We start from the raw sequence: 144,179 nt of genomic DNA, 5'->3' as shown, positions 1-144,179 counted from the left end.
GCAATTCTCAAACACACTGAACTAACTGGTTTAAATCGGTATAAATGGGAATCTCTAAGCTCACATGCCGAATTGTGGTGTAGCCGCGTGCAAGAACTTCAGCATGGCTAGGTTCCGCTGGATCACCCTTGAAAAGACGCTCCCATGCGTTTTTTTTTCGCCGACGCACGGAGCGGCTACAGCGGTGGGGTTCGCCACTCTAGCGCAGTCGTGGCTAAAGCTACTGCTCTCGGAACGCCACCCCTTGGAATCCCCAATAAGGGCTGGCAGAATTTCAGGTTTAACTCTTTCTTGAGCCACGTGTGTTAATTCAAGATACGTCGCAAGGTAATTGTTGTGAGTGTCGTTTACAGCTTTGCTTTCGAACTACCTTCACAATGAAGGCTGTAGCCATTTTTTGTGCCACTCGAGTTCAGAAGCCAATCACGCGTTATCTTGTACTATATGCACGACTTAGCTGGTAACGCCTCAGTGGAATTAACTGGCGTTGGCGTTTCCTCTGTGTTCACTGACTCATTAACCCATGCGTAGGGGGGAGGGTGCCTAGGTGGTCTCAGTCTTGGTTCTGAAGTCTAAGTTCCAGGAAACCCGAGTATCTCTGTCTTAAGTGCTGTAGGTGGGTTTTGCGGTTGTGCATGTTGTCAATGTACTAATGTGGACTAGTTGGTTCGAACAGTTATAGTTAAGTAGCGCGGTGCACGAAGGACCTGAGCTAGTCTTGTGTGGTCTCATCATTTTTCTCTCGTATATGCTGCACTAATTAACCTTGTTTGACTGTTTGTTGGTTGGTTGAAATTACGGGAATTCGCTTCGCGATATTTTTTGAATTTTCTAAAAGACTGGTTCTGTTTTTCGCCACTTCCCTTTCCCTACATCAAAAATACCAACCGTGTGGATTGTCCTCCACTGTGTAAATTTCTGGGTCGGCCTCCTCCCCGTGCAGTGATGGATAAAATACAAAAAAGCTTACTAAATCCTGGTACTATTATTTGTTCTACAGATCGAGACCACCGGCTCGCGCTTAATCGCCACGGAAGAGAAACTACCAACCATGTGTAAGTTATTTACTTTACAGTAACATTTACTTCTTTTTAACATAGAGTTTTTACATAGATGGAGCAGCGGCAATAATATGCGCTAAGATAAGGTGGCAGAACCTGCTTTCTATGAGGTCACATAATATGATGGCGAGAAAGAAGAGACCAAGGCAACGCTCTCTTGCAACAAAATCCCAGAAGCCAAGAATATGGCAGAATCCAGACAAAAATCACTTTTTTCATTTCGTTTCATTTGTTATCATACCCGCAAGGTCGAGGGAATTACAAAGGGAGGTAGGGTAAAAAAAGGAACAATGCAGCAAACAATTAAGAATTGAAGTAAAGCAGATTCTTCAGTGCCTACTTATGTCCTTGCATGAAAAGATAATGACAGGTGGTCATTTCGGGAAACCTGAAACTCGTGCGAAATGTTTTGATATTTTAATTGTAGAGTTTTTGCTAAGCGCTTTTAATTATCTGGTATGCGTTGAAAAAGGCTGCGGAAACGCGTGAATGGAAATTGAATCTGATAAGTAATGTTAGTTTGTTTTCAAAACTTAATGAGTATCGGAATGTGTGACAAACATACTTTTCACAAAAGAGGCTTTCTCGGGAAGAATTATCTTTGGCGTGTTTTGAAGAAGGATGTGGAAACTCGTGGATGGAGTCGACATCTTATAGATAACCATTAGTTTGTTTTCAATCTTAAATGAGTGACGGTGTGTTTGACAAACCCAATTTTCACTAGAGACTTTCGCCGGCAGACATGCCGTTCGTAAAGTTTTCTTGTGACGTAGACGTGTTCTTGCACAGGGGTCGCGTTAACATCGCACTTCCAAAGAAACCAGATGTCTTAATATATAAGGTGTTAGTTAAAAATAATACCCACCTCAACCCGCTCTCATTAGGTTATTTATATTGCGCATGAGCGCTTAACTTTAATAAGAGGGGCGGACTAATATCAACGGGTGACCAGCGTCACTGAATGTACGCAAAACTCCTACAATTACTACGGGGAGTCATTATAGTTAATTTATCGGTTGCTTTTAGCCACTCCTGCAACTGCCAGGATGAAAAATTACCCTAATGTTGTTTCCTCAATGTATACTGCTTGAACAACACTGTTCACGCTTGAAAGCGAACTTCAGGCTCTATGGCAGAACTAACCCATCTTGCCGCACCAAGTCTGAAAAGTTGGTATTCCAGAAAAGAACGTTGCGACGTTTCATCGCAAGAGACCTTAATTTTTTCAAAATTTATTCCCATCCTTAAAATAGGGCTAGTGGGTTTGCATGGCAGAACTCCATATGCGTTCAGCCGTTTATTCTTTAGGCTTTCAATGCCTAATGCTTTCTATTAAAGTTTTGCTGGTTGCTCGCATAGGGAGAACTGCTACAAGTGCCGACGAAATGCACTACTAAGCTACGGTACCATCATACGGCCCTCCGCAAGGGGAAGGCCCACGCATATGCCAAGCGGCCTTCCGAAAGGCCGCGGATTGAACCGACAGAGAGCGAAAGTGGCATGAAAAGCTCCTCTGGCACGGGAAGCACGAGGAAGCGCGCCGGCCGAAACGTTGCACACAGCTTCAGCAGCGAATCCTTTCAACTCTCTGAGATCTGCAGGCGCGCCTAGTCCAGCCCATCCGACTAACCTCGGCTGGTGGAGCGAGATGTAGCGGCTGGCATGGCCTATACGGTTTGGGACTGAAGAGTAATTTTGCCGACTCAAATTATGTCGTTTTACAGTTCGACGGAATGCCTGGAAGTAATGGTGTGCAGCGCTACCACAAGATTCACCTGCCTGGAGGATAGCAAATCAGACGCGCCATTCAGTGGCTCTGTTCTTTGTAATCAACCGCCCCCGCGGGAGGATGTTGATTCGCGATCGCGGAAAAGGGCGCGTACATGGGCACTTGGGAGACGATGAGAAAGAAAGCGCGTTGTTGGGCGCGCGCTCGTGAGTGATCGTCAGAAGAAATAAAAGTTAAAAGTGTTGCGAACGGTAGAGCGGCGTATGGTCTTCTCGAGTTAATATTTCTGATCACCATCTCCATCACGGCCAGCAGCAGTCTGGCAGCTGGTCCGCAATCACTCCTGAACGTCGCAAAGAACGGTTACGTGCCGTCTCGAACAAGTCTCACTCTTGAGTTTCGCGCTAGTGCGGCAGTTGCACGCCAGGTGCCCTCTCCTACCGCATCTAAAACAGCAGCGGTTTCTTGAAAGGCGCCGTCGTTGTTCCGCCACTGATAAGACGGCCCTGCGGTCCATTGCTTTGTTGCCCTGACCACCGCACAGGTAGCACGTCAGTTTTCCTCCCGGCGACCGATTTGTTGAACCCGATGCAGAGCCTGCTGACAAGGCAAGGTGGACATGAAGTCAGGAGAGGAGGTTCTCGGCTGCTGTAGGATTGAAGACATCTTCGAGTCAGAGTTAGATCGAAGAGCTCTACTTTCCTCTCTCCTCTCCCCCTGAACCTTCAAAAACGCTATGATGGCATTGACTTGCTCTTCTCGAAACGTTGGCTCAACATTGCCGTTGGTGGTCTTCTTTCGCTGACGGTAGAGATTTGCGAGTTCTTCAGGTAACGAGCGCATTAGTACGTGGTGCAGAATCACAGCGTATTTGGACGCTGGAACACGTTGGCTCTGGAGGCAGCCAGCTTTAAATTAAACCTGCTTGTACAAATCTTGGAGGCGCGACACTTGCGACGACAACGCAACCTGAACGATTACGAGCAGACTATCCACGTGGTCGTCCACGAGAAGTTCCGTGCGTCCAAACCGCTCGGTCTTTACAGCCTGGCGGAAATTCACGTCGTTTAGGCGAATTCATTAAACGGTGCCTTTTGCGTCCCAGGTAAGATAAGACCTGAAATACTTAAAATTTCTCTATGTCGGGTAGGTCCTGGTGGTTATAAATGGTCGCATCAAGATGGTCCCAAAAGCCCTGCCATTCGGGTGGCTCCCCAGAAAAGTGGGGTACTTGCATCGTCGGCAGGACAATATCTCAATGGAAGAGAGCCGACGTGAGACGGCGGGTTCGGATGGTCTGCAGGTCGAACACCTTCGAGGACCCTGCTCTGTGGTTGAACGAATTGTGCTTCCCCTGGAGCTCCTCCGGCGGAAGCTCTGATGCCGGGCGCCCGCACCCCATTCAAGGCCGAGCGCAGTCGACTAAGCGCACGGCATGTTTCTTGGCATGCTATCGAGTCGGCGAAATCCTGGTCGGGCTCATCGCCTTCGAGTGTTTCCATGGCCTTGTCATTAAGTTGTTTTAGTTAGCTTTCTTTACTTGCCAACTGTTCTATGGCCTCTTGTAGTCATGCAGAGACGGAGAGGGGCATCAATATTGCTCGACGGCTGCCTTTATCAGCCTCAGGACGGCTCCACGGAGAGCGCCTCGCTCACGGCGGAAGTTGTCCATCGGTCAGGACACGCTGCCGGTCTTCTCCCGTGTTTAGGCACCAGAAATATTGTGACGTGGCAATGAAAGCACTGCTCGTAATAAAATGTGTTGACAGGCAAATACGAGCTGATAGCTAAAGCAGCAACATTGTTCCAGGTACAGCGCGCACGTCCGCAAGACTCTCAGCGTCGTCGTCGTCTCTCTCTCAAGGCTGTGTACCACTTGGCAGGGGCTCATATCCCTGGAGGCGAGGTTGGCCATAACTCAACACCTGGATTGCCCATGTGCAAGAGCCCGTGACATAACCCCCGGTGGCGAGAGCACCAACCCGGTGCAAACGACGAAACAAGGTTAGAGGCAGCTTGGATCGCGGGAATGGTACAGCTTCAGTCGGGAGACGTGCACAAGTTGCGACGTTGAATGGGATGACGACGAAGGCGTGAGGGGTCCAATTTCGTAGGTCACGGGAGTTACCATACATAGGATGCGGTAAGGGCCCGTGAAACAACAGATCAGTTTTTCAGAGAGGCCGACGTGGCGCGATGGGGTCCACAGGAGGACTAAAGTGCCAGGGGCGAAGTACACATCGCGATGGTGCTGGTCATAGCGCCCTTTCTGGGCTGCTTGTGCTGTCGATATCCTGGCGCGGGCAACCTGTCGGGCCAAGTCAGCGTGCGCTATCGCGTCTCGTGCATATTCGCTTCTCATCGACTCCGAGTTAGGCAATACGGTGTCCAATGGCAAGGCAGGGTCGCGCCCAAAAAGAAAAAAGAAAGGAGAGTAGCCAGCAGTGTCGAGGCGAGAAGAATTGTAAGCAAAAGTGACGTATGGTTGTGGTACGTCCCAGTCACGGTGGTCGGCGGACACGTACATGGCCAGCATATCCGTGAGCGTCTTGTTGAAGCGTTCAGTAAGTCCGTTTGTTGGGGGGTGATAGGCGGTGGTAAGGTTGTGCTTGGTACGGTAGGAACGAAGGAGGTCATCAATAACTTGAGACAAGAAGTAGCGCCCGCGGTCCGTAAGCAGTGGACGAGGAGCGCCGTGGTGCAAGATTACATCATGCAGGAGGAAGTCGGCTACGTCTGTGGCACAGCTGGTAGGGAGGGCACGTGTGATAGCGTAACGCGTTGCATAATTGGTGGCGACAGCAATCCACTTGTTTCCCGACCGGGACAAGGGGAAAAGCCAAGCAGGTCTAATCCTACACGAAAGAATGGTTCTGCGGGGACAGAGATTGGTTGAAGGGTGCTCGCTGGAAGCAAACGAGGCGGTTTTCGGCATTGGCAGAGGTCACAAGCCGTAACGTATCGTCTCATGGACCGGTGAAGGCCCGGCCAGTAAAAGCGCCGACGCACGCGGTCGGAAGTCCGAGCCACGCCAAGGTGACCAGCTGTAGGCGCGTCGTGAAGCTTGCGGAGGACGTCAGAGCGGAGATGCTGAGGCCGAGCATGTAGCTCGTCAAGCCCGTCCTCGCGAAAGTTTCGGCGGAACAAGACGTCATCACGAAGCATAAATGCACGCGTAGAAGGGTCGGCCGGCTCGGAGCTGAGACGTTCGATGATATTGCTAAGAGTCGGATCATGGCGTTGATGGTCAGCAATGTTGAGCAAGTCCGACAGAGCGAATACGCCGGGGTCGTCGTCATTGTCTCGAGGGTGAGGGGGGTCAACGGGGTGACGAGACAGGCAGTCCGCGTCCCTGTGCATGCGACCAGACTTGTAGACGACCGAGTAGTCGTATTCCTGTAGCCGTAATGCCCAACGACCAAGTCGTCCGGTGGGGTCCTTTAGAGTGGGAAGCCAGCATAACGCATGGTGATCCGTAACTACGGCGAATGATTTACCGTACAAGTACGGACGGAACTTGCTTACAACCCATTCAAGTGCGAGGCATTCACGCTCAGTGATAGAATAGTTGCGTTCGGCCGAGCTCAAAAGACGACTGGCATACGCTATCACTCAGGTGCGACCAGCCTGTTGCTGGACCAACACAGCTCCGATGCCATGCCCACTCGCATCAGTACGAACTTCTGTCGGAGCCGTAGCATCGAAATGGGCCAAAATCGGACAACGGGTCAGACGATCAATGAGAGTGGAAAAAGCCGTGGCTTGCGCGGAGCCCCACGAGAACGAAGTATCGGTCTTTGGAAGATCCGTGAGCGGGCGGGCTATGTCAGCGAAGTGCTCGATGAAGCGGCGGAAGTAAAAACATAGGCCAACAAAGCTGCGAACGTCCTTCGCAGATCGAGGGACAGGAAACTCTTTGACGGCGCGCACCTTGTCAGGCTCAGGTCGCACACCATCAGCGTCTACTACATGTCCCAGGATCTTAAGTTGTTGGCCGCCGAAATGGCATTTGGACGCGTTGAGCTGGAGGCCGGCTCGGCGTAAGACCGCAAGGATGTCCGAAAGACGTTGGAGGTGTGTCTCGAATGTTGGGGCAAACACGATGACGTCATCCAAGTAGCAGATGCACGTCGACAACTTGAAACCACGCAACAGCGAGTCGATCATCCTTTCGAATGTCGCAGGCACATTACAAAGCCCGAACGGCATGACCTTAAATTGGTACAAGCCGTCCGGCCTCACGAAAGCGGTCTTTTCGCGGTCCAGGGCGTCAACAGCAATCTGCCAATACCCAGATCGTAGGTCGATAGACGAGAAATATGACGCACCGTGAAGGCAATCGAGGGCATCATCTATACAAGGGAGCGGGTAAACGTCCTTCTTAGTGATTTTATTCAAATGCCGGTAGTCAACGCAGAAGCGCCACGAACCATCTTTCTTTTGCACCAAGACGACTGGTGATGCCCACGGACTCGAAGGTTCAATGACGTCCTTGTTCAGCATTTTCTCTACCTCGTTTTGGATGATTGCTCGTTCCGTGTGAGACACCCGATGTGGTTGCCGGTGTATAGGGCCCGCATCGCCGGTGTTGATGCGATGCGTTACCTCCGAAGTCTGGCCTAACGGGCGGTCGTTCAAGTCAAAGATGTCCTGGTAGGATCCCAGTAGCTCGTGCAGTTGGCGAGATTGTGAGGCGGAAAGGTCTGACGACATCATCTTCGTTAAGTCATCGGAGGTCGGCGGATGACCTTTCGGACCGTCGGGCGCACTTGATGAGACATCAGTGGACACAGAAGAGAGCTGGCATTCATCGAGGGGACAAACAGTGGGCAGTGACATTCCCTGTGGAAGCACTTTGCAGGAAGGACCTATATTTAAGAACGGCAAGCTTATTTGATTTTGTGTGCCCGTGACGACTGTATGAGGAAGCGCCATGTCGTGTCGTAGGAGAACATCAGTCAGAGGGGAAACAATGTACTCGCCGTCCGGGACCGGTGGGCACGGGGACAAAGGGACGTACGTTACGGCTTTTGGAGCTAATCGGAGGTGTTCGGCAGAGCATAGACGGTGATGAGGTTCAGTGTCGGTAACAGGACCGATCGGCAGATCCAGACGAAGGATACCGGAAGCGCAGTCTATAAGGGCGGCGTGGTCAGTAAGAAAGTCAAGACCAAGAATAATGTCATGTGGGCATGCGTCCAGGACGGTGAATAGGACGGGAATTTTGTGTCCTGCGATGCCAACTCTAGCTGTGCAGAGACCTGCTACGGTGGGCGTCCGATCGTCGGCGACTCGTACAACGTTGGAAGGAGCAGGCGTCATAACTTTGTGCAGGCGGCGGCGAAGGTGCGAGCTCATGACCGAAATGTTTGCACCTGTGTCGATTAGGGCGTCCGCACGAATACCTTCAATATCAATTTCCAAAAGACTGTGTTTCGTCGTATTAGTGAAGAGAGGATTTTCGGGCCAGGTCGGAAATGCAGCATCACCTCCGGGAGCTGCATGAGCTATTTTCCCGGAGAGGTAGCGGCGTAACCAGGCATGAATGGTAACCAGGCTGCTGGTAACCAGGCATGAATTGGTGGGTCCTGTCGCTGGAGTAGCTTGTACCAGGAAACCTTGGCGGTGGCGGTGACGACCAGCGGTAACGGCAGTAGCGAGACACGTGCCCGATGCGAGAACAAGTAAAGCCGATTGGCCGGTTGTCAGCGGTGCGCCATTCTGTAGGGCTGCGGCGGCGGTAACGGGGTGGGGCGTCGTAGCGGCTGGGCATTCCGCTCCGTGAAAAGGGAGTGGAGGAGCTAGCGGGTGTGTGCGAGCACGTCAGAGCACACACAGGATGAATGCCGAGGTTGGCAACTTCTTGACGCACGACTGCCTGAATGAGTGCTACAGTCGGGGCATTTCGGGCATGGTCGTATTGAGGCGCGATAGCCGGAGCCATGGCCTCTATTTTGCGGCGCACTATCGTCGTCAGAGGGTCGGTATGAGTAGCCAGGTGATCGGTCGGCGGTTGGCGGGGTGGCGTTGCCGCATCCGCACACGACGATGTTGCCGCGGTGTGACGGAGGCGGTTGAACGATTGCGCTACGCGACGACACTTTGCTTCTTCAAACCGGCGGCATTCCTTCACGACGCACTCAACGGTGGTGCAGTCTTTGCAAATCAGCGAATTAAAAGCATCGTCCGCAATGCCCTTAAGGATGTGCCCAACCTTGTCGGATTCAGACATGCTGGGGTCTACTTTTGAGCAGAGCGCCAAAACGTCCAGAATATAAGCCACGTACGACTCGGTAGATGACTGGACGCGAGAAGAGAGGTCTTTCTTTGCGGCAAGCTGGCGCTCCATGGAGTTACCGATCAAATGGCGCAGGTCCTGCTTGCATTGATCCCAACTGGTCAGCCTGGCTTCGTTGGTTTGGAACCACACCAGAGCGGGTTTTTTCAGATTTAAGGGTAGATTGGTCAACATGAAAGTGTCATCCCACCGGTTGTGGGTGCTGACGCGCTCGTACATGCTAAGCCTCATCAATGTCCTCATTGTAAGCGCCAGAGAAAAAGCCGGGGTCGCGAGGTGGGGAGACAATGACTATCGGGTTGGTGGTTGCCGGCTCATGGGTTGGTGGCATCGTCCCGCGATGGATGATACGTCCTCGCTGAAGCTCCGTGTTGTGCCAAGAATGGCCGGACAGAGGTAGGGAACTTGGACCTCCACCACAAGATGTGACGTGGCAATGACGGCACTGCTCGTAATAAAATGTGTTGAAAGGCAAATACGAGCTGGTAGCTAAAGCAGCAACAGTGTTCCAGGTACAGCGCGCACGTCCGCAAGACTCTCAGGCTGTGTACCAGCTTGGCTCTCGTCTCTCTCTCAAGGCTGTGTCGTCTCTCTCTCAAGGCTGTGTACCAGCTTGGCAGTGGCGCATAACCCTGGAGGAGAGGTTGGCCATAACTCAACACCTGGATTGCCAATGTGCAAGAGCCCGTGACAATATTAACTCGAGGAGGCCTGACGCCGCCTACACTTCAGAACACGTTCAACTTTTTTTTCTTCTGATGATCAATCCCGAGCGCGCGCCCAACACCGAACACTTCTTTCTCATCTCCTCCGAAGTGCCCGCGCACGCGCCCTTTCCCGCGATCATCATCAATCTGTACACCCTTCGCACACGCTCTGTTTTGTGATATCCGAAAAAAATGTTGTACACCATTGAAGTGTTTTTAAAAATCCGCTTGAAATGTGTTAAGAAATATTACCGTACATCTGATGCTCAGTAATATTGTAAAGTTTACGTAGTGACACAACGGTCTTCGAGAAGCGGCTTGCCGGAAGCTGAAAAATTTAGCATGTAGCAGATAACAAGGCGGTATTTATAGAAAGGGCAGTGAAGAAAAAAAGAAAGCCCTCGTTTTCAGCTTTAACCAGGTTTTACAACAATGCATCAGTTATGACTCAACACCATAGTCACCGAGTTGAATGCATTTGCTTTTCAGACACGCCTAGACAATCGGAGCTGTCCCGTGAGTATGCGTAAAAAATTGTTCGTCCAAAATGTCTGTTCTGCATTTTTAGTCCCTCGAATATGCCTGTAAGAATGTCCCAGAATTCAGCCTCGCTCAAAATGTACCTATGTAACAACACATAGCCAAATCAGCGCAAGCTTGAAATACTTCACCCTAATTTTATTAGTGGGGAACACTCAAAGCGCGTGTTTGCTTGGAGGAACTTAGTTTTCGGTTGAACTGTCACGTTTTAATCAACTTGAAATTAACTGTTGCATGGACGATATGGCTCAAACGAGATTTATGTGGCTGAATGCATATATTCTAGTTTGGGAGATAATGTGTAGCTGGTTTTTAATTTCATCTTATGAGTCTAAGAAATAAAAGGAATTGCTGGCACATTTTCTCTTTCTGAGTAAACTTCGCGGTACTTGTCCCACACTCCCCCCAAAACAAGAAGCGCTGCTAATACTTCTTTCCATTTCAATCGAGGCGAAACGATTACCACGGCACATCAACGTTGGATCGATTGTGGATAGTAAGAGGCATGTAAAGAGCTGCGAGGTGTGACATCGAGAAAAAATCGGCAGGAGACCGTAAGGAAAGGTCATCTAGAGCTTACTGCAAGAAACCTGTTAGCCTAGCGAGTTGTGTAGGTTATGGTATTATCGTACAGCTACAAATAGGAGGGACAATAATTTATGCATAAAAAATACTTCCGAAAACGCTATTCTGCCAGTCATTGTTTTCGACTGTTTTGTGACTAACTTATGATGCAGGTGTAGCGCGGCCAATGGTGTGCCTGCCACAATAGCGGGCGGTCGTGTAGTAGTTCTTGTTTCAAACGATTGCCCGGGACTGAAATACAGACGCGTCATCCATAAATTCTGGTCACGAGCCCTGTTGTGTACAATTACACAGGTTCGGTTTAGTTGATGTCATGAAAAACTGTACTTGGTAGATACGTGTTTGTTTAGGAAAATAATGCATCAGTCGAAAAAATATGGTGTACAGTACACAAGCCAATTTATTTGAATACTGTAGGTTCGTCCCTAGTTTTAAGTGTGCAACGCGTATCAGCATGGTGATCATAGGGACCGGCCAGTTACTGCAATGCCAGATCGAGCGCAATATCTATTTAGTTGTTCATAGAAGTTGGAAAAATTAACAAAATGTATTCTGAAGTAGAGTTCACACAGCGTATACGTATGACGTAGGCACATCTCCGATAGAACCGCGTAATCTACTTTGTTCGACTTTAATCTCACCGGACTGTGAGGTGGGAAACGTATTTGCAGAAAAGTACGATGGTAGGGCTTGTCGTGTAGAGTGACCCAATTCCATTTCACATTCATTGCAACCTGTACCGCTGGACTTGCCACTTATTCCCTCAAGGTGACGAAAAGTGACGTTCCGCAAACATGTGTTAGCAAAGAATTTGTGATACTTCATTTTTTTCCCGTTTCCACCTTTAGCCGAATCCTTGAACAAAAGTGGACGTAAGTAAAAACCAATGCTGTTTAATTATCCGGGTTAGAATTCCACTTTTGGAAAATATCTCTGAACGCTTTATCGATCAGCGATTTGCGTTAATGTTAAAGCGATAGCTCTACTACGCTGCATGTTTCAAGGTCAATCATCGCGTCGCAGTGACATTCAGGAGCCAGCGCGCAACCTGCGCCTTTCATATCGCTTCGCTATGTGTGAGCAACGCCGCCTGTATAAACATTGCCTAACGCGTGAGCGAAAAATGGCCAAACAGCCACTCTCCTGTTGCTCTCTCCTACCCTTCCCCGCTCCGTAGCCTTCCAGCGTGCTTTCGTGTCCGCCAGCCAGCGCCGCTTCTCGGAAACTATGCAAAATAGTGGAAAGTTTGTTTAGCGTTCCCGAGGCGGCGCTCCTACGCCTTCTTGTTTTTCACCATGCCTGTCTGTCTTGGTCTGTCACTGATAAAACTTCCTTTGTCACGAAGCAAAATCCCTTGCGCTGCCGCAGGCTGATGCCGGCTTTGCGCGCTTATCTACTGCGATCACAGGCCCTGAAATTTTCTGAGTGGGGCATCCCACCTCTATCCTCTCCGCATTTATGTATTGTTTTGACCCCGCTGTTCGCACTCCGCATCGGTACGCACTTCTAAAATTGAGGACTGTACTGTAGAAGCGCCCGGACAGCGTGGCGCGATCCCAGCGGCTTATCCTTTAGTTTCCTATAATTTTCTGAAGTTTACAAGCACGTGATATTATTGCAAAGTAATCGTAGAAGTGAGCGCATGAACAAAAAACGTGCACGCAAGTTATTCTTCTCTAAATACTCCAGAAAGAAAAATATCAGTAAAATAATGGCTGCCCCAGCAGAAAATAACGTTTTTCTATTAGCTATATGTCTACCCGACAATCAGTATGTTCTTACACTATTTCAGTCCGCCTCCGTCTTTATCTTTGGAAAAATGCAGCAAGTATGAAGCAAGCGACACGTTGAACGAGATCCCCATTGCGCCACAGAACTAGCGCCCCGTCTCGGCTAAGATGTAAGCAAAACGGCCCTTGAAGCCCAACAGGCAAGCTGACAGACACTCGTCGTAGAAGTGGGTGCAGCGTTCGCGACTCGCGAGCAGTGACGTAAGGCGAGATGTCCGCCGGCACGCGCCACATAGCGGATCAGTGCCTGAACTAAGCGTCCTTACCCTTCCGATTGAAAAGCGCGCGACGCGTCAGGCAATGTTAATACAGGCGGCGTTGGTGTGAGCTTCGCCGCTGTGATACCACGTGACTAAACAAGGGGAAACGGCTGCTTCGCCGGTTTCTTATCACCCAGCGGCAGCTTGGCCATCGTTGCGTGCGCTTCAGCACAACCAAACCACGTGATTAGGTGTGAGAGGCCTTTGCCCTGCAGTGGGCGTAGTTGGGCTGGTGGTGATGATGATGATCTGAAAACACTACGCTGAGCTTACAGGAATAAAGGCCATAGAAACTTTTGATGCGCGCACACGGAAGCGCTCCTTTCCCAGTAGCCTTGCGTCACTTGGCTCCTCAGTCCTGGCATCGCAGGCACACCAACTGGGCTTTCTGCGCATGCCATTGAGGCGCCCTATTCTCGATTTCATAAATCCACGGTGAATTCGTTTTTTGCGTAACAAACATAAGTAATCAGTGACGTATGCACACATAGCTATGACGACATGCAGTGTAACTTGCCGCTTAGTTTATTAAGATCTTAACCAAGCTTTAAAATATTGCGCATACGAGATGTAAAAACTCTTTCCATATCTCTAAAAATTGCTGATCCCAGCAAGGGGAACACATTTTTAATGTAAAAATTGGAGCTAAGACCACAAAGCGATCAAGGAGCATTGACTCTAATCAATAATAATAATAATACTATGAATAATAATAATAATAATAATATAATAATAATAATATTAATATTACAATGTTTGATTGTTAGGTACAAATAACGCAAAATATCCAGCTCGCTTAAGCCCACAGGCTTGTGTGCGTAGCTAGGCAGCCTCAGCACTGGACACAGGCGAAACAGATGCCCTAGCACCGTTAAAGAAAAAGAAAAAAAAAAACGAAATCAAGCCAACAAGCAAGCAACGACTTGTACGTTGAAAATATCAATGTGCGGAAATACAAGGTTAACAGAAACAGGGTCAATTGAATCTTCTTGACAGATAGCATCATATATACACTAGGAAACAATAAAAAAATCTGATCACAGAACAGTGAGAGTTTCCTGGCAAATACAAATTGTAATTAAATTGACATAATGAATGACTCTTCATTGTTAGTAGTAATTTGACCATCAAGTAAGGCATCAATGTCTCACATGAAGCAGATATTCAACATAATTCAAATGGCATAAAGCAATGTACAGAGAATTGCGCAAAATTTCTTAATCTACATTTTTTACCCATGAACGAATAAATTCTGAAGCCTGTTCGTAGGACGTGATAGAGGGATTGAGCGGAAGCTTATTAAAATAAAACGGGACATAAAAATTTCTTGCCTTTTTGCCGTAATTTGTGTACACCCTCGGCCCAATAAATTTTTCTATATAACGGAGAGGCCGCGGATTCTTGTTGATAGGTTTGAATTCAGAGGAAAAGTAATTATTGCGGAGAATTTCAAAAATGAACTGCTTTTGCACTGGTAGCATATCTACCAATTCCATGCTAACCGAGGGGTCTTCGCTATGAAAATAAGTGGCATAAAGCATACTATGGGCAATCATTTTGAATATGCTATTTAGGACGTTAAGTGTGTAAAGCAAGGCAAGACCGTACATTGTAAGCCCATACCTCAAAATTGATTCGCCGAGGTTCTGAAACACCATTTTTTTTCGCTCGGATGTCGCAGACAAATCTCATGTTGTATATATAAGCACAGACAAGTCTCAAACGTTTAGCAACTTGCTATATGTGTACGCTCCAGGATAAAGTGTCGTCCAAACGCATCCCTAGGTATTTAACATTGCTCTGTAGGTTAACAGGTGAGCAGGAACAGTTGCTGCAAGTATTTGAGTGTAAATAAACGGGCTTGGTGGAAGTTATACTTTTGTAAGGCCTGTAGAAACATAATAAAGTGGTTTTATTCTTACTTATAAAAATACGATTTTGACTTAACCAACCCAGCAAAGAGCACACATCATTCTGCAGATAAATGGCAGGTTATGGTGGCAGCATATAAATGGCAGCTTCTGCATATAAATGGCATCTTGCAAAAGGGAGAGCTAGGGCGGTGTCATCCGCGTATAACTAAATCTGGGAACAGAGAGGCAGATTAGCTAGATCATTTATGTAGATATTAAATAAAAGTGGTCCCAAGACAGAACCTTCGGGTACTTCAGAGTAATTATATAACACTTCGCTTAAATAATCCTCAACCGGTACGCAATGTGCCCAACTAGTAAAATAATGCTGCAAATATATTTTATACGGACCACTAAAACCAAATCTATAAAGTTTATATATTAACACTTGATGATCAATTGTACCAAAAGCCTTTGTAAATCGATGGAGAGGGTAAGTACTATATTGTGTTGGTCAATCTGTTTACAAAGCAAATCATTAAAATTTTCAAGCAAACTGCTAGTACTTAGACGGCTCCGGAAACCGAACTGGGCTCTGTTTAACAAGTCATATTTTTCACAACAGGAGGTCATACTTTCATTATGAATTTTTCAATGATGCAAGCTATAGACGAAAGAACTGCGATTGGCCTGTAATTATTGTAATCGTTATTAGACTTCTGTTTGTGGAGTGCTCTGACAATACTAATCTTCATGTGCTTATGAATTAGGCCAATCTGGAGCGTTTGATTTATGATGTGCAGGAGGACTACTTTTAGTTTATTGAAGTTATGCAAAAGGTCCCTCATCCGAACGCTAACATGACCAGCCGATTTGGTTATCAAAAACGTCCTCAATATTTGGCATAACTCTTCCTCTGTGACTGTGGGCATGCGAGCAGAATGATCGTAATACGTGTAACACTGGAATATAAGTGTTTTAGTTTGTTTGTGTAAATTTGAGATTGACTTTATAAAATGCTCATTAAACCCGTTCGCTGATACGGTCGGAGACACATCTGGGAATGCCATTTTCAGGATTTTGTCGACGTTCGATTTGACAGGTCTGCCTGTAACTGCATTAGCAAGGTTCCATGTTTTCCGTGCGTTATGGTGACACGATGCAAATTATTTATGGTGTAGCGATTCTTAGCTAACCTTATTTTTGCTGTTATTTTATTTTGTAGTTGCCTAAACTCCTCTTTCAACAGCATGTCACTCGGATTATCCCCAAATTTGTTAAAAAGCTTAGTTTTTACGTAACAACGCTCCATGATTTCATTGTCAATACATGTATATATAACATTTCTACGTTTAATAATTCCTTCCTTTTTGACTTGCTGTATGTATCCTTAAACTTCTGTACAACTAGTTGGTACGTTTTGAGATGGTCAACATGAATTAAAGAATCCCACTACAAACTCTGTATTTGCTTATCTATTGCATAGTTATTAAGGAGTAGTCTTGGCTCGTGTCTACCTTCTTCTGAAGACTGACTTTTTTTGGAAACTAATAAACCGACAAAACAATGATCGGCAAATTTTTACTTTTTGACACAGACCAAAGACTCGCGTTTAAATAACCTTGAGATGATATGGTCTATACAGGATTAGGTTAATTTGTTTTCAAGTATTTCTTCCCGTGTGTAATCACGAATATGGTTTTCAAGACCGAAGCTTGCTATTAAAGTTAGGTACCCGTAACCAACGTATTCTGTAAGCTACAACATCAAGCGAAAGGAGTCGGTTAAGCTAGATAACATCACAGAATCCTTTTGGCCGCACTTATTTCTTTCTATAAATTGCTGATGGGCACATAGTTGAGCTCTTTACTTCAATGCAAGTTTTGTAGTACTATAGAGTTCCGGCCGTCACCGGTGCCACTTTATCCTCGGCCTGTGGTAGAAACGTGACCACACAAAAAAAAGACGGTCGTGACCATCGGTTGCTTCACTCGTTAATCACAGAGAAACGCTAACCCTGATGACGGCAGAGCGAACTGATACCGCTAATTTCTTTACCGGTGAAGCTGAAACTCAGTCAACGCAGTAATAACTAAAGGCCAGTTTTCTTTGGTGTTTTCCTCATAAATTCGATCATGTGGCCCACCAGCTAACTATGAGATGTGTGGACCAATGCCTTGCGTAGGGGTCTTTGTAATGGCGAGGCTTTTACTGCCCTCTTATGTTGCTGGTATGCAAAACAAATGTATTTGCTATTTTATTGACGCAGAGAAAAACAAAATAGAAGGCGTTAATTTTGTGCTCCTTTATGAGTGACTGGGAAGCAATCAGAATAATTATTTCTTTCACTAGAAAATAGTTGAAACCGCGTGTCGTGTGAAACTGTGGCTTCTGCGTATTCACGGGGATTCGGTGGCGCCGAAGGTCAGTGAAAGGTTTACTATGAACCTTAGAAATATTTCTAGAAACCACAGTTTTGCCCTATTAAAGGGTGACGGCGACCTCCATTTGCAAGCTGTTACGTAACATCACGTCACTATACGCAGGCTCAAGTTGCCAATTTGTCACGTAAGCGTTCTCCTCAGCTGTTTATATTACAGCCCGTGGCCTCAGCCATTGACAGAGATGATATGGCTTGGAAGCCATATTGTTGTTGAAGAGCAAAGACAGACCTACCTTGTCATGCATGCTGCATTTAGTCTAGTTTTTCATTCCTGGCCAAGAATTGCGCGCTTTCAGTGCAGAGAAAAGTGGGCAATCCTTAAAGTTGGATCTAGTAAATGTCAAGGAAGGCAAAAATGACGAAAACACAGAGCCCCATTTTCATTTGAAAGCATGAGACCGAATTTGAAGCCGATCAGCAGGGAATTTATGAAGTCCAGAATGATGCCCCAGCGCAAGCAAAAATATGCATACAATCATGTAGTAAAGGTAGCCGACAGGCAGGCTCTGAAATCTGAAGAAAAAGCAAACTTTCATGAATCACTGTTGGCATATTTTTTGCTTTCCGTTGTGATAACTGAAGTTTAGAAATAGTAAACCTCAGTAATTTTATATTATATTGTCGCCTTCAAGCCGGAAAGTTGAACAGTTGCTTAAAATATTATAGAGTTGGAAACTTTGCAAGAGATTAGTTTTCCTGCCTTGTTACCTCTAAGTCAAAATTGCTTGCTGCAGCATTTTTTAGACGTTACATAGACTGGCGAGAGTTAAATGTCGCCTGTTGCTGGTTTCTATTATGCGTATCTTAAGAAAGTTTGTGCATTGTTAAATGATTAAGAGCTAAGAATAAAAAATCAAACAGAAGCCCTGCGTTTGTGTTGTCTATACTGTTTTGGACGTCGCACTGCTTTCGGTTTAAGGGCTTCAAATCGGGATTGGTGAGAATAACAATGTTGGTCATGCATCTGCGTGATTCGACGTAGTGACGTCATAACTTTTTCCTCGCTCTGGCGTCAAAGGACGATTTGCTACTGCCAACTCTGCCACGCAACTACCTCTTTTCTCTACCCAAACAACCCAGCGCACCCCTCTCCTGGTTATTACGATGGGGCCATTTTCATTAGGCTTTAATTTTGCCAAGCGGAGTTAGCTCCGCGAGGAGACCGTGTTTTTACTTGACAGTGACATTCCATTTTTGCGAGAGAAAGACGTGTTCTGACGGTGAGGTTAATGTGGTAAGGTGTGCGTGGTTGTGAGAACTACAAGGGTGGTAGTTAAGTTGATCAGTTCGATAGTTTGCTTACCTGATACCGGCTTGAGGAGTGTTTTCGGCCTAGATTAAGGGGGAGGATGTTAGTTTTGAAAAAGTGAAAATTTTAGAGATTTTTTACGTGCCGACATCGATTAAAAAGGCATCTTGGTGATTAAAATAACATTGCGCTTAGCCCACCACCCCTAATAAATATCGGCAGAAAAATAGAGGGCGCGATTATAATGCTAGATTGGGGGGTTTTGTAAGATGATATTTGGGAAGAAAAGTAGGACTCTGATTAAAGTAAAGGGGCCGTAAGTATCTTCGTGGGGCCGAAGGGGTGAGATTGGTGTGTAAGAAAGATGGGACAATGTTGGACATTGATTTAGCGAAAGAGGAGGTGAGAGCACAGTGCGCCCTTCCTCCGCTGCGGTAAGGCGACATGTGGTTGATTCAAGTGAAGGCAGATGGAAGGACGGACGGACGCATGGACAGACCGTCTCGCCCAGTGCTCTTCCTGGTGCTTCTTTCTTCGTCCCTTGTCTGTAAGCGCTGTACGTGGTCACGAATACAGACAGACAGATGCACACACACACAAACACACACAAAACCAGACAGACAGACACACAGACACACACACAGGCAGACAGACAGACAGACAGACAGACAGACAGACAGACAGACAGACAGACAGACAGACCAGTTAAACTATTAGCATTTCAATTGCCCAGACGACAAACGTCCTTTATATAGGCTTCTCGGGTGCCGTTTGCAATGCCGCCTTCATCCGCGAGCAATGAATGTGGACAGCGCTGTTAAACAAGAGGGCGCGAAGGGGGAGGGATAGAAATAAAAGTGCGGGTTGGTGGCCACCATGCCTGAGGCACCATCGAGGATACTTGGCATTATCCAAGTCGTTGGACCACGTCTGCATTCCTGGAAATCTTATGTTGTTCCAAAGGATAATGAATAACCTCTCCTAAAGACCCAGCTTCTCGAGAACACGGGGAACTGCAGGGAAGGTGATCGCATCTGGTGAAAACGAAGGGCCTGAGTGCAATATGTTCACTCACAGAATTTTTGGGAACGCGAGGAACTTGTGCAAGGCAGGACAAGGACGTGAACAGTACGTCAATCGCTTCAATAGCGCGCAAAGAGTCTAAAGCAAACAACGTACACGTTGTCCTTTAGTTGACCTTGAAATTCGGTGCGGTACATCCGTTTGTCACACCCCTTTAACTGGACGTCTCCAGCGCTCAATTAAAGGCAACTGCAGCGGACAAAACCATGACTGAGCTTGAGTAGTTGGCAAAGCGACCTAAAAATGAAAGCATAGCGAAATAGGGTAATAAAAGGTAAATAACTGGACCCAATGTGACTTACGATGAAACTATTTAGCTAGAACAAAAGTAAGTTGAGGAGGATGAAAGTGAACTACGAAGACAAAGAGAAATCATTATAACTGGAAATGAATTACGAGGAATCAAAGTAAAATAAAGAGGGCGACAACTACGAGAAAGAAATCCTTCGCAGAATAGGAATGGCTTGGGGTGCACTCGGCACGCACTCTCAACTAATAAAAAGCAAGCTACCCGTATGCCATAAAGGAAGCTATGGGATGAATGCATCCTGTCGGTGATGACACTTGGAGTGGAACCTCGGCGATTTACTAAACAACTAGAAAGCAAACTTCCATCCGTTATCATGCTATTGGGCGAATTTTGGTAGGAGTAATGATTAAGGACACGACACCCGCAACCTGAATAAGGGAGGATACTCGAGCGGAAAATATATCGCAAATTAGGAAAAAGAAATACTTGGGTTGGCTATGTAGCACTACGAAATGACAACACGAGGACCACGATGGCAACAGAATGGACTCTGAGAGACGGAAGTAGAAGCAGGAGAAGGCCATTCAGTCGAGGGAGAGAGGAAATAAGAAAATTTGGAGGCAAACAATGGTCTCAGCAAGCACAGGACGCAAGCGGGTGCAGGTCGTCCTGCAGTGGACCTGAGGGGAGTGCGGGTCCTGCATATGATCAAAGTAAATTCCCCCAGTGCTTATGCAGTAGCAAATAACGCCGTATTCAACGAGAAATTAATCATTAATTTTTGGTTACATTTTGATTCTCCCGCGAAATTGTGTGTTTACGGCGTCTGCCAAAAGAGTGGCGGGTATTGAAAGAAACTTCCAGTGTGTCCTTTAACTCAACAAAATGGCAAGTTGGGGGAGTTAGTGTTGACTCATCTCAACAACAGGCACGGAAAGACGTTGACTAAGAAGAGAAATACACAGAACGACGCGCTGTGTAGTCCTGGGTATTTCTCTGCTTAGTGAACGTCTTTCCGCGCTTGTTTTCAAGATGATCCTTAGGCTCTTCAGCCTTGCTTACCATAAGTCCTTCCAGATGGAGCTGTTATACAGAGCCCAGGACCGTTGTCCAGCTTTGCTTTGTTTTTGACCGTATTTGCACCCCGCTCGTTTCATTGCGGTAGAAAGCAATCGTTTCGTGAAACACGTAGTATTCTCGACAGACAGGATCACATAAGATAACGTCGCTTACGTCAATCGGCTAGTGTCGTGTAAAACAACTCCAAAGCGACGTACTGCTGTGCAGCTAAAACAAGCATACTGCGCTCAGCACCAACAGCAGTGCGTATCGGTGCTTCTTTGTTTACGTGCATATACATAAATTTTATTGTTTGCCCCACCATTATTACAGCTGTAACATGAATATGCATGTTATTTAAGCGGACATAGCCCGTTCGGCAAGCTAGCCCTGCCTAAATTGCGTTTGCGTTTGGCGGCGTTAGCCGATCGCACACCTGGGCATAGGAAAACGCAGGTTCTGGTGCGGAAAATAAGCTATTGGGTCGCATGGCCATTCCCCTTTTTTGTCATTATATAGCTTAATTTAGCGAAGTGGGCATTAAAAGTGGTGGTAGTGTGGTACTAACGAGGCAATCTTTCGAATGAACCAAACTTGTGTATTTTCTGCATGGTTTTTTTGATGTCTCTAAGCGGATACGTTAACTCAGCAAATTAACGTTTATCTATAGAAGAGTGGAGTGAAGGACTCCGCAAATAAGGATCGATAACAAAGCTATTCAAGGCGGATGGTGAGCGAAACAGACGGATGACTTTGGTAATTAAGCCATTCAATTAGGGTGACCACTTGGCTAGGTAATTAACCTAGTTAATGATGATGACCTTTTAAGTTGGAAAATCTGGGTCACAAGGCGAATTTGTGAGATGTCATATAAGGGCTGCCAGTACAGTAGTCACGCCAAGAGACGAAATTGCCTATCTTGGTGATGGACATGCGAAGAGTGCCGAAAAAGACAGCAGAAGTGTACAAATCACCAACCTGTTCGTTTTTTTTGTTTGATGATATAGTGACAAATAAATAGATCCGTATGCTTGTCCTACCGATGATCGCTATTTAGAAAGGGATATATAAAAATGAAGAATAGCAAAGTGAGGACTTCAAAAAAGAGAGCGTGGAAAAATTAAAGCATTTCCACTGAACGTAAAAGCTGTCCGAATTGCGAAGCCATGGTGGGAAGGGGTGGCCGTTTGGGGGTTGCATTTGTAGTCCAATCCTACCAAAGCCGCCTGTGCAACACTGCCTGATACAGGCGTCGTTGCTCCTCACCTCTCCAGGCAAGAGCGGCTGTGACGTCCTCTCTTGGCTAGTTCCAATATAAGCCGGGCCCTCACACATAAAGTAGACAAGAGACGGCGCCGCAGCCCCTGTAAAGGCCTATAAAAAGACATTCGATAAAGTTTTCAGCAATTTTGTTTATTAATAAATTCATTCAGGCTGTTTTCCTCATATTTATTATTGTTTTTAATTTCGGCCTAGCAAATTAACGACATCTTTCGTAGCAACGACGCAGCGCAAAGCTCACCCACAGCACTTTGTATGTCTGTAACGTCTAGGATTGTGGCGCTATGGTCAGATGTTGATGCAAGGCGTGCAGGCCAGTATTTTTGCGAAATTATTCGCGGCATTGTGGAGATGGGGAAATGTCGACCACATAATACCGAGTTGCTGCCTGAAGTTGAGAAAGTGTTGTGTATGCCCCGTTTTTAGGTTTGCTACGTTTGGTTAGATAAAGCCAGCGTTTTTATTCTATGCTGCACAGATTGAAGTGATGTTTGAAAGCGGCCATAAATAAATAACGAAGCCTCATTGGCGCATTGTGATAGACCTTAGCCTCTCAACGGGTGGGACCGCCGGCGTTTGATCACGACCAAGAGAAGCAGTTTTCTTTTTGAATTCTCTGTCTGTGTGCGTCACGCCGTGAGCCCGGACGAGCCACGACAACAAGACGGGCCCCCCAAGTGTCCCACACCTAAAAGGAAAATGTGACGCGTGTAAACCCTCGTAGGTCTCTAATGCACCGCCGCTGAAGCTGCGTCTTGAAGGAGTCTTAGTAATAACCTAAGAGGACCTGGGAATTCACATTTTGTGTATTTTCTTGTGTGTAGCTTAGTTCCTTGAAGCTCTGCAACGTTCCTCAACATCAGAAGAGGAAGAAAAAGACGCAGAGAGCTAACACCATTTGCATGGGATCTGCATATTTTCACCTTGCTCTGCTGAAATTCAACTCGGGGACTGATTTGAACACCAGGACCTGTTGAAACTCATCATCGTACACCGGAGGACAGCATTTTTGCTTCTGTGAGTGCTTTTTTTTCGTCGAATGTCAGACTCGTTCCGCTACTAGGTGTGCTAAGCCTACTTCGAGCGCTGTATGAGCAGCTTGAGCGCGCCCAATCTCGGACTCGACCGTCGCTGCTGGGGACCGCTCTGCGGACTCAGCGAGCCTGAACGCAAGTGAACCTGAAGATATGATGGCCGAAGAATCAAGTCAGAGAGATCATGAGGAGCTCACATCGGACTGCATCACGGATTCAACGTGGATCGACGTCGTCAACAGGGCCCAGCGACAACGCCAGCGGAAAGCAGCGAACGAGGTAGCCGTAACGACCTCCACTGCAACGCCATCGAACCAGCCTCTACGCAGATCCGCACCCAAGCTAAGTCCGTTTCCCAGGGACGATTATAAGCTAGTTTTACGTCCCCAGGGTGGCCTGAAAATTGCAAATGTAGACTAGGCTGAAACTTCTCTCGCCTTGCTCAACTCCGTCAATTTCACTTGGTGGCAGGCCAAACTAAAAGTTCGTTTTGACGCCAAATAGATCACTGCAACAATTAGCACTCCGTTCGAGAACGCAGCGAAGGCTTTGAACCAAGTGAAGCAAATAAGTTGGGCAACATAAGCCACCCTGTACAAGTCTATGGCCGCGCTCCTGACGACTCCGTCAAAGGGCTCATCCGAGGAGTGCCGCTACGTTTCTCAGAGGCGGAACTCTTGCAAAATATAGATCAATCCAAGCATGAAATCTACTACATGCAGACGATTGGGTGAATCCATGATCGTCATCACATTCGCTGGCGGCAAAGTCCGGTATTAAATAACCCTTTTCGGAGCCGAATACCCATGCTCGCTGTACAAAAAGACGGTTCCGGGCTGCGACGTCTGCCATGAAGTCGGACATAGGGCAACGGCATGTCCCCAGCCAAATGTGAATGGGTGCATGGGTGCGGCTTACGGGATCCCCTGGCTGGCCATGCCTGTCAACCCCACTGCATCCTCTGTGAAGGCTCCCACCTTTAAGCTGCCAAGGGCTGCCCGAAACGCTTCAGGGTACCGTTCGTGCTGAAGCAACGGTAGCCTCCGAAGCGCCATTTGGAAGAGCGGACAACGAGGGCCGACCTGGATCCACTGCACGAAAGACGAGACCGCTTCAGTACCCCCTTCCAGAGAAGGGAAAGCCGTTCGGGTTCCACGTCCACTTCCATGAACAGGAGATCCATACCAGGCACGTGCGATAGGCAGACCTTCCAACATGCACGGGGCCGCAGCAGGTCTACAACTCCGCAGCGAAGGCCGTCTCGGGCCGGTCACCGGCGGGCACGGATTCCATAGCTTCGGGCAGCAGCCGCAGCACCCGGCGGGTGTCGAGGTCGACATCCAAGTCCCGGAACCTTACGCCAGCGAGGAGCAACCCCAAACAGGTGGGTTGGGTAGATCGATCTCCAATCGCATACCAGAGCGCGTTTCTCCCGTTAGGGCAGGAAATTAAACAACGCTGTCAAGAATGCGTGCAACTTAAGTTTCTGATAGCGAAACAGACGGAGCAAATAGAGAAACAAAACCAATTGATCAGTTCTCTGTTAGCCAGGGTGGAGGCTGTAGAGCATTGACGCCAAGATTAAAACGACATGAGCCGCAAGGTGGCCAAAAGGGACATCCTGCCCGAATCGCCAAAGCAAGACGATGAGACTACAACTACGTCTACAGAGGAAGAACTCACGTCGGCGAGGCCTATGCAGGAAATCAAAGATATAGTTTCGCAGCTCGCAAGGCAGGTGTCGCAGCTGATGGCGCAAATGGCGCAATTGAGCTCGCGGGTAGCCAAGATGGACACGTTGGAGGCGAACGTGAATCAACTTTTACTGGCTCACAAAACCAAGAAAGGGGTGCCTTATGTGAAGACAAGTGCGGAAGGGAACCTCACTGCGATGAATCACAGTCTGAGCCAAGATGGAGCGCAGAACTAAGAAAAAAGCGGACGTCACGGTAGTTCTTCAGTGGAACTGCCGTGGCATCAGAGGAAAGTTGGGGGAGTTGCAGCAGTACCTCGAATCTCTCGAGTACAAGCCAGATTTAATAGCTCTGCAAGAGACAAATAAAAGACCCAGACTCCTGGGATTTGTAACGTATAGAGATCCTACGGAGGGAAGCACGCCCGTCCTAGTGCGTAACACCATCGAAGCTACCCAGCACTTGACTCACCAGAAGGGCTGTGAGCACACCCTGATTGAGCTAAATACCAGAAGTATCGGAAGCACAGACAATGTGTTTGTGCTCAATGCGCATTGCCGACCAACCAAGAAAGGTCTAGATATCGCCGGTACAATTCAAGACGCCGCGACAAAGGCAGTATCTCGACCATTGCTTATCCTGGTGGACTTTAACGCTCCCCACACGACGTGGGGATACAAGTTTTGTTCTAAGAGGGGAAGAACATTGGCGAACCTGATTGACCACTTTGACCTCGCCCTCCTCAACGAACCATTCACTACTACCCGTACAGGCACAAGCACCTCAATGGACACCACACCAAATTTATCATTCCTAGCTGGGACCCTCGATGCTACATGGCACAATTCGGGAGTGAACCTGGGCTCGGACCACGACGTAATACATATCACCATAAAAGGACCGGCGTTTAAGGCGAGGATTGGGACAGCACCGATCACGAACTGGGACAAGCTAAGAAAAGAGCAGGAAGACCGTTCAGAGGAAGAGGTGGAGGACCGGGCGTACGAGAACTGGGAAAAGGAGCAGCTGGCGCTGGTGGGCAAGCACACGCAGAAGATTGCCACGACGCACCAGACTCCATGCATCGACGCACGACTGGACCACCTGTGGGAAGCCAGACGCAGCCTCAGCAAGCGCTGGAAGCGGCAGCGACATAATAGGAAATTGCAGAAGAAGAATATTGAAATTAGCAGGAAAGCAGCTGAGTATGCCGCTGAGCTTTGTAAAGAGAGTTGGCTCAGCCTCTGTGACGATCTGTGCCGGACACTCTCTACCCGTAAGACTTGGCAATTGCTCCGCCATCTTATAGACCCACTGGCCAGCAAAAGCGCTACCAACCGAAGCAAGGCGCGCACATTAAGCAACTACGCAGGAGATGCGAAGAAACTAATGGAAGACCTCAAAGACAGGTACCTGAATACGGAGAAGTGTGTGGAGCACCTGGGCCGTACAGAGGCCCTTCTAATGAGATCTTGGACAGGCCTTTCATCGACTCTGAAATACGAACGGCCATTTCTGAAAGTAATATCCAGACAAGAGCTCCTTGGACACAAACAGTGCCTGGGAAAGCGCCGTGTTGCCAGGCAGCTGGAATGAGGCGGAAGTCCAGTTCACCCTCAAGGCTGGGAAGTCACCACACATAGATAACTTACGGCCGATCTCCGTCACGTCCTGCGTGGGAAAGGTTATTGAAAGAATGGTGTTGAATAGGCAGCAAAAACATCTGGACAGTACTGATCAGATGCCGGACTCTATGTTCGGATTTCAGAGGCACTTAAGCACGCAGGACGTACTGCTGCAACTGAAGGAAGAGGTCATGAAACAAGCCACCAAGCAATCGCCTAGAGCAATCTTGGCGTTGGACCTCAAAGGAGCGTTTCAGAACGTCTCCCACGCTAGCATCCTAGCCAACCTTCAGGACAGAGGCTGCGGAGAGCGGGCATACAATTACGTGCGGGATTTCCTGACAGGCCGCAGCGCTCGAATCAAGGTGGGGGAAGAGGTGTCTGCACCCATAGTGTTGGGAAGTAAGGGGACCCCACAGGGACCCGTCCTGTCGCTTCTTCTCTTTTATATGGCACTATTAGGCCTGCCCAAGGAGCTCGGAGTAGTCAATGGTTTGGGGCACGCGCTCTACGCCGACGACATTTCGCTCTGGGCGATGAAGGCGGGCTCCTTAGGGTGGATTCAAGATACGTTGCAAGCAGGCGCAGATGTGGTTAGTAAATACGCGAAGGAGTGTGCACTGCGATGTTCTCCAAAAAATCTGAACTGGTGGTTGTCCGCCCTCGGGCGCCCAAGACACAGAAGGAAGACGTGAAAGTAGTCCTAGAGGGCGAAGACATCGTTCCAGGGCCCATTGTTAAGATTCTGGGGCTCACCATCCAGGCAGACAACAAGGCCACTACGTCTGTGCGCAAGCTTATGCACTCCTCAGGACAGATCCTGCACATGCTTCGGCGGGTGGCAACAAGGTGGAGAGGACTGAAGGAGAACGACACCCTGAGGCTCGTAAAAGCCTTTGTGGTGTGAAGAATAACGTACGCCACACCTTACCTCCTGACAAACAAGGGAGAAAAGAGCCAGGTGAACACAGTAATACGCAAGGCAGTGAAACAAGCCACCGGAGTTCCCATGAGTGCGTCGACGGACAAGCTCCTCCAGGTGGCTCTACACATTACAGTGGACGAGCTGGTTGAGGGCCACATATCCAGCCAGAAACAGAGGCTGAGTCACACTAAGGTGGGAAGCCGTATCCTGGATAGAATCGGCTGGAGCATGGCAGAGCTGACCTATCGAGAACAGCTTGCGGACGAATGGCTAGACGCAATGAAGACCAAGCATCTCCCAAAGAACATGAATCCGGCTCACCATGGCGGCAGGCGTGAGGCTAGGGCTCGTGCCCTCAACATGCTACTGGAGAGCGAAGACGGTGTCGTCTTCACGGACGCCTCCAAAAACAAGGGGACGACCAGAGCAGTGGCGGTGGTGACAACTAGGGGAGAGCTGCTGACAAGAGCATCGTTCCAAATCAGAGATGTGGAAGAAACGGAACAATTGGCAATTGCCCTAGCCCTGACCCTTCCGGGAATTTTCAAGGTTGTCACCGACTAACAGCAGGCGTACAGGAACTTCCAGTCAGGCTGGGTGTCCCGGCGGGGACTTCGCATCCTGACAGACAAAACGCCTCCGGAGAGCCAAGTTGAATTAGTATGGGTTCCAGCCCACTCCTTGGTGGAAGGCAATGAGTTTTCCCATTGGCAGGCCCGCACTGTAACGTACCGGGCAACGGCTGAGGAGGAGGCCAGAGGTGAACCTATGATGACCTACAGAGAGATAGTGCGGCACTATCGAGAGGATAGGCAGAAACTTCCTGCCCCGCACCCAGAACTCACGCGGGAGCAGCAAGTACTGTATCGACAGATTCAGTCAGGATCTTTCCCTCATCCTGGCTTACTGAATAAAATGTTCCCAAATCAGTACGACAAGAACTGCCCGTTATGCAAGCAGCTCCGTACTCTTAGCCACATGATAGGAGAGTGTGACGTCAGCCCAAAACACCCACCCCTCATCAGCAACTCCTCCACTAAGAACCCCACCCTTACTCCTAGTGAGCGATGGGAGATCTTGCTGTCCAGCCCCGCCTTGAAGGATCAGCTACGGCTGGTTACCAGGGGCCAGGTGGCGAAGGCAGCATATGGAATCCTGTGAAGAGGGATTGAAGAGAAGCGGGGAAAGCACCGCCCCCTGCGGAGTGCCCTTGCATCCAATCGTGGTGAGTTGAGAGCTCATGTCCCCAACTTTGATGACAGCTACACGACCCGTTAGGAAATTTCGAATGTATGCGTACATTCGTTCCCCGAAGCCGAGGTTCTTAAGTTTTTGGAGGAAGACTTCGTGATTGACGCTATCGAACGCCCCCTTTAGGTCGAGGGCCAAACTAGCCTTCGGTGTGAGCTGGTTGGCTTTTCTCAGAACATCTTTAATTTGCAGGAGAATGTCTTAAGTTGAATGATGTGGCCAGAAACCAAACATTGTGTGTCGCATGCGTTGGGATTCTTCAAGGTGGCCCTGAAGTCTGTTAAGAGCAACATGCTCCATGAGCTTTCGAATTTATGAAATAAGAGAAATCGGTGTCAGCTTCTCTATGCTTGCGTCTTTGCCCGGCTTTGGGATAAGGCTGACCTCGGCTTCTTTCCATGTTGAGGGTATGGCGCCTTTCTCCCAAAAATCGTTCATGTATGCCGTGAGTGCATAGATTGAGTTTTCATGAAGATTTGACAGGGCTCTATTGGTGATTAGGTTTATTTCTGGTGATATGTTCTTCCGGAATTTTGCAAGGGCTGCCCTGATTCGGCGGTCGAGGTGAGCGTTTGGGGAGCCATTGTACAGAGGTGGGTAGAAAGAGGGTGAACTGGGTAAGTAGCGCCATTGGAGAGCACGAAACAAATCGTCTGTGGTTCCCGGAAATTGATGAATGATGGTCTGCATGCTTGTACTAGTTTCTCCTTTGCTTTTTGTCGGGTCAATGAGGCATCGGAGGAGACTCCAGGTTTTGGATGTGCTTAGACTGCCTCGGAGCTCATAACATTTTCCAAGCCAGTTCTTCTGGCAGAGCGTCGTTGCGTGGTCCCCTGCCTCCTTCGTCAGTTTTGCAGTGCGGAGCTTAAGCTTCCGGTTGTGTTTTTGTCTCCTCCATCGCCTAGTGAGGCTGTGCCGAGCTTCCAACAAATGAAAGAGATAGCTGTCTATAGCTGGGGTCTGGGTAGTGGTTTGGAGGACTCTGGTGTGGTTCTTAATGTCTTATCGCAGTTTCTGTGCCCAATTTTTGATGTCTATGATGGGGTCCTTCGGAGTTTGTTGCCGGCTTTCCCTTAAACTATGCCAAATTGTGATTCGAGCTTTCTAGATGCCTTCGGTAGAGGGATCCCTGAAGCTCAGTCTCGATTATCATGTGGTCACTCCCAAGGTTTTCCTCCAGATTGTGAAAGGAGTTGTGGGGGCGTTTTTAGCGAGAGTGATGTCGGGGCAAGTATCCCGCGAGACGCTTTTCCCCACTCTTGTTGGTTCGGCGGGATTAGTGAGTAGCGTCAAGCTCTCTTCATCCATACAGTCTGCGACTTCTTTTCCTCGCTTGTTAAAGTACGAGTACCCCCAGACAGGATGAGCTGCAGTGAGGTCTCTTATTATAAGGAGGGGGCTTGTGCCCGCTTTCAGAATCACCTGGTGGAAGAGAGAACCCAGACCGTCTCTTTTATTGTTTGGGTGACCGTAAACATTGAGAATGAAAGTATTGCGTTCTTTGCTGGGTTTCTGGGTGATTAGTTCCGTAAAGGTGTGATCGTGCTCGCTTGCAGTGAGGATATGTTTGACGGCAATATTTTCCTTTATGACGAGGGTGCAGACATCTCGACCTTCTTTCGTGGTGTGCGTAATGTAGCCAGGAAGCTTGACAGTGGCGTAAGTTTCTTGTAGGGCAATAACATCTGGGGGCTGATCAACGGAGCCAATGTATTGATGCCGAAGTCCTTGCTTTCTCTTGTATCCTCTACAATTCCACTGCCAGATGCGGAGGGTGTGAGGGTTGCGTGTCCTGGTGCTAGCCAATGTTGATGATGGACAGTTCTATCTTGGTTGCATCGGTGGATCTTGGGCGTTGATACGGTTTTTCTTTTCTGTCCAGACGAACAAGGATTGATAGCTGTTAGGCTTAGAGCTTATCTAAACGAGCGTTTATCTGCTTAACGGTTTGTTGATGCTGAGTAGATAGCTCACTTATTTGTGCCGACAGGCTGTGATATTTTTCCCTCATACGATTGGCAACTTGGTCGAATGCTTGTAGCAGCTCAGCTATGGTCCCGGATTGTGCCATGTCTGGTGCACTTGAAGTGTTGGAGGAAGGGTCTGATTTCGGGGCAGATTCTATCTTGCGTTTTTTGTCGCTGAGCGGAGTGTTTAGTTTAGCCGTGGAGAGAGGTTGTTCCTGTGGTATTAAACATTTAAGAGTGTGTAGCTCAGCGCGTAATGCTTTAATTTCCTGTTGTAGTTTTGCACAATCAGTACAGGGTGTTTCAGGGGGGCGAGCAGTGGGAGTGAGAAGATTGGCCCAGCTCACCTGATTGATCTTGCTTCCCTCGTTGTTGGCCCGATCAACAGGTGCTTTGGATTTCGAACGGCTCCAATTATTGCCGCTGCGGAGTCCCGGAAATGACTGGGACCTGGACGCGGCCTGGTAGCCTGCTTCCTTGCCCCTGGTCTTGCTTCTGGATCTTCGGGTGATGTCTTCCTGTCGTGGGTTGTGTTCGCTCTCCCATGTCTTGTTCCTGAGTTTATAGGGCTCCTTGAATCGTTGTTTGCACTCCTTGTCAGCCGTTAGGTGACTGCCTTGGCAGAGAGCACAGGTGGGGTTGGACAGGTGTCCTTGCTCAGAATTGTGCACTCCACATTTGCAGCTGGCCACAACAGTAGGGGTGGGCACACGTCCGCGCGGTGTTCGAGTTTGTGGCACGTGAAGTAGTATGGGACCGCCTTCGTGTAGATGTAGCAGCGGGTTTCTGCCCCCTTGTAGTAAACATAGAATGTCACTTTGGAGCCCAGTATTGTAACGACGACGGAGTTGGGCTTTCCGAGTCTTCTGCACGCCATGAATTCATTTACTGGTAGCAAAAGGTCTCCTAGGATGTCTTCCGGGGTGTAGTGATCGGGTACGTCGTGTATGACCCCATTGAAGCAGTCATGCGGTTAGAGTCCGTAGAGGCTTACGCCTTATGTTTTGTCTTGAATTTTGAGCTGAATAACTGTACTGAGTACCCTTGCTGCTTGCCCGTGCGGTCTGCTGACGATCATGATGTCCTGATAGTGATCAATAAAAACACGCAGGTGGGCCTGCTTCCACGTGAGTCTTGCTGCGGAGAGAAGGCTGTTGGAGAGCGTAGCTGCGTGTTGATTTCTGAAGTCAAGGCCGTCTTTGGGGCAGATGACCATCTCTAAGTCGTTCTTGGGGAATGGCGGTGGTTTTGGGGGCGTGATTTGTTTGGTACTCTGGATTTTTTCTATCTCGGGAACGAGGCTGTCTGCTACTCCATCTCCGGTCAGTTTCTGGGCCTTCTTCTTCGTGTATTTACTGACGACGTGGATACAATCTTCTGGGGTGTCCGCTGCGCTTGAGTTTTCTGCCTCATCTTCGATATCCATGCCGTTTTCTCGCGTCAGGGGTGCCGCGTTATCGTTTGAATGTGTCTCCTCTATGACCGCTGGCGACGGCATCGCGGAACCGCGCCAGTCTCAATCTTGCTTCAAGTAGGCTTAGCGTGCGACCGCCGCATCCGAACTTCGAATGGCGATAAAATCCTAAAATATTGACTCAAGGTGGCAAATCTGGTATCTCCGTGATCTTTGTGAGTTCCGCGATCCGGTACTGAGCTTCGTTTGTCGAACAAAGGGTTATTTTCTTTTCGTTGGAACGAAACCTCCGGAGCCCATGCTGAGATTGACTGCTTGCATTGGCCCCCTGGTGGCCAGTTGGCAGAAGATGATGCAGCACTCAAATCAGGAACGGCACTTGCGCACAGCGGGGATCCTATCAAGCTGACAAGTCTCTGCGTCAAAAAACAGATCGTTTTAGCATAGTGTCGTCGTTGCTGCCACTATGTTAAGCAACTGTTCTGGGGTGAGCATCTATTACATTAACCACGGTTGTGAAAAAGCAAATGTCGAGCTGTGCTTTGTAACTCCTGAAAAAGTGGTGTCAAAATTATTAGCTTCTGGGAATGCTTTTTGGTTGGACAGAGTTACTCAGTGGGTAGGTGCCGTGCGTGACATTGACTGTTCTGGATGGCAATGGGCCCGTAAGCGCAGCTGTATTGCTTTCGTTGCTGATTTGCGTCGACCTGTACTTGTCACGTCGACAGCTTCTCATCAATGTTGGGAACTAGCCATCCCGACGATGTCCCCAGTGTTACGACTGGTCATCCAAGCTCAGTCACCGGTGTAGCGGCGTTGCCTTGCTCCGTCCGCTATCGACGTGGCACAGAGCAGAGCGATGAAGTTGTTGAGGTGACGAAAAGTTGAAGCAACATTTATATACAGTACATACAAAGGTAAACAAACGTTACATTGCTCGCACCTAGGCGACAGCAGGTCTCCACTCGGTCCCTCCGAAAAGTGCAGCCGAAGACTTTTGCCGGAAATTGTCGCTGGAGAATGCCACCGAAGAATGCCTCCGGGCGGGTTTTATACCCTATAGGTCTGTTGGATCCCCGAGAAAATTGAATCGCTCCAATCAGGACTCTCGCTGGGGGAAGTTTCAAATCCGATGAATGGAAGCGAAGCGGTTGCGTGAGCCCAGCCGCCATGATGGGCAAATGGAGGGCGACGCCCACGTCGTCTCCTCGAACCTTCCTCCAGGCGTGTGTGCATGTAGGTTGCCAGTCCTTCACCCGATGCATGATTCGGCCGAGCCGCCACGATGCAAAAGGGAAGGCGACTTTGCGGCGCTCGAGTCTTGGCCCGTCGGCCGCGAGCGGTTTGGTCCGGTTTGGGCGAGGCGTGATTCGGCGCCTCTGTTGGCGCGTTGCCTCGTGCAACGAATTTTGGACCGGGCGATCTGGTACAACAGCCTCGCCGCCACGCAATGCGGCCGGAAAAATAGCTGCCTCTACGTGGCTCGTATGCCGGGCGTGCTCGTTCGCCAGGATCATCCAGGTTCTCCTCCAGTGCTACAGGAAAAGGGCGGCTTCACCACTCCCATTTCCATGACTAGGTACCACCTGCCCAGTCCGGATCACAGGTACAGGGTCGTGCTGCCCAGTTGTCTCGGCAAGCTTCGCTCGGCTCTTCCGGTCTCGTTTCTCAGCACGGGTTTCCCATCATTCTGCAGCTTGCAGAGAACCGGCCGACAACAGGCAACACCAAGCTCAAGCAAGCACGCTCTGTCCTGCGTCAGAACACCAGACTCAAAAAACGTCATAAACTCTCTTAGCTATGTGTCTATCCAAACTTTTGGACCCTCTACCCCAATAGTACCATTGCGGGACGCGCTATCCTTAAAATAAGAACTCACACCATGTGTCAAACGTAACACACGACATGAAATGACAACAAAGACTGATTAGTTGAAATCACGCGGGGAGGAAATAATCGACTACGAGAGCAAATCAGGGCTGTACCTGTTATCCAGACCGGGCAGGGGGTCGTTCCCGGCCGTTCGCATCCTGTTGGCATAGTAGAGCTCCCATGCCACGATCGCTCGCATCGCAATGAATCACTGAACCCTTTCAAATGGAGGAGGGGGTGGGGGGGCATTATAACTGGCTGCACGCTCAGGGTTCGTTTCAGCGTTTGAAACGCGTCCTCATTCCCTGAATCCAATTCTACCTTAACTGGCTCCGTCCTTCTAAGAGGACAAGTTAAAGGACACGCCAGTGTGGAGTAATCTCTCCCAGGAGACTGATAATATCCCGTCAAACCCAAGAAAGCCCTTATCTCGCACTTAGTCGTTGGTAGACGATCGTTTACAACTGCAACTACTTTGATTACTGACCAGCTTCGTCGGCCGCGCTACCACGTCACTTCGGCGCAACCTATGTTAAACTCGATTGCTTGACTGATAGGACTGCTCCTTTGAGCCAGCTCAGCACGACTCTAAGTGCTCTCGTGCTCCTCGCGTGTGCTAGAAAAGCTTGCGGCATCGTCCAGGTAAAGGAGCGCGTACTCAGACAGGCCACGAAACACCCGATCCTTTAGTTTCGAGAGACCATAAGGCATGCTTTTGATACACAAGCTCAACATCAGGGGACGGAATGTTCCGAACGGGAAACGAACGCTGCGTTACAACTAGCCCTTCCCCAATGGCTTGTTTTCTCATTAGAACGCTTTCTCTTTCCCCGGTCATATACAAGCCTCGCAAAGCTGACGGCCGTAATCGTGTGCGGAGCTGACTTCAAAGCCAACATAGCGGCCGGCACGCATGCCTCCCAATCGCGCTTTCGCTTAAAGCTGAGAGTTCTTAACTTCCGCTTTCGCACTGAGTGCCTCCGCTCACTGGCTAGGAATGTGGGAAAAATGACCCAATTTCATTTCAAGCAAGTCGTCGAGAACTGGAGACATGGAGTTCAGCTCGCAAAGAGCGAGCTGCTGATTTTCCCCGCCAATGGGGATGACGCAACCCGCTTCGGCAGTCGGCGGCTCCACTAAGCTTCTTCCAGAGCTTTTTGTACGTTCACTCCTCAGGCCTCGTTTATCGCGCGTATTTCGTGTTCTCCTGCTCGCAGGCTTTGCCACAACATCGCCGGAGTTTGAGCTCGCACCCGAAGGAACACCTGTTTCCGGGGGCTCGTGCGCTTTGTCTGGCGAGCCTCTCAGTTTAAACTATTTCGCCAAACCTCGCTATTGCGAGCACTGTGCGCGCTACGGTTGGAAGCCGTCTCCAAGGCCTCCCCTATTCTCAGCATTCTGCCGTTATCGTTGAACCCGAGACCGAAACATGAACGCGATCAGCGCTACCTACGGCCCACTAACGGACGTCTCAGCAAGTCCGTTATCTCGCCTAAGTACCCCTTTGCTCTCCGAGACGGCGGTACTCCCTCTGTTAGAGTCGTTTGCTACAGCTCACTGGATTTCTTTCTCGGCAGCGCTTCGACCTTGAACTCGTTTTCAGGCAACAGCTGATCAGAAACCGGTGACAACGTACTGTTCGTCTCGCCCGCTGCGTTTCTCTACGGAAGCATTTCACGCAACCCAGTTCTGCTGCTGGTGGTTCCACTAACCTACCGCGAGAGTCTTCGGTCGGCTCGTAGTTCGGCCTGCGCTTCTCAGCTTCCTTTCGCGTCTCGCTCGACGGGAAAGAGTCAAGTTTCTGCGACAGCTTCCCCGCATGCGAACTCGCGAGTGTCATGCACTGGCCGCTACTCGCGGACTGTGCGCGCGTTACGAAATCCTAATTTCGAAGCGGCTCTTCTGCCTCTGCGCCCTTCTCGTTTTCCTAGGTCGCTTCTCTGTCCGAGAATACGAGTGCGGTCGCTTCGCGTTTGCCCTCGAATGCTCCGTCTTATGGCCCCGACCTCTCCACAATGAACGGCAGCCTTTGGTCACGACTTCTAGGACCACTGACCTGAACTGCTGGCGAAGTCACGCTAGGGGCTGGCGAGCGCTCCCGAAGCTCCATCTCACACTTCATGAACTCCAGTTCCATTTCGGATAGCTGCTTCCGTACCAACCCTTCGGCTTCCTCCCTCAGCTTCTGCCTTTCGGCTTGCTGTCTCGGTTCCCGCCTTTCGGTTTTCTGCATCCGCTTGTACCGTTCCGTCTCTTCGCGGTCACGGGGCTCTTTTTCTTCGGCCGCCTCTTCGACTTCCTCAGCCGTCACGTTCTCCTTCCAATTGATCTCAAAGATCGCATGCTTCCGTTTCGTAGGGCCTAAGTCGAGGCCTAGTTCCTACACTTTAAGAGCCTCCATCGTTTGAACTAGCCTCTTGCTGCTTGCCCGAGTTGGAATTTTCTTGCCGTCTGGATACTATTGAGCTACTAATAAGGCACGCGCTAGTAATTCTCTACGCTCCTTTGTTTACACCCTCGGCAGTAGCTCTGATTTAAACACACATTCTCTAGGCTTGAAACAGTCAAAGCACTTTAAGTGCTTCACAAAGCCCTTCACTAAACTACCATGACATGTGCTAGAGAAGTCTGGTGAACTGAGAAAAAATATTCAGCGCTTACCACACTAGGCAGTAGCGTTGCTGGTCGATCCCGCAGCTGCCATCCAATGTTGCACCTTGGCATCCCACCGCAGTCACCAAGGTTGTGACTCGCCTCCAGGTTGTAACCAATGTTATGAACCAGCCATCCCGACGCTGTCACCACTGTTGCGACTGGCAATCCGTGTGCAGTCACCGGTGTAGCGGCGTTACCTTGCTCCGTCCGCTATCGACGCGGCGCAGAGCACAGCGATGAATTTCTCGAGCCGACGAAAAGTTGAAGCAACATTTATATACAGTACGTACTACGGTAAGCAAAGGTTACATGGCTCGCACCAAGGCAACAGCACCTTTCCACTTCGTGCCTCGGGAGCATGCCGCTGGAGAATGTCGCTGGTGAATGTCGCCGGAGAATGCCGCCGAAGAATGTCGCTGGAGAATTCCGCCGAGAAATTCCCCGGGCGGGTTTTATACCCCCAGAAGTCCGTTGGAGCCCCGAGAAGTTTGAATCGCTGCAATCAGGACACTTGCTGGCTTGAAGTTTGAAATACGCTGGCTTGAAGTTTGAAATCCGACGAATGGAAGCGAAGCGGTTGCGTCAGCCGAGCCGCCAGGATGGGGAAAGGGAGGCCGATGGCCGTGCCATCTCCTTGAAACCGCCTCTAGGCGTGCGGCTGCATGTCGGTCGCCGGTAGTTCACCGATGCACGATTTGGCCTAGCCGCCGCGACGCAAAAGTAGAAGCTACTTTGCGGCGTTTCTCGTCTTCGCCAGCCGGCCGCGGGCGGTTTGGTCCGGTTTAGACGATGCGTGAATCGGCCCTGCTGTTGGTGCGTTGCCCAGTGCAACGAAATTGGTTCCGGGAGCTCTTGCACAGCAGTGGCCAAAAGGAGGACATGTCTACAGTGGACATGCATTGACTATAATACTAGTTGGGGCTTCCTGTATCTAGGCTAACCCACTAAGTTTCTCTGTATTTGGTTTATAGGTTACAGAACACATCCCAGTGGAGGGATTTAAATCCAGCCCTGTAAAGCCACCTTCACTAACCCGGAAGGCTTTGCTAGAAAGACATCTAAATAGGGATAATATAAGCAATGTGACAGCAAAATGCAGAGTTCCAGGGCCTTTTCTAAATGCCCAAATAGTACATTACGTCACGTTTTTCTTATCGAGTCTGAAGATACGGGTATAATAAAGACGCATGTTAATTTGTCTAAATATGTGTTTATTTAGCATGTATTAGGTATTGCATTTTTTTTATGGCCAGATTTGCGGCTGTACTTGCCAAAGAATGCTGGCCCAAGCTGAAAATAAAGAGGAGAGCTCGTTGGCAGCAAAATACAAGGCTTATAAATGAAGCGAAGGCGGCGTTGAATGCTTCTGATGTGGAAACCTCAGGCTCACTCATGAAGCGGCTGTATTCAAACAACGATGAGTTGAGCAACCTGAATGCAGAAGTAGAAAATGTTTACCTGAGGTCGAGTTCGGGGCGGAGTTCGACGCAATTATGAGGTATGATGACGCCGCCAAAGACATCGTGGGCCAGCTAAAGGCTAAGAAGAGATCGCTACGGAAGGGTCAGCCCCTGCCGGGATCGACAGCTTAAGCACCTTCTGTGGTGGATTCTCAGAGTGGTGACCGTCATCTCCACGAAAGCTCCATGAAGTTTCCAACGCTGCAGCTCCAAACATTAAATGGCGAGTTCTGCCAATGGCTCAGCTTTTGGACGCAGTTTAAGGTAGCCATCCACGAAAATCCCAGCCTGAAGAATGGAAAGTAGTTTTATTACCTTTGGTCGCTGCTGGATGGATCAGCTGCTGCATCCATTGCCAGTCTGCAACCGATGTTATCCAGACGCCGTGGATATTCTTGTTTCAGTGAGATGCTTTGGCAGACGTTTTGGTGTCACACTGGATTGTACAGGAATATCTGCTGCAGCTTCGATCGCTCCCTTCAGTGGTGTAATCGAATGATGTTGGCGGGCTTCAGCGACTGCTGGACCACATGCAGTGTCCCATGCGTGGACTGGCAGCACTGAAGGTTTCTTCCCACACGTGCTTCTGAGAGAATCGCCATCAGACATCGTATTTGGTTACCACCGACAGACACCACTGAGTTTGCACAGGTCAGACCTTTCAGGCGGTGGGTCTTTGGTCGCCGGAACTGCTGTGACCCTTGAATCCCTGCATGGTGAGCTTGAAGCGCTTTTTTTCCACCTTATGATTGAAGTAGAGCACAGAGAACGGAGTGGGATGGACCGCAGAAGGGACCAAGGTCACCCAAAGTCCAAAGATGGCAGGAAAGGCTTCCGCATGCCTCCAACTGCAGCAGTGCTTAGTTCTAGCGCCTCGGGAGAATGCAAGTGTCCATTCGTCGAGTCAGGCCAGCACTCTGTGCAGCTATGAAATGGAAATATAGTCATAAGAATAGAATAAATAAGTTGGCAGCTGAAAGACGATGCTTTCGTTGTACAATAAGTATGTTTAAGAGTGCCGCTGCAATGTCAAGTGTGAAAACTGCAGCGAGTAAAATGTAACATCGTTTTGCGATCCTACCTAGCAGGACAGAGGAACTGGTAGAACAGATAACGTAAACAAGGTGGATTCCAGGAGCCTGCGCTTTAGCAATAGGCCTATTCTGGACCCACAAATACTGCAACAAACTTGTAAGTTCTGGATTCAAGGAATTCATCGGTGTCATACGTCCGTGGCATCATGCATAGGTAGAGTCGGCGCTCTTTCATCCGCGAAGATGTCTCTCGTACCCTTTGACTGCGGGAGATTGGGATGACGAAATTTCATCTTGACCCATTCGGGCAGGATAACTCATCAAAAAGAGAATGCCGCCTTGTGCAAGTGTTTGTACGTAGTTAGTAAAGTGAGGCATTTCTTGTAAGTTCCTTTCATTTGCAAGAAAATCGTGCAAGTACCCATCGAGAGGGACTTTGTCTCATCTATCGAAGACAGCCGTCAGGTCATTGCGGACAAGCTTTTTCAGCCAGGCATGGCTGCTGTACCAGGGATTAGCCTGCTCATAGGAGTTGACCCCCTCTGGAAGGTCATGACAGGAGAGTTCCGCCATCACCCTGAAAACAACAGCATGGTCACTCTCAACTCTATTTTTGTTTGGAGTTTTCAGGGCCATGAATCGTACTAAGCTTATCGGAGATCGATTTGAATGTCGCGCTGAGGGTGAGCCCATAATAAAGCCGTGAACCATCTCCGCAAATAAATGTCCAGTCTGCTGCGAGAAATGACATGAAACGACCGCTGAAATATTGCCATTTGATTTCTATACGATATAGGTCAGATGCAGACGTCCCTGCCTCACACAAGCACATGAAAGGCCAGATAAATATTAATCGCGTTTGGTCGCCAGAACGATTTTATTCTGACACTAATGAAGGCAAAGTTAATGTGGAACCAACTGATGCATCTTACGGGAGGAGAAAAAGCAACCAGAAGAGCTGGAAACGGCCGACATAACGAAGTGAGTCAGAATACCCGCTTCGGAGAGCAAGATGCCATGGCAGTGAGACTGATTGCTGTTCAAGCAAGGACAAGCGACCAAAAGATGAAGTGAGGCGCATTTGCTTTTCTCTGCGTAAAGTGGCAGTCGCGAAGACAACCATTTTTTCCACCACATGAAACAGATAGGCAGAGTATTCACAGTGAACCAGGGCCAAGATATTGGGTTTGGAGCATGTAGGTTGAATTGTCTCATGTGTAGACGCTCATATGACCTGGAGGTTGAGGTGCAAGGGTGACTAGCCAACTTCATTTACGTGTGGGGCGTGGAGGATGTTGCATTTTAAGTGTTCGGAAACACATAAATGGCACAGATGACGAGGATGACAAGGGGCAGCCAAAGTCATGTGAAGGAAGAAGACAGGGAAGACAAGGTTTATCAGAAGACAAGCACATTCGTGTCTATGCAATGTAAATACAAATATTTTTATTGTGGACTTAGATATTTTTTCATCACTGGTACATCCATTCTGCTGGCTTAGCCGAGGGGTATGTTTGGAGGATCCTGGCACCTTTTCTGCCTTACACTAATTATTTTAGTATAACCATGTTCACATTTTAAATAAAGCGAGGATGAAGACAACATACAACTTCCCGCTTCTCGAAGAATAAGTCATGCCACTTTTAGCGCAAAATGTGATCACAGAAGCAAACGAAAATAGTGTGGTGACTAGACAGCTGTCCGGACGTTTACTGACGCTGTTATAAAACCGAAATGAATTGAAGGCAAATGCCATCAACGACTTTACGAGCTGTGATAAATGCTGTGCCGTGTTTCTAGTGGCTATCGCACAGGTGCGGTGGCTCCTAAAGTTAAAAAAATGGCACAAACTTTTTTGTCACTGTTTTATCACCAGCAAGTGAAAATTCATGTGAGCTAAAGTCTTACTTTCATCACGAAAAGCAAGAACGACTGGGAAATAGTTGAAATAAAAATACGCAAACAAGAACAAAGGATGTCACACACGGAACCTTCCTGCAAAATTTGTTCACTACGCCAGACTTTCAGAGTGTTCACGACGCCATTTAGGCGTACTGACTGCTATCTATTGGCTGCTCCACCAAGTGCGCCGCAAGTTCGATACCAAGTCATATATCGCAAATTAAGCAGGTAACTTTGCAGCCACAGTACAAAGGTTTTGTGTTTAACAATTTTTTTTTTAAATCAAGAGTGTGAAGGACGCTTGTCTTGTCGGGATGCATGCTAAAAAATAAAAGGCAATGGCGCCGACCACGAAGTTAGTAGATTTAAAAGATTAACATTTTGGCTCCCACGCGGTATCCTTGCGGCGACAGACATCAGGAGGAAGTACTCTGCTTATGCCTAAGCGCGGCAATGAACTGGTAACAAACTTAAAAAAAGGACTTCCAATGCATACTTCATAAAAATGTATGCTGACGTACTGTCAATACCGAAAACCACCAATAAAATTTTCAAAACTTCAAAATTTTGCATTACATGATGTCAGCATTTGCATAATTGAGACAATATTAAAAACAATCAGTATGTTGACTCTGTAGAGAAATGAGAGAAGAAAAAAGGTAGGGGTAAAGGTTGCCTAGTTGTAGCTTTTACTGAGTGACATAGATCTGCAGGTGGCCTCAAAAATGAGGATAGTTATTCCTAAATATCCTCAACCTCGGCGACGCGGCTGTCGTGCACAAGTCGCAATTTCCTCTGCACCATGAGACAGCGAGTACGCAAAAACCGGGAACTGTGGCATTTCAAGCAAACACTAGGTCGCAGTGGTGTGTTAAGGCGTTGTTCTGGTGAGCCCATGTACGGGGGTTCGATTCCTGGCCGCAGTGGTGACTTTTCTGATGACAGCAAAAAGCGCAAATATGTGCTGCTGAGCCCATGTACCGGGGTTTGATTCCTCGCCGCGGTGGTCGCTTTTTTGATCACAGCAAAAAGTGCAAATATGCGTGTGTTGACATTTCAGCGGCTCCTAAAGAACCCGGGATGGTCAAAATTAATCTGGAGCCTTCCACTTCGGTGCGCGTCATCGCCTGCGTAGCCTTGGCCCGTTAAACCCCATAATCAGGTCGCAGTGGGTCTGTGGTAAAGCAGTAACAGTGTTGTTTTCGAATAAAGTGGCACAGTTTACATAAAGCGTCACTGTAGTTTGGTTCCATCAGACATAAACGTTTCTTCTTGACCTTTCTTTGAACGTAACTTTCATTTCCATTTGCTTACTTATATATTTGTTTACAACACTGCTAGACCTTCCAGGTTCCAGCAGGGGTAAAAGGTGAACAATACACAAAGTTCACATAAACAACAAATCTAGCTGTCCTTCAAAGTTTTCAGAGGATTGGCATCTGGTGAACACCTCGGGAGACACAATTTCAATGCTCAGTTGACTGTGCAAGAAACCAAATTATAAATATTCCGTAGTGCATATGACTGAAAAACAAAAAAAATCAATTTGGGGTTCTTTCAGACGGGAATAATTTGTTACTGTGGATTACACCGGACATAAATTTAACGTACATTTCAGGGGACATCAGACATCAGGGGACATCATGGACATCAGATAGATAAGATTCCATCCAGACATAATTTCAGTTTTTTACTTTGGGTTACGTCAAACACACCCGACTGAATATCTTCCGTAGCATGTGTTTTAATGTCAGCTGCTTCTCTGCCAAACCAGCCAAAACAATTCCAGGCACACTAAAGCAATAACACACTGTTTATTATTATGGCATGGGCCTGCATATTTATTAAAGTTGGTAAATATATGAAAAATACATAGCTTCTTGCCGCAATATTCTCGATTGCCTTGACAGGATGCATTGCCGATGATCAAAAATCAAGGCTAGCATTTTAATTATAGGACAGCCAGCTATTATCCAGGCTGAATGACAGTTTTTTACTTTTGTGTTTTTATCGTTTAGAGGAGCCATCGAGAGAAAACACAAGTTTGGTTCCTTCAAAATATTGCCTCGTTAGAATCATAACTGTTCTGTACAGCTTCGCTACCGTGAAGTCTTAATCATTAGTGGGAACTTCCTTCATTTTGGTACCATGAAGATCTTCGTTTATAGATTCTAGAGGTGATGTACAAGCCCTATACGTATTCTTTCCAATGCCCTGAAGGTATCAATACGGCAGTGTAGCTTTGATCACGATAAAGGGAGTGCTAAGGCTTATGTCCCTATAGTATTAATGTGTTTTGACTAGTGTTTCTAGGGCAATAATAAAAATGCATGTGTCTGCGCAACTTGGATACACTGTACGAAGTACGTAGAATGATATCTTACTGTTCGGAGGGAGACTAAATTTGACAGGCAGTTGAAGCTAACAGAGAAGGGAGCGCACTCTGTATGTTCTAGATACGGTGTTTCTCAATGAAGCCCGCACTTTTCCTATCACAACGGGTAGCCAATCAGCGTGCTTCGTAACAACTCCGTCGATTATACATTGCAGATACTGCATTATTCTCTTTGTAAAAATTCTTTATACACTCGATACACTATACACTTTACCGTATTTTATTCACAGTATGTGTGATCTTCCACGCTAATTTCAAGCTGTCCACTACATATAAACAATTCAAGATAGTAAGAAAGCCTTGAACGTGTTCAAAGTGTTTTTGATTGTGACCCCAACACACACTCAATGTTTTTTCTCCTTGTGAAACATCAAGCATTAAAACATTGTTTCTACCACAGAAATCACCCATAGCGTACCCCATGCCCCTACTTCCTGCAGACGTACACTCAGCCCATCACAGTTATTTCAGAAAACCATAGAATATGTAGGTAATGATGGTAGGGCGCTCAGAAGCGCTTAAAGTATTCATTTTCGCGCGAAACCAGAAATTACCTCAGATATGACTACGATATCATAATTACCTCAGATATGAGTACTATATCATGATAATTGCACGTGTAGGTATGTTTTCGAATTTACAGACAGGGAAAGCACGATGGTGTTGCGTTTATGAATAGAAAGTCTGTACATTCAAACTTTTCTGCGAATCGGCGCTGATTTGCGGCTAATCAGCAGTACTGATATTTGTGGGGAGATCCGATCTTGTTACTCAGCGAATCGCGCGATTCAATTGCTGGGATAAAACTATAGCTGCTAAGAACCCAACGCAAGGAAGAGTTTTATGGATTTTCATGAAATCCTTTTGTCAGTCAAGACTCACGAAATATGACTACGGGCTTTGTCAAACCAAATGTACATGTCTCTCATCTGCAGTTTCAAACGCTCCAGCTGAGTAAGTATCCTACTTTTTTCTAAGGTTGAACGAATTTCGCAAGTTGTCCACATAACGAGATATCACTACTGGTATTTGGCATAATGGCGCACTAAGACAGGAAAGTGTCCCTCCAACAGAACGATAGTACTCTCCTAAAACGTCTGTTGAAGCAATTTCACGTTCGTCATGCAAGCCTTTTAGGGGCTTCCTGCCTGTTATTGGGTTTCGCAATTGCGATGATTCACGATGCAGTATAAAACGAAATACAAAACAACGATAAAATGCAAGTTTGTTTCATATTTCCTTTCTAAGAAACTGCTTTTTTTCGTGTGTGTGTGTGCGCACAATTTTCTTTGGTGTACCCCGAGATCAACACTTTATGTATCTCATGACTGCCAAAGCAACCACCGACCATTACTGAAGTCGCCCATTGCCGGCACCACTTTCCTAGACGAGTGAGGCCCTCAATGGGCATGATGTGTTCCCGCATTCTTCGGCAATTTTGCCGCTGCTCACTCACTCACAAATTTACCTTGGAATCAACACTCAAACAAACTCGGACTCAATGCTGATCACCACATCTGCGATCACTCAAACCCAAACTCACAGTGAACGCAAAACTCAATCTCATTCGGACTCAAAACTCAAAATGTACTCAAAACTCAAAATTTACTCACCACTCAAAATGAACTCGGAACTCAAAATTGACTCGAACCTCAAAGTGAACTCAGAACTCAAAATGGACTGAAACTTGAAAATGATTTCCGAACTCAAATGGACTGAGACCTCCCTCGAACTCAGAATGTACTCATGCTCAGATTAACACAGTATAGTTAGCATTATGAATTTTAAAATTTAAGCGTGGTAAAAATATTACGCGTGGAAATACCTGAGCCCAAACTCTCACCGAATGTGAGGTCGAAAACAATCTTCCCTTCAGATTTTATACAGCTATACCTGCTGGCTATGGTGGTTAGCGCTGCTTGCAAGCATAGGTACGTGTATATTCGATACCACACTCTTTACATAGGCTCCGTTATTCTGTTTATGACAAAGTGGGTCCAGACTCGATGGTGTGCTGGGGCCCTGGGTAGAAACAAACATTGGGCGAGGCGACGTGCGCCCACTGCTCAACTCATTTACATCGAAGCTGTTTAGCGTAGCGGCCCCGTGCAATCTTCCGCTGCATCCCGAAAACACGTCTAACGTCAACGCGAACTGTCCCCGCGAATCGCTGAAGCGCGAGGGTTTCATAGATATGCCTTTGCTTTTTTAATGCGTATCATTGTTTGCTGAGTTCTCACTCTCCCCCTCCCAGGCAGGAACGTGTAACGCCCTGCATTTCCACAAATATGCAGAATTCATGGTAGGTCAACCTGAAATCATTATAAAAGCGTAAATGTAGATTATTAATCAAACGAAATAAAAGAAAACTAAAAAGTAAGAAATGAAAAAATTGCGAAAATATCGAACCGTGTAACGCGGAAGTCATGTGTAGTCACAGATTGGGTTAACATTCAAAGTTATGTGCCGCTAGGGCATGTGGAGTATGAAATTGGAGGTTACGACCACAAACATTATGTGGCACAAAAAAAAATCCGTTATAGCCATAATCATGACTTAGTCATCGAGATTTCTAATAAGGGTTAGAGTTTATAATGACCCTTAGGCATGTGGGGCGTCAAATGAAAGGTTTCAATTAAAGAAATAACGTTGGACAAATAAAAGTATCCTGGATGTAATCGTGACATAGTCACAGTGAAACATAGAATGATTTAAAATTCATTCGGAGGCCGCTAGGGTGTGTGGCGTATCGAGTTGAAGATCCTAGTGAAGAAATACACGCGGGACAAAAACTTTCTTCCTGGTTATAATCATGAGACCGTCATGGTGAGTCATACATATGGTTAGCATTCAGAGTGATGTGTCTCTAGGGCGTATGGGTGTCAAATTGGAGGTCTCAATAAGGGAAATTGCCAGAGACAAATAAAACTTCTTCTTTGTAATATTCATGACAAAGTGACGGCCATTGATTTGGTTAAAAATTAGTCACGCCGCCGTGGTGTATGTTAAAGTCTTGATGAGGGGGATCACTTGGAACAAATAAAAGCCGCAATATCATTATCTTCATGGGATAGTCATGGTAAGTCAGAAATAAAGAAATGCAGCCAGGGTGTGTGGGGTATCAGATTAAAGGTTTCGATGCGCTAAAATATTGTGGGACACATAAAAAGTGCATCCCGCTGATCAGTAGTTATTTGTAGTAGATGAACTGTTGAAAGTCATCACAGATGCTACAATGGCAGCACAAAAGGAATCGTGGTATCAAAGGGAAGGGTTTGAGGGAGCGAATCTAAACTAGGCAATGACCGAACGTAAGATCCTTATGTGCAGTGACTTCATAAGTAAAAATTCGAGGTTGGGTCGTCAGCTCATCGGGTTTTGTTGTCAGCTCACGTCAGCTCACAATTATTGGTTTCGTTGTCGGGATTAGCGTGTAGTTAAAGCAAGGACATGCTACTTAGTAATGGTGAATTCAGCTTTGAAGGACGGCAATGCTGTAAGCGCTAAGATCGGAAGTGGGGAAATGCTTTATTTCTCTTCCACATTATCGCCATCACCAAACACTTGGAGAACACTTCGTCTTCTTCTGGACTGATCTTGATCATCGTTGGTTCCTGGACCGGTGTTCGGAGAGGCCTGTGTCGTAGAATAAACATCCTACTTCACCAAGTATCCAAGGCACTTACAATATTTAAAAATACTTATCTGGGGCTTCAGAGGAATCAATCGCGCTTACGACATTTGACCAGGGTATATTTAAAACGTGACTTGGTCGACACCCTGCGGCTCGCAATGTCTGGAAAAAAGCCCGCGTAGCCACCAAAACATCGCGGCTGAACAGCCACAGGGGCAAGATAGAGATGGAGATTAGGGAAACGTTTTTTAAATGTCCGGAAAGGCCAACATGCACAGCCACCCACTCCCCACTGTACCGCGCTTGTATAACATGTATAGACCAAAATTTTGCCGGGTCGGCCATTTATAATGATGGAGGCACCACCTGGCGGGCATTTCTTAAGGTCTGCGAAACGAGCGGATGACGTCGCAGTCCCATACGTTTGCTCCGTGCCGTGCGTGGACACATCAAATGTCCATGCGGCATCGAAAATCGGTCAGTGTCATTTATTGGGTAGGTAAGCAACGACACGTTCAACAATGTTTTATATAGAACATTTAAAGCGTCGGAGAACTGTCAGATTTGCCCATCAAATCCATTTCCAACCCGCTAAGATGGCGGGCCACCCCAGGGTCATGATGACGCGTAAATGCCTGTTGAGGAGTTCTTGGGGCTGGCCAGAGTCGCGGAATACCCTTCGTTCCACCTGCCATCGAATAATACCGTGTGCCATCGAATGCTGCCAGACCACCTCTGAGCACTGCAGAAAAAAATTTCCGGTTTGTTCAAATATGGAAATAAGCAGGCTTCATTTTGCTTTTTTTATAGTTTGCCAAATGGGCCTGAGACACAGGCCCATGTATCCCCATGGGCCTGTGAACCAGAGAGTGCACGTAGGTTGCGAAAAGTTAAAGCGGTGTTCTCGGGCGCGTAGCTTGTCTCGCGGGCCGATGAAACGGGCCGCCGATGCGGAAGCTGCTTTTGATGATGACTATGGAGGGTACTTGCAGTTCGAAAAGACGTGGCTACTACCATTCTAATCTCAGTTGCTCATTTCATCTAACTCTGACGGATAGTTCTTGTGTTGCCTGTAGCATTTCAAATGGCTGAGGCTTTCACCTCGTATAAAGTTGGGCGCAGGAAAACAGCAACATGTTGGCTTGGCAACAGCTTACAAATGTGACCATGTTTTTGCGTCCAAGGTTAGCCTTTTCGTACCCGAGATAAATTCGTAAAGCTCTTGTTTTCATCATCATCATCGTCGTCGTCATCATCATCATCATCAACCACTTCAGTTCCAATGCAGGACGAAGGCCTCTTCCACTGACCTACAACTGGTCTTGTCCTCCGCTGCTCAAAACCACAGCTTACCCTTGAATATTCTTTTTCATCCCTCCAACGGATTACTGGCCTTCCCCTCCTACACCGATCATTGAATGGTCCAGCGTTTGTCGGCTCGCCTTACTACAAGGTCAGACCAAGTTCATTTTTTTCTTTAATTCAAATACGATATCTTCTCTATTCTTTTCTCTGATGCAGGTAGCTCGTTTCCGGTCACTGCGTGTTACTCCTAACATTATTCCTGTGATTACCACTTGAGCCGACCTACGTTTTCTTACTATTTCTTTAGTAAGCCGCCAAGTATCAGCTCCATGCGTCATAAGCGACAGTATACACTGGTTGTACATTTTTTTGACTGAGAGATGTGGCTTAAATTTCATTGTTTGGGAGGGCTTTCCGAGTGGTCCCTAGCCCATACCTATCCTGCGCCTGATTTCTTTTTCGTGGGTTGGTTCAGCACTAACCATCTCTCCGAGGCAGTTGCAATATTTTAGTTCTTCTAGCGTTCCGTTTCTTAAGGTGAAGAGGACGTGTTAACCATGCTTATTTTTTATTACTTTACATTTATCCATATTTATTTGTAGCCCCACGGCCTTGCCTTCAGATTGTAGTTTCTCGAGCATTGTTCGCAGGTGCTCTGCAGTCTCACTCAGCAATACTAAGTCGTCCGCAAACCTCAAATGGCTCACCTGTTCTCCATTTATACTTGCTCTAGGTTTTCCCATTCAAGTTTTCTAAACACACCCTCCAGGCATGCGGTGAATAGTTTTGGCAAAATGGCAGTTTCCTGTCTTACTCCCTCTCGGCGCGGGAATTTATCGCTTTGCTTGTGAACCAACAAACTAGCTTCAAAGGTAGTGCTTGCGAAGCGAAGCTGTTGGGTGTGGAGCGAAGCTCTTGCTCCTCCAAAACCAAAGCTTTGTTTTACCCCTTCGTAACGGCATACAGTGGATTCGAAAAGACGTCAATGTAGCAGATAAACAGGGTTTATATTACTTTATACCGCTTTAATCATTCCCAATGCTAACATTTAGTGTTCAGGCATGGTGGCACACATGTTTATGCGGTGCGGTGCGGAGCCCAAGCAGGCGCGGATTCATCACAGGAGGGGTGCATGGCTGCTTTTTTGATAAAGGCGAAAAGCGATCACGCCGGTGCGTCGGGATACGTTTCAGCGCACGTTAGCGATACCACTGTAGCCAAATGTATCCATATTCTTCCACTACAGAACGCCTCATCGTCAGTATCCATAATCCATAAATATCAATTTGATATACCTACCTTACGTACGAAGCAGTCTTTGATATACAGAAGCGCTGGAATGCACAGATGGGTAATTCCGGGACGGAACATCTATAGATTGCATAGGTTTCGGGCTTGCTATACGCTCCACTTCGGTGCGCAGATAACGTGTGGTGTGCGCTGCGCAACAGCTATATCAAACCGGTTATGAGGCTTCACAGTTCGATAGTTCCCATTTCTGGTGAACACATGAGCACGATGCCTAGGCTACAAAAAAAACGAAGTAACGAAATTCAGGGAAGCTTGCACTCATGCGAAAGACTTGTATGGGGAAGCTTTCATAGGTGAGCATTGCCGGACACATAGTTAGGTTTCAGCAGAATTGTTTCTTCCTTAAGTTGCGGTAATAGTAATCGCCGTCATATGGATCGAAGAAGTCATGGCCTCCTTCGCGACGAGTGGTGGAAACAAATTCGTCTTCAGCAGTGTATACTTCCACCAGCTCTTCGTCATGGACTGGAGGGAGTGGTTGTGGGATCATCACGTCGTCTCGAGAAGGATTGGCACACACGCAGCCAAGAGTCCAATTATCTATAATGGCTATTAACGAATGCGACCGCGGAGACCTCTACCAAGCAGGCTGTCTTTTCATATTTAGCATTAACGCTGGAGGTTTTCCTTTACGTACGCAGAGCACTTGGTGACAGCGCTGTGGTTTCCTTTTTCCTATCGTTGCTAAAGCTACTGCACGTATCGAGGAAGCCCGGCGTGCGCCACGAGGCACGCGCTCACGAGCGCTCTATTTTTTCTTGGTGTTTCTTCCTGCAATACCGAAATTACTGTCTATAAAACAGCCCTGCTGTTAAAACATGACAAGACATCACAACGGCTGTTGTGTGGCACATACATTCTTCTTTTTATTATGCACATATATTTTAACTTACTTTGCAGCTGATGTATATGTGCTGCAGTGGGGCCCATTGAATTACTTCTACGTAACGCAGCACAAAAGCATAATAGGGCGGCAGATCAGTGTTTAGTATAGCGTGCAACATTAGCGGCACACTCCGCGCCTGCACGGGGCACACCGAGTTGAACGGGAACGCAATGCATGATCGAGCCAGCCATTCACAGGTGTGACTGACGCCTTATGAACAGGAATATATATCAGCCAAATAATCATAAGCTGTTTCATGGCAACGTGGGCTTGTTGATTGATGTTGAGTTCGGTGATATGCCGAACCAACCACACTTTCAAGAGATGGCGTGCCAACAAGTAACGAGCACAATTATATCTATGGGGCATTGACAAATACTTTTTACTGTACTAGTCATTATTCAGTCCCATAATTTCCGATGATGCAATCTGATCCACCTTCCTTCACCGAGGCAAATATTTTAATACCCTCCACGCCCTATCGGCATCACTTGGAATTTTAACCCAGTCTATGGCTACCTATGGCTGTATCACAATAATAAGGAGTAGGCATTTATTCCACGTGATTTCCCTCATCGAAACTTGATTTAACTTGATACCCAACAAGCCCTAGGGGCATCACTTTGAATCTTCACTTAGCCCATGACTCACCACGAATACCTCTTAGCTATAACACGAAGGCATTTTTATATTAGTCCCACGTGATTACGTTCAACGAGATTTTATTTGATACCCCAGGCAACCACGCAGGACCATTTGGAATTTTAATGAAATATCACTAACCACGACTCACATGACTGTAAGCAGGACGCATTCTTTATATGCGCCATGCGATTCCCCCAATTTAAACATTCAATTCAATATCCCCACATGCTTGTGCGGCCTCACCTTTGAATTTTAACACGATCTATGACTAACAATGACTATCTCGTGATTAAAACCACAAAGACGTTTTTAGTTGCCCCACGTGATTCTCCTCATCACGACCTTAAATTTTATACGCTACACGCCCTAGCGGGCTTATTTTGAATTTTAAGCCAAATTAGGACTCGCCATGATTATGTCGTAACTATCACCAGGAAGCAATTCTGCATTTGATTCACATGAATTCCCCTAATCGAGACCATTTTTAAGATAGCGAACACATCTTAGTGGCATCGATTTGAATCTTAACACAAACAATGAATAACCATGATGACTATCTCACGATATACCCATACCGAATTTTGTCCCACGGGCTTTTTTTCATCGCAACCTTTCATTTTATGCCCCGCACACCCTAGTTTTGTAATTCTGAGTTTTACACAATTTATGACCCAACATGACTATGTCCTGATAATAATAAGCATTTCTTGCATTTGTCCCACGTGATTACACTCATCGAGATATTTAATTTCATATACCACACGCCCTAGCGTCGTGAATTTGAATTTTAACCCAGTCTTTGAATAACCATGACTACGTCATATGATCAGAACGTATTTTTATACCCCGTGATGTCCATCATCTAGACCTTGATTATCATTCCCCACACGCCCTTGTGGCATCTTTTTTTAATTTTCATTCAGACAGATGACTTATATTACTGTCTGAAGACTATACAAAGGAAAACGAGGAGGCAAAACGTTTATTGAGAAAAAAAAATATTAAAGAAAAGCGTGGGTGGCCTCCTCAGTTCAGGAGGCCGCGCGCCACCGCTGCTCTCGTGGCTCGCTGGATCACTCTGAGCTGCTCCTGCAGGCCCGAGCTGGTCAACGCGCATTCCCACTGCCCAGGAGTAGGGCTAGGGAGAGGAACAGGGTGCTGAGGGCACATGAAGACGAGGTGGGCAGTGGTGGCTGTAACTTGACAGTCGGGGCAGTTGTAGTCGAAGCGTGACAGAGAGATGTGGGAGGGGATGGTGGAGTTATAGTATCAGACAATTTGTAGTCTGTGCCAGATTCGTGATTCTTCAACGGACAGGGTAGGGTGCGCTGGAGGATAACTTCGCTGAGCGTGGTGGTAGTGTGATAAGATGTCGGTGAAGCAGGGTTAAAGAGGATGGATAGTGGCCGTCGTAGAAGCGAGCCACCTGGCCCTGAACGAACGCCCGGAAGTAAACTTGGCGGGCCGCAGCATGTGCTGCTTCATTCCCAGGGAGTGAGGCGTGTCCCAGGGGCGTGTTTAGAAACGCTTCGCTCCACAGAGCACTCACGTGACCTGTGTGGTGTCACTGCGTGCGCAATTCTTTTGAGCGCATGCTAGAACGAACCAACTGTTTTGGCTCTGTAGCCTCGACGTAGAGCACCGAGTTCTGGCGCTGACGGCTTGGGTTCGAGCCAAAGCAGGTCTACTAACTGTTAGCTTTTTTCATTGGCTTACGTACTTTTTCTAAATTTAATTTTCGTTCTAAGCTGATATTTACGCATTGTTTTTGTTAATAAGGGTGTTTTAGTAGGTTTAGGTAGCTTTGTGCCTGGGGTGCCCCCAATGACCACGTTGAATCACCGTCCCTAATTCGGCGAACAAACACGTCACGTTGGTGTTCTGTGCAACCAAGCGTTTGGAAATACGCATCTCGAGGTCCATACGATGGTTATAGTAGGTAGGCCCGGAATGGCTTTCAGGAGCTTGAGCGCCGCCGGGGTGTAAATTTCCCCGGAGGTAATGTCGGCGGGCTTGTTGAGAATCTGTGGTTATGGTTAGGTGAGTGTGTGGGTGGCCACCGCGAGGGCAATGGCGGTGGCTTCAGCAGCAGTTAAAGAGAGATCAAGGAAGGTAGGGGCATTGAGAAGAGTGCCCTCGTTGTCCATGAGTGCTACGGTCGAGCGGGTGTGTGATGGGGTTTGGGCGATGTCACTAAAGCGAGCATCCGGGGCTGAGAAGTACTTCCGTTGAAGGTGCTGCACTCTGGCTTTGCATCGGCCGGTGTTGTATACGGGATGCATGTTACGTGGAATGTGTGCCACCTTCATATTGGTCCGGATGTGGGGAGGGAGGGGTGAAGCTCATTATGAGGGTTCGGCGTGGGGAGGCGTAGTGCCCTGTGGACAGTTCGGCCGGTAGGAGTGAGGGACAGGCGTGCCAGTTGAATTGTCTGTTGTGCCTCGAGGAGATCAGAGAGAGTGTTATGCAGCCGCAGTTGAAGCAATTTCTGTGTTGCGGTGAAGGCTGGAAGGCCTACAGCGATCTTGTAAGCCCGGCGAATTAATGCATCCAGCCTGCTCGGTTCTTGAGGTTTGAGACAGACGTAGGAGGTGCCGTGTGTGAGGCGGCTGAGATGTAGGGCGTGGACGAGATGGCAAGTTTTCTGTTCCCTCAGGCCATGTTGGTGTGTGCAGATTCGCCGGATGAGATCTATAAGTGTCGATATCGTGCCCTGCAGTTGAGGGAGGAGTGCTGCTCCAAACCTATCCCCGTGAAAAGGCACGCCGAGAATTCGCAGGGTTTTCACTTTCGGCACCGGTGCATCTTTGATAGTGACTTAAGGATCTGGTGTGGTGCACGGGGGTCGACCACGCATTCTGGTGTGGAGGCCCAAGAGAGCAGACGTTTGGGGAGCACAAGTTAGGCCGCGAGGTGCGAGATACTGGAGGGTGAGGTCGATATCTTGTTGTAAGACATCTTGTTGGTAGCCTGGGGAGCCTTTGTTTATCCAAAGTGTCATATCGTCCGCGCAAAAGGCGTGACGTAGATCCGGTGTGGTGGAAATTCGTTTATGTAGTTCAAAGAAAGCGAGATTGAATAGCACGAGAGAGATGACTGACCCTTGAGGAGTCCCTTTGTCTCGTATGTTGAAAGTAGGGGATTTTTATGTACCAAGGCGGATAGTGGCAGTTCGGTCAGTAAAAGGGCGCCCACATAGTCAAAGGTTCGACAACCGCATTGCGTGTGAAGGAGTCCTTGTAATATGGTGTCATGCGTCACGTTGTCAAATGCGCCCTAGACGCCTAGGGTGAGAATGGTGCTTGGGTAGGTCTTGCTGAGGTAGTCGATAATTTGCTCTGTTAGTTGGATGAGTACGTCTTTAGTAGACAGGGGATTTCTGAAGCCAAACATGGTATGGGGAAACAGATATTTAGTTTCGAGGTTGAAAGTAAGCCGAGAATGCACCATGTTGTCGAACATTTTTCCGGGCACGATGTTAGAGAAATGGGTCGCAGATTGGGAGGGGGGCACAGGCTTGTACAGTTTGGGAATTAGGGTTATGTCTGCGTGACGCATTGAGAAGGCAAGGTGCCTGCTTCCCAGTGGTGGTTGAAATGAGTGAGAAGAGATTCTTGGGCTTCATCGTGAAGGTTTCGATTGAGCTTGTTAATAATACCATCGTTACTAAACAGAGCAACAAAAACACGGACTTTAGCTGAGGTACACAGCTAAGTTTTCTGCGCTGCTCCAGAAACAGCGCAACAAAGTCCGTGTTTTTGTTGCTGTTTAGTAATGATGGATAACCAACTCGCCCAATACCATCCCTATCCGGGGTGGTATTGCGAGTGAGGTGTCCCAGGGCTTGTTGGAGTTCAACGTAGGTGAACGGGGCATCAAGTGCTTCGTTTGGCGGACCCGTGTAGCTGGTGGTCAGAGGGGGTGGGTGCGTGACTGGGTGGCCGAACAGGTGATCTCTGATCGAATGTAGGAGTTCTCGGGGAGGCCGGTCACTGTTATTTATGAGTATATTATTATGGTGGTTCCGGAGGATGTGCCGGAGGATGTGCCAGGAGCACTTGGTGCTGAGTCTGCCTTTTAGCTCGTCGCAGAAGGAGCGCCAGTTTTGTGTGTGCAATGTTTGAGCGTACTGTGTCGCCTGTAAAGTGATTGCGGCAATGCGTTTCTTGAGGGTGCGTTTATGCTTTTGTCGTTCCCACCGTTTTACTAGCCCTCGGCGGGCTGCCCAGAGATGGATCAAATGGGCGTTGGCGGCGGGATTCCTTCTCGGTGAGAGGATATTGTTTCGGTATACCTCTGGAGAAGATTTTGTGGTGCCAATGTCCACTCTTCTAGGTTTTCGGTGATGGAAGGAAGGGCGGGGGATCCTTGCATAATGTGGGCCAATTAGTCATCTTTGTGAAACCAATTTTTTGTGTTGTGTGTAATTGAGGTATCACGATTGCAATGAGCTATGGGTCACTTCCGAGGGTGTCTGGAGTCTTCTGCCAAGTCAAATGCCCTATGTTGTCTGCGTATGTGAGGTCTGGGGAGGTGTCGCGTGATACACTGTTCCTCTGTCTGGTTGGTGCGGCCAGGTCATTGTAAACAACGAGGGCGTGATGCTGGGGGTTGTGGAGGAGGGCTGCTTCCTTTTTTGCTTTGCAGCCTGTGAGTATCCTAAGAGCAGTGTGGGGCATTAAAATCGCCGAGCAGGAAGAAGGGATTTTGGTGCGCTGTCACCTTGGCGTCGTGCACGAGGGTGTTGATTGCTTGCAGAGGACTGAGAGGTGGGCTGTATACGTTTACAACAAAAGAGCCGGGTTCGTTTCGCCGAGTTGGAAGAATTTCGACAAATGTATGGGTGAGGGTGGAGGTTAGGCTATGTTCTTGTTTGGTGAGGTGCTGGGCCACTAGTATTGCATTGCAGTGTAAGGGATCTTGGGTGTAGGCCGTGAACCCACAAATTCCAGGGGCAGGCGCGTCGGTTTTCTTGAGGGCGATGATATCGAGAGGGGCAGGGGTGATGTAGAATCCCTATTGAGCTTTTTTGTTATTTAGTGATCGGCAGTTCCATTGATAGATGGTCAGGGCCGGGGAGTGGCTAGGGCAATAGGATCGTGCGTATTTATGGTTGGAGTTTGGCTGTCTTGGCTTGCGAGAGGGGAAATGAAGAATTTCAAGCGAGGGCCTTCTCAATGTTTGTGACGCGGGCACTAAGAGTTTCCCTCATCAAGGTCAAGGATGAGGTCAAGGATATGATGGCCAATTGGAAGTCGCCGATGGCCTTTTCGATGCGTAGGTCGATGAGGGGGATTATTCGTGTTACCACGTTCTTTTCAAGGATGGTCGCAGCATCTTCGACTTGTAAAGTCTGTGGTGGGAGAGGTGTGAGTGGATTAGTGAATAAGGAGGGGCTTTGAATTGGCAGCTACAGATGCCGCCAAAGAATTGAGGCGATCGCTGAGGGCCGCATGTTGTTACTCGGTGTTTCGAAGGACTTCATAAAGGTTGGGAACGAGGGAGATTTTTTTAGGTGTTTCCGATGGGCTGGTTGCTTTGGGTGGGAGGAAGGAGGAGGCATCCGCAGCGGGAGTTTGTTGAGACGTTGTCGGGGGGGTACTGATTATGGGTGGGACAGGTGAGAGGTCGTAAGGAGTGGGAGTTTGCGCTAGGATGTTGGACCTGCTGCCCTTGCTGAGGCCGGCGCGCTGCTAGTGGGCATCCTGTATTGTCGCGTGTTGTGGCGGCCAGTCTTCGTCGTTTCAGGGGGGGCGGAGAGATGACACATTTCGGGCCCAGTCTTTGAAGGACGCGTTTCGGGCTATCCTTGCTGGAGGTGGGATGTGCCTTTTGGCATAGTCTGCCTGCAGGTTGACAGTCGTGCTGGGGGGAGTAGTTGGCGACGTAGCAGCGAAAGCACTTCGGTCAGTCCGGGTGGGAGGAGATGCCTTGATGATGTCCGACGTCGCCACAGATCTGGCAAACCTGGGCGTTTGGGAGGTAGGGTCAGCAGCGGTGAAGTACACAGCCCACTCGAACATAGTAAGACGCCCCAGTGCTGTTAAACGTCAGGAGCGCAGATGTGGGAGCCATGAGCTGAGGGTACAAGAGGAGCGGATGGTTGGCTTCCAGAAGTTATTATAGGCCGTCCTTGGTTATGTCCTCTTCGAGACCGTGGATCACGCCATGGCAGGTGTTGGGCGGTGGTTACATGTACGGTGCATGCTCGTAGTTTGGACTGCCGCGGTTGATCGCCGTTATTTTCCTTAGCAGAATTGCTATCTGGGCATTGGCTGTAATTGCCACCAAGAGGTTGCGATCCTGTTGACCTTCCATGATGCCTTCGTTGAGAAACTCCGTTCTCAAAATGGCACTTGCTTCAGTAAGACTTGCAGCAAGGGTGCGGGGATCCCAGGCAGCTATATTGAGACCGCATTGTGGTCGATAAGTGATTATGTAATGGTTGGCCGGGAGGCGTGGCGGTGGAGTTACGCGCGTCGTTGTAGCTATTTTTGTGCGTGCCGGTGAATGACGATGAGGCTGCTTGTTGTCAGGTAATTTGGGTCGGGCAGCGAGCTCTGTCTCCCTTGGATTATCGGTTAAATGGTGCGGCCACTTAGCTCGTCGAATTCTATGTTGACGGTGGTTGGTGCAGGCTGATGGGATGTCGATGGGTCACCCTGGCCCGGCGCTGTAGCGGTGGCAGGAACGACGGTGTCGCTAGGCCTGGCGACGAGGCTTAGCGCGGGCGGTGAGTTGGACACCATAACGTGGGCTACAACTCTGTCTTTTCGACTCTGGGGTCTCAGTCGGCTGTCTACGTATTCCACAAGACGTACCGGAAGTGTTTGTAGTGGCCGTATGATGGTCAATGTTGAAGATCCGCTCTTGGAGGGAGATAAAACGGGAGCCGAATCAACTCGTGTTCGGTGGCGTTAGCCCCCTGGCCTATAAGGAAGCATTTTTAATTAACCTCGTGTTATTCTTTTAGTCGGGACCTTTACTTTGATATTGTAGCGTTATGTAGGGGTTCGCTACTCGAAAGCAATTAGTTTAATGCCGGAATTAGGCTTAAATCACAGAGCTAATGGCGATGCCAGTACCGAGCGGGACCCACACAAACGAGTTTCGTCTTCTTTCACTTTCATGCGCCAGAACACGCGCATCTGGTTTCGTGCTGTGGTGGGATTGGCGGCATTGATAGTCTTCAGTGTAGAGCTCCTTTCTAGGCTGTCGCTGAATCGATGGGCCGTGGCAATATGTTAGACGCCTTAGCGACATGAGTTTGAATATTCACCCAATCTTCTCATGATGTAGCCATTATTCTATCCAAACGGGCATCGCGCAGTCACTTCTTTTGACAATTCATTTGAAACAGCAGACGGGACAGTGGCCGCTACCTTCTCCCCCCGGCGCTTAACTCTTCCTTTTTGATCCTACCATTTCAAACCGTTAAAAAAAACCAGCAAGCAAGCACCGCCGTGTGCTTTCCCACGACCCTCTCCCACCTTCTTAGAGGATTTACCAGGAGGAAAACGGCAAATAACCCTTTTTATGACATCAGCAGTCGATTATCAGTCACACGCCCAGCCACTAAATCAGATACCTCCCTCCAGACTCTCCACCAACCTATCATCTGCATTGCGAATGCTGCCGTACCCGCCGGTAACATGAATAGCGAGCGCAAAGCGACACCTGAAACTTAACGGCCAACCATAGCTTCCTCCTAGGGTACTCATATAAACCGCGAACTAAAAATGTACTCAAACTCAAAATGTACCCAAAACTCGATTTGTACTCAGAACTCAAATTGTACTCAGAACTCAAATTGCACTCGGAATTTAAAGTGTACTCGGAACTCAAAGTGTACTAAGAACTCAAAATGTACTCATAACTCAAAATTTACTCAAAACACAATATAATCAAGCCTGCAAATGTACTCAGAACTGAAAATGTACTGAGAACTCACAATGTTCTCCGAAGTAAAAATATCTGTAACACAAAATGTACTCAAAGTCACAATCTACTGGAAACGCAAAATGTTCTCAGTACGCAAAATGTCCTATCAAACTCAAAATGGACAGAGAAGTCATTCGGTATTAGGCGTAATCAAACTCAGTCGGGCTCAAGCGCACTCAAGCTCAAACTCGCCATGCCGCACTAGCCTCGCGCTCCCTCAAATTGAAACTCACGCGTGAGATTGAGCCCAAATGAGTCTGAGTGAGTGGACTCAAGAGTGAGTCCGTGCACCTCTGGTTCGAGGTAAATAAAATAACGGCATAAGTAAAATAAACAGAATAACGAAGCGGCGAAGCACTTGTTGTACACGCAGTTACTGCTGTACGCAGTTGTCACAAGCAGTCTGTAACGTGACTTCTGTGATCCAATAGGGGTGACTGCCGGAAGACGTTGTTTTCAGAAATTCCGCCGTCTGCCGGAAGAACACTGCCTTATACTTCGACTCGGAGCTGCGAGCAGGGAAAGAAACAATTGGAGACATCCGGGCATTTGCTTTACCTTTATTGCTTCTCCCGAAGGTGTTGAAGAGAACACCAAGAGTGCGAGCCATTTCGACAACTTCGGCTGTGAACCAGAGCTATGGCTGGTCGTTGAGGAACACGGATTTGAATGGAGACCGGATTCATATTGTCATCCGCTCGATCTACGCGACTCTCAGTCGCGAACTGCAAACGGCCATAACATTCCCCACAACGGCGGATTGTTCCTATCGACGGTTCATTTATCTTATTTTAGAAATAGAAACACGGCTTCGTTTGGCGATGTCTGACGACCGTCTGTTTTAGCTCAGTAAGCCTCGGCCGTGTTGAGGAGGACGAGAAGGAGTAGGAGATAGAGGAGGAGAAAGAAGGAGAGGAAGAAGAAGAAAGCCAAAATATATTAAGGGGTGTCGTGCTAGTAGAGAAATTCACGGGCAATCCTGGCACTCGCTTCTCGGTCAACCAAAATAATCGGTCACCAAGGCTCGAGCTGCATACCCCCGCTCCCCTACTGCTCGCTGTAAGGGTTGGCAAAAGGCGGAAGGTCACGGTTTCGGTCGCACTCCCAGACGATGTGATAGAGCGTGCCTGAATCACCACCAAACGCAGAGTCCGGGGATTATTCTGTAGGTAACAGAAAATTTACTTGCTCTGGGTTTGGAGACATGTTTGCTTGAATTCGTGGTAATGTGTTTTCCTGTGTTTTACACAAACTGGGTTGAGCGGGCCTCAAGGTCCCCCACCTAGTCTGTGATATTGTAACGTGGCCCAGGACATGAACCATGAGATGCGGACTATGTATTTTAAACAATTTTCATGGCATAGGCTGGGGACCCGGGGAGGGGCATTGCCATATGCTGATCGCGGTGGGGCTGGGGCTCACGGACACGGCCCGCGTAACCTTGATGTTCGCGCTGGTGCCCAGACCGAGCGATGGTGGTGCCAGGACGGGGAGAAACCCGGGCCCTCACCAAAAACAAGTATGTGGCCCAGTGAACTATCACATGCGGACGATGTATTTTAGACTATTTACATGGCGCCTATGGAAGAGCTAACACAGGCTGCTAGTCAGCCTTTCCCCCGTCATCGTCTATTGTGGGACATCGGGAATTGACCAGTTGTTCCTTAACAATAAGGAGTTATTTCCGGGTAAGCCTCAATCGGCATTGGAATGTACTCCTTATCTGAGGCCAGGTCGGTGAAAGCGCGGGCCAATGCATGGGCTGTGTCGTTGCCCGGGAGATCAAAGTGGCCTGGGGTACACATGATTGTGACAGTACGAGAAGGAGAGATTTTGCTCAGGAGGCGCAATGCTCTTAGAGAACCTGTGCCAGCCGCGTAGCTTCTGTAGGCCAGTTGACAATCGGTGATTACCGTAATCGTGGTGCTTTGGGTTAAAGCCAAGGCGATCCCCACGTCTTCCGCTTCCTGGATGGGGCTGGTCTTGATTGTGAGACCAGTGAGTGGTTGATCACTTCAGGTGACCACTGCAAACGCTTCTCCTCGGTATCGCTGGCATAGGGCGGCATCAGTGTACACTGACCTGGAGTCTTTGTGAAACCACTTGTCGAGTGCCCCCACTCTGGCTTTTCTCCTCCCCACATGAAGATCTGGGAGCATAGTTTTCCAAATGTTTGTGACGTAATGTTATTTATAATTTTCGGTGGAAGCATCTGTTTTTGCTTTCGGCCCTGAGTCTGGCATTTAGTAGCCCCGCAGGAGATAAGCCTAATCGCAGTTTGAGGATTGCGAGGTGGGCCTCAATAAATTCTGTGGCCGTGTTGCGCAGGCCGAGACCGAGCAGGAGGGCCGTGGAGGTACTCTGGGGAAATCCCAAGGCCCGCTTGTGGGCTTTTCGGATAACTAGGTCGAATTTTTAAAGTGCTGTCTTGGAAAGTACTGTGTAAGGTGTTATGTACGTTATCCGGGAAATGACAGGTGATTGTACCAGTCGTATTGTCTCCTGCGCCTTCATGCTGCGCTTTCTGTAATGATTCTGCGAGTCATGTCCGCTACTTGTTAGGCTGATTGCTTCGGGTGGTTCACCAGGGTAGTGTTCTTGGTATCCGCTTGTATTACAAGCCCCAGAATTTTGAGGTGTTTGCAAGGGTGTATAGGATTGCCGTTTTATTTGATCTCAATGTCACTCGAGTCATTCCCGCTGCTTCTTTTCCTGACTAGTAGCAGCTCTGATTTTTGCGGGGCGCAGCAAAGGCCGCATTCCCATGCATATTTATTAACTATAAGGTCTGCTTGTTGAAAGCTGTTCTGAAGGCCACCCAGCGAACCAGAGCCAGTCCAAATTGTCATCTGCGTACAAGCCGTGTCTTATATTGGGAACCCCGTTGAGTCGCCTTGTAAAATCGAGTAGTGCTTGGTTGAAAAGGAGGGGGGATACAGTGACTCCTTAGGGCTCCTCTGTTCTCTGAAGTGGATATGGGCTAACGAGGGGTCTCCAACTCTGAGCACTGCCACGCGGTCGTACGTCCATTATCCGCATCCAGTTCGCATTAGGCGCTGTAGGATTCCACTATGTTCCACGTTCTCAAATGCCCCCTTGAGTTGCAGGGTGAGGATGGCTCCTGGGGAGCGGGGGGAGGCTGCAACTAGGATGTCTTCCTTAAGCTGAATCAGCACGTCTTGTTTTTCAAGGTGCTTCCGGAATCGGTACATGGTGTTTGGCATTTTTCCTGAATGGTTTTTATTGTTGAAGCCTCACGAGTATGATGAGTTGCAATATTTTGCCAACACACGAAGTGAGAGATATCGGCCCAGTTTGTCGTTATGGGGTGGCTTTCCCGCTTTGGGGATCATCCGAATTTCCGCTGTCAGGATGTTTGCCAGAGCACCAGCAGGAGTTATACTGGTCTGCGATGCTTATACTGACCAGCAGTTATACTGGTCATCGAGGTTTGCCAGGAGATTGTAGGTGATTTTATCTTGAACAGGAATTCAGGATCGCTTGCTGTCGACGATGGCTGCTCGAACCTCGTGTAGCTGGATGTCCCTGTCGAGTAAGAAATTGGGGGTCCTTGTGTACAGTAAAGGTGGAGCTCCTTTCTCGGCCTTGAGGAATTTGGTTGTAAGATCTTGTATAAGGTCTTCCGTCGTGCGTTGGAAGTTATGGTGCGTTTATTCAAGGTGCGGCTGTTTTCACTTTTGCTTTTAAACAGGTCAGTTAGGTGTCGAAGCAACCGCCATTTCTTCCAGGTAGATAGTGTGCCCCGAAAACCGTCACACAGTGTCAACCAGTTTTCTTTGCATAGCGAATTTGCGTATTTCGACGCTTGCTTTGTAGAACCTTTATAGGCGTCATCATTGCTGCACTGATGAGATCACCATCATCGGTGCCCATAGTCGCGTGAGCAGCTATAGCTCCAGCTGCTTCATCTTTCTCCATCCACCATCCTTGTAAATAGAAGCACCATCGAATCACCGGGACGTCTCGGCCCGTGGTCCTCTTATTCCACATTTTGGTGCCGATGAACCCGGGAAGAAGGCTTGCTGTTGTTCGGAGGCATCCGAACATTGGCCTATTAAAAGGAGGACCCCTCGATACCGATGACGGACCCTAGTGATGGCCATATCGACGATGGTGCTACCCATGGCCGATCGACGCGATGGGAAGACAAGACGACGACACATCCTCCCCTTTGAGCATTTTCTTCGATGGGTCTAGAAAGCGATTCTGCACAAGGTGAGAGGAGTGCCGCAGCGCATCGCGCCATGAAAAACGGACTACCTTTTATCCACGAACAGGGTGTTTTTCAATGTAAGATGAGCCTCTACGAACTGAACAATGAAACAGCAAAAAGGCAGTTAATCGCACGAGAACTGTGTCGAAACGCAAAAGCAATATTAGACTCGTCCGTAATGATCACTGATGTTAGCGGGGTGTTAACAAGCTTTCTGAGCCAGCTACGGAAAAATGAAGTTGAATTGATGTTGTTCAATAAGGAGATCGAACCGCTTATTGATATCGAAGATTTGGACCAGGAATTTACCACCAACATTGACTATGAAGACGAAATCACGCATATTATGATTCGATTGTACTTCCGATTGAAAGATAAGAAATGTGACACCAAAGAAAGTGCCAAATTATGGAGACCTTGCATTCATCAAAAAGCTTCAATGAGTTTTTTACAATGACTGAACAGTTCTACGATCCATGCGACTAAGAGGCACCCGCGGAACATGACTTATTACCAGAAACCTCACCTCAGCCAGATTTCCCATCGCAAACAGGACTTGAGAATGCGACATATTCATTGTCTCCACTAGACCTTGAAACTGAAGGCGCCTTACTCTCGCGAGCATTGAAAGAGTCGGTCGAGATGTCCACGAACAAGACTGACGGAAGGTCATCGAACCTCATAACGCCAGCAGAATCTCCGTATGGCGAATCTATCAAGCGGGAGACCATGGATTTGGAAACTGGAGAGCTTCAAGGGTAAGATACGACACAAAAAGGGAAACCGATGCACGACATTGGAGAGCGGGATGAGTACGTTTTTGTAAGCTATGCGAGAAAGATGGCCGCGGCACGTATTCGGCAATCCCTTCTAAAGAATACGATACACCGAAGAAATCATCTGAACAACAACTCACGTAACAAGGAAAAACAAATTACTAATGTCCAGAACTCCAGAAAGAAGCGGAGGCCTCCAAGACATCATTTTGAGATCGCAGCGCAGGAACCTAAAGAACTTACATCAGGGTACAAGACCGTCGAAGACAAGCTTCGAATTTCGAACTGGCTACGTGGAATGCAGCGACAGACTTGGCGTGTGCTCAGAAGACGGCCACAGTGACTGTTTCGCCGTCTGACTGCCACACTGAATCAAACTGGAACGAACATATGTACTCAACGGAGACGGACTGACAAGACTTTATTGTGGCCGGGGAAGATGTAGAAACTTTATAGGCGTCATCATTGCTGCACCGATGAGATCACCGTCATCGGTGCCCATATTCGCGTGAGCAGCTATAGCTCGAGCTGCTTCATGTGTCTCCATCCACCATCCTCGTAAATAGAAGCACCATCGAATCACCGGGACGTCTCGGCCCTTGGTCCTCTTATTCCACATTTTGCTACAATCTTCGAAACCAAGAGAAAGATTCCGGACCATTGACTGCCGACGAAGTTGAGAACGCCCTGAGCTACTGTATCCAGCACACACAAGCCTGCTTCTTCAAAGAAGAGATACAGTGCGTAAAAGAAAACCTCCCCTTGCCTACAAACTCATCGCTGAAGACCGCTCGTTTGTTTCTTGATGAGAACAATCGTCTTCGGGTTGTAGGGAGGCTACAGGCCAGTTTCGAGAATTACGACTCGAGACACCCTATTTCGATACCCAACCAGTCTCATTACGCAAAGCTTCTTGTTCTCGACGCACACGAAAGCTTGGACACGCCGGACTTCGCGACACGCTTGTCCAGCTTTGTGAACGTTACTGAATTGTTCGAGGACGTCAATTGATAAAGAAGCTCCTGAACACCTGCGTAATTTGCAAACGCTTCCACTCAAGACCACTTGTTCAAGATGAAGCGCCACTTCCTCAAGACCGCGTAACAGCAACGTCCCCCTTTCTCGTCTGTGGTGTAGACTTCGCGGGACCACTGTACACAAGAGATATATCCCAGGACAACCGTTGCTACATTGCTCTTTTCTCGTGTGCTTCAACTAGAGCTCTTCATCTCGAGTTGGTGGAAAATATGACTGCAGAGAGTTTCATATGCGGGATGCGTCGCTTTGTCTCACGGCGTGGATTGTGCAAGACGATCTACAGTGACAACGCACGCGCATTCAAAAGAACCTGCAGGGAGCTCGCCGACCGTTGGAGGACGCTTCAACACCCGGACGTGCAAGCCTATTTTTCCGCTTCCGCAATTTCCTGGAAGTTCATTGTCCAAAGGGCTCCTTGGTGGGGTGGATTTTATGAAAGGATCGTCCGCTTCGTCAAGAACACGCTAAAGGAGATGCTGGGTCGACAGCAAGTGAATGTTGTGGAGCTATCTACAGTTCTCACGGAAGTTGAGGCGATCATCAACTCTCGCCCGCTGACGTTTGTATACAATGACGTAGCGGAACCTAGCCCTCTAGCACCACCGTGCTCCCTCGTCGGCAGAAGGTTGACAGCGTTGCCCCTCGTCTTTTTTACACAGAGGACCTGACCCATGGATCGACGTCCACAAACCTCCGACGGATGTGGCAGAAAAGAGAAGACACTTTAGAGGAATTTTGGACGCGTTGGAGGAAAAAATACCTCCACGAACTGCGCTCTCAAGGCCAGAGACGTCAACCTTCAACCGAGAAGCTACAGCCCGGAGCAGTTGTGCTAGTCGAAGAAAACGACACACCAAGGTTGTTTTGGACTCTCGCCCACATCGAGCAACTTCACCCAGGTCGTGACAACAAAGTTCGCGGTTGCACACTACGACTTCCAAATGGACTAGTGATGAAAAGACCGGTGCAGCGCTTATATTTGCTTGAAGCAGGCTGACACCTGGCATCCGTGGGCGGGGAATATGTAGAATCTATCATCGTCAGCGTTGCACCGAAGACATCACCATCATCGAAGCCTCTCGTCATTGCACGATCGGCGTGCGCTCGCGCTACTTCTTCTTTTAAGTCGCCATTAAACCTTCCGACCGCTCGGTCGCTCCATCCCTTGTCTGAATGCCTCTCTCGTCCTCAGTGGCTAAAGAATCCCACATGCTTGTTAAGTTCTGCTATACGTAGCTTGAGTTTTCTGTTATGTCGCTGCTTTTTTCACCTCCGCGTAGGGCTCCGTCGAACTTCCAAAATATGTAACAATTTGTAGTCGATGCACGGGATTGGGTAAGAAGTGGTTAGTGTTTGTGCAGGTCCTCAGGTCTTGAATGAGTTCATCCGCCCAATGGTCACAAGAGGGTCGGCGATGGAATATCGCGCTCACTCCGGATTTTGCGGAATATGTCCCAATGAGTGATACGCACCGTACCAACACAGGCTTTGTTGTCGATACCTTTTTACTCGTATTTCGATAATGTCACGATGTTACCCTAACAATTGTTGTTTATCCTTGTGGCTTCTTGAATGTTGCGAGTGAATGACAGCTGATTGACTGGTGCTGGTTTTGTGGGTGTATAAAGGTCGTTGATGATCGTAAGTTCTTGTCTTCTGGGGTTTTTACAATCTCCAAACCTATTTCATTGCTGTAGCAATAGCCCAACAGCTGATGAGTAGCGTTATATTCTCCTAGAATAAGAAATTGGTAACTACAAGCAATTTGAAGTACGGCTTTGATGGTGTCTTCAATTCCCGACTGCTTTTTAGTTCGCCGGCAGTATATGTTAACTCTGAACATGCTCTTTTTGTTCTGGGAGAAACGAGTGATAAGATCGGTGAACGTGAGGTGACACTCATTTTGAGAGAGTTGTTGCGTGGACGTGATGGATTTGCCAATTAAAGTTGCTGTAGATATTTCGGTGGGATCTATATGTGATATACAAATCCCAGTTTTTACCGGGGACATTAGTTTATTGACTTACGAGCACGTGAGGGGATGGGTTAAGGTTGATAAGTTCTGCTGGGGCATGCCGGTTTTGTTTTTGAATTCTCTACAGTTCTATTGCAGAACTATAGTATCACAGTGCCGAGTGTTGTGGGCTTCCATCGTCAACAGAGGTAGGGTCTTGGTTTTCAGTTATCCATGATCGGGAATATGGTGATTGCCTCTTTCGGAGGGAGCTGGATTCTGTATTCTCTACACGTGCCTGGAGCTTTCTATTTTTGCCGATTGGTGGACTACATGGGCTGATTGTCCTTGAATCTGCGCTCCTTGCTCTGTGACGAGCTCTTCTAGCTATGCGATCTGCCAACATTGCTCTGCGAGTCCTGCACTAATTTGGTTCACGAGAGTTGTAACTGGATATATTGGGCTTTGGGTGGGAATAGCATTTGTCTCAAAAAGAACTGGCTGTGGCTGTTTTTGGATTTCTAGCGTTGTCGCCGCTCTTGAGGAAGCAAAGGCCTCCGCAGCAAGAGGGGGAGTGGCCTTTTAAGCTCGGAGAGAAGTGTCCATGGCGGAGTTGCATTCTGTGGAACGGTATTCTGGCCGTTTCCTTTATCGGGATTGAGTTTCTCATATGTCCTGCGAAGCCGGGCTAGCTCGGCACATATCTCATCAACTTTTCTCTCTAGCGCTCACAGTTCTAAACGACGGCTGCCTAATAGGTATGATATGAGTTAGATTGGACGGAAGGACGACTCAAGCAGTGGGAGAAGCGATGTTAGCCCAGCTCACCTCCCTAGTGCTGCGGCCACCCCTTGAAGAACGGCTCTGGCAACTTGACTCTGACTGTGACCGCGATCCAGAGTTCTGTCGCGATGAGGAGGAGCCTGGGAGGACACGGGTGTTCCCGGTTCTCCGACGATGGCAGCCACGTTGTGTTGAAGATGGCTGTGCGCCACCCTCCCGGAGCCTGGGATGCTGGACTTTGTCGTGCCAGCGCATTTTGTTGTTTGACGTACGGTTCACAGAAACGCTGCGGGCTGCCCTTAGGTGCCGGCAGGTGCTCCCCCTTTCATAGGGAGCAGCAGGGCTTCCACTCGTGGCCATCGGCCGGGTTTTTGATTCCGCAGGTAGGGGACGTGGACAGCTGTGGATCGATGGCCTATTTGTTCGCCGATGGTGGACGCAGGAACCGTCTTCCTATACAAGTAGTTACGGTGTTCAGCTCTCTGGTGATACACGTATTGCACGTTTTGCCCTGGATGGTTACGATCACTGTAGATGAATTTCTGAACTTTTTACAGGCGATGAACTCAAATCCGGGAAGAAAGATGCTTTCAAGAATTTCTTGGTTAGAATAGTGTAGGAAGTTGTCGTGGATGACCCCCTTCAATGAATCGTCCTGCACGAGACGATAAAATTGAACTGGGTAGATGTTCCCTCCAAACATAACATGCCTCTGGTAGTGGAGAGCTTCCGCTGCCAAGCAGGGAGATGTGCTCACCATTGCCGTATTTTGAACACCGTCGATTCGAAGACGGAACAGTGCCTGGCACCACGTGAGCTTTGTTGTTTGGTGTAGGACTTTCGGGAGCTCCGTCGGGATAATGTCTGTGAGATTCAGGCCTCCCTGGTGCCCAGTTACGAGCTCGTAGTTGTTCAAAGGGAGGGGAGGTTGACTTCTTTACCAGGTGGATTTAGCTGTAGGCTTGAGTGCCCGCTTGGTCGAGGTTAGTCTGGCTACTTAGCGGTTTGCTTCATCCTGGTCCTTGGGCCTCACTCACAGCTTCGAATCATTTCGAGCTTGCATCACTCACAGACGAGCTCTCTGCAGTGTCATTCCCTTCATGCGATGTCTGGTAGGCCATGATGTCCTAGGCATCGCTTCGGGTTTTGTTCGGGTGGCTCGGCGGAAGCGCCGAGCAGGCGGCGGCGCTCGACATTCCTTGATCTCATCAATACTCCCCCCTCACTGGAGGTAGGCCCAGCTCGCCACTGAGGAACTCTGACCGTGAATTAGAGAAATATTCACTTAGGGGAAACAGCTAGTATCTTTGCACGGACGGGAGCTTCACGGAGACGATGGGTTGGTTGAAAACGTTTATACGTCGGGAATTCCGCGTCTCTAAATGGAAATCTGCGGAGTCCATGTGACACGCGTAATCACTGCGCCAAATGAGCACGTGCCGTCCCGCGTTCCGAAGAAACTGCAAAGGAAGGGCCAAGAGCTTTTGCAGAGATAACCACTTTTCAATGCGGGCGTCGCATGGGGCTTTTACAGATGAGTGAGTGCAACGATAGGTTTGGAAAACAACGCTAATTTTCGAAGCCTTGCCTTGCAACTTCATTGATTTCTACTTAATTGCTCTGTTGGCGGGAGACATGTGTCTTTGAACATTCTGCTTCATAAAGTGTCGAGATTACGACTGCGGCAAACTGGGCAAGTTGGTGAATGTTCCTGGTGAAAACAGCGCCTCATTTGTGTTCCCTTCTTTGTCTTCGTCTTGGATGCGCTGTTTTCACCATGTTGATATTACATAACGCTGTAGTTCCTTGTTGTCATGTATGATAGTTAATACATATTGTTACGTGGTGGCAGGTCACCGTAACAATATTTTGACGCTTGCATTCATGCAGAGCTGTAAAGAATTTCAATATGTAAAATTTGATTTCTTGGATGCTGCGGAATTTAGTTCTTACTATGCTAGGAACCCCCACCCCCCCGAGGCTCTGCCTCCAGCAAGAGATTTGCACCCTCAGGACAAAACCCTGCTGACGCCCATAGAGGAGAATATTACAATATTTATAGCGTCACAGGGAACAATGGAACTGAGGAAAGAGGAAGAAACTTTGTGCAAGCCAGAGACACATTAGCGGAGAATTTTGGTACATATGTTTTTCGGGACCGCGGGAAAAACAAGAGTCTTAACCGTTTTCTGTAACCATACCCTTTGCGTAGGCGGCCATGTACCGAGAATACACCGTAATCCTGTAACGTCTTCGCTGTGAACTATTAGTCAGGTGTAAGGAAAATTCAGCGTTATGGTGAAGTCTCCTTAGCAGCCATTTGCATACAATTTTTTTAGTTATAGTGCCGACAAAACAAGAGTTACGTCCGTTTTCTGTAACCTGACTGCAGCGGATGCCAGTGTATGGACAGCAGACGAGATTAATGTAATGTTTACAGCGTGACTGTTAACTTATTATGGCGAGTACGTAATTGTCGGCGTAGGCACTGGTGCTGGAGCGAGCAACTGCGATTACGTCTCCACACTTCCGTCGACGCCCTTCGATTACTTCAGACAGGAGTTGTCATAATCTATAATAAATTTGTGTGTGGTTAGTTGAAGTTAATGGTGTCAGCCATATAAGTGATGGGGAAACGGACAAGTTTACAGCTTTCCTAAAATAAACTCGCGAATGACCGCAACTGCACTGTAGCACATGCAGCTGTCCTCCTCTATGCAGGAAATGCACAATTTGCAGCGAAGCTGTATATGTCTCGGTTTCCCCACCGCTGATATCACTAAGAACTTTCAAGAAAGTCGTCAAGGAAAGTCGCAAGAAGCGAAGTTCTTCCGACCATCCACGCAGTCGAAGTCCAAATTGTAAATGCCGAAGATAAATGCACCAGGACCACATCGGTGAATACGTTGTCCTGTGAAACCGTATTACTAGGTAAGATGAGTCTATTTTTAAATGAAGTGGGCGGAACAGATTGCAGCCCATGTGCGTCCCACTCGGTTGGTCTTCGTCATTCGTAGCCCTATTTTCTCGTTGGCAAGATATTTTTCCCTCTTAAGCAGGAAGACGTCGTGGTATTAATACGGGAAAGCGGTTCTGCTGTTGAGTTCAAATTTGGCGCAGAAGGTTAAGAGACCTCATGCGTACCTGTAATATGCACGCAGTGATTCCAGGTCGGTCACCTATCTGGGCTTCGGAATATTGGCCATTGTGTTCATTCTACTTACGGGTGCCGTGACCTACGCCTTGCTAGGATCATCAGGAGCAGGTGAGTGCAATGAGAATCTCCGACAACAGGACGCCGCGTGCATGAAGGCTTTGCGGGAAATGCTTAGGGCTATGCCGTTGTTCATTTCCTCGAGGGGCTAGTCCACGCCAAACGTCCATAGAAGTACGCGGAACCTCCTCTGATCACACTATAAAAACTCATGGTTAATACCTTAACTACACTATTCTTTCGCGTAACACATTCTTAAAGGAAAATTTACCTATCTCTCTCCAAGCTGTTTGAATATCGTGGTGTGATCAAAACCTACGTTCCGAAAAATTAATAAAAATTTAACATCACACAGAGCGCGGTTTAAAATTTCAGTTGGTCAAAAAAGAACCATGCTTTCTTGCCACAGCGCACTTAGTTCATATATGTCTGTCAAAATGTCAGCGTGGAAGCAATGCGGCGTTTCCCGGCAATATTAAGACATTTTTATAGGTGTAACAATTCTTGGATACGATGCGGAGGCATAAGATGGGGAAAATATAGGAATAGAGTGGCTTTGGAGCGCTAAACAGATTTGCTTCCGACAATTTGCAAGTTACTCATCTTCAGTCTCTTTAGCAGTGTGGGCGGGTTATATTCCTGACCGCGGCGGCCGCTTTTCGGATGGAAAGTTAAAGCGCCCGTGTGTTCGAGGTTTCGGCGCACAATAAAGATGCTCAGGTGGTCAAAATTATTGCGGTGCCTTCCAATACGGCACGCCTTATCCTTTCTGAAGCGTCTGCGCGGTAAACGTCCTAATCAAATCCTAATCTATTGTAGTGCGAGGCGGTTTCATATCAAAATACAGTTGGGGCTATTTGAAAGTGTCTACAGAAGGCAATTTTGAGAGGTAATCGGAGTACTTTTTGTTTTAGGGGGAGAATATATATTTTTTGTATTGAGCGGCCACCACGGCCTGATTTGGTGGGCCGTAGGTTCTATTCACTGTACGAAGTGGTAGATGGGGTGGCCGCATGCGGTTTTTGCTTGTCACTTGACTAGCTGGTTTTTTGAAGTGCGGCTCGGGAGGGCGTTGTCGGGAGACGGTCAGTTGCAGGAGCTCTCAAATCACACCCGGAATGCTGCTTACATACAGATACATGTCGTAAATCATAGGTCTCCAGGCCTTCCTTGGTGAATTTAGGAGGCTGCAGCATCCATTGAGGTCGCCGACCCTAATTCTTTTCCCCTTGGCAAGTATCGGTTGCTGAGATACACCATTCATAGTCTTTTCGGCCCTTGTAAAATGCTGGTGGGCGTATGTGTCCCTACTAAGCTCTCGCAAGAGTGGCCCTGACTGCAAATCTCTTCCCTGCGCCGCGTTTTTTTCCCAAATTTAGAAAACATTTTTTTCTTGTATTGTGATGATGCACCCACTGAAGAATAATAAATTTTAAAGACTGCAGAAAATCCATGGTCAAGAATATGATACGCCTGACATCAGAGTCACCACGGGGGCTTCAGGTGGTCAATACCATCCGAATTCAGGGCAGCCAATTTTACACAAAGGGCCCAGTTACTTTTGAACTACAGTATGCCAAAAACAAGTGTACACTGGCTTGCCTATGTACCGAGTGGTAGAATGAGGGAGCATCTCCCTGCAGAATATTACAATTTTCTGCGAAGTGTCAAAGAGGAATCCTCTCATCAGCCTGGAGACTGCTTTTCATATCTCTTAGATACGTTGCTTGCTGTTCCTATGAAGTGGTGCAGCTTGAGCTTTTAATTCTATTGCACCTAGAAACCTTCCAGGAAATGCGGCACAACTTGAAATATTTTTGCCCTTCTCTTCGTCAGCCAACACCTGCGGTCCAGCGATTTCACCTGTTCCATCGCTGTTACAATTCACGACGCCCAATCTTCACTAATTTACGTGTGGCGTCGTGTTTCAGTCTTTATCGCTTCCGGTTTTACTCATTCACTTCGTCTGCGGCATCGCGGAAGGCGGGGGGATTCATGTCGAATCCCTTTTACGAAGCGAACGACATATTTGGAACCAAACAAAACATGCGGTCTCTCCAACTGCACGGCCGCCGCAGGACACTGTCGGCGCAGTGGAGGGAACTTATTGGCCAACCTACGGAGGCCGTGGTGTTAGCTCAGTATGAGAAATATTTTTTTCTCTAAAACAGAAATATGTCCGATTAAACTTTCAGAAACACAATGTCCTTGGTGCACGTTTTCAAGTAAGCCCAATATTTTAGAAATCAATGTCCTTGGTACACCTTTTTAAGTAAGCCCACACCTTCAGATGCAATGTACTTTACACATATTTTCAAGAAAGGCCGAGCCTGCATTCTGACATACAACTACGCACACTATGATCAGCGCTTGAACACGAGCAATACTGCAGAATTTTCAAAGTTAGTGTGTTAGCGCTAGTAAAATATAAAATTCCCGATTCCTGAATTTCTGTCACTGCACTTCCCATCGGTAATACAAGCAAACTATGCAGCTGTGTTGTCTACAAAAATTGTAGCAGCTGAAGAGTGTCTAACTATAGGCCATAAACGCAGCATTGCTTCTCCGCTAAAGCTTATTTTGTCAAGCACTAGCAGCTGTCAAATTTGGTAGCAAGGCGGCAGGCTTTTTTTTCTACCAAATTAAACTTTTACGCAGCTCTGTATTATATTTTATTTGTGATGAATTTTTTCGCAACCTAGTTTTTGTTAACATCCACGATATTGAAGTTGTTGTGAGAAAGAGAATGTCATTTCCGCCGAGAAGTGATCTCGAGAAAAAATTAACGTAATTACCAGATTCTAACGCGCACCTTTTTTCCGGAAAATCAGGTCGAAAAATCACATGCGCGTTAGAATCGGATACTAAACCGAAACTGCCGAAACAACGGAAATTTCGTCTGGCCCATCGCCATCTCAGGATTGCGCCAAAGCTTTTAGCAACAATTTTTCCGACACAGGAAGCCTATAGGCGCCCAGGCTTCTCTATCGGCGTTCACACAAATCGTCAAATCGTTCCACTTGCGCACTTGATAATAGCAATGGCAGCAGCGGCTCTCGCGCGTTCAAAACGAGTGGTCGGCTGAAGCGTGCGCTTCTGGATAAGTTCGCAGGATGGGCGTGCGAGGCGTGGGCTACGATCCCATCGATCATGGTTGAACGTTGGTTATGAAGTGTGGCATCGCGAACGCGCTTGACGGCACCAAGGACGAGATGTGGTCAGCGGAGAGCGACGAGGAGGGAGAAGGGTGAGATTACTTCGAGAAATAAATCGCCCCTTTATCTCGCATTCGTTTTTCTTGATCACAAAGTTCCGTGCGCGCTACAATCGGAAGTGCAAGTTTTTTCGGTTTTTTTGCCAGGAAAATATGGTGCGCGTTAGAATTGGGGGGGCGCGTTAGAATCGGGTAATTACGGTATGTAATAAAGGAATCGACCATAGTTTTTGTAGCATCATCGGATATGGTCGAGGGCAATATCTGGTACGTTTGGCGTGAAACGTTTCTGAGAATAAAGGGGTGCTTGCGTGTTGTCACCGCCGCTGTTGCTAATATGAATTTCATTTCCAGGAAAGCACTGTTTGCAGTAGCAATGTCAATCAAGAGCTGCTGAACTAGTGCAGGCTGTGTTCGTGCCTTCTGAATTAAGATGCTGTACTAACACAGCTCTGTGTTCGTGCCTTCTTAGTTTTGTCCTGTGTTGGCGCTATTACTTTAGACAAAACATAGCTCTGATGTAGTAGTCCTAATGGGTATTCCTATTCAAAGCATGTTCTGGGCATAAACTGCACTGCGTGAACTCTTAACGTCGGTTTATATGTGTGGATAGCGTGTTTGTTTGGGTGTGGCATGCTTTACTGTTCGTGTATGAGTAGTCCCACACTTGCGAGAACATGTAGTATTCTTAGTGTTTCCGTAGGAAGCGTAATTATGGAAATGTTATTTTTGACAATATGGCTTGAATTACCTGTGCTCGAATTGTTTCTGTTGAACTAAGAAACTTGCTTCTCATCTCAATCTGTCGCACCGATGGCATTTTCGTGGCCCTTTCAACTACGCTCTGCCCGTTTCGCGGATTCGGGAGACCCGCTGTGCAAACAAGGTTTTCGGTGTACATCGTATTGACATTGGTTGGCTGGGGTGAAAAGAGAGCACATGTTCAGGAGAAGACAGTTTGAGTAGTATAGCGCCAGGCAGGACCATCCAGCAAAGAAACAACGGAGACCGGTGCATCTAAATCCATGGTCGGATCCTCTGGCCACTCTCTGAGGGAGTGCAGGATATTGTCGGTGAGGGGGAGGATACGATGGGGAAGGAGAAGTTGATGTGGAAGGGTGGGAGGGAAGCAAGAGTTAGGTTGAGTGTCGATGGGAGGGTGTAGCAGAGGCTGACGGGAAAGATTGATAAAACTGGTGATGCAATTACTGGCGAAAGAAAGGAACTCGAGTGTATCGTGAGTGGCTTGCGGGATGAGGGGGTAGTAGAGGAGCTGGTGATGGGGGAAGGGTAGGAAGAAAGTGGAGGAGCGTTACGCGGCAGCGGAAATAATAATGGCTGAGGTTTCACAATTCTAATCCAAGGTATCACGAGTGAATGCTCGGTCTTTGCGCACAGTGTTTCGTGAAAGTTGCCTTTGCTTGATACTTCGCCGCCTGCCGTCTAGGTATAGCTGATCTATAGTATAGGGGATTTAGTGATTGATTGATTGATTGATCGATCGATAGATTTTGTGTTTGTGGGGTTTAACTCGCCTACGTTACACAGGCAATGAGGCGCGCCGTCGTGAAGTGTTCCGTATTCATTTTAACTACCTGGGGATCTTTAACGAGCACCAAAATGTCGTACACACGGGCGTTTTCTCTTTTCATATTATAGGTGATCACAATATACAAACCTGTGGAGGCCTATTTAAGGCCGTTTTTTAAACACAGTCGCCTTGGTTGGGCAACCTCAACTAAGTAATTTGGTTTGTGGTTCTGCAACCCGCACCAACTAGGGAAATGTGTGTACGCTCGCCAATATTACCCCTAGCTACTTACCCGTAAATAGTGACTTAGATGTAACTGTTTAGTTACCAGCAATTACATGTGAACGGGCCGTGAGTCCCTTAGGGTTATGTAATTATCATTGGCTTACAAAGTACTACTTTTCGTGTGGGTAACCACCAATTCAGAAGTGTTTCTGAAGACTCGCGTCAGCCACCGTGACCCAGTAATTTTTAGTTGACCTTGCCAAGTCAACCGTGAGGCAGCATAAGGTCTCGTGACTCAAGAAAAGATGCCTAATAGAAAAAATAGGATGAATGTAGTGAAAGAAGGAAGGGGGAAGAGGGAATTGAAGACGAATGTCAGAGAAAGGGTGGATGGGGACAAAAGAAATGCTGGGGAAGGGGGTAGGGGAACTCCCGAGAACGAGCAGTTTTTTCGGAGACGGGGAGAATGAGGTCGGAAGCAGAGATGAGGAGGAGGAAGTGGAAGTGGAGTGCAAGGAGGGAGGTGAAAGATACCGGGGGGGTTGATAAGGAAGCAGAAGGGAAATAGATTGGAAAATGATGAGGGCAATGAGTGGCGAAAGACAGGGGGAGGAACATAATGTCAATGGCTTGTGGTAGGAGTGGAGAGTAGCCGGTAAGATTATGATGCGAAGGGATGAAGAAACTGGAGGTGCGTTACCTAGCAGCGGCAATAAAAATGTCGTGATATTTTAAACGCATTCGTAACGATTCCGCCCAGATGTGCCGCTGGTGTACTTCAACAGTGGTTTTCGCTCGTTTTGTTGTGCAGGTGGTGGCGACAGTGAGTCCACGGATGACAGCTTTCGGAGTTCTGGCGGCGGTGGAGGCGGCAGTGGTGGTGGTGGCTTCCCCAGTGGAGACCAAGGGCCCATTATGGACAAAGACGGTGTACTTATAGCAGGCGGTGTGCTCCGTCCATACGGTATACATGGAGAAGAGGGCGGGACAGCACCACCGGTGCCGGAGGAGGAAAAACCCGGTAGGATTTTTGAGTCATTAACTTTAAAGCCTATTCTCTCGGTGCACATAACAAACTGACAATGGTAAGATCGCGGGCACCGGTGTGTGCCACTTCGTTTCACTAGAAGAGCAGAATGCCCCGGGGCCCACAATGTCTCGGTGTAGGGGATCCTTCTTGACGACAAAGTCTTGAGACATGAAGGCAGATGTGGCCTGCACAAGATGTGGCCTCTGTGCAAGATGTGGCCTGCACAGTAGTTTCAACGAGCCTGCTGCGAGTCTGTGAGGATTGCCACGTAGTTGGAGGAAGCCGTCGTTGCTGCCAGGGTGATGGCTGTCTCTTCTGCCGTCGTGGTGCGTGCATGGAGAAGGCAGAGGGAGGTAATATTGCCCAATTTAGAGTAGACTACAACCAGTGTGTGAGCGAGGCGGGGTGTATACGGAGCGATTTCTGTGGATCGGGTGTCCGGTTTCCTGTAGTATTCGGCTGTGAGGCGGGGGACGCAGGCCTGTCTTATGACTTTGAACTAATAAAGGTAGCGTGTACTTAAAGATATAAGGCATGATGTCATAAGGGTGGAGTGAAGGACGGACACGCCCGGGTCCGTCGAAAGGCGGAGGGCTGGTGTAGACTAGTTTATGGGGTACCGCGGGTGCCGTAGTCATGAGGGCAAAGCGCGTGACTTGCTTAGTCTACTGGGTATTAGGAGCTGAGAAATGGGTTTGTAGATATATCATCGTAAAAGACTGGCAGTAGGCGTGACGGCGGAGAGGTCGATGCTCATCTCGCACGATATCCCGATAAAGGCGCCTAATTTGACACCTTCATATGCCATAAGCGTGATGTAGAGAGTACCATATGTAATGCGACTGGACAATAGGGCTTAGACAAGACAGCTGGGGTCTGGTTCTTTTAAGCCATGGTGCTGGGTGCAGATTCTTCTGATGCTAGCTGACTGACTGTGACTTGTGGGAGAATTACCCCCCCAAAGCCGTTTACGTGTAACCTCATGCCAATATTACAGAGAGAGGCCACTTAGTGAACGGGTGAGGAATCGGTCGTAAAAGACGGCTCCGGAAAGGAGTTTCGGGAAAGCCTCGGGTGCGGTATCGAAGAACGAGTACGGCTTTATGGGGAGCACATGTCCGACCGCACTGCTGGAGGCCCCTAAGTGTGCAATAGATGGCCTGCTCGAAACACCTTGTTGCTCTCCAGGGGATGCAGTGTTTGTCCAGAACCTAAAATCGTCAGCATATAAAGCGTACTGAAGGTTGAGAATGGCAGAAAACCGGGCTGGGAGTTGAAAAAGTTCTATGGTAAAGGGGCACTGACAAAAAATTTCACATTTTCCTTTTTTGTTGCAGTGTGTAGCTAATCACCTACTTATCCAGTGTAGAAACCTCATTTTGTTCAGGGTGCGACGGTTGTTTAAATAAAGATGTTTTTAATGCGGCGAGTCGCAGTTTCGGTTTCAGGAGGTGCCGTTAAACGTACAAGTTTGTCTACACGAAGCTGTCCACGTGACCGCCGGATTTCACAGGGCCGGGCTGCCGTTGCAGTGTCTAATCCTCGTCGCCGGCAGTTTCTGCGAATGACCCTACGTACTAATTTCATCAGTCACTTGATTAAAAATGACCGTTGCCACGGTGCAGGCGCAGCGAGTGCAGATTGCTGCAGCAGCTACAGAAGACTTCAGACGGTTGATTTGGAGACGCGCGTTGACAGCAGCCGACTCGTCTGCCTACAGGTCCGCCTACAGAAGTGTTCGTTAGCATTGCGGTGCATACACGATTTCCTCTCTTCGATTGCAGCGGTGCAGATGACGATTTTTAATGCAACCAGCCATCGCATCATCAATCCTTTTTCCATGTGTGCTGCGTTGTTTGGGACTTGCTTTCCACTTCGTACGGCGGATATAAGTTATCGCTCGAGCTACCTGCGCCGCCTGTACCACTTTGCGGCTGTTGCCGCCGGCTACTCTGCAACCGTGCGGATCACTCAGCGCACTTTTGGTGTCCTGTGTAATAGGAAGCAATAAAAATAGAGCGCCTTGAGTCGCTGTAGAACCTAATCCACGTTAGCCTGCCCGATGAGCCAGCGAAGTCCCTGCGCCTGCCCCGCCACCGATCAGATCGTTCGTTGTTCCAGAGCAGACACTCCGACCTCCGATCGTAGCAACCAGACATCGATAAACGCCGGCCCTGCGGAAGCGGCGAACACAAACATGTGGCGGGCTTAGATGTTGTTTATTTATTCCAAATCCTGGGGATGACGATTGCGCAAGCTCCTCCGCTGGTTGCTCGGTTGAGTTTGCACACTATAAAATGTATTTTAAATATGTCGGATGCTGTATTCGCCACTGATATTTTGTAGATGTAAGTATATCGACACCAATGTATCTCCGAAGTTATCTCGCCTTCAAAATTTTGAGTCAGTACCCCTTTAAATAGGGGATGGGAGATTACAGAACGTGGTGGTGTTCCTTTCGAGGCACTGGGGAAAGCGTGCGACAGGAGTGGGGAATTATAGAGGGTGGCAGTGCGGTTCCTGAGGAAGGACCGGAAGAAATTGTATGTGGCCGCCCTGCAAGTGGTTGTTTTGTGGCCTTACAGGATTACCGCATTAGTGACATTATCAAAGGCTCCTTGCATATCTAATACAAGTATGGGACTGCGTGCGTTCAGCCTGCATTTTCAGTAATTCGCTCGGTAACATTTAGAGGCACATCTTCGGTAAACTTACAGTGAACTAGAGAGATCTCGTGCCGCGAAGGGGAGCGCTGTGGAGTGTAACGGCTACAGCAAACCGCATCTGCCGCCGCTGCGGGTGCCACTGAGGCCTCTTTCAGTGGCACCACCGATGAACCCGCCGTTGCTTGAGGCGCTCTGCAGTTACCACTGTCGACGTATGATGTAAAGCATCAAAACAACTAGTCATAACCACTGCCGACAGACGGAAGTATGGCGACTGCGACGCCAGCGCCTCTGGAAGACGGCGCATTACTGCCACTTGTTGGTTTCTACGTAGAAGAGAACGCCCATTCCTTGCCGTTCGTGCCAATAGATTATTATGGTTCACTACAAGTATACTGGTCTGCTGGAAACCCAAACATAGTGTGAGGATAAAGCTTATTGCCCTCCAGGAATGCATTAAGTCGGGAGGGACCGAGCTGGTCGAAGGTTTACACACGCAGGAGGAGAGGAAAATGCGGCGAACATTGTCAATGAAGATCGGTCTGTGCGGCTCCGGGATGAGGGTAATGTCGGCGCGGCGCCACTAAGGAGGATGGGGGCCTGGTTGACCAGTGCTTGTTGAAGAGGGCAAGGGTGGAGTTGAGGGTGTCTTCGCCAAGATTTCGTAAAATCTTGTTGGTTATTCAATCTTTTTCCGGGGTGGTATTACACGTAATGCGCGCGAAGGCCTGCTGCAATTCTTGAATGGTGAATGGTAATTAGGCGTAGGGTTTGCAGTACCCTTCTTGTCGTCGGATGTAGGAGCTGAGGGGGTTTTCGGGGGACCGGAAAACTTCATGCGTAGGGGTCTCGAAGGTGGGGTCGGGCATGGGGTTATCAATCACATGTTGAATGTGGCGATCGGTATCAGTTTTGGAGCGTTTTGCGCCCAGCAGATTTCTCAGGCTTCATCATGCTCGCTTTGCTGAGCGTTTCTTGCAGCTCATCGCAGGAAGAGCGGCAATTTTGAGTTGGTGGGTTTGAGCATATTCTGTGGCACACTGGGTGACTCAGCGATACGGCGCTTTAGCGAGCGATTGTGCTTTCCCGTCTTCCAGCAGTTTAATAAGCCTCGTCGTGTTACCCATAAATGTGGAATATGTGCGTCCACAGAGAGATTGGCTGTAGTGAAGGGGATGACGGTTGTGTACTTCTGTACAGGGGAAAGGAGCTGCGATGTCTATTCTTCAAGATTCTTGAATCATCAGGCAAGGAAGGGGGTCCTTGGGAAAAGAGGACCCATTGCTGAAAGTGGCATGAGCGATTTTACCCTTGAACATAAGGCCTCGACGAGCGAGGGTTACGATGTGGTGGTGGCTCCACAAAGTGTCGGGTAGTCTCTGCCATTCGAGATGAGGGGCATTTCGAGCAAAAGTGAAGGGCGGGTTGGTGTCGCGCGAAGCTCTGCTTCCTACACCGTCACGAGGGCTAAGGTATTGCGCATGGCGAATGCGTGGTTTGGCGTTGCGTGAAGAAAGGCAGTGCCTTTCGAAGTGGCTTGGGGGGCGTTGAAATCCCCAAGCAGGAGAACAAGGGTTAGAGACGGCTTTTTGTGTTGGCATCATGGGGAAGGGGTGGTTGACCTTAAACGGTTTGGCGGGGGACTGTACACGCTGAGGATGAAGAGGCTGTGTTGGCAAGGGTGAGTTGAGAGAATCTTGACGAAAATGGGGTAATGAATGACGGAATACGATACTGTTGCGCCGGGAATGTTTTAGGGGTGAACACAGGTGTACGACGAGAGGGATCTCGGTGAAGCATTCGAAGCCATGGAGCATTGATGTTGGCGAGTCGGTTTAATTGAGGGCAATAATATCCTGGGGACATTGGCAAATGTAGTGGTTGAACTGGGCTTTTTTGCTGTTTTATGACGACCAGTTTTATTGAGAAATGTAATTGCAAAGGGATAAGTCGTCATCCGGTGGGAGGTGGTGGCGGCGGCTGTGTGGGTATGGGGATGAGGAGGTATTTTTATGGGGCGGCATATAACACGAACCGTATGGTAATGAAGCGATGTATAAAAATAATAGGGAGAAGTATTCGCATTCGGCCACAACAGAGCCCGGGCTGGCTGCGGCCCGCACATGGCTTCTCGCTTGTTGCCGTCGTCCTTGGTCGTGGGCCATGGTGCCAACGGATTATCGACGAGGTCCCATGACAGTATCTTCAGCTTCTTTGGCTGAGGAGTCCGGTCACCTTTGGGGGCGTCAATGCCCTACAGGATAGCATGCGTAAGGTTGGACTGGCTCGCCTTTCTAGAGCGGTCATGCACTGGGTGAGGGAGTCAGTGAGCCGAAGGAGAGTTTTGAAAGTATCGGTAAATCTTGTTGACAGTAACCAAGGCATTGGTGATTTCTTTTTCGGTAAGTGACGTGACGTGATCAGAAACGTTTCGGCAAAGAGGGCGTGGGAGGTACGGCTTTCGGGAGTTCTTGGTGGACGTGGTTAGCAGCTTTTTGTGCTTCAATACGTTGGAACACGTGGGGTTTTGTTGTTTTATTTCGATTAAAAGTTGTTCTGTAGCGGGGGCGGAGGCAGTGTGGTTGTAGAGGGTAGTACTGTTCCCGTTGTGGCAAGAGGGAATCAGCGAGCAGCAGCGAAGCCTGAGACAACATCTGACAGGCTCACCTTTGGGGGGGAACTGTTAAGATGACCGGCTTACCAGCTCACCAATCACCAGCTCATGATCTCTACCGATCACCACTGATCACCACCAATTACCATCTCACCAGCTCAACGTGACCATCTCATAGAAACTGAAGAGGCGGTTTGCCCAAGTGGCTGGGGCAAGTGCTGGGGCTTGTGATTTGGGAGGCGGGTATCCGTAGTTTAGGGCAGTCTTTGCTGGCGGCGGCATGCTGTAACGTTGCACAGTTTTCACTGGGCATCACAAGGGCGGCCTGCGGGAGGTTGCTCAGTCACATGTGGGGCATTTAGGGCAGTTTGAGGCGGGTAGACATCTCGCCAATGGCCTATGTCGCCGTACCGTTGGCAAAATTGTACGCTTTATCAGAATGGGTGGCAACGGTGTGGCAGGCTGCCCACTTTCACCTAAAATGGCACGTGAGGGCCCTGTAAGGTCTGGTGTGCCGATGCGTTTTGGACCATGAGGCGAGCGGGTATGGGTTGAGGCTTTTTGGCCTGTAGGATGTCGGCGAGAACTTCATTTGTTGATCCGGGTCCAAACCACGGATGTCTGCTAGGAGACTGTGTGTGTGTGGGGGGGGGGGGTGGATGGCTGCAGGTATGGCCCGATTTCGTATTCTTCTCTCCAGCGTTTTGCACGCATGTAATCGTGCTCAGCGTGATTGCAAAACTGGGGTTGGGCATACTTGCAACGACAAAATTTAAAGACGTCTGTATTTGTATAACGATGGTGTTGTAAGATTTTAGCTGGGGAATCGCACTTGCTGTTACAAAGCTTTGGAGGACGGTGGGGCAGGTCACGAGGTTTAGCGGGTGATTTTTTAACGGTGTAATTGTCTTTTGGCAAGCGCGGTTGCGTGGCATGGCGGGTGTTGGCGCCAGTGGTAGGTGAAACAGAGGGTGCACAGGATTGACGTGCCGTTGCCCAGTAACTTCAAAGGCGCCTTCTTGATGCGCGAGTAGATGACACCGGTCCAGGATTCTTTAGTAGGAAACTGCGGCCATTCGGTTGGTCTAATTTCATGGCCTCGTAGCGCTAAGAGTTTGGCGCTGGGAGGGGGGTCTCTGTGCCAGATTGCATGTCCAAAGGCAAAGTATTGAATTTTGACGTCGTAGGCTTAGCAGAAGCGGAGCCGCCATGAAATCCTGAGTCCGATAATTAAGGAGAGTGTGATGGAATACAGGCTCTTCTAACGATCCTCAGCGTTACGGACGGGAGAATAACGAGACAGGGCACCGGAACATGGAGAAGAACTGAAGATGGCACGGTTTATAGGGTTGGGTTATGGCAGAACACGCGGCGTGGAAAGGCGCCGGAAAAAGACAACTAACTAGGTCTGCTAACTTAAAAAAAACACGAGTCCGTTTTAATGGAAGTCAAGTTGGCCAACTGCAACAGTCTCACGTGTTGGATGAGCTGTTCGGGAGGGTGCACGTTGGCTGGAGCTTCTTCGGCGCGCCGGCGGGACTTTCTCGAACGTGGGCAGGTCGTGGGGCGCTGGTCCGTGCTGTCGTTCCCTGGCCGTTGACTTCTAGGCCGTCGCAGGGGAGCCATGGTCGCGCACCCGCTACTGGAACAGCGGCGTCCGGTCCGCAGGCTGCCCTCTTGCTCCCGATCACCGCCGAGCAATCCAGAACACACCGTCCCCTTCGCCGGAAACCTCTAGCACACCTCCTCTTTCTCGTCGCGGCACATAGCCCCACCATAGGGATTGGCCGTCTTCTAGGACAAAATGTTCTTCAAAAACGCAAAGTTACGGCTACTTCCTCACATTGTCTCCCCACTTTAGAAAGTTGTCGGCGAAGACACACACTTTCACATCCTCACTACTCCACCAAAAAGAAAAACGCACTGGTGGGGAAATCACACACGCGGATGTTCAGACTCTACTGAGGAAATAGGCATCAACGTTTTCACGAAGCCTAATGCAGTGTACAGTTGATCAGTGTCCTAACAATACTAGTAGGCACTCTTGCAGAAGCGCGGCTCCTACATTTTTGTCGAATGCATCAGTCCGTAAGACAACGCTGTCGCACAAATAGGCGTCTTCCACAAAGGCACTACACCAACTTCATGATTTGGAGCATTCCGCTGGCAAACATTGCAAGATCTGACGAATGTTTTAATGTCGGCGTAGATATTGGGCCAGTAGTATTCGTGAAGGATTGTTTTTGTTGTCTTACGAATATCTTGGTAGCAGGATCTAATGTTGTGAGCTATCTCGAGCACAGAGTATTGGAATTGTTTTGGAATTACCAGTTTGCTGTACTGTTGACCCGATGAGAGGTGGCATCGTCGGTACAGCAAGCCGTCCTCTTTGACAGATAGGTAGGTTTTGCCCCTTCGAGATGTGACTTCCTTACCTTGCCTCTTAAATCAACTACGCAGACTTCTATCTTCACATTGCTTTGTCTTCATCTCCTCTCTTGTCACCTCGGGAAATGTGAAGTTCTTTGGTGTTAAGTTATCGGCCTTGACAGTGGAGACTACTTCGGGTGGCTTGTTGTCTCTGGTGTCGCTGTGCTTACGGCGGTGCGCACGTAGCTTCTTCATCTGATCTGCTTGCTGTGCTTGTTGCGTGAAGTTCGGGTCAGGAAGGCATGAATCTCTCGCGCCGGAGATGTTACCCAGGACCAAGTCATAAAGTTGGTCGGTCATGCACTTCGCCAGGACGTGGCCTGAAAAGTAGGGTGTAGGGATCTTGATATATGCCTCTGGGAGGCGCTGTGTTGCCTTGTCCAGGAAGAACACGGTGGTGGCTTGACCTGTCAGGCACGTATCTGGCACGAGCTCTTTGCGTACAATTACGGCGTTGCTTCCTGAATCCCGCAGCATAGTTATAGATTTACCGTACATCTGACCGGTAAGAACAGGTAAGTTGTCGGCGGAGCATCCTGGTTGAGTTGCGTCTCCTCCAAACGTCTTCCGCGGATTGAGATCAGAAGTATGCATGTAAGGACGAGTACCTCGTCTCACTTTCCCGGATGTCGCTACTACACAAGCAGAAACTTGCTTGGGATGGGGCTCTCTCGATTTTCAGTTCTCGCTCTTGTGTCCTAGTTTGCCGCACTTGGAGCAGATTGGAGCTTGTCCCGTCATACGGCAATCAGGAGCACGATGTCCAACTCTATCACAAATAAAGCAAGTCGGCCCTTTCTTTGCAGCGCCATCAGTATGACTCGAGCCTGCATGTGTCGGAGTGTCTTCCTTGAACTTCCCCAAGTTCTTAGAGACTGGGCTTCCAGAAACCGATCGGAAACCTCGGCCATTTGGGTAATGGTCAGGCAGTCTCTTTCTTTAATGAAGACCACAAGTTCCTGGCTGCAGCACTCCAGGAACTGCTCGGCAATAATTTTGTCGCCTAGGCTCTCAAATGTCTTTGGTACGCCGGACGTCTCGATCCACCGATCAAAATATCCTGACAGAGGGCCAGCAAACTGTACTCCAGTTTCTCCATCTTCAGCCTTGGCATCGCAGAACTTGTCATTGTAGCCCTGAGCAGTGAATCGAAATCGCTGGAGAAGAGCCAACTTGACCTTCTGGTAGCTCAGAGAGTCCTCAGGCGTCATTCTTCTGATGACTGTGAGAGCGTCTCCAGTCAGATACATGCTCAGGCCAACAGCCCATTTATCTTCCAGCCACAGTTGCGCGAGCGCTATCCTCTCAAACCACATGAGGTAGGCGTCTAGATCATCCCGACAATCATCAAACGGGGGAATGAAATTGTGTGGGCTTATGGAGATAGGCGCCGGTGCTGCCGCTGATCCGCTCGCTTCGTTGCCCTGCGGATTGTTCCTGGCACCTTCCTGCAGTCTTAACTTTAGCTGAAGGTTCGCATACTCCAGCTCTGCAGCTGCCTTGTTAGCCTCACGTTCTGCTGCCCTCTCAGCTCTCATACGATCTTGCTCTGCCCTCACCCATTCCCGGAGCTCAGAGTCCCTGAGACCTAGTTGGGTACCAAGCGTGACTACTTTTTCGAGATCCATGTCACGTCTCGCACTCTCCAATCCTCGTGCTGGTGACGTTAGCTCTTCCGGTTAAGTGAATGAAAAGTCCTGTCGCGGACGCCAGATGTGTTATGGAATACAGGCTCTTCTAACGATCAACAAGGTCGAGAACTGGGCCAGTTGGTATACATTCATTCTGAGGGAGCAGCGCAAACTAGACAGGACAAAGGGTAGGACACAACACGAGCGCTTACTAACAACTGAAGTTTTTATTAGAAATTGAAAGAACATATAAAGAAGCCTGCGTACTAACACCCCGTGACATAGGCCATGCGCACAACACTCTTGCACACACTGAAAGTTGAAGCTCATGCGCGATCAAGGTAATCAACTTCACAATCCAGCAAGCACACCGAGGGGGAACTAATGCAGTCATCACCATTCTTTTTGATAAAGAAGGCTTCGGATATCTCCCTTGTGCGCGCGTCTTTGCGCGCGTCTTTGTGTGTGATGACTGGATTAGTTCCCCCTGGGTGTGCTTGCTGGATTGTGAAGTTGATTACCTTGATCGGGCATGAGCTTCAACTTTCAGTGTGTGCAAGAGTGTTGTGCGCATGGCCTATGTCACGGGGTGTTAGTAGCAGGCTTCTTTATATGTTCTTCCAATTTCTAATAAAAACTTCAGTTGTTAGTAAGCGCTCGTGTTGTGTCCTACCCTTTGTCCTGTCTAGTTTGCGCTGCTCCCTCAGAATCTTCTAACGATCACCAGTGTTACGGACGGGAGAATAACGAGACAGGGCACCGGAACATGGAGAAGAACTGAAGATGGCACGCTATAGGGTTCGGGTATGGCAGAACACGCGGAGTGGAAAGGCGACGGAAAAAGACAACTAACTAGGGCTGATAACTTTTAAAAAACACGAGTCCGTTTAAACGGAAGTCAAGTTGGCCAACTGCAACAGTCTCACGTGTTGGATGAGCTGTTCGAAAGGGTGCAGGTTGGCTGGAGCTTCTTTGGCGCGCCGGCGGAACTTTCTCGAACGTGGGCAGGTCGTGGGGCGCTGGTCCGTGCTGTCGTTCCCTGCCCGTTGCCTTCTAGGTCGTCGCAGGGGAACCACGGTCGCGCACCCGGTACTGGAACAGCGGCGTCCGGTCCGCAGGCTGCCCTCTTGCTCCCGATCACCGACGAGCAATCCACAACACACCCCTTCACCGGAAACCTCTAGCGCACTTCCGCTTCCTCTTCGTGGCACATAGCCCCACCGTAGGGATTGGCCGTCTTCTTGGACAACATGTTCTTCAAAAACGCAAAGTTACGGCTACTTCTTCACAGAAAGAGAGATTCTCCAACGGCACGTGATGTACCGAAATGTTCTGGATAACGTTAGGAGCATGATGGTAAAGCTGTTCACTCGCCAGTGAGCGTAGTCCGTCAATTTGGAGATTCCGAACTTGAGTCCATACAAAACGTGATCGTTTTCGTCTCCCCACCGGCGACAAAAAACCTGGAGTTTCGTGTACCTATATACGTGGCTGTTGCCCAGGCAAAGGCACTGTATTTCATCCCGGAATAAAGTAAAGAATTATAAAGCAGAAGATTGGAATTATAAAGGAGACGATTAACTTGTCAAGCGAAAAAAGTGCAGTGATGGGGAATTACGTAGACCACTCGAGAAAGTTTGGTTTGAAGTTTATTCCTTTCGGCGTTATAAAAATGATGGAAAGAGCAGGGGAAAAGTAAAATGCTAAAAGCCTAATCGAGACCTATGCCACAAAAGTAGTGTGGCACAACTATGCATTTGCACCGCGAACACAGTATGCAAATGTCACAGAGCCTGCATCCTTATGTACACAAATATTTTTGCGGCATGGCACAGATACACAAGAAACAGCGCTCCTAAAAATGCAGGCAACCCTTAGTAAGCCGAAACTAACAATATTAGCTTGGCGCACAAAAAGCATGAAAGAAATTGCAAATTGTGCTCAGAAGTAAAACATTTAGAAACGTTGGAGCACGCTTTTTGCAGATACACCATTTGAAATATTAGTAGAATTGTATGACATTTAAAATACGTACTGTTTTGCACTTCTTAGTCTGGTTGAATTATTTAGAAGAATGGGAACTTGGTAGTCTACGTGTTGGTAACCAGAGTTATTTCTAATTATTTTTCTCTTTGTGTGTGGTTTAGGGAAAGGAAAATGTGCATTTTGAGCACAATTATCGCTGAGATATATTTCGTTGCTTTTGATGAGTAACAATATTTAAATAGTAAATTTAGGTTTTTGGCTGTCTGTCGTGTTTTATAAACAGGAGTGACAATGTGGTAGTCGAGGTGAGCCTTAATATTCTTAGAAGACTAAAAATTTTTTTTTCGGGGGTATAGTTTCTGTGTTGCAGCTGCTGCAGGTCGTAGTTCCCAATACTAATGTGCGATCACTTGAGTTTGAATCGAAGAGCTTGTAATAACAAACTTTCTTTAACCATAATAGAGTTTTTTCGGAACACTTTTAGTGAACACTTGTCCGAGGCCCACTTAATAATTAGAGCTGAGGTCAAATTTACGTGTTTACCCAGCTCAGTTGGCACATCGTCATGTATGAACAAACTGGTATATTGTGCATAAAGGACAAATTAGGCGGATGTATCAATATCAACGGATTTATGGATGTAAAAAAAACAAGAACGGTGCACTCTTGAGGTGCACCTGCAATCACCAGTCGAGCCGCGAACAATAGTTCACCAAGTTCAACAAAATGGCATCTGTGCTTTAAATACTGTATTCCACACCGAACTAACTTCCTTAAACTGCTCAAGTGTTTTATAGAGTCAAGCCCTTTACTAAAATCGTGGAAGTAACGCAGCCCACTGTGATGGTTTGAAAATGATCTAGAACACATTCTTTTTGAGAAAGAAGCACTGCGCTGATACACGAATGTTAAATGTTTCTGAAAACGACGCGAGTCCCCCTAGGATAATTTTCTTAAACACCTTTAAAATATGGGGATTGGCTCTAAACGTCAAAATATGTATTTTTTGCTGAATTTGGAATGACCAATATAAATGTGATTAAATCCCGTTGCACTTAGTTATTTTTCAAGAGGTTGCTGGCTGAATTTACCGCTGAGACTGGCTTATGGAAAGGCATGTGAGGCATTTAAAATTGTTAGGGAAAGTGATAGGTCAGCAGCCGTTGTTTCATGTGGGGGTTCGCTGCACAATATCGTTGTACTGACGTTATTCAATATTTTAATGCTGGCACATATGCTCCCTGTTTAAGGCATTTATCTGAATGGGCATATTTTTATACGATCTGCAGTTTCTTACGTTAAAAATGTTCACTTAGGTTCCCTTATTTAATGTTTACTATACCCCTTTACATAATCTGTTCGCTAAGAACAGATGCCGTAATGAAGGAATGCGGAATATTATAGACAACCTGGCAATCTTCAACGTCTGTGCGGAGGTGGTCCAGATGCTATGGTCTCCAAGAAGAACAGGTGGGCGGTTGCACACAGCACCACGCTCACCCATTTGCAAAAAAAGATAACGCATTTGATGCCAAACAACTGATACTGTGTAAACCCATCTGATTAATTCAGCCGTCCCTAAATATGATACGATCGTTCAAATAAACTCGCAGCTTCCCACCAGTGCCGCGAAGACTGGGCAAACAGAAAAGCTGAAGCCCTCCCCCCCCCCCCCCCAGTTTATTCTTGATTCGGCTAAGTCTGTGCGTGGTCATGCTTGGAGGCTCGGTTAAGTTTTCTGCGGGGTTTTTCTTCAAGACTCAGTCACGTTTTCTGCATGGTGTCGTCGTTAGCCGCCCAACGAGGAATAAGCCCTCGCTGATGTACGCGTGCCAATGGGCTTTGCGGTGAAGCTCCAAAAGTAGCGGAGGGAGCAGCGGGACGGGTGCGTTCGCTCATAGGTATTGAACTCATTCGGTGGTCACCGTTCAGCCTGTGCTGTGTGGCATGTGCGACGGCAATGAAGTGAAATAACGTTGCTGCTTCACGGCATTTGGCGTATTTCATTTTTCATTATTTTTCTCTTTCCACCGTCAAAACTACACAACGCGTCGCAACAAGCGATAGAGCTCGCCAATCTGCGACTCTTTTCCCAAACCATGCTTGTACCATTGGTGTCGCGCGCCCCAGCAGCGCCGTTCTAAAGCCGTGCTTGTACCACTTGTATCGCGCCTCCGACAGCTGGCGACACGAGTCTCGCCCGAGCGCAGAGAAGTTTTCCTGCGCACGTTCGCCAGCCGAACTACCAGCTTAAACAACATTCGCTGTGAAAAAAAAACAGGTTGCATTTACAGTATTTACCGCTGAGATGTGTGCGAGGCCGCACCAAACATCCCACTCCCTTATCTTACAACGTTCCCCACCTCTGTCGTAGTCGCTCGGCACCACCAGCTGGTAAAAATATAAATCGCTTTAGTGTCACGGAACCACAGGACCACAGGGCCACATCTTCGAAAATGCTGTGACGGCATGACTAGTATATCGTAGCATTAATTAGCGTACTCAGAATGTCCTCGGTTGGCTACACACAGGTGTACGGTCCGGCCTAACGTCCCCATTCTCCGCGGGCAGCATGTGGCTGATATGCGGTATACTCCGACCTAACATCCCCATGTCAACGCACAGATTGAATGGGAAGAGTAATAAACACTTACTATTGGATGGGTGCAGTCATAAACCACTCTGTTTTTATTGTAGAGTATTTATCCACTTAATAATTTTAAGTGTTTTCAGAGCAGACAACCACTTTACTCGTAGTAAATTGAGAGGCCACCTATTAACGCAAACTTTTCCGCCTCTTCTTGACGGAGTCAGTAGTCCATGCAAAACGCACCTAAGGAAACTCAACATTCTCTGGCGACGATGCTGATCGTGGGTGAAGAGGAAAAAGATTGCCTTCAGTGGCCAAATGAAACCTTTGTCTCCCGCGTTGTGATGCCGAAGTCTACATTATCTGAGCATTACAGCACGGTTGAAGCAGCTTGGATTTTGGGAGGGGTGCATGGACGCGCAAAATTAGACAGCCAACTCATCCATCCCTAGGTGTAACGACGACAATGACTCAACGCGTGGTTTTGTTCGTGCAACAGCAGACGGAGAAGAGTCAAACTAAAAGCCACAGCGACCAAAAGTTCAAACTGCGCGCGAGTTAAAGTCAAAGCTGAACCAGCCAAACTCTAAACGGTCTGCGAATCAGTCCACACTGCGAAAACAACGAACTAACCCCTTACGATAAATGTTCTCGTTTAATCATCGACGCTGTTAGATGGAGTGTTGAACCATTTTAGGGTAACCCTTGGTGAACCACATGCGAGTAAAGAAAGAATACATTAATCGCTCGGTAATTATGAAGCATATTTTTTCATAAGTAACTATTGGGCCAGCGTTCTGCACACCGGGGGTGCGAATGGGAAGGTATTGTGAGCCTAATACTGCCAACTTTTGTAGTGGAATAACCACGCCCTTGGTTTACTCCGCCTGTCTTGATTATCCCCAAGTCGAAGTTGCAATTACTGCCTTGCTGTTAAGTTAAAGCGAAACTTCAGGTTGCTCGGCGAAAGGAATATCTGGGGGTCTCGTGTGCACAGAAAAATCTTCCGGCTCAACCGCATCCGCATGCGCGAAAAAAGAAGGCTAAAGAGGAGGTAGAACTCATAAGGGGTGAGAGTGGATGAGTTGATGGACGACGTAGCTATTGACTCGCATCTATCGGCACTGGTAAGTCGGAAGGGCGCTTCGGAGGGAGCGAGAGAAACGCGCAGAATGCGCGCGCAGCGACGTAGCACAGCCAACGTCAAGGTCGAGAGGCACAGCTCTAACTATAATGGCTGCCGGAGCAGCGTCAACGTGAAAGTGGAAAATACCGGCGCGCGTTACTTCTAAACTGTTTGGCCAGACGTCATGCGACGGCCGGTCTGAACGCGCTTGCTCGTTCTGCACTCACTCGCGAGCTAGCGCGTCGAGACCGGCTGTGGTCATACGTGTGCCCAGGAGCAGGCAGCTTACAATCAGCGACGCCGCCAGGAGGAACGGGGAACGCCGCTGGTAACGCTGAAGCAGGGTTGCCGCGAGCAGGGGCTGATGCGGCAGCCAGTTACAGGTTCTTTTCTTAACGTCTGTACGAACAGGATGTTCGCATCCCTTTATTAGGCGCTTGGCACTTTAGGACGGCGCCTTGTCGCAGCTCGCTCGCTGGACCCAAGTAGAGCTGGTGATCTGTAGTAGCCGCTGTGGTCACGGTGTAATCTAAAGGCTTCGAAAGCCAAGCGGTTCATATAGTCATAAGTGTCCGAAACTCGTGAACCTCTGGCGCTTGTCATACATCTCCCATTGGTTAAGGGAAAGAAAGCTGTAGGTACGTTTGAAGCAAAATATGCGTAACAAATCGGCAGCGCCCGCGTTTATTTAGTTAGGAACGCTCTTCGAGCTGGTTTTTACGATAGATAGCGAAAAAGTGTCAGTGCAACGACTGCACGTGCGGGTGTAAAAGCAAGCACAAAAAGAACAACTCCTGCTGGCGACGTTTCAGGCGGAGGGTGCGCGAGCACTGTGAAGCGGAAAGTTTCAATTGCATTGCGTGGTAGCAGTGAGCGGATAACGGCGCTGTAGCCCATTCTGGCGGATCACTGCTCTGCACTTCCGACCGCCTTTACGTTGATTAGAATGGCGTTTTTTTACATAGGTCGCCTGTTTCGTCGTCGGGGCAGGCATCGCCCCTAATTGTCGGGCTTTGGCGTTCCGCGCTTTGCTTTGCAGTGAAGGAGTACATCTGTACCGTTGGAGCATATGCGGTGGTGCCGCAGATGTACCCGAAGGATGGAATATGTGACTACCTCTACTACACCGAAGTTGGGGTCTTCAACCACAAAATCACTTTCACTGAAGTCGAACTGAGCTGGACGCTGTTCCAACAGCAAGCGAAGTCACTACAGAAAACAGGGGCCGGAATCTCTTTCGACGCTCGGTCAGTAAATGCTCGATTAAAGTGAATGATCACAATGCTGCCGTACATAATGCAGGCAAACAGACACGGAGGAGAGAACACACAGGGTTACACTCCGAATTCTGACAGACAAGACGCGGGTAAACACTGTATGTGAGAGACCAAGGGATTGGCATTCGGCGATGCTTTCAGTTGTCGAAACGATGAAGCTCAATGCAAATAAAGTATCATCTTGCTTTCGCTTTTCAATTGCGCATGAACCAGAGTAACGGTAACGAAGTTATCTTGTTCATAGAAATGCGGATCACATTTATACTCCGCCGTAAAGTAGCATGCTACCAGGCGAGCAGAGATAATTGGGCGTGAACTTTCGTGTCCCGTCTTAGGAACACGTCAATAGGAGCCTTTTTTCCTATTTCCCCACGGGGACGTTTTGCGACTGCATTGAAACAATCAATAAATTTTAAATATTTCTCTCAACAGGACTTTGTTGTACATGGCCTATGGGGAATTTATTGTTGGCAAACATATTTTGCTCACATTGGAAACACTGCATGTGGCCAGCCCTCATCACTAAACATAAATGAACAAGATCTAGTTCGTTTTTGAGCATTCAGGTGCGAGTGATACAATAAGTAGATGCTGACTGCATTCTGAAATATTTTTAATGATTCTTAGTGAAAGCAGCGGATTTCGCACATAGCCGTGACCACTTTATTGGAGCGCTAAAATAAGCCGCGGTTTCCTTCAGTGGCTGTGCTCTCGTGCGGGAGAGATTTCAAATATGTTGTGTGAACCACGTCTTCATAACAGCAACCTAACATCGTGTTTGGTATGCCGATGAGAAAAACTGGGCACGTGTTTGAATATCTCTCCAGCAGAAAAAAATCGTAGCCTAAGATCTTTCTTCAATTCTTTTTTCAGCTACGCCACAGCACTCCAGCTAAAGCATAAGGCCGTCAAAGCGCAGCTAAACGCGCTCGCAGCCAATAACATCAAGCACTATGGACTCCTCAATGTCAGGGGTCCTGACGCCGAATTGAAGACTATGTTTGCCAATGCCCGTCTCGTCATTGAAGTAAGTGCTATAGATTGTGGTCCTCTAATATTGCAACTCTAGGGTAAATGTAATTTGCTGAGTAAGCTGCTGTGAGAGAGGAGTGGGAGGATGCAGAGGAGGTGGAGATCACACCAGGATTGAAAAGCTTCTTTTGGCTCTGTCAGCTCTTCCTGTCCGTTCGTTTACGTTGTATTACTGGTGCCTCCCACCGACCCGTCCGGCCGTTTCGCCACATTTGACACCACCAACCGCGCCGGACATGCCACCACACGGCGACCTATCGCGTTTGGACCATTAACTCGGGCGGCTTTGATTTCTGATAAAGCCAAGCAAACGAGTGTCGTCATATCTACTCCCTTCGCTGCAAATGTCATCGAAAGACGATAGTCTTCTGCCGCTCCTGCCCCGTATCTCTCTCTTCCTCTCTTCACCGCCCGCCTGTCACACCCTTCCCCTCCCGTCTCGCTCCTCTCACTATATATGCGCTGGAGGTTTGCTCAAGTCAATTCAATTTTCCCTCGTTCCACTGCTCACGCGCCTCCTACTGGAACCCTTCGTTACTATTGGACTTCTTGGAACGCCGCCAGGAGACGTAGGCCCGGGAGCGAGGGGTTTGTCGTACTTTTGATTGAAACCCGGAGTCAGACAGACACACAGACAGACCAAAAGTTTCGCGTTTAACGAAGTTGGCCATTTATCTCCTCGCTCCATTGGAAATGTCGTCGAAAGACAATAGTCTCGTGCCACCCCTGCATCGCCTCTGTTCTCTTGGCGGGCCACGTCTCACTCCATTTCTCTCCCATTTCCCTCCTCCCATATTAAATACTGTGGAGGATACCTGAAGTAATTCAATTTGTCGCGTTTTACTGTTCGCACCACCTACTGGAACATTTTAGTACTTTTGAACATAGAACACTCCCACGAGAGAGCTTCGCAAGCTCTTTTTGTAATTTGAGGTCGAAAGATTTTTTCAGTGCGTATTCTTTAAACCGCTATCGCAAAAGCAAGCAGCCTTGTCATTTGTTTTTAAACAATGCACCGTTCACTTATGTATTGATGTCTTGCTGCAAATATGCGGTTTTCTTTGTCCTTAAAATGTTTACATTAAGTCTGAACACTGCTACTTGATTTTGTCGTTTTGAAATCTTTTGTCTATATCAACGGGTCACTAAAGAATTCTTTTACCCTTCGAGTGGGAGGCTGAGTCATGGGCACACAGAGAGCGACACATACAGAACAATATTTTAGGCGTTTATATAGCCAAGAAAGACTATCCTCTCAAAAAAAGGCCGCGTATATGCTCACTTGGCTGCAAATTCCGTCGAGAGACCACAGATATCTGCCACCCTTGCTACGTAGATGCCTATCTTTTCTTTCCCTTCAACTTCTTACGGTTCTCTTCTTTCGTTTCGCTCCGGCAACGATAAATACAGTAGAGAATAAATATATGATACGCTGGGTACACGGTAGTAATAAACATATAAAACAAAATATTCATAATTTGCGTCAATATGGAAGACCAACGATATTCCTTGCATCACTATCAATTCCCAGAGCAAACGCGTCATGAGTCAGCCAGTACTGATCTTTGTTCCTAACGTCAACAACAGTAATGTATCTGATACACTTGATTCATGTGTCACCGGGTGAGATGATTTCGGAGGTGATAAATTTACTTACATGGAAAAAAATAAACCACTGTTTGTGCACTGTAGGGTAAGGTTACCAAATTTCAGTTGTAAGTAGACTGGTTGACCATGTTCTTGCTCCTTCGACGCAGTGTTGCTCTGGCTGATTGTAAAGAATAAAGCGTTGGCTCATATCACAGATTCTGATATGTGAACATAAAATAGCCGAGTATATCTCCATTTAAACGTCGTATTGCTGGCTCGCCGGAAGATAGCAGTTGTTGTAAATTAATATTTTTGCACACGAATAACATTACGCACCCGGTTATGATAAATTCAAGATTATATGTTCTGCCAATAAGTCTGTTTTCCATTGAAAGTGAGAGTAGGACCCAAAATGAAGTATTTTATGCCGTCAGTTGGCACGGCGCACTTCTCCGGAGAGCAACCAGGCCATAATAAAGAAAGCTTCAAGAGAAGGCCTTAAGTTCCCTTCGGTGCAAACAAGTCGGCCCTATTGCGCCATGCATAAAATGGTCTGCGATGTAAAGAGCAGATAAAAACACAATTGACTATGCATTCGAATTGTGAATCTAACCCGGGTCTCCATAGGGATTGCATCAAACTACACAAACCACAAGTAAGCACCTGAACAAGCTGCTTCAATATTTTACAAAAATTCTTCGATAGTACACATGCCCACGTATAAATAAACCAAACGAGGAAATTCACCTTTGTTTAGGCGACACTGCTCAGAAAACTCCTTCATTTATTGTTCGCCACGTTAAAGTCATTCCTGGAGACCTAAAGACCATCTCATTATACTTCTAATGTTTCGGTTTACGCTTTTCAAATATCCCAGTGGATGATATCCTGCCTGCACTATAAAGTGCTCCCCCATTTACCGTGCGAAAGCTATGCCGCATGCAAGAGCTGAACATCCATTCTGTCTTGTGGGATGATTTCTCTCTTCTTTATTTATTCTTATTTAGCATATGTAGTTTTCTGTTTTTGTAGTTGTAGTTTTGTCGGATGTAGTTTTTTATTGTTCTCGTGCATCTAAACCGCCCCTAGTGCTTTCTTCGATGCATGTGTTGTGAGCGTAAAAGGTTCCGTCAGGATTGGTGCTACTAACACCAGTGAGCGGGCTGTGAAGTTCTTAAATGCAAAAAAATGCTTTTTCGCCTTTGATTGTTCATCTGAAGGTATGGTTTAAACCCTTTTTGTTAATTTACCAGTTGGTCAAGCGCTCTCGAGTAGCTGGAAATTGAGTTTTGAAATATTTGTTAAGGCTTGGAAAGGACTGCCATCATCATCAGCAGCAGCAGCAGGCTAGCTAGGTCCACTGCAGGACGAAACCATCTACCATTGACCCCCAACCCGTCCTGTCCTGCGCTGCTCGAGTCCACATTTTTCTCCCAAATTTTTTTTTTCATCCTGCCAACGGGTATCTGCCTACCCCTTGTACTAGACCCACGTCTCGGTATCGACTCTGTTACGCTAATTGTATAGCTGTTCTCGATTTTTCGAATTAAATGTCTATCCCAAGTCGATTTCTCTTTCTTTATTTGATCAATGATATCTTCCATTCTACTTTGTTCTATGAACCAGGCAGCTGTCTGAAAAGGATTGTACTTTTTAATAACTAATTCCTTTTATTTCTATCCTTTGAGATGAGGGAGGCAAAAAAATGACTGCCCGAATACTTTGACTAGCTCGGCCAACCAAAAAAGTGATGTACAATATGACACGTTCAATTTTTAAGCGGACTACACAGAAAACATAAAACAACACAAGTAAAAAAACGTCGCAAATAAGAGGAAATATGAAACTTCAGTCATTTTTGCATCACGAGCCTGGGCTCTTTTTGGGCACTGTCTTATATTGGTAATATTCTTTTAGGAGTTGAGCTTTCAATATCTTTGCTTGGCAACACTGAAAACGGCAACGGACATGGCGCGGCTTGTGCCACTGCACCCGCAGGCGGAAGAAAAAACACTGGGGTGCGTCGTCTGCTCCTTTTCAACGGGATTCTCAAAAGTGGTGTCAGCAGAGATGTTATTATTCGCACTCACATTGCACTGTAGGCATTATTTTGCGTACGTTGGGGTAGGGTTTGGAACGTCCAACACAAACCATGTGCCTAGCATGACAAGTACCGCCATCCCGTGCAGCCCGGCGTAGCCAGTAAGTCGCACTCACATGTTTGCCTGCACGCGTGCCTCGCCAGTGAATTCAAGCTATTGCCTTATATTGCAGTGTTCAATATGCACTGTTGAAAAGCACAATTTCACGTCTCCTGATACTAAAATTGAACAGCATACTGGCCGTCTAAAATAAACGTCAACAAGCTGCTGCAATTTTCTCCCTAGAATTCTTACGTAGTACACACGATCCCTACTTCTGCTTTGAGTCCCAAGAATGTTCCCGCTTGGAGGCTAATTTAAAAGGCGGCGATTAATATCGCACGTCAATCACCACCTGCATAGGTGTGATTGGTTAAATTCTGAAACAGGGGAGCGCGTTTGGACAGACACTCACGGTAACTTTAGTGTGATCAACAACGCTCCCCACAATAAAAAACAATGGGCCTTATCCACTAACGTGAAACCTGGGGAGGAGCGAAGCATTCAATGTGTGAGAGTATTTTTGGTGACTTGTCGTTTTTGCCCACGGAGGTGAAACCGTGAGGGGTAGAGGTATACAGCTTTGCTTTAAGTCTCGTTTGCTTGAAGCACGAACCGTTCCCGCGCGAGCCGTTGGAAAACGGGGTGTCCCGGTCTGTTCTTCTAGTACGCGTTTTTGCCAATGAAGATGAAACATTATAGCTCGAGGCATTGGAAAATGATTGTTTCGGTGTGTTCCTTTGCGTCACGCTCTAGCGCGAAGCATTGTAAAACGACTGTCTCGGTGTTTTAGTGTCGTGACTACATGAGACGACGGCGACGACAGAAGACGCTGACAGCCTGTGCACCGAAGAGGCTTCGCCCCGAAAAGAGAAATGCAAAATATACTCCAAGCCAAAAAACCGCAAAGTCAAGAAAAACACAGCAAATACACGGAAGTCTCAAAACGAGCTGGTTTCCCCGACCCGCCGCTGACAGCGTCGCCTAGTCGCAGGGGTCCCTTACCGCGGCATGCCCAAACTGCTCATTGTACCACTAGCCCGTCTACCTACACTTCATTTATCGTCATGCAGCCAGAGTACAATGGACCGTGACAATACGAGCCCGCTGAACAAACTTTTACAATGAAGTCAATGACACGTTCCCGAACACAGAAATGACATTCTAGTAACGTTTTTGGAAAACGACGTTATCGTACAGGAGCGTAACGAAAACGCAAGGCGAAGGGACGCGGCAACTAACTACTCTGGTACAAAGGCTTTTGAGTCGGCCCATGAAACAGCGCTTTTGCCTAGAAAGAAGTAAGGACTGCTCGCGCACTTGAAGAAGGAATTTAAAAAAATATTGGCTGACAGTTAGGATATTCCCTAAAGCGAAACATGAGCGCATCTCCACCAGTTGCCTCACACGTGGTTCAGGAAGAAATGCCTTAGACCTAATCGGTTCGGATTATATAGGCAGAATGTTTACAGTGGAAACACGCTATGAGTGGCGTGGTTGGCGCGGAAAATCTGTCTCGTGCGTAACAGTTGACGTCATCCGGCAGTAATGTAACAGAGCACGGTGCGACTGCGACGCTAATCGAGACATCGAGGAAGGCAGCGAGTGGGCGCCGTACACAGCAGCGCTGCAGAAACACCTCCCTCTCCTGTAGCACTTTGTTTGGTGATGGTGGACGTGCTCGCCGTCTGCCTTAGTGATCGCGTCATCGGTGAACATACTATTGCGCGAGCTACCCTGTCGTCATCCCGGTAGTGGCTTACCGCCGCGGAACATGTATCGCGTGGCTCCCGCGGCGCTCCGCTTTCCTCCTCACACTTTCGCCATGCTCTCCTCCTCCGATTTCCTCCTCGTTCTTCCCTCCGTGTCCTACACGTTTTGTTGGTTATAACGAGGGACGACGGTGAGGGACACCACGAAACCGCACGAGTGGCCGCATATTAGCTGCGCTTTAACGGATAATGCAAAACTCTACATCGGGCTTGCAGCCACACGAGGCGCTTGCACGACCTCGGCCTAGGTTTTAGTTCAGAGAAGCTACCAGGCGTTTCCTGCAATTGTGCCTCGGTAATAAGCTGCACTAAAAATCGTGACAACGAGCCAAGCATGAGACGCGTTGTATTTGCACCAAAATGCATAAAAGGCAGGGTTGGCACATTTGTTCTTTTTATAAGCGTGAATCGGCTGCTGAGTCGAAGGGAATTAAAAAACGTTGCATCGGCCCAAGAAGGCATAACTGGTGAAGTGGAGGCAGTTAAATGGTGTAACAGTGTAAGGGTACAACACCAGCGGAAAAAAACACGTTACCTCGAAAATGTGTAGGGTTCTCATAACCGACTCTGGCTGTAAAACACTCGGAAAGAAGGTGCGGCGTAAGGCTGCTTACTTATTAGTGGACGATTGTCTCAATTCCTGCACCTATTTTTGCTTAGCGGCGTAAAGAAATGAGAGACGGACAGACCAATAATTTTGCCATTAGGTAGCCCAAGCAAGGATGTCTTCCAAAAAGTGCAAAAGCCGTATGCAGAATCGATTGCCCGGAGGGCCCGTACCCTGGGATAAGGTTGATGAAAAACGTCGTGGCTCAAAATTGTACTCGCATTTCTGTGGTCCCCGTAACAACAGTACCGTGCTTTCTAGCGCAGTCTAGTGAGCCAACGATTGATACTGCGCTTCCAAAGGGCATTTTGGTGCAAATGTTTCGTTTTACACCTCTCAAATCGTTACCATTTTCTCTGCAGGAACTCAAAGGTATACAGTCTACTGGTTTACTGAGGATCATCATCGCCATCGGCATAATAGACCACAGCAATGCTGCAAGTCTGAACCTTTTAAATACCATGTTTAAGACAGCCGTAGAGTAAGTGAATCACTGCGATGGTTTCGAAGTCATACATTAAAAGGGACAAGTGTAAAATGAAGGTGGCCTATATTATTAGATCAGAGTTTTGTAAGTACAAAGATAGCGCTTTCAGGAGGAGCAGCAGCTCATTAACCCATGAACACATGAAATGCGTCAAAACAGATCGTAGCCTCCCTTCACTTTCCCGCATTGCAATTTGTGCCATAAGGAATCTTGAATGTTGAAGCGCTAGATTGGTAGAGCTTGCTTGAGTGATTTTTTAAAGTAAACATCTCGGCAGGGATACGGAAATTGATAATAACGATATTCAGGCTCTTGGGGTGTTCACCTTAATTTATGAGACACTTTTCTTGGGTTGTGAATATTATAGATTGAAATGCCTCAGCCCAGACAATATCCTTTGTTTATATTTTGATTTCGTTGAAATCTTCGGCTTCGCGCAGGATTGCAGTGAAAAGATACGCGAATGCCGGCGTACACAAGAACCTGCCGTATCTACTTACGCCGAGTGCACAAATACACAAACGCCAATTATGAAGTCAAGGGGAACTACCACGATCGGTTTAAAACGAGACGGCATACAGATTGACTTCGTTGGTCAGTTACAGTTCTATTTTGTGTATCTGCTGTGAGACGGCAGCATGTCAAGGAAAGATTTGACGGTGGCGTCGGACTTGGTTGCCTACTTCTCCATACCATGATGGCTCGAAAAACATTTTGCTCACCATTGCTGGTCAGTGACACCACCCCGCAACAGTGTTGTGAATGACACAGCGTCGGAAAATACCAAAATACCGCGCGTCGCCTGCACCAGTCTAAGATACGTGACTGGAACATCAAGCAGCGCAAGGGGGGACTGGGCCGAGGGATTGGCCAGGTATGTAGGCAAATTGTGCGCCACTTTACTCGGTGTCATTTCACAATACCGTACCCTTGTTATTAAATACTGGGCTTATTCTTAGTGCTCCACGGAATAAACACATACCTTTTTTATGTCCCTCAGGCGAATTGAGTGGTAATGTAGGAGATAACCCCATTTAGGCGGAGCGGCTTCAAGTACGAAACTCAAGATCGTCAAACTGAGGATCTCCAATTTTCAGTAATAGAGTTCTGACCTTTTTATACATATTACTTCGATATACATTATTATATCATAATTGCGCGCATTGGAAATGGGGCACAAAGTACTCTAGACTGACAGACAGATATTTTGATTGAAACCACGGAAAAATGCTTACGTATTTTTTTCTAACAACCTTTATGTAGGGGCGAGACGATATATCCAATGTATTCCTACAAACATACGTCTAATTGAGCAATAACATTTATGCACAATCTTTAACAAATCGCTATCAGCTAGTTCATTGCCCGTGGAATAGAAAATAGCAAAAGTGATCCCGTTTCAAAAAAGTTGTAATTAAAGTTCATTGGAAGTTACACCAATTTTTCCTATAAGCAAAGCACGAAAACTGCCTGCACTCGTCTCTAGTACGTACGTAGCGACGTTTATTAACCATGAAATCCGTTTATTATCATTTCAAGACCATTTCCGTCGAGAACTGTCACTTGTGACCCAAATTTAATTGATTCGAGCCCTTCATTAAGCATGTACCTTGAGGAGAAAACACAAATTGTTATCCTTGATTTCTCGTAAGCTTTAAAGCGGGTAGCCCTTAAAAACGTTTAAACAAAGTTAAAAGCAAGCATACGAGTCCCAATGCCTGACAGTATTAGAGACCACATGAATGACCAATAACAATAGGTTGACGCTCATCAAGAAGTTCATCAAGTCATCGGGTTTAACACGAGGCAGTGTTCGGGCTCATCTTTTGTTTTTATTTTAATAAATAATTATCTTCACACATCAGAAATTGCTTCAGTATATTTAATAATGACGTAGAGTTTATGACGACATCAATTTCGTAGAATTTTTTACTAAACAGCGTCTACAGTCAGTGACCATTAGGTGCTTCTATTGGAAAACGAACATTAACACAAGAAAATCATTTCTTCTACCACTATTCTGAACACACTTGATACCAAATTTTTTCTCCACCGTAAATAATATTGTTCTGGCAGACCATATTGATCCCAAATATCTTGGCGTATATGTAACACATGACCTCAGGTGGGAATCAAACGCCACTAACGCCACATCTGCCCCCATACGCCGACTTCTTTCGCAGAGACAAGGCCAGCGAAGCCAAAAACCAATTAATCACATGTAAAACATTTGAAAGGCAACTTTGTGATTCGCAGGGTGACTTGGTTTCCGTCATGTTGGCGTCTCAGCCGCTTCAGAGGAATGAATGAGGGAGAGCTGTTGGTTGAGTAAAAAAACACACTCTTTACAACAAAACGCTAAGGCTAGTAACTCAAGACAGAAACAGCGGGTAGCCAACAAACACTGAACCTTTAATTAAAGTAATCAAAAGACAGTTCGAACCAAACGAACAGTTGCTACTATAACGTTTCTACGCAGTCGAATCCATGACTCCTAAAAATCCACCAAATATTAATCCTGACGTATATAGGTATCTCCTCTACAACGTCTTGTGCAAGAAGCCTATAATCCAGTCCTACGAATATGGGTTCCTATTGGACCGACCTACCCCTGTTGGCGGCGCTGACGTGGCGTCGACTTCGCATGTCCGCGACGCGGCGGTAGCCGCAGTCCTCCCGTGTGGTTTTGTCAGCCTCTCTGTGAATTGTCTTTGTGAAGACGGCGCGTGCGTACGCCACGCATCGGAAGGACCGCCCTGGGTCGCTACATTTGTGGGAGACCTCGCAGCAGGAGTCCTTGGGTAGGTCCAGAAGTGTGCCCGGTTGAGGCCGCAAGAAGCGGAGTTCCACAGTCCGTAGACGCTGGATACACGCGCCACATGGTCGCTGCTGTGGCTGCCAATGCACAGGATGGTGGTGCGACTAGGTAACCGATCCTATACAACGTTGGCTCGCTCCTGCCGAAGATTGGCTGGCGTGGTGGATGACTTGCACACGTCCCTCTGTCTTGTTCCTCCAAGATGGCGCACTGCTTTCTTCACCTCAGTCTTTGCAAACCCCTCAGCCCCCTTGTCCCGGACTTCAATATTCTCTCCTGTGCACTGGCGACATGCTCCGATAGGCCCCCTTTGTCTCAACCGCACTTTCACTCCTATTCATCGCTGCCAACCTTTGGTTTTTGTGGCGTCCCGTGGTTGGCCTGCTTTTTCGCTGCGAATTTAAGCTGTTCGTCTCCCTCTTGTTCCTTTGTCCTTCGTACTCGTCATTGAAATTTAATAGGGGGATCGACCCCTTATACAAGAGTTTTCTTCTACGAACAAACTTATGAATAAACAGGAAAGTGTACATAGGAAAGCTACTGCGTTAATGTAAAACATATATAAGGCAACTGATTAGCATGCGTACCTTAGAAGAACAACAGGCCTTCAAAACTCAAACAGCCCATAGAACGTGCGCGATAGAAACCATTGTACCAGTGAGTTAACAAGCCGGTAAAGGTAGAATGTTTAAATATGTATCATAATTGGCCGCATATATGCTCTTTTAGTTGCAAATGTCGATGAAAGAGGATGGTCTTTCATCGACATTTGACAAGTAAATGCCTCACTTTGCTTTCCTGCTTACCTCTTGTGTTATTATTCTTCTGTCGCGCCCCTCCCAAGTTGAACACGCTTGATTTTTGCTCAAGTCAGTTTAAATGTACCGCATTATACTGCTAAATGCCGGGTTCCTCGATGCCGGTGCTGCCGTACGGAGGAGACGCGCGAGAATCGGGCGCCCGACATCAACGTCTAGAGAAACACGATGCCCTGCTCCACATGTGTTTTAAGCAAAACGCGGAACCTACCTAGTAAAACCTTTCACTACTGTTGCCGCTTAATTTCTCAAAAATCCGCTAGAAGCTATAGGGTCGCGGGGAACAGCATTCGACAGGGAGAATTTTTTTCTAAAGTGGATGTAGAATTTTGTTTCGCACAAAACAAGTATACATAAATTCTTTTATATGGGAACATTTCCCATATACGTTACCTATTGATTTTGTGCCTTATATTCGCGTAATGTCTTGTTCTGTTTAACATTGTTTACAAGTTTGAACGCTGACACTTGGCTTGGTCATTTAGATTTGGCTGTGGGTATTTAAGACTATTGTGCAGCTTTTGCTTTACTTTGACCGGGTGGATGAATCGAGGCGAAGACAGACAGTCAGACAAACGAAAATTTTTGTGTTGAAATAGCCCACGGAAGACTATTGCCTTTATTAGAAATCATACTCATGTCGGCACGGGCATTCCCTAACAAATTGAGAATATCAATGCCCTGCTGACGGCTGTAATTTTTCATCCTTCTTGGTATTCATAATTAGGTAAAATAGCCAGCGTTCTTTCTTGAGTGAGGGTTGAACGCATGAACTATTCTTTTTTGTCTTTGCTTGGGAATGGTCTGCACACTTCGGCATAAATATTATCCTCCAACAGCTGCTTAAAAACATCATAACGTTCTTATTGTGCCTTTTGATCGTTCTTCTACTACTAAATGGTTGCCAGGATGTATTGAAGCAGTTCGCTTGCTTCCGCATAGTACCATTGTTCTGAATAAAAATTTGTATGTGGTTTTAGGTTGTGTAGCGTATATTTTTTGATTTTGTCCTCTCGCATGATTTTCCACCAGGATTGCACAGTGTGTAAACAAACAGAAGAAACAAGCAACCAAAGAAACCAATAAAGAAATTAAACTCAGGAGTAGGTCACTTAGTTGAGGGGGGGGGGGCGAACTACTACACCAGGGTGGCCTGATTCTTCTCTAGTGAGAAAGCGCTGTTTGTGCCCAAATGTCCTTCGTAGCATGGTTACAGCTATTTAGTTTGAACCTCTCGTGTGTCCGCGATAATGTTTACTTCCGGACTAAGCAGGTCTTCATACCTGGGGTAATTCGGGAAGCCTGAAAAAGAAAGGGTCGTGCGTGTCTGATCAGGAACCATACCTAATGGGTTCCTGATCACCCCATTGAATTGAAACACGGCGCTTCTTACTACTTGTACTGGGGTGGCGGGACAACTGGTGTACCACAAGGTTAACCGAGTACCCATGAAGAAACAGGTATAGAAGGCAAAGGCCATTACTAAGATTGGGGGACGAAAAGAGGAAAATTAGATGCAAGGAATGGACTCTGGCCACGCCGGACAAGAGTGGCTGGAGGTCAATCAAAGAGGCCTTCCTGCGGTGGACCTAGTGGGCTCTTGGTGATTCTGAGGAGAATAAGGAGGCAGAGGAGAAGGACGAGTAGGCAAAACAAGAGGCTAACAAGCCCATGTGCCGCCGCTCCACGACTGTCATTCCCCAGCCCACAAATGATCGACAGTTCTTGCCTCGAAAGAGAAGTTAAAGCTTGTCCACTGATGGAGTGACTGCTTGTATTAGGACATCTTTGGTTCAACAACTGTACCCGCCGCGGTGGCTCAGTCGCTAGGGCGTTGCGATGCCGAGCACGAGGTCACGGGCTTGATTCCCGGCCGCGGCGGCCGCTTTTCTGATACAGGCGAAAACCACAAACGCCCGTGTGTACGAGATTTATGCGGACGTTAAATATCCCCAGGTGGCCAAAATTAATCCAGAGGCCTCCACTACGATTCGCCTCATCGCCTACGTTGCATCTGCGGATTAAACCCTAAAATAAAACAATCGATCCGTGACTGTCCTGACAATAAATTTCCTCGCAATAGGTGAAAGGAGCAGTGTGCGTCATCAAACCTGGAGCTCTCTAATCATCTGCTGCCGACCAAGACGGTCGAATCTCATCAACATCAGGTACCGCGGTCGTTCGTGCCGGCACGATTCGCAAACGGCACCGCGCCATTTTCAGAGGGGCAGACGATCACGACGTTAAGACTGGCACTTTCCGTAAGAGCGAGCCAGTCCTCATAACAAGTGGCACGATGCCATCGAGCTTGTCAAGGGCATCCTTTACCTCACGAGTGGGAACAATCTTTAGTATAGCAACTACTAACCAGACATCACTACCTCGGCTGCGTTAGAGCCAAGCTTCACCGATATTTTCCGCCACACCGCGGTGCACAAGCTAGGCGCCGAACTGCGTTTACGTCTAGGGGCAGAGCAAATTGGTGAAGATTTCACAAAGGTGTACGCTACCTTTGCAAGCGAGCCGACTCTGCTAGGGCAGAAACTCAGAAAATCAAACACCTTATCAAGGGCATTCATGGCGATGCATTATAGATGCTTCTAGCGAAATACAAGCAATTAATTGGGAGAGTTCATGAATTTTGGCCAATACAACCACGAGCTGCGGAAGAAAGAAGCCCGCTTGTCCAAAATGAGGCAATTTTTTTGCGTAGACATCGACCTCAGGAACCATTGTGTGCTACTGGGATAGAGGAAATGGTCCGTGTAAAAGAAGTTGTCGGTCAACTTTCTCATGTTCCCAATCCTTCAGAGCCAAATACTACGCCTGCGACCACCCTTCAGCGCGTCATCTCCGAGCAAGTCGCTGAGGTTCACAGTAACCACTGGGGTAACATGCCCCACTGGCTGCTTACTTTACTGATTCCGACGGCGCTGGATGGCTTTGTACACAAGACACAATGCACTTCCAGATCCAGGCTTTTCTAATGCAGTTTCCTCAAGCTCGAGGTGGCACCCAATACCTGAACGCGTGGCGCACGCCGTACAACCGCCCCATTCGCTTGTCACCTAGTGTGCTGGCCATGTCGCAAGTTACGGTCGCCGATGCGTGCCGCGTGCAACCGCGTCTTCCCGGGCGTAATGCCGTGCCCCTCCTCGAGAGCGCAATATGGTTCCTCAGAGGGTCTGCGTACAGCATCTGCGGACCCGCCGCATGCGCCTCCGACTTCCGACCGCACCACTTTCTCCGTTCATCGTTCCCTGTCTCCGCGTCGCTGCGGGGTCACCATGGTGTTTTCTGCCCTTCGGAAACTTTCGGATTTCTGTCCTAAACCTCTCGTGCCCAGAGAGGTTTAGGACCCGACCCTTGGAAGAGCAACGACCAAACCAGGTTCGCGACATGTGCGGCAGGAGTAGTCTAGTCAGTGCAATTGTCTTGCGGAAAAAAAAATACATCGGGAAAACGGCTGCGTGCGGTAATTATTGGCTGAGCCATAACGGAACCACTTTGGGCTCAGGCACGGGCTAAAATTTACCTTTATACGCAAAAAAATGACAGGATTGTAGTCCCTAGTTTCACATCGCCAGCACTGTAGGTCGGGCAAAATCTAGACGTGAGAGCGAGCTAATCGAGGCATTTTTAATACGAGAAAATCAGAAGGCTTTCCTCAACAATCGCTCTATAATCTTAACGGATAAAGAATATCTGTGTTTATCCACGTAACCATGTTTCTTCACGTTGGCTAAAGTGTGCGCCTGGCGGGAATCACCTATAAATGTCTTGTTTTTTCGAAATAAGTCAGTGGTCAGTGCAGCGCCGTGTTTGTGCTCCTCCCTCTCGTGTCCTGCGTCTTGGTTCTTTTGCACAGTTAGACCCAACTTGCCCAGCATTTTGTACTCTCGCGTCTCCAATGCGATGTCGTTCATGTCCAACCGAGATAAAAAACTAAATGCCTCATTTCCGTAGGCAAAAAATGCATAGCCGCCAAAATGTCTTAAGTACTCCTCTTTCGCCAGCTAATCTAGTCAATGTCTCTATGGAAAGTGTCCTTCCTGTCACACTGGTGGGCACAGGAGTTGCTGTTAACGTGACTTGTACTACTGTATGCCGCTTAGCTCGCCAAGTTAAGGCACCGTTTTTGGACTGTGAATACAAACTGCCAATTTCCAACCCATTAGTTGGCAAAGTTATGATGTCCTTTTTGGACTATGGATACAAACTGCCGATTTCCAAGCCATTGAAGCTTTTGGTGCTTCCACGGGCCGTGTTTCTGTCCAGGGAGTGTTATACACCATATAATTCGTTATTATTACCGCCTACTCCGAAGACGTTTGAGGGTGGGACGTTTAGTCTCACCACAAATCCGTCGTTGATTGCTCGTTTTCTGCTCTACCTGACGAGACCATCGAAAGCAACGGTTCCTCCGCCGCTAAACCATTCTTGGCGGCAGACAGTTGCATACCGCCCATGTCAGCCGCTCTCGTTCCTCTTTCCTGCGCTCTCGATGGATAAACTGCCCTCTTCATGTGGCCTTCACCGACGATATATTCCGTGCCTTTTGCTTTCGTGACAATTTGTCCTGGTTAGACTTTCATGAATGTCACTGCCGCGTCAACCAGACTGTGCTGCTTGCAACGCTGTGAATGCATCGGGTAAATGGAATCTGTACACTCCTGTCGGGTCGTCGAAATGGAGGACGCTAAAGCCGATGCTCAGATAAGTGCATTATTTAAACGGCGACACCGCATTCGTTTGCATGACGTTTCCCATTATGACTTCGCCAATAAATTTAATGAGCATTTTATTCATGCAGACAATGAACTTAAAAACAACACTGCAGAATCATATTCTTGGCAGAGTCGCTCGGCATGCGCCTTTTCAGCCTACATGCCAGATGTCACTGAACTCGATTTATGGCAAAGAATGCGTACAATGCCACTAAGTCACCTTGTTATGACAGAGTCAGGGTGCGAGATTTAATAATGAACTTAACTCGTCTCAAAAGTGTATTACTTTATATTATAAACCACACCCTGAACACCGGCATAATCCCGAAACTTATGAAAGTCAGCATTGTGGGACTTCTTCATAAAAAAGGATCTAGAAGAGACCACAACAACTATAGGCCAATTTCAATACAGTCGTCAATCATACGTATTATAGAGAAGATCTTACAAAAAAGTATGTCCTCTTTTTGCGAAACGCATAGCCTAATCAGTAGAGCGCAGTATGGATTCCGAAGTGGACTTAGCACGACCAGCATATTAGAGGATTTCAACGACTGTATGTGCAGTCAGATTGACAAAAACAACCTTGTTATTGCGCTCTTTTTAGACCTCCAGAAGGCGTTTGACACGATTGACCATAAGCTGCTCCTTTAAAATTAGCCGACATCGGGTTTAGAGGTCCTTACGCCAGATTTTTCTTAGACTATTTGTCCAATCGTGTACAGAGTGTTCGTATCGAAAATTCTTGTAGTGAACTGCTGTGTGTCCGTTCAGGTACGCCACAGGGAAAGGTGGTGGGGCTACTTTTATTTAACAATTATATTGATGACTTAGCTTCCTTGCCACTCAATGCCAAACACTACATGTATGCTGACGATACTGCTCTTCTTTTACCGTGTTCGAACTATGATTTTGGTGCTCGCTTATGCAAGAGGATGTTTGTCTTCTGATGAACCGGCTGAGTAATAACCATATTTTTCTGAATAAATCCAAAACCATTTTGATATGTTTTCATAGCCCTTACCGGACCTTTGTCGAGGGCACATCTGTATTTCTGCATACCAGCTCCTATCATATTTGCACCGGCCCTACAGTCGATCTTGTTCATGATGTTAAGTATTTATGTTTGCAATTCAATGAAGCTTCATCTTGGAATTTACATATGGGCCAGATTGCAAAACACTTGCGAGCGGTATGTGTTCATTTGTATGAGTTTTGTTCGGTTTTTTGCCTCGCTGTAAAAAGAATGGTTTTTAAATGCTTAGGAGAATCTATCATTACATATCGTCTAACTATTTATGGACATGCATCTTCCTATAAACTGAACACTCTTAATAGCATCGTGCACAAAATAGCGCACAATATTATGTATTGCACTGGACATCATGGAGACCGAACAGAAATTGTTAAGAAAGATTCAAATATTTTGCACGTAAAAAAACGAATAATTTTTGATATCTTGTTAAAAAATTCTTTTACAGCCCTTTCAAAGTTGGTAATATAAAAACAAGGTGCCTCCGTCAAACTGAACGTTTTGTGCTGCCTCGAGTACAAACCGGCTATGGAAAGAAACACCGTCGTTCCACATTCCTTTATACTTTTATAAAATAGACGCCCCCCAAGCATTAACTGTCCTTCCCAAGTCAAAAAATCACTTGGAGGCGTAGGTCCGCGAAACTGCTTTAGAATAAGACAATGGTTTTAGACTGTGCTTGAATGTGATTGGGCTAATTTATTGGAATTGCAGCTTGTGAACCAAAACAAACATTTTATTCTTTATGCTTTATAGGGTTTGACATCATCCATCGCAGTGTTTTTCTTGTTGCTTTCTTGTTTGTTATCTATTTTTTTCTTTCTCGCTTTGATATTATTTCCAGCTTGCCTTTTTTTAGAATTGTTTTTGTTCACCTAGTGGTTTCTCTTTCCGCTCTTTGTATTAGCCGATACTGCCCAGCCCCGCACACAAACCACTGTGGCTTATGCGAGCTGGATGTTACAATGTAAAACAGCTTGAATAAATATTAATATTTTTTATTGTTGTTGATATTTATATATTACTATTTTTTTGTTATTATGTATTAATATTATTATTAATATTATTATTACGTAGTGATATTGAAAACGCAGGTGAGTCTTTATGGGTCGAAATTCATATCTCTAAAACTGAAAAACTTCTAGTTGGTGTTTTTTATGTTCCTCCTGATGTAGTTCCTGACGCGTTCAATAAGTTAGTCTCCTCCATTGAACAGGTGCTCAATACTCATTGCGACCTCAAGGTCCTCCTCCTTGGAGATTTTAACGCTCCTGGCGTTCAGTGGAGCCACCTCACCTGTTCCCACTACAACCACCACTTTCAACAGAAGGGTAATAGGTTACTAGATGTTTCGTCTTTCACTTCCATGGCACAGCGTAATCACATAAAAAACTGCAGTGGAAACATTCTGGACCTGTGCTTTTCAAACTTCGATGGCGTTAATGTGTCGCGCTCTGATTGTGCTTTAGTAATACCCGACAAATATCATCCTCCTCTTTCTATTTCCTGTTGCCTTCCTACAATGCTCCACCGTTCTGTAATTTCAAGCAATGCGCAACCTCGCTACGCTTTCGCCCGGGGAGATTACGTTGGGCTGTATGGCTACTTTTCTGCTGCCCCTTGGTCAACAGTCATTGACCACTCTGATGTCAATGAACAAGTTGACCGTTTTACTGAGATTGTGCTTTTGGGTATGAAGAAATACATCCCGCAATATTTACCAAAGAAGTTCAAGTTCCCACACTGGTTTTCTTCTGAATTGCGGGATGCCCTGAAACTCAAAGAACGCGCGCACAGAAAGATGAAGCGCTCTGGTGCGAATCAGTTCGTTCAGGAGTTCCGGCGCCTACGTGCCCTATGCAAAATATTGCACAAACGTGATCATGCTTTGTACCTGGCGTCAGTTGAAGCTAAAGCAACTCATCAGCCGGGAGCCTTCTGGAAGTACATTCATTCTAGATCTAGTACAACGAAAGAATCTATTCGTCTACTGGATTCCAACGGCGATGAGGTTGCAGATGCGGCCGACTGCTTTGCTCGTCAGTTTTCTTCTTTGTTTGGGCTTAGCGGTGGTAGTGATGACGGCAGCGTCTCTTGTCACCAGGACGGTTACTCCGCTTGTTTCCAATTGGATGAGAACATCGTGCGGGCCAGCATCAAGCGGCTAAAGCCCTCGTTTTCTTATGGGCCAGATGGTATTCCTGCTGCAATTCTAAAAACGTATGCAAATATATTTGTTCCTGTGTTCACCTCAATATTTAATAACTGTCTCCGGTCTGGCACGTACCCTCGATCATGGAAAATCTGTCGTGTATTCCCTGTTTTCAAGTCAGGCCCAAAAACCGACCCCATGAACTATAGGCCAGTGTCGCTTCTTTGTTCTGCCTCTAAAATATACGAGTTATCTCTTCATAAGGTCTTGTCTTTCTCACTTAAACACGTCCTCATTCCTAATCAACATGGCTTCATGCGTGGTCGCTCAACTTTCACAAACCTCGCATGCTTCATGGAGCAGGCTGTCCCAGCAGTCATTGGTAGAAGCCAGCTTGATGCGGTCTACTGTGACATGAGCAAGGCCTTTGATGTAGTCAACCACTCGTTATTGCTCGCCAAGCAAATTCTGTTAGATGTTCACGCTTCCTTAGTGGGTCTTATACGTTGCTTTCTCCAGGAGCGATATTGCTATGTAAGTGTTAATGATCAAACATCATTTAGGTACAAAGCAACCAGTGGTGTACCCCAGGGCTCCGTTCTGGGCCCCCTTCTTTTTTCCATTTTCATTAACGATGTTGCTTCTGCCATTAAAAATTCTTCTTTTTTGTTGTATGCTGATGATGTGAAAATCTTCAGAGAAGTGCGTAATGTTCAGGACTGTAATTCTCTTCAGGCTGATATCGTGTCATTCCATCGTTGGTGCACCAAAAACGACTTAATTTTGAACCCCTCAAAAACGAAAGTTGTTTCCTATAGTAGGAAAACTCAACAGCTGCAATTCTCCTATAAAATAGCAAGCACTGCACTGCCGAGGGTGACCGAAATTCGGGACTTGGGAGTACTATTTGATTCTTCACTGACTTTCTCTTCCCACGTTACACAAATTACCGGACGCTCTCTTCGATGTCTGGGTGCTGTCTGCAGGTATTCTAGAGAGTTTAAAAGTCCTCTTCCTTTTTTAAAGTTGTATTCGGCTCTGTGCTTACCTCTTCTTGAATACGGTTCTGTTGTTTGGAATGGAACTTGCAAGTCCAATAGTGACCGCATCGAAAGGGTTCAAAATAAGTTCCTTTCTATCTTTAGGCACCGTTTCCGTCATGTACAAGAAGACGCAAACGGCAGCACGTCTTGTCTCAAAAGTATTCCTTCCCTTTGGTGTCGACGAATGAGAGCTGACATTATCTTTCTTTATAAACTTCTTCATGGTGATATTTTGTGTGATGACTTGGTTGCACTTATCAATGTCAACTTGCCGAACAAACTTTTACGAAGATTTCGAACTTTCAGAACAGATGCTTTAAGTAAACGATGCTCGTCCATCTGCAGAATACAATGTGCATATAATGAATATTCCGATCGTCTTGATATATTCCAGAGCTCTTTGTCTTTGTTCTCTAATGAATTGAAAACTGTTGTAACTTAAGTGCCTTTATGTCATTTATGTGCCGTATTTCTGTTCCGTATTTATTTTATGCAAATCATCATCTTGCTTGTTTGTTTTTCACTTTTCCTGATTTTGTGTTGCTTGAATTTCTGTCGGTTTAAGTGTCAGTGCTTGCAACGCTGAACTTCGTTTTTCCATTTTGAAACTTCCTGACATTTTGTTACAAAACCTTTGTTTTATGTGTATAATCTATCTCCGTCATGTGCATTGAGTATTTGCTTGTGTATTTTCAATTTTTCACGTGCCTTCAACGTTTTGCTGGCCGGGTGTCATGGCTTCTAACACTAGGCTTCCTTCTTTTTTTTTTTGCTGTTTTGCTGTTTTGCTTTCTGGGATCTCTGTAACTATTTTTATCTTATTGTTTCTTTCATATATATGGTTTTCTGTGTTGTGTTGTCTTGATTTTAGTTTGTTTTTATGAATGCTTGTATATGGTGTACCAGTACCAAGACCCTAGGGTTGTTCCTAGGCACCAAAAATAAAGGTTGATTGATTGATTGATTGATTGATTGATTGATTATTATAGTTTAGTCGGTATAGCTCACTTTGTAAAATCCTCTACCTGCGTGACCACCAGCTTTATATAGAATCGTTAGAAGCTGCTGCGTCTCAGAAACCGGCTGATATCTGGAGGTATGTACGCGGCCGTTCTAAGGCGTCTAAAGAACATGTTAGCCTGCTTAATTCCGATGATGAAGAGGTTGAGGATGTTGCCACCAGTTTTGCTCAGTACTTTCATTCTGTCTTTCGACTGCCAGATGGCAACGACGAACGGCTATCGTTTATTAACTCTAATTTTAACACACTTTTGTTCGATGAAAAAATTGTCAATGATAGCCTCCAACGGTTGAAACCACCATTTTCCTGTGGTGCAGATGGAATTCCAGCAGCCCCCATGAAGGCTTACGGCAACATTTTTGTGCCTGTCTTAAGTTCCATTTATAATAACTGCTTACTTTTAGGTAAATTTTCTGGTGCATGGAAGATCGCTCGAAGTTTTCCAATATTTAAGTCTGGTGATAAAGTCAGGCGTTTTTAACTATCGCCCGATCTGACTCCTTTGTGTCGCCTCAAACCTCTTTGAGTCAGCTCTGCACAAAGTTCTTGCTACCTGCATCAAGAACGTTGTGATACCAAATCAGCGCGGCTTTTTCTCGGGTCGATCGACGGTCACAAATCTTTCAAGCTTTATGACACAGGCTTCGGCTGCAGTTTGTGAAAACGGCCAGTTGGACGTTATTTATTTTGACCTCAGTAAGGCGTTTGATGTGGTGAACCATCAGTTATTAATTAACAAGCTTGCTAAGTCTGGTGTAGACGCAAGCCTTGTTGCCTTGTTGTCCAACTATCTCCTTGACCGGTCCTTTTATGTAGATGTTAACTACAAAAAGTGTAGTGTTTACCCTGCAACAAGTGGTGTACCTCAGGGTTCTGTGCTGGGTCCATTATTGTATTCTATCTTTATCAATCATGTGTCAACAGTGTTAACAACCTCTTCTTTTCTTCTCTATGCTGATGATGTCAAACTATTTAGGCACATTAGCGGTGTTCAGGACTGCTGCGCCTTGCAGAGGGATGTGTCAGAATTATCGGTGTGGTCCAGGAAAAACTGCCTAATTTTAAACCCCGCTAAAACAAACGTTGTCACCTAAAGCCGGAAAACCAACCGTCTGCTGTTTTCCTACAATATTGAGAGAGCTCCTCTGCAAAGAGTTGGGGAGATTAGGGACCTAGGGGCGCGTTTCGACAGTACCCTCTCTTTTTCTCCTCATATTAGGCTCGGCACCCAGCGAGCTCTCCGAAGTCTTGGAAATGTGTGTCGGATTACCAAGCAATTCTCTTCTCCAGATCCGTTTCTAATGATATACAATGCAATATGTATACCACAGTTAGAATATGCTTCTGTTGCCTGGACCGGCATCTCAAAATCTCGTAGTGAATTAATAGAACGTGTGCAGAAGTTTTTATCCATATGTAAGCACCGTCATCACAATCACAGTTTTCATCATGATTATGACTTACCCATAGTCCCTTCCATCTCTTCCTTGAACTGCAGATGTATGCGTGCTGACCTTACATTTCTTCACAAAATTGTTCATGGTGACCTTTTTTGCGCTGACCTGCTTAACTGTTTAGAGTTCAAAGGCCCACCAGGTCGCATCGCCTGTTCTTGACCGCTGCGCGCAACTCCAATCATTCTCCTGTGCGCAGAATACAGAATTGTTACAACCGCTTCTTTGAACGTCTTGACATCTTTCAGAAATCCTTTACAATTTACCGTACAGCGCTGTTGAATGCAGTATTTTAAACATCTATGATATGTCTGTCGTTCTTTTTTTTTCTGGAATTTGGTTTCTCTGCGGGTGTGTCTATCCAACTGATAGTTACCTATTTTTGAAACTGTTTACTGTCATTTGTTCGTAACATCATTTGTCTCCACACTCTGGCCGTTCTTTTTGTTGTATTACTGTCGAACTTTGTTGCTCTGCCTTTCGTGTGGCCTTTACGACAGGCAGAGCAACATAGGCGTCTTCTTTTTTTATTTTTTACCCGTACCCAGGTTCCGCCTGTTCTTTATTTCTGTCATTTTCACTACTTCAATTTCTGTGTGTCTTGTCCTTGTTTGTTTCTTGCTATATGTTTCTTGTATTTCGTTTTCATGTAACTATCCGTGCGCCAGCACTCAGGCCTCTGGCTGTTCCTGGGCACGTAAATAAACATGATTGTTTGATTATTATTATTATTATTAATATATTATTATTATTATTATCATTAGCGTTAACGGGCAGACGTCGGCTCTGTACAGATCAACAAGCGGTGTGCCTCAAGGCTCCGTGTTGGGGCCTCTCTTGTTCTGCATTTTTGTTAATGATGTGTCAGCCGCAATTAAGATGTCTTCTTTCCTTCTTTACGCTGACGACATTAAAATATTCAGACGGATTGAGTCCATTAATGACTGCATTGCCCTGGAGCAAGATATATCCTCATTTTCCAAGTGGTGCTCAGACAATAGATTAAATCTTAACTCTACAAAAACAAAGGTCATGTCTTATAGCAGGAAAACGAACCGCACTTTATTTTGCTACAGTATTAACGGCGGTTACTTGTCTAGAGTTGAAGAGATCAGAGACCTCGGCGTGTTTTTCGACAGTGCCTTAACTTTCTCACCTCATGTCACTCAACTTACTAGGCGGGCGCTACGCCCTCTTGGGGCTGTATGCAGGTTTTCTCGAGAATTCCGGTTTCCTTCTTCATTCCTAAAACTATTCAGAACGCTTTGTATTCCGCAACTAGAATATGCTTCCGTCGTTTGGAATGGAACCTGTAGTTCCAACTGTCAACGTATAGAGCGTGTACAAACCAAATTTTCATCAATATTTAGGCATCGTTTTCCTTCGGAGCCTATCCCTATAACTGTTTCTCTAAGTTCCCGGGGAAACCACTCAGACCTTCTTTTCATGTACAAATTGCTTCAAGGTATTATTTTATGCCCGGAACTACTTGAATCAATCAGTTTTCGCGTTCCACAAAAAGCTACAAGGCTCGCCCAACCTTTTAAAGCAGCTAGAGCTCTCAGCACACGTTCTCCTCTTCAAAGAATGCAGCATCTGCATAATGTTCACTCCGAGAAGCTCGATATCTTCCAGCGTCCTCTTCGGGAGTTTTTGGCCGGGTTGTCAGCTCTGACACACTAGGTTCATCTTGGCAGTGCTCTTTTTCTTCACTTATCGTCCTGACGTGTGCATTGACTTCACCGAGCTTGTTCTTGTTCCTGGTTATTCATGTATTGTGCTGATACTGCGACTGTAATTATCGTAGAATTTTTCTTTTTCTGCCGTTTTTATCATTAAAAGTTGCCATATTCACTTCATGCGTCCATTTGAAGCTGAAAATGTACGCTTCCAGAATCTTGTAAAAACTTTCTTCTTTTCACTCACCCTTCCGTATAGTTACGCTTATTGTAAGATGTCTTCTTGCAGTTGACCAGACATTACAGTTTCTATTGATTGTGTAATGTTGCCTAAAATTACACTATGGCATTTTTACTCTTCTGTGAAGTTGTAGTTTCTTATTTTTTGTTCACTCACTGTTCTTTTACCAGCTGTTGATGCATTTCATTGCTGTCTTACACCTTTTCGTTGCGCCAGCACGACTTGATTGTGTAAAGTCGGTTGGATTGCACTATTTTATTTCTAATCTTCTTTGCCGTTTTTTGTAGGTCTTTCTTTTCTTTTTTTGCTCACTGAGTGTTTATTAGCAAATTGTTGATGTACTACAGTGCTGCATTTTCCCCTCTGAGTGCTCCAGCACGAAGGCCTCCGCTGTTCCTGGGCACTATAATGAACATTGATTGATTGATTGATTGATTATTATTATTATTATTATTATTATTATTATTATTATTATTATTATTATTATATTTACCGAGGAGGTTCAGCTTTCCACACTGGTTTTCTTCTGAATTGCGGGATGCCCTGAAACTCAAGGAACGTGCGCACAGAAAGATTAAGCGCTCTGGTGCCAACCAGTTTGCTCAGGAATTCCGGCACCTACGTGGCCTATGTAAAATATTGCACAAACGTGATCATACTTCGCACCTGGCGTCGGTAGAAACTCAAGCAACTCACCAACCTGGAGCCTTCTGGAAATACATTAATTCTAGATCTAGTACAACTAAAGATTCTATTCGTCTTCTAGACTCCAACGGAGATGATGTTGTCAAGGTGGCCGACTGCTTTGCTCGTCAATTTTCTTCTTTTTTTGGGATTAGCGGTGGTAGTGACAACAGCAGCGCCCCTTGTCACCAGGGCGAGAACTCCGGTTGTTTACAACTGGACGAGAACATCATTCGGACCAGCATCAAGCGGCTCAAGCCCTCGCTTTCTTGTGGGCCAGATTGTATTCCTGCTGCAATCCTAAAAACATATGCAAATATATTCGTTCCTGTGTTCACTTCAATATTTAATAACTGTCTCCGGTCGGGAACGTTTCCTCGCTCATGGAAAATCTCTCGCGTATTCCCTGTTTTCAAGTCAGGCCTAAAAACTGATGCTATAAACTATAGGCCTGTCTCGCTGCTTTGTTCTGCCTCTAAAATTTTCGAGTTATCTCTTCATACGGTCTTGTCTTTCTCATTTAAACATGTCCTCATTCCTAATCAACATGGATTTATGCGTGGTCGTTCAACTTCCACGAACCTTGTATGCTTCATGGAGCAGGCTGTCCCAGCAATCGTTGGTAGAAGCCAACTGGATGTGGTCTACTGTGACATGAGCAAAGCCTTTGATGTTATCAACCACTCGTCATTGCTTGCAAAGCTCACTCTGTTAGATGTACACGCTTCGTTGGTGGGTCTTATACGTTGTTATCTCAAGGAGCGATATTGCTATGTAAGTGTTAACGGTCAAACATCATTTAGGTACAAAGAAACCAGTGGTGTACCCCAAGGCTCCGTTCTGGGTCCCCTTCTTTTTTCCATTTTCATTAACGATGTTGCTTCTGCTATTCAAAATTCTTCTTTTTTGTTGTACGCTGATGATATAAAAATCTTTAGAGAAGTGCGTAGTGTTCAGGACTGTAATTCTCTTCAGGTTGATATAGCGTCATTCCATCGTTGGTGCACCAAAAACGACCTTATCTTGAACCCTTCAAAAACTAAAGTTGTCTCCTATAGTAGAAAAACTCAACAGCTGCAATACTCTTATAAAATTGCAAGCACTGCATTGCCGAGGGTGACTGAAATTCGAGACTTGGGAGTACTATTTGATACTTCTCTGACTTTCTCTTCCCACATTGCACAAATTACCCGTCGGTCTCTTCGTTGTCTGGGTGCTGTTTGCAGGTATTCTAGAGAGTTTAAAGGTCCGCTTCCTTTCTTAAAGTTGTATTCGGCTCTCTGCTTACCTCTTCTTGAATACGGGTCTGTTGTCTGGAATAGAACTTGCAAGTCCAATAGTGACCGTATCGAAAGGGTTCAAAATAAGTTCCTTTCTATCTTTAAGCACCGCTTCCGTCATGTGCAAGACGACGCAAACGGCATCATGTCTCTTCTGAAAAGCATTCCTTCCCTTCGGTGTCGACGAATGCGGGCTGATATTATCTTTCTCTATGAACTTCTTCATGGTAATATTTTGTGTGACGATTTGGTTACACTTATCAATGTCAATTTGCCAAATAAACTTTTCAGAAAATTTCCAGCTTTCAGACCAGTTGCTTTAAATAGCCGACGCTCGTCCATCTGCCGAATACAATGTGCATATAATGAATATTCCGTTTGGCTTGATATATTCCAGAGCTCCTTTACTTTGTTCTCTAATGAGTTGAAAACTGTTGTAGATTAAGTCCTTTATGTCATTCCAAATTTATATACCCTATGTATTATGTGCAAACTGTTCTTGCTTGCTTTTCACTTTTTCTTGTTTTGTGTTGCTTGAATATTTGTACGTTTTAGTGTCAGTGTTGGTAATGCTGAAGCTTTTCCCACCATTTTTTTTTTGGAACTTCCTAATATGTTGTTAGAAAACCTTGGTTACATACGTATACTCTATGTCATGTTGATTCAATATTTGCTTGTATAGTTCCTATTTTTCACATCTACTGAACGTTTCGCTGGCCGAGTGGCATGGCTTGCAACACTAAGCCTGCCTTTTCTTTTTTGACTTTCTGTTCTTTTTGTTTTTTCCTTTTTTGCTTTCTAAGATTTCTGTAAGTATTTTTACTTTAGTGTTTATGTCATACATATAGTTTTTGTGTGTTGTCTTGTCTTAATTGTAGTGTTTTTTTTTTTGTATGGTGTACCAGTACCAAAACCCTAGGGTTGTTCCTGGGCACCGAAAATAAAGGTTGATTGATTGATTGATTGATTGATTGATTGATTGATTGATTGATTATTATTATTATTAACACCGCCTCGCCGTTCGTTGACCGCCCCAGCAGTCAACCTGCTACGGCCTTGTGCACTTTGGTTTCCCCTTCGGTCCACCCTCTGCCCCCGCCTCCTAGGTCCGACACTGCGTTTAATGGCCCGCCTACGAACTTGCAGAAGAAAAGGAGCCCTCCCCGCGTGGGTGCGTCGGAAGCTTCTCAGTTGGTTGTGGTACACCGACCACCGAGCTCCAGGGTCATCTTTGTTTCAAAACTGTCCGCTAACACCACATCTGCTCAACTGTTGGCTCACTTGTCAACTGTGCAAGTTACGCCATTGTCGTGCAAACGCCTTAGGACCAAGTACGACTCCTATTCTTCTTTTTGCGTAACTGTTAACGAGGAGTGTTTTAGGCGCCTGAGCGACCCGTCTATGTGGCCAAAAGGCTGCCTTTTCAAGCCGTTTCAAGGCAAGGTCCACCCTGGTATGCTGCACAGCTCTGAAATAACTGAAAATGATCAGTAAGTACGAGAGTTTCGACATATACTATCAAAACACTAGAGGTCTACGAACTAAGTCCTCTGAATTTATTAGAAATATTGTATGCTCTAAATTTTCTGCTGTTGTCATTACTGAAACCTGGCTTTCCGATGATATCTCGTCTTCCGACTATTTCCCTTCTAACTATCAAATCTTTAGAAGCGACAGAAAATTAACTGGACCTAAACAAAAAGGTGGCGGGGTTCTCGTTGCCGTTGATCATTCAGTGCATTGCATGCGGCGTGCTGACCTCGAGACCCTAGACGAATCAGTCTGGCTTGAGGTAGGCCTCACGAAGGGCGAGAAGCTACTCATCGGTGCATTCTATATATCCCCGGATGTATTACCTTCTGTATTTAATCGAACACTCACATCCATAGAAAATGTCTCAAATGCACACTCCAACCATAAGCTCATTATACTTGGAGACTTCAACACCCCAGGTATTCGCTGGAACAGTCTTTCCTTTGAGCACAAAAACCATTATGCAGCGCAGAAATGCAGCATGCTATTAGATTTTCAATCGTTCACCTCCATGCAGGAGTTTTGCCACATAGAAAACTCTTGTGGTAATGTTCTAGATGTGTGCTTCTCAAACTTAAAAAACGTACAAGTGTGTGCCTCCGAAATATCCCTTGTGCACCCCGACAAGTTTCACCCCCCTCTTATTGTCTCTGTCTCGGTCACGACGCAGCATCGCTCTGGCGGTGTTGACAATTGTGCAGTCCCGCGATATGCTTTCATGCGTGGATATTATGCTGGGCTGTATCACTTTTATTCATCTGCTGAATGGTCTAGTGTTTTGGATGTCAATGATGTTGACGAACAGGTTCGACGTTTCACTGAAATCGTCAGAAGAGGCATGGAAAAGTATATCCCTTGTTATAAGCCTGTTCCTTCCAAATTTCCCCACTGGTTTTCCAGAGAACTTCGAAGTTCGCTTAAACTTAAGGATAGCGCCCACAAAAAGGCCAAGCGTTCTGGGCTTGACAAGTGGAAAGCGGAGTTTAGTCGGTATCGCTCACTTTGTAAAATCCTCTACAGGCGTGGCCACCAGCTCTATATAGAATCGTTAGAGGCTGCTGCGTCTCAGAAACCGGCTGAATTCTGGAGGTATGTACGAGGCCGTTCTAAGGCGTCTAAAGAACACGTTAGCCAGCTTAATTCCGATGGTGAAGAGGTCGAGGATGTTGCCACCAGTTTTGCTCAGTACTTTCATTCTGTCTTTCAACTGCCAGATGCCCACGACGAACGCCTATCGTTTAATAACTGTAATTTTAACACACTTAGGTTCGATGAAAAAATTCTCAATGACAGCCTTCAACGGATGAAACCATCATTTTCCTGTGGTGCAGATGGAATTCCAGCAGCCCTCATGAAGGCTTACGGCAACATTTTTGTGCCTGTCTTAACTTCCATTTATAATAACTGCTTACTTTTAGGTAAATTTTCTTGTGCATGGAAGATCGCTCGAATTTTTCCAATATTTAAGTCTGGTGATAAGTCAGCCGTTTCTAACTATCGCCCGATCTCACTCCTTTGTGTCGCCTCAAAACTCTTTGAGTAAGCTCTGCACAAAGTTCTTGCTGCCTGCGTCAAGAACGTTGTGATACCAAATCAGCACGGCTTTTTCTCGGGTCGATCGACGGTCACAAATCTTGCAAGCTTTATGACACAGGCTTCGGCTGCAGTTTGTGAAAACGGCCAGTTGGACGTTATGTATTTTGACCTCAGTAAGGCGTTTGATGTGGTGAAACATCAGTTATTAATTAACAAGCTTGCTAAGTCCGGTGTAGACGCAAGCCTTGTTGCCTTGTTGTCCAACTATCTCCTTGACCGGTCCTTTTATGTAGATGTTAACTACAAAAAGTCTAGTGTTTACCCTGCAACAAGTGGTGTACCCCAGGGTTCCGTGCTGGGTCCCTTATTGTTTTCTGTCTTTATCAATGATGTTTTAACAGTGTTAACAAACTCTTCTTTTCTTCTCTATGCTGATGATGTCAAACTATTTAGGCACATTAGTGGTGTTCAGGACTGCTGTGCCTTGCAGAGGGATGTGTCGGAATTATCGGTCTGGTGCAGGAAAAACTGCCTAATTTTAAACCCCACTAAAACAAAGGTTGTCACCTACAGCCGGACAACCCACCGTCTGCTGTTTTCCTACAGTATTGAGGGGGCTCCTCTGCATAGGGTTGATGAGATTAGGGACCTAGGGGTGCTTTTCGACAGTACCCTCTCTTTTTCTCCTCATATTAGGCTCATCACCCGGCGAGCACTCCGAAGCCTTGGAAATATGTGTCGGATTACAAAGGAATTCTCTTCTCCAGATCCATTTCTAATGCTATACAATGCAATATGTATACCACAGTTAGAATATGCTTCTGTTGCCTGGAACGGCATCTCCAAATCTAGTAGTGAATTAATAGAACGTGTGCAGAAGAAGTTTTTATCCATATTTAAGCACCGTCATCACAATCACAGTTTTCATCCTGATTCTGACTTACCCATAGTCCCTTCCATCCCTCCCTTGAACTGCAGACGTATGCGTGCAGACCTTACATTTCTTCACAAAATTGTTCATGGCGACCTTTCTTGCGCAGACCTGCTTAACTGTTTACAGTTTAGTGTACCACAAAAGCCCACCAGGTCGCATCGCCCGTTCTTGACCGCTGCGCGCAACTCCAATCATTCTCCTGTGCGCAGAATACAGAATTGTTACAACGGCTTCTTTGAACGCGTTGACATCTTTCAGAAATCCTTTACAATTTACCGTAGAGCGCTGTTGAATACAGTATGTTAAACACCTATGATATGTCTGTCGCTGTTTTTTTTTCTGGAATTTGGTTTCTCTGCGGTTGTGTCTATCCAACTGATAGTTGCCTATTTTTGAAACTGTTTACTGCCATTTGTTCGTATTATCATTTGTCTCCACACTCCGTTGTTTTTGTTGTATTACTGTCAAACTTTGTTGCTCTGCCTGTCATGTGGCCTTTACGACAGGCAGAGCAACATAGGCATCTTCTTTTTTTATTTTTTACCTGTACCCAGGCTCCGCCTGTGCTTTATTCGTCATTTTCACTACTTCAATTTTTGTGTCTTGTCGCTTGTTTGTTTCTTGCTATATGTTTCTTGTATTTTGTTTTCATGTAACTACCCGTGCGCCAGCACTCAGGCCTCTGGCTGTTCCTGGGCACGTAAATAAACATGATTGATTGATTGATTGATTGATTGATTGATTGATTGATTGATTGATTGATTGATTGATTGATTGATTGATTGATTGATTGATTGATTATTATTATTTTGTGTGATGACTTGGTTGCACTTATCAATGTCAACGTGCCGAACAAACTTTTCCGAAGATTTCGAACTTTGAGAACAGATGCTTTAAGTAGACGACGCTCGTCCATCTGGAGAATACAATGTGCATATAATGAATTCTCCTATCGTCTTGATATATTCCAGAGGTCTTTGTCTTTGTTCTCTAATGAATTGAAAACTGTTGTAGCTTAAGTGCCTTTATGTCATTTATGTGCCGTATTTCTGTTCCGTATTTATTTTATCCAAATCATCATCTTGCTTGTTTGTTTTTCACTTTTCCTGATTTTGTGTTGCTTGAATTTCTGTCGGTTTAAGTGTCAGTGCCTGTAACGCTGAACTTCGTTTTTCCATTTTGAAACTTCCTAACATTTTGTTACAAAACCTTTGTTTTATGTGTATAATCTATCTCCGTCATATTCATTGAGTATTTGCTTGTGTATTTTCAATTGTTCACGTTCCTTCAACGTTTTGTTGGCCGGGTGTCATGGCTTCTAACACTAGGCTTCCTTTTTTTTTGCTGTTTTGCTTTCTGGGATCTCTGTAACTATTTTTACTTTATTGTTTCTTTCATATATATGGTTTTCTGTGTTGTGTTGTCTTGATTTTAGTTTGTTTTTATGAATGCTTGTATATGGTGTACCAGTACGAAGACTTAGTTTGTTTTTATGAATGCTTGTATATGGTGTACCAGTACCAAGACCCTAGGGTTGTTCCTGGGCACCGAAAATAAAGGTTGATTGATTGATTGATTGATTGATTGATTGATTGATTGATTGATTGATTATTATTAATTACTAATTCTGTTGTATCCTGTCAGTTTTGTGTGTGTTCATTGCATGTGGTGTATACGCTATCTACGTTTTGTAGTGATTTGTACGGTATACTTTGTAATATACATTCTTAAAGTTATTTTTTTCTACTCTTTTATTTTATACGCTGTCAAAGGGTTCTTTCCTTTCAATTTTTGTTTTCCTTTTTTTTACCTGTATCCATGTGTGTACCAGCACCAAGGCCTCACGGCTGTTCCTGGGCACAATAAATATGTGCCCAGTTGATTGATTGATTGATTGATAAATATTGATTGATTGATTGATTGATTGATTGATTGATTGGTTATTATTATTAATTTTACTACTAATATAATTATTATTATTGCGGCGCATGCGGCGCAAGATGGCGCCTAGCAAGGATTGCTGTATTCTGTACTCCTGTGTTTTTTATGGCAAGCAAGAGTTTTTCCGCTGTATTACCTGTAAGAAACGCATGCACGCGAAGTGTGTTGTATGGCCGGACGCTGAGCTTCAGCTCCTGAGATCTGGTGCTCGGCCGTTCAAGTGTAATATTTGTGAAACGGCTGAGGTGGCGGCTAGGCCTAGCGTAGCCAACGACTACATCGGCCCGTCCGCAAGCAGGGCTCCTTCCCCCTCCCTTCGACGAGACTCGCCGGCAGTCGTCAAGAAAGCCCCGCCGCCACCGTCCCAACCGGTTGACCTTGGAGGGGAAGCTGCCGGTCTTCGCGCACTCCTCATCGACGCGCTGGACGGCATTTCTTTCCTCAGCGACCAAGTGGCCCGGCTGCGGGAGGACAACGACCTCCTACGCCGGGAAAACGCGCAGGCTTTCGACCGTCTCCGTCAGTGGACGGAGGGTGACCGCGCCCATTATGCGCAGGTAGTTGCCTCCTTGCGAGCCGAGGTGTGCTCCTTGCGTGCCCAACTACCTCACCACCCCGCGGCGTTGCCGGAAGGAGTGCGTCACAGCTTAGGGCAGCCTTCTTTTGCCCAAGCTGTAAACAAGGAAGTGTTGCCTTCGGCTACGTCTGCTCCGCTGCAGTCGGTGTCTTCGGCTTCTCCTGCACTGCCTCCTACTCCGTCCCAACTTTCCCGGTGCATTCTGTGCCTGTGCTTGACTGTCTCCCCCCTACTGTTGAGAAGAAGCGTCGAAGCCGGGTATGTGTAGGTGCATCAGACACATGTGGACTGGTCGTCGTTCCGCAGCCGAAGCGCCCCAAAGCAATGTTCGTTTCAAAGCTTTCTCCGTCCACGACCTCTGCTAGTCTTAATGCCCATCTGTCAACCTTAGGTGTCTCGCCCTTGAACTGCCGACGACTGAAGACTAAATATGACACGTACGCATCTTTTTATATTTCCGTCAGTGAAGAGTTTTTCGAGCGCTTGAATGACCCCGCTGATTGGCCGAAAGACTGCCTCTTCAAGGAGTTTCGAGGCATGTTTCGCGAAGGCATGCTTCACAGCTCTGAGCGCAACACATCAGAAAAAGAATAAGGACTAGTTTAGATGTATCAGAATGTGCGAGGTCTTCGAACTAAGGCGACTGAATTTTTTGGTAATGTTCTGGCATCTTACTTTCCGTTAATAGCTATATCTGAAACTTGGTTGTGCTCTGATATTCTATCCAGTGATTATTTTTCTCAAGATTACCATGTATATCGTAATGATCGCGCCTGAACGGGATGCAAACAAAAGGGGTGCGGGGTACTTCTCGCAGTTAACAAATCTCTCCCGTGTGTGCTACGTAGCGATATTGAAAACGCAGGTGAGTCTTTATGGGTCGAAATTCATATCTCGAAAACTGAAAAACTTCTAGTTGGTGTTTTTTACGTTCCTCCTGATGTAGTTCCTGAAGCGTTCAATAACTTAGTCTCCTCCATTGAACAGGTGCTCACTACTCATTGCGACCTCAAGGTCCTCCTCCTTGGAGATTTTAACGCTCCTGGCGTTCAGTGGAGCCACCTCACCTGTTCCCACTACAACCACCACTTTCAACAGAAGGGTAATAGGTTACTAGATTTTTCGTCTTTCAATTCCATGGCACAGCGTAATCACATAAAAAACTGCAGTGGAAACATTCTGGACCTGTGCTTTTCAAACTTCGATGGCGTTAGTGTGTCGCGCTCTGATTGTGCTTTAGTAATACCCGACAAATATCATCGTCCTCTTTCTATTTCCTGTTGCCTTCCTACAATACTCCACCGTTCTGTAATTTCAAGCAATGCGCAACCTCGCTACGCTTTCGCCCGGGGAGATTACGTTGGGCTGTATGGCTACTTTTCTGCTGCCCCTTGGTCAACAGTCATTGACCTCTCTGATGTCAATGAACAAGTTGACCGTTTTACTGAGATTGTGCTTTTGGGTATGAAGAAATACATCCCGAAATATTTACCAAAGAAGTTCAAGTTCCCACACTGGTTTTCTTGTGAATTGCGGGATGCCCTGAAACTCAAAGAACGTGCGCATAGAAAGATGAAGCGGTCTGGTGCGAATCAGTTCGCTCAGGAGTTCCGGCGCCTACGTGCCCTATGCAAAATATTGCTCAAGCGTGATAATGCTTTGTACCTGGCGTCAGTTGAAGCTAAAGCAACTCATCACCCTGGAGCCTTCTGGAAGTACATTCATTCTAGATCTAGTGCAACGAAAGAATCTATTCGTCTTCTGGATTCCAACGGCGATGAGGTTGCAGATGCGGCCGACTGCTTTGCTCGTCAGTTTTCTTCTTTGTTTATGCTTAGCGGTGGTTGTGATGACGGCAGCGTCTCTTGTCACCAGGATGGTAACTCCGCTTGTTTCCAATTGGATGAGAACATCGTGCGGACCAGCATCAAGCGGCTAAAGCCCTCGTTGTGTTCTGGGCCAGATTGTATTCCTGCTGCAATTCTAAAAACGTATGCAAATATACTCGTTCCTGTGTTCACCTCAATATTTAATAACTGTCTCCGGTCTGGCACGTACCCTCGCTCATGGAAAATTTCTCGTGTATTCCCTGTTTTCAAGTCAGGCCCAAAAACTGACCCCATGAACTATAGGCCAGTGTCGCTCCTTTGTTCTGCCTCTAAAATATTCGAGTTATCTCTTCATACGGTCTTGTCTTTCTCACTTAAACACGTCCTCATTCCTAATCAACATGGCTTCATGCGTGGTCGCTCAACTTCCACAAACCTCGCATGCTTCATGGAGCAGGCTGTCCCAGCAGTCGTTGGTAGAAGCCAGCTTGATGCGGTCTACTGTGACATGAGCAAGGCCTTTGATGTAGTCAACCACTCGTTATTGCTTGCCAAGCTCATTCTGTTAGATGTTCACGCTTCTTTAGTGGGTCTTATGCGTTGCTATCTCCAGGAGTGATATTGCTATGTAAGTGTTAACGGTCAAACATCATTTAGGTACAAAGCAACAAGTGGTGCACCCCAGGACTCCGTTCTCCCCCCTTCTTTTTTCCATTTTCATTAACGGTGTTGCTTCTGCCATTGAAAATTCATCTTTTTTGTTGTATGCTGATGATATGAAAATCTTCAGAGAAGTGCGTAATGTTCAGGACTGTAATTCTCTTCAGGCTGATATTGCGTCATTCCATCGTTGGTGCACCAAAATCGACTTAATTTTGAACCCCTCAAAAACTAAAGTTCTTTCCTATAGTAGGAAAACTCAACAGCTGCAATACTCCTATAAAATAGCAAGCACTGCACTGCCGAGGGTGACCGAAATTCGGGACTTGGGAGTACTATTTGATTCTTCTCTGACTTTCTCTTCCCACTTTACACAAATTACCGGACGCTCTCTTCGATGTCTGGGTGCTGTCTGCAGGTATTCTAGAGAGTTTAAAAGTCCTCTTCCTTTCTTAAAGTTGTATTCAGCTCTCTGCTTACCACTTCTCGAATACGGTTCTGTTGTTTGGAATGGTACTTGCAAGTCCAATAGTGGCCGCATCGAAAGAATTCAAAATAAGTTCCTTTCTATCTTTAGGCACCGTTTCCGTCATGTACAAGAAGACGCAAACGGCAGCATGTCTTGTCTCAAAAGTATTCCTTCCCTTTGGTGTCGACGAATGAGAGCTGACATTATCTGTCTATATAAACTTCTTCATGGTGATATTTTGTGTGATGACTTGGTTGCACTTATCAATGTCAACTTGCCGAACAAACGTTTCCGAAGATTTCGAACGTTCAGAACAGATGCTTTAAGTAGACGACGCTCGTCCATCTGGAGAATACAATGTGCATATAATGAATTCTCCTATCGTCTTGATATATTCCAGAGCTCTTTGTCTTTGTTCTCTAACGAATTAAAAACTGTTGTAGCTTAATTGCCTTTATGTCATTTATGTGCCGTATTTCTGTTCCGTATTTATTTTATGCAAATCATCATCTTGCTTGTTTGTTTTTCACTTTTCCTGATTTTGTGTTGCTTGAATGTCTGTCGGTTTAAGTGTCAGTGCTTGTAACGCTGAACTTCGTTTTTCCATTTTGAAACTTCCTAAGATTTTGTTACAAAACCTTTGTTTTATGTGTATAATCTATCTCCGTCATGTTCATTGAGTATTTGCTTGTGTATTTTCAATTTTTCACGTGCCCTCAACGTTTTGCTGGCCGGGTGTCATGGCTTCTAACACTAGGCTTCCTTTTTTTTCCTTTTTTGCTTTCTGGGATCTCTGTAACTATTTTTACGTTATTGTTTCTTTCATATATATGGTTTTCTGTGTTGTGTTGTCTTGATTATAGTTTGTTTTTATGAATGCTTGTATATGGTGTACCAGTACCAAGACCCTAGGGTTGTTCCTGGGCACCAAAAATAAAGGTTGATTGATTGATTTATTGATTATTATGATTAATATTATTATTATTATTATTATTATTATTATTATCGTGTCATGGCTCAATCAACGACTGCCTAGATTTAGCCCCGAAATCTCCACTTCTTCAACCTACCCACTCTTTCCGTTTCCTCGTTTGACTGCGCAGAACACTCACGTGGCCGAACGTCTATGGTCGTTAACTATATCGGTAATCGTTGACGCACAGGACTGGGACAGAAACGAGATGATGTGTCCTTAATAAAACTTCTTGTTGGGCTAGTTGGTTCATGTTTTCAAGTGGAAATTTGAGCGCAAAAATTCGACAAAGACAAGAAAGACCTGACGGGAGTAGCGCTCACTTAGAACTGTGTTTATTTTGCCGAAAGCATGGAAGTATACGAGTCGACGGAGCCCATTAAAACGTTTTTAAAAAATCCAAAAACGATTGCTCTTTTGCACGCAAACTTACCGAAGTGTCGCTAACACACTTGTCACCGATTTTCCTTATATGATAAGCCTCCATTAATTCTCGCGCTGTCTTATCACGGCTCCTGCCTACAATCTTAATCGCCTGAAATAATGGGGTGCATTTGCTGTGACTACACTCACTACAGTGGGTAGGCAAGCGTGCCCCCTTTGCGTTTGTTAGTGAAAGATAAGGTTCCCTTGCATGGTCATTTACGCATCTTCCCGTCTGGCCGATGTACTCTTTGCCGCATGTCAGAGGAATGCGGTAGACCACTCCAACTGCGCAGTATACGTAATGATAACATGCCGCTTTTGGCAAGCCTATTTCTTGTCCCCTTGGGCGCAAGTTCGTGGACATAGCTGCGCAACCTTTTTGGGGGCAGAAAACACAACGGGTACATTGTGCCGGGTGGCGACTTTTTTGAAATTATTAGCCACCTTGTGGAAATAAATCACCACGGCCGCCATTTTGTCCTTCGTCACTGGCTCGGTTCTGCGGTCAGTTCTACCCTTAAGCTTCTGGCGAAGGGTTTCAACAACTGCGCCTAGTACCGTGCAAGTGAATCCGGCTTTTTTAAGCCGAGTAACCTGTACTCTGAAGCTTTTTTCTGCGGAATGGATGAAGACTTCGGGAGGGATGACTGTAAGCATTACGCCGCTATTGACCTCTTTATGGTCTTTGAATGAGCTGATTCATAAGGTAAAAACTCTTTTCGGGCTCTAGGCTGGTAAGACCAGCAGACATGGTTGTGCGAGAAGGTGATATTAATATATAAAACTGTAAGTGATCTTGGTTAGGAAGTTCGTGGGTAAAAGATAGGCTTTTGCCCACTCGTCGGAACGTTGACAAAACGCTGTCTATTGAAGAGTCCTTCGTAGGCAAATCTTGTTTTTTCAAAACTATAAGAAAATCGTCTATATACCTAAAAACCTTTAAAACAGCATATTTGCTGAGGGCTAGTTCGAGGTCCCGATGCCTTCGAGGTCCCAATACAAATGCCTTTGCGCTAAATAAAAAATAAATAAAAAGGGGGTCATTAAAACACACGAACGTAGAGGCAAGGAACAACTCCAGCAGCGTCATAAACTTGTCTAGAGAAATTCCTGCCCTGTTTTGAAAATCCACCACTCCGTTGTCTTCTACGCATTACCTAACCGCACTAAACAGCCCTTCATGTGGCAAGAGTAAAATAAATTTTCTACGTTGACGGAAAACGCACTATCGATGGATTGTCCAGACTGCAACAACTGAATCAATTCTAGGGAATCTTTCGTGGCAAACGGGTCTTCAATGACTAGTCCCTAGCGAGCGTGATGCCATTGAAGAGAGGGTAAACTATTCGCTCTGGCGGGGTGTCATTCGGCCATCGAACAGCCTATGAGACTCTCCAGTTGCTCTTCTGACTAAGAAAGACGGCATTATTATATTCTGTGTACTCTACAGGAGCCTGCAAGCTAGTATACGCACAAATATGTACCCTGTGTCGTGCATTGATGATGCATTGAATTGCTTGCAAGGCGCTCAATTCTTCTCGTAGCTTGATTTACTGTGGGTATTAGCAGGTGCCCGTGTCAGAGGCTGATCTTTCAAACGCAGCTTTTATCCCTTCCCACCTCACGACATTTTTAAATTTAACATCATGCCGATCGTCCTCTGTACACCCACTGCAAGTTTTGAGCGAACGATGAACAGCATTGTACTCCTTTTGAAGAGGAAGGAATGCGTGTGTTATATAGACGACAGCGCCGTCTTTCCCCTACTTTGGCTTGCAACAACGCCTCTTGACCAAGGGCTCACCTGCACCGCCAAGTTTCCGCTGCAACTAAACCTTTAAAAGTGGCACCTTACGACGCACCAGCTAGCTCTCTTAGGGCACGTCGCGTCTAAAGATGGAATCCTACAAGACAACAGCAAAGGCAAAGTGCGTGCTTCCCCGAGTATCTAAAGTCGACCACCTAGAAGGCTTTACGCAGCTTAATTGGACTGTCCCCTTACTTCTGCTGATTTGAACATAACTTCGCGTCCATCATATCTCCGCTGCTGCGGCTTCTCGGTGAGGGCTCCAATGGCTTTTCCACCTGGTCCCCAGCATGTCATGACGTATTTGTGACGTTGCACCATCTCATTACTTCATCCCCATCCTTCGGCACATCGGTCCGCATGCTCCAACTAAAATCCATACTGATGCCAGTAGAGTCTGACTCGGTGCAGGGCTTGCGCAACGGAAACCTACCTTTAGCGAGTCTGCTGCTGCCTCCGCAGGTCGCACAATGGCCAACGCACAATGTAGCAGGAGTGTCTGGCCTAGCCATCGTATGGGGACTTGGCAAGTTTGTCACAATTTTACGCGAACGTCTTCACGTTCATACGGAACACCATGCGCTCAGCTGATTATCTTCCTTAGAGGATCCGTGCGGGCACCTTGGTCTCTAGTCTTTACAACTTCAAGAGTTTGACATCTGTCATTTACAAGTCGGTTCGTTAACATCAAGATGCGGACTCTCTGCCTCGTTCGCCTCTTCCCCATGATCTTACTTCCGTTCCGGCAGAGAACTGTTTTGTCGCCCCTTTCTCTGTAAGATTTCCGCTCTCAACAACGCAAATATTCGTGGATCAAATCCGGCATGTCCTTCCTGTATCAGGTGTCGCCTTTTGAAATATCGAGTTCTCTTTGCAGGCAGGCTTCCTACTTCACTTTACGTGATTTTATTTTTCACCGATGCAATTACCCTATCCAACAACGTGAAAGTCTTCATGTGATACCTCGACCTCGGTGGTCCGACATATTCGAGCGTCTTTATGCCGACCAACTACTGGATTGGCATGCACAACTTCATCCGTTAGTACGTCCATTCCTGAGCAACGTGCCAGCGGTGAAAGTCACCGCGCCCCGTTACCGTCTGTCTGTTTCAACCACTACCCCTTTCCGAAAAGCCCTTCGGCCGCGTTGGCATATATCCACGTGCCTCTGCCTTACACGGCCACCGGACACTGGTGGATTATGGTCGCCATCGACGATGGCACAGTCTACCCTGAAACTGCGGCTCTGCCGTCTTCTACAGCGCATGATGTCGCTTGCTTCCTCTGCCGTCATATCATTTTACGTCACTGCGCGCTTTGCGAGCTGCTCAGTGATCACGCACACGTATTGCTGTTCGACGTTATTGTTCCGCATATGAAGGAAGCCCATATTGTGGATCGTAGCAAGACTGCTCACTATATTCAAACAGGCGGCATGGCAGAGTGCTTTGATCGCACACTCGTCGACATGCCCGCAATGTGCGTAGCTCCCAATCACTAGGACTGGGACGTCGATCTCCCTTATGTCAAGTACTGGCATGGAAGCCACTACGGGGGTTTTTTTTTTGCCCTACTTTCTCTTATAGACACGCGAACCATCATGTATCCTCGACATTATGCTGCCCTACCGACCAGATTCTTTGTAGTGTACCCCTGTTATGGATGCCACGAAATACCCAGCAAAATGTCGCTAGCTTGCTCGACGGGTCAATGCTGTGGACCACTGGCGGCAGAAGTCTCACCACGACGATGGTGGTGCACACCCAAGTTATATACGTGGCTCCTTGTTCTGGCTTTCGATACCTTCTAAAGCACATTGCTTACCTGAAAAACTACTCGCGAAGGATCGGGTAATTACCACGTGCTTGAAAAAAATGAAGCCAGCTCCATATGTGTGAAACCTGCTGAAACAGCGAAGCTAAGCAACGAACAAAGGACTATTGAAGCCATACAAAACGTCGGCTGATCAACCTCGGCTTGTCCCTACGTCAGAGGTATCATTGGTACAGCAGGTCTCATCCAAAAAGAATATCAGCTGGCGCTGACCCTCAGTTGTCTGGCCCGTCAAATAGGGGTCATGACTGTCACATATGGGTTCGTGTGGTCCCGCAGTAGTGCTGGTTTTGAGGGGCTGGATTGTCGGGATAGGCAAGGACAATGTGTTTGATGGGGCTGCGGGCCTATTGGCTGTTGGGAACGACCCCAGGCAGCATAGAACTGTTCGGCCTAAATCAACCCGGTGTACTTCGGTCGGTAATTTTCTGTCCGGCCTTTTTCCGGCAGCCATGTTCGCCCCGTGGTCACACGTGGGTTTTTGCGCCGTATACGGCCGTACTCCCATAGCAGTCCAACGGTCAGTGTACGTCGGCCAGTCGACCGGCTAACGTTCATACGGCCAGATTCCAGCCGTAGGGGTCCGGCCATTCCAAAGTCACGCGTGTACGGCCGAACTACGCCTACCGGAGGATAGCCGAGCTGCGATCGTCGGACTCCAGCCAGACTGGCGGTAATATGGCCGTGCTAGGGGCGGTGGAGTTCAGCCACATTGCGTAACTATACTGAGGCTGGTCACTGTATCTCGCGCAAGCAGATGACTCAGTCGCGCTGTGGAGCAGCACAAACCCAGCATTTTGGGTCCAATGCAGGCACATCAAAGTGAGCCCGCGTGAAACCACCAGCCGTCCAGCCTTCAGCGCAGCCTTGAATAATTATCAGCGTTAGTCGACAACAAAATTTATTTATTAAACAGTGCTCAAAAATCGTGGTTTCTTTAATTGCTGTGCCTCTTTATTCTCGAATAAAGAAAATATTCAGTTATTTGTAGACCTGGAATAGATGTATTGTCCATGTCCTGATATCTTCTGTTGGGCGGCTTACCTGCAATAAAGGGGAAGGAGGGGAGGGGGGTGTTGAATTTTACAAAGACGAAGTTGCCGATCTTCCCCAATTTTATTTAGGGAATCTTCCTGAGCACTGTCATGTTCTGACAAAATCAACTATTTTTACAACAGTTGCTTGACCAGTTTTGTTTTATAAATAACCAGCGCGAGTGCTTTTACGAAGCGTTTTGGTACTGCACAAAACCTGAGGAGCATTCAATATGATTTCCTTCTCACAAAAAGTATGTCCAGTATTTGCCCATTATTCTAGCAAAGAAATTTTCGATTCGGTCAACTTTTCTGATGATCTGTCACAGGGCTGATCCTAGGAGTGATCGAACAAGTGCTTTCATTTTCAATGTATTTTTATGTTGTTTTTATGAGTTACGTGCACACCACTTAATAGCCCAAAAGAACTTAACTTTCCTCTAATGTCGTAGCACGGTAAAAAAAATTTGAACGGGTTGCGAATGACGCTTTGCTTCAAGTGGCTGCAGTTGTATCCCTTTGTGTTCAAGCAAGGAAAGGCGTAAGACTACAGTTTCATCATTGGTTTAAAACCAAGAATATAGTATTGGTAGTATTCACACAGAATAAATAAAACAATAAATATTTCATTGGTGAAGTTTGAATACGCAAGGTGCTCAACCCGTCGAAGGCGAACTTGCAGCACTGAAAGTTTATTTATTTATTTATTTATTTGTGTATTTATTTATTTATTTATTTTTTATTTACTTATTTATTTATTTATTTATTTATTTATTTATTTATTTATTTATTTATTTGATACCTTCTTGCCTTTGCATGCATTACACCACGAAAGTACATAGCACTAAGCATCACATATGAGACCAATATTTTCACAAAACGCGGTGAAAATCGTCATTCTCAAAAGTTGGTACAATCATACGTGGAAGATAATTACGCTCTGGTATTGATCTAAGATAAAATGTATCGCACAAGGCGTCCCCTTTAAAGGAAAAGTAATAATTTGCTTGAAGCTATCGGTCTCACTTTGGGATATGTAGAATGGCGCGTGGATATAATTCTCCCCTTCTATTCCAGTTTTCGAATGATAGATATTACGTAAAAGTTTGAACCTGAGGTTTCTTGTCTGATCTTTCCCGCCTTGCCATTCAAGTTTACTTTTACTTTCCCTCATGCTAAGTTGACAGCGCCAATTACGTAATACGAATCGCGCTGCCCGATTCTGTGTGTTTTCGAGCGTATCAACCAGCTCTTTGGAGTAGGGATCCCATAAAACAGATGCGTACTCCGAGATTGAGCGCACATGAGTAAAATACGGTTGTTCTTTTAAGTAAGATGGAGGGTCGCTGAAAGTTTATCTCGGAAATCCCAAAACACGTACAGCCGTAACTTTTGTGTTTTGAACGTGCTTATTTAACCACTAACCTCTCAAAAAATAAACTCCTTGTTATTTACATTCCCCGGCCGTTCTTAAAGCAGTAAAATTTACGGTATACGTATTCAATTGGAATGAAAGTTTTCTTGTAAAGATGATGTTAACACACTTTTTAGCATTCAACGACGTATCTGAATCAACACATCAGGATGTTATTAAATTACAATCATGCTGCAGGTATTCGGAATCACGTTCATTCGCTATAGTCCTGTAAACTACACAGTCATTCGCGAACATGTTGAACAAAGATTTCAGGCCAATATTAATAACATTTATACATAACATAAACAAAAGAGGGCCCGCAACTAACCCTTGGGGAATTTCTGAGGCCACGGGAACATATCCGAACGCACAACCATTGAGAGCGACAGACTGCTGTCTTAAAGAGATATACTCCGCTATCCATGTAATAACCGATTCATTCAGACAATAGCCCGCAATGTACTAACAAGAAGCTTATAGGGAACACCTCGAAATCAGTTTTTGGGGTACAAGAAAATACAGTCAACTACTTTAAGTTTATCTATTGCTAGAGCGAAATCGTGCGTGTTGAGCAAGAGCAAGCTACGTTGAGCAAGCTGCGTTGAGCAAGAAAAACCAGACGAAATCCGCGTTTGATAGGATGCTGGCGAATATGTTTAAACAAATGAGTCAATTCCGAAGTGTAGCTAAGCTCACCTTCAAACACCGCAACTAAATTAACATCTAGGCTTCGTCATTCACAAGGCTCTGTTGTTATGGCAAATTTAAATAACACGTGCTTCTAAATAGACAGTCATAAAATTCCACGAAGCAGGGCGCGAAGTTGAGCCTACCAATGCACGAGCTTAGCCTCTTCTACGTTTATAACCAACAAAATAGTGCAACATTGTTTTTCGCAGTAATCTAGTAAGAAGAATAGCCGCAAACTTCGCTTTTGGGCGCCCTTGCCTTTCTGTGGTGGGGAGTCCATGACATGGCGCCAGTTGAGCTCCTGCGTGGCGGCCGCTTGGTTGACGTTCTTTAAGGCCACTTATTTTGGCGCAACACCGTCACCTGGGCTCGAACATCTCTGCCGGGTTGATGTCTCCAATGGTGTCCATTTCTTGGTGTTCATGGTGGCCATAGCCTCGAGCTGACCTGTCAACGGAGCTGGTGGGCCAGGCGTGGTAGCGGCTATGACTGGCGAGGCTTAGCTCTCCCGTACATCTGGCACAGTCTTCTTGTGTCAATAAATGGCATTCCAATGGCCAAAAAGGTCCGCTGGTAATGTCCAGTGAGTCCTTGTATTTTGACCGTTCACTTATAACACTCATTACTCTTTGACAAACGAAGTTCGTTCATTTAAAAGGAGAAACACAGAGTGGATAAAAAATGCGTCTGCGTCATTCGGCGCCCAAACGGCTCTTTCTTCACACAGGGAAAAACTGGTCCTACACCGGCGGGTCTCCTTCTAAACACATCTCTGCATAAATTCTCGGCGCCCATGCCCGTGCCGTTTTTCGGCTGCACGCCGCTTACCGAAAGAATGACGTATAACCTGAGACCTTACGTAGGGTGGTCTCCTCTAGAACACCGGTTGCCAAAAATTCTGCGGCCATTCGCTTGCCGTAATTCGGCCGAGGACCGCTAACCGAATGAAAAATGTACATTCTGGGGCCGTGCGTCGGCCGGTCTCCTGTATAACAGCGGTTGCCCGACGAAAACGAAAATTCTGCCGCCGGACGCGCGGTTCACAGTTGAAAGAACGAATGCGAGGCAGCCGCTCTGCGGCCGGTCTCCTTTCGAACACCAACTGCCACAAGAGTACGGATATTCTGTTGCCGGTAGCCCGCCGTGCTTCGGCTGAACACCGCTTCCCAAAGGAAAAACGGTGCCCTAAATCCGTACTTCGGCCGCTCTTGTTCTCAACATCGGCAGTCGAAAGTGAACTGAATATCTGGCAGCCGGGTAGCTGCCATTGTACGTCTGAATACGGGCGGCCGAAGGAATACCGAAGCGCTGGTTGCCGAATGTTGGCCGCTCATCTAATGATCAGTGGCTACCAGAACCTCGATGCTGGGCGGACATGCCAGAAAGCGGCCATAGACGACCCGGTCTTAGGACACACTTTCTGTGCCGCCTGGGACGAGTGAGGGGTGTTGCTGGGCGTAGAATAGGTAGGTGTTGCCCCGGAGCACGCGTCGCTTGACTTACTCCCCTTTGTGTAGGCAAATGATGAGGTGGTGGTAGGGTGCCGGTGCTCCTGATTGTATTTTGGGATGCTCTTATAGGTGATGAGTGGGGCAGGTGGTCCGGCCGCTCTTCCGTATCTTCGTTCAACAAATCCATAGCAAGGGCACCAGCTACTTTGAGTGCAACGTGGTGGGCTCGGGCACTACTCTCACTTCGGTTTCAGTATGGAACGGAGTTCATGTGATGCTGATATTCAGCTTTCCTTCGTGTGGTTCGTAGGACTGGAGAATGTGATGAGCATCAAGGCAAATGCGGCCACGTACGTAGGTACGGCAGGCATGCCTGTCGTACCTGAATGGCCCTGATTCTCATCATATTCACGACTCTAACGCTGGCGGACACGTTTCTGGTGGCTACCTCTGCAAAGATGGTACGCCTGTTCGTACCACTGGCGGTTCCACTGGCAGTACGCTGTCGACAGAGTCGGTACTCTACAGGCCACTTCCGCTGCATGTACATAACTAGACTCGCCAACGGAGGTCTGGTAGATTAAGGGGGCGTATATGTGGGGTAGTCTTGCACCCATTCCCTACCCCTCGAGAAGCGATCGCACTCTGGAGGGCCGTCGCATTGTCTCGGAAGCGCTTCTCGGCTCGCGGTAAAAACAGAACAGGACAAAGTACATTATTTCAATGAAAAACAGCACAAAAACGTATTGATGAGGGACCTGAATCTATATCCTGTACCGCTAGCGTGGGAAGGTGTCCTAAGTTAGCGGCCCGGCGGCGGCCACGTATGGCCGATGGAGTACGGCCCCTCGCGATAATTCACGGCAGCCTTTCATTTCACTGCGTGGGATTTAGCGACCTCGCCACGGCGGCGGCCACCTCCCGCAGAGGCGGGGTCGCTCACAATGCCTGCCCGCGCAGTACACACATACTTGAAGCTCACCCGCGGAGGTATGTAGAGTTGCTATGCTCATATATAGGCAGGTGACATGTGCCACGTGCCCCGGTGCACTAGATGAGATTACACACTGGACGGTCGTCCAGCCGGTGGGTCTCTGTCGTCTTAGCGGAGTAGTATCCCCTAGCATGATTGGCACAATCAGCGGACATTGGAAGCCCCTAAACAGCTGCGCTGTTAAAAACGTCTCGCAAGTGCTGCATCATTGAGTCCGTCACGCCTACTTCAGACAAATGACAGCATGTTGGCGAGACATAAAGCTTGAAGCCGTATTATGAAGCTGTTGTTTGTTCGGCTTCGTGACGTCGAACAAACAGTCGAACGCAGGTGGCTGGGCACAACAATGAGGAGGTCCGCACCGTCAGAACGGAAGTTATGGCGGTATAGGTCGCCATTTTGGGGTGTGAAGTTCGGCGTGGAAGGGTGGGGTGACTAAGAGGTCAGGCGTTGAATGAGGGATCGGAGCAACGGGTAACGGCGCTTCTCGTCAACGATGTGAACAATGTCAGATATTGCGAACACGCAAGCGAAATCAACAAGTGGGGTGGTCTCAGGGGGGCCAACAGAATGACGTGAGAGGCTTTCAGCGTCTTTATGCAAGCGACCCGATTTATAAGAGATGAAAACGTATATTCCTGCAGACTTAATGCCCAGCGACCAAGCCGAACAGTTGGGTCTTTCAAGTTGGTGAGCCAGCACAGCTCATGGTGATGTGTGATGACCTTAAAATGTCTGCTATAGAAGTAGGGGCGAAATTTTGCGAGGGCCCATACAAGAGCAAGGCACTCGCGCTCTGTAATTGAAGAATTGCCCTCGGACTTTGACAGCAAACTGCTTACGTACGCAGTCACGCGGTTTTAACCGGCACGCGATTGGGCCAATACGGCACCCTGTACCGTGGCCGCTTGCATCGGTACGCACTTCGGTGGAAGCGGAAGCGTCGCAGTGACCCAAAATTGGCGATGAAGTTAGGAGGAAAGTCAGAGTGCTGAATGCTTGGGCTTGATCGGGACCCTACGTAAAGGTGGCACCGTTCTTCAAAAGCTCCGTGATATGATGAGCTACGTGTGAAATATTTTCTATAAAACGGCGAAAATAGGAGCGAAGTTCGACAAAGCTGCGGACATCGGGAGTCGAGCGCGGCACGTGGAATGCCGTGACAGCTCGAACTTTTTCGGGGTCGGACTGAACTCCAGAGGCGTCGACAAGGTGCCCAAAAATTCTAATCTGGCGGTGGCCAAAGCGACACTTCCTTGAATTTAGTTCGAGGCCTACGCATCAAAATATTTCAAGGATATCCGACAGGCACTCCAGGTGTTTCCAAATATGGTTGACAAAACAATGATGCGGTCTAGATAACATACGCAAGTCGTCCACTTGAAACCGCACAAAATGGGGTCCATCATTCTCTAGAATGTTGTTGGAGAATTGCACAGAACAAACGGCATAACCCGAATTCGGTAAAGGCCATCAGTGGTCACGAATGCAGCCTTTTCGCAGTCTTTCTTATCAACAGCTATCTACCAGTAACCAGATCTGAGGTCAATCGACTAAACATATCTGGCACGACGCAGGCAGTCGAGAGCGTCGTCAATGCACGGAAATGAATAGACATCTTTTCTCCCCATCGTGTTTAAAGACCGATAATCCACGCAAAAACGCCCCGTGCCGTCTTTCTTCTTTACTAAAACGACCGGATATGCCCACGGACTCGAATACGGTTCAATGATTTTCATGCTAAGCATTTTCTCGACATCTTGTTGGATCACGAGGTGTTCAGCATGAGATACGCGATATGGCCGTCTGCGCACAGGTGCTGCATCACCCGTGAATATTCGGTGCGTCACAGCGTGTGTTGTACTCAGTGGATGGCTGCCCAAATGAAAGATGTCTTTATAGGATGTCAAGAGGTGGCGAAGAGCATCGGTGTCCATTTGCGAAATATCGGGTGTGGTCATCACGGTGACTTCGTTAGCTGAGAGTGATGACTGCACGGTGAGACCAAAACAAGGCGACATGGCACCTAACGGGGTAGTCGCGGTAGTGTTGAAAGTGCCATTCCTTTCGGTAAAACTTGAGGGAAGGAACCGAAGAATCCAGAATATTCCAAAATAGGTGAAACGACGTAGTCGCCGTTTGCAAGAGGGCAGGACGCGGATAAGACGTAGTAGCTAACAGCGTTTGGTGGCAAACGAACACGTGCTCGCTGTTTCAACAGCGCAGCTGGGGTGCGTCGCAAGAAGGAGGGACAGGACATTGAAGGAGGAGGAGTCCAGTAGAACAGTCTATGAGAGAGGCATGTTCAGAGAGAAAATCATGGCTCAGAATAAGGTCCTGAGGATAGTATTCGAGTACAGTAAACATAACAGCTGTTTCTTGGTCGCCGATGCGTATGCAATCTGTGCACAATCCAATGACCAGAGGTGCGGTGCCGTCGGCAACTCGAACTACACGGGACGTGGGCGGCTTAAGGACTTTGTGGAGACGGCAGCGAAGGCTCGAACTCATGATGGAAATCTTGGCACCTGTGTGAATATGTGCCCGCACTACAACTACATCGACAAGAACTTCAAGTAAATTGTGCATAGTCGGCAAAGTCAGTAGATGATTTACGGGCAGGGTAGTAGATGCAGTGTCACCTCCTTGAGCTGCATGACTTAGATTACTGAAGCTGGTCGAGAGCAGTCCGCCACGGGGGAGGGGCGGCGAGGCTGCAGTGATCGGGACTGGCGGCGTTGCGGCGAACGCGATCGGTTGAATCTGGTGTCGGGAACTTGAGAGGTTGGAGGGTTGAGGTCAGTGCCAGACAAGAAGGAGTCATAGGAGTAGCCAAAGGGGGTGGATGATTGTTGTCGGCGCAGCCGCTGCGGAAGGACGAGATCCTGTGGTTGCGACTGTACCGGGCAATGTGGCCGACTTCGGAACAACTCAAACAAATCGGTTTGTCGTCAGGGATACGCTACTCGGAGGGGTTCCGGCAGGGATTAGCGTGGAGGAGGATGGTGTTAAATATCATCATCACGGCGCTTGAAGACGAAGAGCAAGAAGACTGCTCCTTCGCGCTAGCGCGTGCTACTTCTACTTCTTAATTAAAACGTTCTTTGTTCCATGCCGTCACTGGCCTCGCTCGTCTGAACAAATGGTCCCGTGACCAAGGGTTCTACCACCACGCCCACCACGGACGTCTATCTGCGAGTGAGCAGCAGAGAAGGAAACGGCAGCGGACCGACCTGGATTGCGCGACAAGACCGGAGTGGCCAGCAGAGGCATCGGAACGGCTAACAAGTAATGCGCCATCATAAACCGCAGAGAAATGACCAAAGAAGTGATAACGAAGAAAAGGAAGGCGCTTCGCTGCCAGATCACGCAGCTTATCAACGCAGCCGGTCAGCAAGTTTATGAAGCAGCCAGCAGAGAACAGCTAGTCGCGACTCAGGCGCAGATCAAAGGTATAAGCGAAAGCCTCAAGAGTGCCAACCAGCAAATGGAGAAATATCTGACTGAGGAAACCGCCGATGCCGAATTTGAAAGAGTTATAGAGTATGACATAAAAATAACCGCAACTTTGTCTACCATCGAGTTCAGAACTAGAGAGCCTATACAAATGGAAGTAAATAGCAGCTCAAGGCGGGCGGTAGCATCAAGTACCGCTCACGACGCAACGGAGCTAGTTAAACTGCCCAAGCTGGAAATGATAAAGTATGGCGGAAGAGCTTCGGAGTGGCACCGCTTCTGGGCTCAGTATGAGTCAGCAGTTCACCTCAGACCTAATGTGACCAAGGGACAAAGATTCAATTATTTTTTAGCATCTGTCACCGGAAAAACAGCGGCTGCCATAGAAGGGCTCCAGTATTCCGCAGAGGACAATTACGATGAAGCGATAAAAATACTACTAGAAACGTTGGGAAATTGAGAACAATCGGTGGAGCTGCACATAAGTGAGCTGTTGAACTTAGAGAAAGTAAGTTCGGCACCAGAAAAAGATGATCTCCGCAGGCTTGTGCAGAGGATACAGATCAACACATTTGCACTGAAA

Source organism: Haemaphysalis longicornis, unplaced genomic scaffold, assembly GCF_048455015.1.
Source record: "Haemaphysalis longicornis isolate Haplotype H1 unplaced genomic scaffold, Haemaphysalis longicornis Haplotype H1 scaffold_8, whole genome shotgun sequence".
Lineage (NCBI taxonomy): Eukaryota > Metazoa > Arthropoda > Arachnida > Ixodida > Ixodidae > Haemaphysalis > Haemaphysalis longicornis.
Note: the sequence above shows the minus strand (reverse complement) of the source record.